Source organism: Cibotium barometz, chromosome 30 (genome assembly GCF_041138505.1).
Source record: "Cibotium barometz isolate CiBa-2024 chromosome 30, ASM4113850v1, whole genome shotgun sequence".
Lineage (NCBI taxonomy): Eukaryota > Viridiplantae > Streptophyta > Polypodiopsida > Cyatheales > Cibotiaceae > Cibotium > Cibotium barometz.
In genome coordinates this window covers 17,373,130-17,517,308 of record NC_141075.1, presented here as the reverse complement: position 1 = coordinate 17,517,308, position 144,179 = coordinate 17,373,130, and the positions used below count along the sequence as shown (strand labels likewise).

The window sequence follows — 144,179 nt, the reverse complement described above, 5'->3', positions numbered from 1 at the left end:
TATTGCCACCCTTTGAGTATGTTAAGGAAAATGAGAAAGTTGTGGAGGGCTTAAAAAAACATGTCAATTGGTGGAAAGAGCACTTGCAAGAGAAAGGAGACCAAAGTGATTATGCTAAGTGGATCAATCTAGTCCTTGCCTATTAGAAGAATCTTATGCTAAACATGCAAACCCCTAGTGCAAGGAAAGACATTGGATTTCATGACTTTTGGCCAAGGAGTGTATGCGAAAAAGCTGAGCCTCTTAACCTTCAAGTGGAGGATAATGTAGATGAAGGGTTTGATGTAAATGAGGACCATTATTGTGGTCCAATGCGCAACAGACCTACTGAAGAGTTCAACCCGACTCTTGATGTGTCTAAAGGAGATTTTGTGCTTGTACAACCTTGTGATGCAAATTACTCAATATGGTTGGGAGTGACAATAAGAGATGTTGATCAAAACAACAACTCGATAAACTACCTACAAGTTCAGATACAATACTGGGCACCAATTTCAAAGAAGAATACAAGTGATGTGGAGGTTTATAAGGATTGCTGGAACAAGTATTGGAGAGAGAACAGAAATGATCCTCAGCGTTGGGAAGACACTAGCTACATCATTTGGGCATGAAAGCCCTTCCAGAGAAAATCAAGATTCCAAAGGCTGTAATACTCAAGGCCAAACAGAATCAACTGAATCACATGGCAGTGTAGTTGAGCAAGAATGATTTGTTAGCACATGGGCAACTAGCTTCATAATCTTTTAGCAATGTTGTATGAAGCTACCAAACTCATAGTTCAATCATTATTCAGATTGTAAGGCTTTCTTAAGCTTTTAGATTTATGGTTCAGCTATTGTTCAAGAATTTTGATTCAATACAAATGGTGATCTTTTTAATTCTATCACCTAGTCTTTCTTATAACTTAAAGTTACATTGAATATCTTTTCTTTGTTAAAGTTTCTGTGTTTGATGGTCAACTGGAGGCTATGTGATATAAACAAACTTAATTCTTGGTGTGCATGTGTGTGTGTGTGCAGGCAAATTTACATCCCACTAATATCATATATACTTGTTACAAATATACAATAGTACATAAATCATATCGCATTATTCAAATGCTTGTTGAGAACATCCAATAATAAATCTTGCATATCGCACAATAAACATTATATTGGATCTAACAAAGAATTGTCCCAAAATTGTACATATTTCTCAAAACTCCTAAATTTGAGTTATATTGCGAGAGAGAGAGAGCGCGCGCGCTCTGCATTGCTAGCTAAGAGTGCGCAAGAGGGAGAGCACGATAGAGAGATGCGGGAGTCTACTGTGAGGGAGAGTCTACAGAGCGATCGTTGGCGCAGTTGCCTCGTCACACGATTAGGTGGGTCGCATTAAAGAATTGTGTTGGGTAGCGGCATCGAAGAAAACACCCGACTCAAAACCGCTAGTTTTGCCCACGTCAAAAAACGAGCTAAGAAGCTTGTGATCTATCCCAAGCCGTGTGTGTGTTGAGCAGGGCTTGATGTCATTTTGGGAGCATTCTCTCACTTGCAGATTGCCACTAGAGGTAAGAGCTGCACTGCTACTTTAATGCCGATGTATTTGCAGGAAAGACATGCTTGGCCTCTGTTTATCCCTGGTTAAACTGCAGTCTGTGGAGTAAAGGCCATGTTCTTTGTTTGCGCCCCGCCTGTGTGTGTGTTGTGTGCGTGTGCGCTGCAAGCTTGCTTTTTCAATCATTTTGCTGAGTTTAGTCCTCGATAACTCACAAATGAAGATCTTTTGGGTTTATCTGGTCTTTTTTTTTCTAGCCGGCGCGTCGGAAGATCAAGATCAAGAGCATCGAGAACGCTACCACGCGGCAGGTGATCTTCTCAAAGCGTCGAGGGGGACTGTTGAAGAAGCCACACGATCTCCTCATTCGGTTTGACGTCAAGGTCACTTTATCATCTTTTCCGGCAAAGGAAAGCTCTTCGAGTTTCTAAGTCCCAGGTCAGTACACACAAAGCTATGGCCTCCTTTCTGCGATTGCTCTAACCAACTGACCTAAAAATTTGGGCGCTCACTTCGCTGTCATCATCTTCTCCGTCGAAGGATTGCAAGTCCCAGTTCAGTACACACAAATCTATGGCCTCCTTTCTGCGATTGCTCTAACCAACTGACCTAAAAATGTGGGCGCTCACTTTTTGTGTACCTCAAAACGGCTCATAGCCTTTCTTATGCGTGGCAAGGTTTACCAATATTAAAAATAGTCATGCATGTGAGTTTACTCTAGCTTAAAAGAATCTGTCACCAAACCTATTATTCCTTTTGAGTTTACTCCTAAACGGTTTTGAATGTAGTCTCTACTAGACTCGTAAAGACCATTGGCAAACAATCTTCCTTGATGCATGATGAAATGCCATGGTCTGTAAGAGGCTCTGGTAGTGAATATATATGGAGCTCATTATTATAAGGAGAGGGGGAGTTTGTGGGACTGGCTCTCTGGCCTTAACATATAGGGACCTTGCATCTTGATGGGGGATTTCAACATGGTAGAAAAGCACTCTGATAGAAGTTGAGGGAGTACTATATTAATGGGTCATGAAAAAAAGAAGTGGGAAGAGCTTAGGGGCAAGATGGGACTTGTTGATGGGAGGAGCATAGGAGATTGGGGAATGGACCCTAGACATACTTACTTCAGTTTACAATACTTTGGCTCCTCCTCCAGATTAGACAGGGTCTACTTGAGTCACCAAGCCGCCTGTGTCCCTCACTCCTTAAAGCTGGGAATTGATAACTCATCTTCCCTCTTAGATCACATGCCCTTGAAATGGGAATGGCATGTGAAAGATTGGGAGGAGGAAGTTGAGACAGTTCCCCACTAGGAAGTTGAGGATAAATAACTCCCTTCTCAAAGATGAGCTAGCAAATTGAGAAGGAGAGGGAATATTGAAGGGGCTTGGAGGGCCTTTGATAATGAGATGCAAGGTGTTATTAAAAGGGTGGGGAAGTTGAGAGCTCATGAGAGAAGTCAGAGGAGGAAGAGCTAGAGTGAATAGCTAGAGGTATTACAAAAAAAAAAAACAGTTGGGGAAGCTTACTAAGGAAGAGATTAGTCTTTATAATACTAAATGCCAATTATGTCTTAAAGAGGAAGATGACATACTTGTAAACTTTAGCTTTGGGGATTTTAGGAGGAGAACATTTACTTCTGGTGGAAAGAAGCGTGATAGATACTTATTTAAGTTCACTGAGGATAAAGGAAGCAGGGAATTGGCAGGGCTTATCAGAGATGAAAATGGGAAGGAGTGGGTGAGATTGAACAGGTGGTTAGGAAATGGGTAGATTATTTGGGATCCACTTAAGCTTGAAAGAGGATAGGTCCACAAGAAGGTTTGTTGAGTAAATAACCTGTTAAACTTGGTTAAGAAAAGATTAGACACCGAATTTTTGATACAACTGAGACTCATCTTCCCACATAGGGTCTTTTGTTCACAAGTCCCTCCACTGAATTAGATGTTCCTAATGACTCTATTTCTGAGAGTCCTTTCTCTAGAGCTAAGAATTCTAACTAGTTAAATTTTCAATTAAGTGCTTTGGGATGGCACAACATTTTGCTTAATATTAGCCTGCTTGGTATCTTTACTCCTTCAGCCTTATTCCTTTGACAAGCTAAGGAAGGTAGTATCGTTATAGCTTAAGGGGGCATGAATTACAACCAAAGTATAGATCTTAGAGTTTCCTTGAAGTGTAATCTATTGATTTCCCTTTTTGTGAGAGGACTCCATTGATAGCTGATCCACTAACGTCAATGACTACTACAAAATTTGTATCAAAATTAGTAGTTGACGGATGGGTGCAAGTTAGAGCCACCTTGATTTTGTTGAAGCTTTGTTGATACTCCTTAGTCCAAACTCCCTTTGTATTCTTTTTAAGTAGCTTGGTTAAAGGCGTGGCTATCCTTTGACAATCCTAAATAAGGATATGATACCCCCATGTGATATTGAGAAATCCTCAAATTTCCTTGATGTTAGAGGGTTAAGGTCATTTCACTATATCTTGTACCTTTGCTAGGTCTAATGAGATTCTATCTTTGGAGACAATGAATCCTAGATATTCAATTTTGTCTATAATGAAGGTACATTTAATCCTTTTTTGTACTCCCTTAGGATTTCTAAAACTTCTCTAACTTGGGCTTCATGCTTTTTCTAATCCTTAGAGTAGATAAGAATATCATCAGAGAACATCAAGGCATGATTGTCTAGTTTCTTCCTGAATATACCTTGTATGATCCCTACTTGCCCTGTAGCTCCGCTTCCACGAAGACAGCTCCTCAATCGGAGATGTGTAGCTCCCAGTGCTATTGAGGGGGTGTTGTACCTAAACCAAGAAGGGGAGAGAGATGATGGTGCTCTTACCCATGTAGTACCACTTCCTTCCTTCCTTGTACTTGCCTCTTGCTTGCCTCCTTATCTCTCACACGAACCAAGGCTTTGATACCATAAAGAGAATGTGGGGGAGAGGGAGAGCTTCAAACCCTAGCAAGCAAACACACACACACAAGAGAGAGATGAATAGCTGAATTTTCTTCTATCTTCTTCTTCTCTACTCAACCAACCTAACATAAAGATAAGAGTACACACTATATGGGTTAGTACTCAACTACTACAACATACAAGGGTCGGTCCATAATGTGAACCTGACTAAATGAGCTGGCGCTATAACTATGCCAGTCTCTAGTAATCCAAAATGGCTGTCACACAGCCTGTCATCCCACTGGCCGCACATCACCCATAATCTCACCAACCATGCCAGTGGTTTAGATGCGGAAGCTATCACACACCTAGGCAGGTCATCAATGTCCGTCGTCGCAGCACTAGTTGAGCTCGATATCTCAACAACCTCCACCCCAAAGGGGACCCCAAGTGCCTAATAATTTGGCCTCTCTCGACTACCTCACAGCCCCATCTTTCCATATCAAAATCATTATCTTCAGTTAGACTAATTAATCTTTATTTCATAATATTACATTTGGAGCTTGAGGCATCAAGAAATTCTTAGACTATGTACAAAGCCTATCTCACATTGTCATTATCTGCTCTTAAGAATAGCTGCAACGAATCATCAACAAAACATTGAATTATTAATTGCTCCCCACTTTTCAACTTCAATCCAATAATCCTCCCTCTTTCCCTGGCTTTTTCAAGGACCACAATAAGAGGATGTGAAGCAATTGCAAAGAGAAAGGGGGCAAGAGGGCATCCTTGTCTTACCGACCTTCTGATTTCAAAACCCCCTACTAACCTGCCATTCAACAAAAGGCTGGAAAAACCTCCAAAAGAAGGGTATAGATTCAAGAAGCCATTCTGAAACCGAACCGCGATTTTTCCATAACCCTTGTCACGGGTGGTTGCAAGATGAGGGTACTCACTTTCGTTCACTCTCTCTAAAATTGGGACATCCATGCATCTCGGGCGGAGTACCTCGATCGTGATAGTGCCGCGAATTAATAGACGACACGTGCCTCCCGAGCCTAAATCGACATATCTCGATCGAGATGCCAACTAATGCCACGCTAGTAGGTCCGGGTTTCCAGGCGTCATCCATGTCACCAATACATGTCACCGCCACCACATTATCTCGATCGAGATATCTATGCCACTCGGATCCACATCAGGGCCACGCTGTATCCCCCTAGGCATATTTGACTAGCACATCTCCATCGTCCACGTATCTCGAACAAGAAATTAACATCAAATCGCGACCATTCATTGTTCGAGATAATGGGATACAATCTCCACCGTCCCCATATCTCGATCGAGATACTGAGATCAAATCTCAACCGTCCAAATATCTCGATCAAGATACAGAGATACAATCTGCACCATCCAAATATCTCGATCGAGATAAGTAGATGCAATATTCACCGTCCAATTATCTCGATCGAGATACGTAAACGCAATCTATACCGTCCATTCACGTACGTTGGAAGATGCGATCTCGGTCGTTTAAATATCTCGATCGAGGTATATAATGAATCTTGACCGTCGACATACCTTGTCGTGGTAATGACTTTAAATCGTGGCCGTCCATGTACCTCGAACGAGATAGTAATATCAAATCTCAGCCGTCGATCCTTCCCCAACCCTAAAATTAAGTGTGTATCTTGGCCGTATGTTGCACTAACCCTAATATCCAGAGCGTTAATCTTGCAAACCCTAAATTGCATGATGTTACTGAACCTCGATCGAGGTTATAAAATTGGAAAACTTTTTTTTTTGCCTCATTGTCACAAGTCGTTTTCACTCTCCTTGCTCTCTTGATTTGGATTAGCATTAGTGAGCCCATTAGCATTGTTTTATAGCTTCATTAGTGCTACTTAGCACTAAGCATTAGACCCTTCACATTGGACCTTTGTGTTTGGCTTAGGTTTTAGCATGGAGTCACACGAGGAGGGCCACGAGGAGGGCCGCTCATCTATTGCGGACCTCATCGCGGAGATAGACCGGGCTATCCGTAGGAGTGCTAGAGACACACCGTCTACATTACATATCGTGGCAGACTTGGAGGCGATGCTTGCGTCCCTTCGTAGCCTTCACGATATTGTTTATGTAGATGAGTGGATAGCCCACCATCGCACTGCTCCTGTGTCACATGGCCTGACATATCATCAGGTCTGTGATCTTGCTCCTATTAGGGATGGAGCCTACCTAGATCTTTTCCTCGATAGTCGTGGGATGAGGCCTGGGGCGGGCAAGCCCCTTGCTATTTCGCAGTGTTCGCATCCTCGTATGGCGGCACATATCTATAGTCGATATGTTGTCGCATATGGGAGAATGCCGAACAACCGCCAGATTCCCATATACTTCGCAAAGCAGTTATATGCGGAGTTTGTCTTAAGGGAGGAGGTGGATTACACCAGCCATCGTCCGAGTGGTGGTGCTGGCCGAGGCCATCTCCAGGACCAGGGTAGGCGGCCTCCACCAGCCCTTCGTGTAGCGCCTACCACAGATCCTTCATTTGTGCCATTGTCGACAATAGAGGCTCTTGGCACCCAGGTCGGCATTGATGTACGGAGTACCACGGAGAGCATCCAGCACGTGGTGCGCCTGTTCTCACGATCTATACCGACGACAGATGTGGAGATATTTACATATATATTACGTCTTAAGTTTTTTTGGTCATTTATCTACATGTTTATATATACTTTTCTATATTTTTACATGAGCAGCATGGTTGATTGTGTCACGTAGGTTCCCACACCTACCACTGAGAGACTCACTCAGGAGTTGGTAGAGGCGAGAGCGGAGATTGACCGCCTCAGAGCTGCATTACAGATGGCAGAGGCAGCTACTGCAGAGGCACAGCATCTGAGAGAGTCCGACATCCAGCAGGTAGGTTTCTCTTGCACGTAAAAGAGTTATAATTAAGGTCCTAAGTTATAAATTTTTTTAAGTAATACCTAATGAGAGACTAATCAATTATTTTAATGCTTTACTTTTTTGCGTAGGCTCGGACCGAGGTAGAGAGCTCTAGAGCTGAGGCACAGCATCATCAGATTATGGAGCAGATTGCCCAGCATAGGGCAGAGTAGTTGATGCTGCATGTTCGAGAGTTTCGTAGATCCTCGGACGTGACAGTGCCTTACCTACCTTATCCACGGCCTGTCATCACAGAGGTTTTTCGACAATCTCTCCCACAGGATGTACCACCCTTTCTACGTGATGCGTGCTGCGCTTTATGTATCGAGGACATTGATAGTACAGGTGGATATGCCCTGGGATGTGGACATATTTTTCACTTGTCTTGCATCACCCAGGAGCTAGTCCGGTTCTCAGCATGCCCCTCCTGCCGTGCACGCATCGACCTAGCGACGTACAGGGTTTTGGGCATCGATGATCTTCACCCAGGCCTCGTTCGAGTAGATGCCAGGACTGGCAGGCCTATTGATTTTACATCAGCTATTGACTTGGGACTCGACGCCTTCGACGATAGAGCCCAGGAGCCTGAGGTGCCTCCTGAGATAGAGTGGAGCTCACATGAGTTTGATGCTTACCAGAGAGTCCTACATGAGAGCCAGATCACAGCATATAAGCGCGTGGGTGGTGCTGGCCCTAGTGGCACCTCGGGTGATGGTGCTAGCAGCAATGCTGCTTCTCATGAGCAGCGTGTCCTTACAGCAGAGGAGCTTACACGAGCAGAGTGGCAGACACGTACCATTGCAGATTATAGATTTTGGGTTTACAGACAGAGGCGTCTTGCATTAGCACGATGTAGAGAGAGAGAGAGAGCCATAGCAGCTTTTGGGACTCGTGAGCTCCCGAGTACACCGGCACCAGCTCACGATCCTGCCTTTGAGGCAGACCTCCCCGCAGACATTCGACGACCCCCGCAGCCGGCACAGCCTCCTCGACGTGCACAGCAGCCTCGACGCGTACGTTGACCGGCAGTTAGAGATGACGATTTTGATTGGGTTGCCGTTTATAGTGACTAAACTCAGACTAGCTGGGTTAGCTCACTTACATTGTACTTAGAATTTTGAGCAGTGACTAACCTCAGACTAGCTGGGGTAGCTCATTTTCATTCTGATGTACTTATTTGATATTTATATCATTATGAGTTTTTTCATTATTGAGTATCATTACATTTTAGTTGATGTTCTTGATTTTATTATATTTTTTAACACTTTGGCTATCATATTGTTGTTGAAAATCTCCATGCCATCGTACCCAAACATGCTCTGATGGGGACCAAACTTTGCAAGCATGGGGGGGGCACCCACCCCCACATGCTTGCAAAGTTTAGTCACAATCAGAGCATGTTTGGATTGGTAATTAGCGCCCAGTGCGGGTTTTTGAAGTCTCTTGGTGCTTAAGAGGCCATGGAAAATCCGGGCCTTCCCCATACCATCGTACCCAAACATGCTCCGATGGGGACCAAACTTTGCAAGCATGTGGGGGTGGGTCCCCCCCACATGCTTGCAAAGTTTGGTCACAATCAGAGCATGTTTGGATTTGGTAATTAGCGTCCAATGCGGGTTTTTGAAGTCTCTTGGTGCTTAAGAGGCCATGGAAAATCCGGGCCTTCCCCATACCATCGTACCCAAACATGCTCCGATAGGGACCAAACTTTGCAAGAATGGGGGGGTGGGTCCCCCCCACATGCTTGCAAAGTTTGGTCACAATCAGAGCATGTTTGGATTGGTAATTAGCGCCCAGTCCGGATTTTTCAAGTCTCTTGGTGCTTAAGAGGCCATGGAAAATCCGGGCCTTCCCCATACCATCGTACCCAAACATGCTCCGATAGGGACCAAACTTTGCAAGCATGGGGGGGTGGGTCCCCCCCACATGCTTGCAAAGTTTGGTCACAATCAGAGCATGTTTGGATTGGTAATTAGCGTCCAATGCGGGTTTTTGAAGTCTCTTGGTGCTTAAGAGGCCATGGAAAATCCGGGCCTTCCCCATACCATCGTACCCAAACATGCTCCGATAGGGACCAAACTTTGCAAGAATGGGGGGGTGGGTCCCCCCCACATGCTTGCAAAGTTTGGTCACAATCAGAGCATGTTTGGATTGGTAATTAGTGCCTAGCCCAGTGCGGGTTTTTCAAGTCTCTTGGTGCTTAAGAGGCCATGGAAAATCCGGGCCTTCCCCACACCATCGTACCCAAACATGCTCCGATGGGGACCAAACTTTGCAAGCATGTGGGGGTGGGTCTCCCCCACATGCTTGCAAAGTTTGGTCACAATCAGAGCATGTTTGGATTGGTAATTAGCGTCCAATGCGGGTTTTTGAAGTCTCTTGGTGCTTAAGAGGCCATGGAAAATCCGGGCCTTCCCCATACCATCGTACCCAAACATGCTCCGATAGGGACCAAACTTTGCAAGAATGGGGGGGTGGGTCCCCCCCACATGCTTGCAAAGTTTGGTCACAATCAGAGCATGTTTGGATTGGTAATTAGTGCCTAGCCCAGTGCGGGTTTTTCAAGTCTCTTGGTGCTTAAGAGGCCATGGAAAATCCGGGCTTCCCCATACCAACGTACCCAAGCATGCTCCGATGGGGACCAAACTTTGCAAGCATGTGGGCGTGGGTCCCCCCCACATGCTTACAAAGTTTGGTCACAATCAAAGCATGTTTGGATTGGTAATTAGCGCCAAGTACGGGTTTTTCAAGTCTCTTGGTGCTTAAGAGGCCATGGAAAATCCGGGCCTTCTCCATACCATCGTACCCAAACATGCTCCGATGGGGACCAAACTTTGCAAGCAGGGGGGGTGGGTCCCCCCCACATGCTTGCAGAGTTTGGTCACAATCAGAGCATGTTTGGATTGGTAATTAGCGCCCAGTGCGGGTTTTTGAAGTCTCTTGGTGCTTAAGAGGCCATGGAAAATCCGGGCCTTCCCCATACCATCGTACCCAAACATGCTCCGATGGGGACCAAACTTTGCAAGCATGTGGGGGTGGTTCCCCCCCACATGCTTGCAAACTTTGGTCACAATCAGAGCATGTTTGGATTGGTAATTAGCGCCCAGTCCGGATTTTTCAAGTCTCTTGGTGCTTTAGAGGCCATGGAAAATCCGGGCCTTCCTCATACCATCGTACCCAAACATGCTCCGATGGGGACCAAACTTTGCAAGCATGTGGGGGTGGGTCCCCCCCACATGCTTGCAAAGTTTGGTCACAATCAGAGCATGTTTTGATTTGTAATTAGCACCCAGTGCGGGTTTTTCAAGTCTCTTGGTGCTTAAGAGGCCATGAAAAATCCGGGCCTTCCCCATACCATCGTACCCAAACATGCTCCGATGGGGACCAAACTTTGCCAGCATGTGGGGGTGGGTTCCCCCCACATGCTTGCAAAGTTTGGTCACAATCAGAGCATGTTTGGATTGGTAATTAGCGCCCAGTCCAGATTTTTAAAGTCTCTTGGTGCTTAAGAGGCCATGGAAAATCCGGGCCTTCCCTATACCATCGTACCCAAACATGCTCCGATGGGGACCAAACTTTGCAAGCATGTGGGGGTGGGTCCCCCCCACATGCTTGCAAAGTTTGGTCACAATCAGAGCATGTTTGGATTGGTAATTAGCGCCCAGTGCAGGTTTTTCAAGTCTCTTGGTGCTTAAGAGGCCATGGAAAATCCGGGCCTTCTCCATACCATCGTACCCAAACATGCTCCGATGGGGACCAAACTTTGCAAGCATGTGGGGGTGGGTCCCCCCCACATGCTTGCAAAGTTTGGTCACAATCAGAGCATGTTTGGATTGGTAATTAGCGCCCAGTGCAGGTTTTTGAAGTCTCTTGGTGCTTCAGAGGCCATGGAAAATCCGGACCTTCCCCATACCATCGTACCCAAACATGCTCCGATGGGGACCAAACTTTGCAAGCATGTGGGGGTGGGTCCCCCCCACATGCTTGCAAAGTTTGGTCACAATCAGAGCATGTTTGGATTGGTAATTAGCGCCCAGTCCGGATTTTTCAAGTCTCTTGGTGCTTAAGAGGCCATGGAAAATCCGGGCCTTCCCCATACCATCGTACCCAAACATGCTCCGATGGGGACCAAACTTTGCAAGCATGTGGGGGTGGGTCCCTCCCACATGCTTGCAAAGTTTGGTCACAATCAGAGCATGTTTGGATTGGTAATTAGTGCCCAGTCCGGATTTTTGAAGTCTCTTGGTGCTTAAGAGGCCATGGAAAATCCGGGCCTTCTCCATACCATCGTACACAAACATGCTCCGATGGGGACCAAACTTTGCAAGCATGTGGGGGTGGGTCCTCCCCACATGCTTGCAAAGTTTGGTCACAACAATCAGAGCATGTTTGGATTGGTAATTAGCGCCCAGTGCGGGTTTTTGAAGTCTCTTGGTGCTTAAGAGGCCATGGAAAATCCGGGCCTTGCCCATACCATCGTACCCAAACATGCTCCGATGGGGACCAAACTTTGCAAGCATGTGGGGGTGGTCCCCCCCACATGCTTGCAAAGTTTGGTCACAATCAGAGCATGTTTGGATTGGTAATTAGCGCCCAGTCTAGATTTTTGAAGTCTCTTGGTGCTTAAGAGGCCATGGAAAATCCGGGCCTTCTCCATACCATCGTACCCAAACATGCTCCGATGGGGACCAAACTTTGCAAGCATGTGGGGGTGGGTCCCCCCCACATGCTTGCAAAGTTTGGTCACAATCAGAGCATGTTTGGATTGGTAATTAGCGCCCAGTGCGGGTTTTTGAAGTCTCTTGGTGCTTAAGAGGCCATGGAAAATCCGGGCCTTCCCCATACCATCGTACCCAAACATGCTCCGATGGGGACCAAACTTTGCAAGCATGTGGGGATGGGTCCCCCCCACATGCTTGCAAAGTTTGGTCACAATCAGAGCATGTTTGGATTGGTAATTAGCGCCCAGTCCGGATTTTTGAAGTCTCTTGGTGCTTAAGAGGCCATGGAAAATCCGGGCCTTCTCCATACCATCGTACCCAAACATGCTCCGATGGGGACCAAACTTTGCAAGCATGTGGGGGTGGGTCCCTCCCACATGCTTGGAAAGTTTGGTCACAATCAGAGCATGTTTGGATTGGTAATTAGCGCCCAGTGCGGGTTTTTGAAGTCTCTTGGTGCTTAAGAGGCCATGGAAAATCCGGGCCTTCCCCATACCATCGTACCCAAACATGCTCTGATGGGGACCAAACTTTGCAAGCATGTGGGGGTGGGTCCCCCCCACATGCTTGCAAAGTTTGGTCACAATCGGAGCATGTTTGGGTACGATGGTATGGGGAAGGCCCGGATTTTCCATGGCCTCTTAAGCACCAAGAGACTTCAAAAACCCGCACTGGGCGCTAATTACCAATCCAAACATGCTCTGATTGTGATCAAACTTTGCAAGCATGTGGAGGGAACCCACCCCCACATGCTTGCAAAGTTTGGTCCCTATCGGAGCATGTTTGGGTACGATGGCATGGAGATTTTCAACAACAATATGATAGCCAAAGTGTTAAAAAATATAATAAAATCAAGAACATCAACTAAAATGTAATGATCCTCAATAATGAGAAAACTCATAATGATATAAACATCAAATAAGTACATCAGAATGAAAATGAGCTACCCCAGCTAGTCTGAGGTTAGTCACTGCCCAAAAATCTAAGTACAATGTAAGTGAGCTAACCCAGCTAGTCTGAGTTTAGTCACTATCAAGATAGAGATCTAGTCAGCAGCACCCTCTCTAGCTCTCAACTGCTCTAGAATGCTCTCATGGTCATCCACTCGAAGCCGAAAACGAGGGTGAGAACTGTGTTTTCGGCTCTGTACTCGAACAAGAGTGAGCCTGGTAGCAACCACTAGATGAGAGAACTGAAATGCCTCTAACTCCCACTTCCACTGCTGGAACTCAAGACTCCCCCGATGAAGTTGAATCTGCTGGTAGAACCGGCCTGCCACAATCATGCTATGGGCGTCATAAGAAAACCCATGATCATCCACTGTATCCTGGTCAAGCATGCACTTTGGCCTAGTGCAACTCATCAGATAGTAGTCTACTCCCTCGCTATTTCCCTCACTGGCAATAACAGCAAATACATCACCCTCCTGTAGCAAATCTGTCAGGTCATCATAACTGACCATGAACGCAGGACCTGTGTGCTCATCAGACACTACTGGATGTGAAGGATGCTCGGGGGAGAGGAATGTTTGTATCCATGCATCTGCCCATCCTCTCGAGGCACAATGTGACCAATCGCTATCCATACATGCTCCATAGAAGCATGCAAACCGTCATGTGTAAATCGTGGGGGCCGCCATGCACGTGCTCCTGATGGAATGTAAGCCCAAGGTGCCAGGTACTGTGTCACAATCATGGGAGGCTCTACGGTCAATCATGCCACCATCCACATGCCAAAAAAATCTCCTGACAATCCGAGCATCACGTTTGGGGTACGATGATGCTGCACTCCCACACAAATGTTGGGAGCACCACTCGACTACGTGGCCCACATCTCTGAACCGCTGAGCATCCTGTCCGCAGCTGATGATGCCTCAAGGCACGTTTCACACACGCGCCTGCACCATCATGCTCTCCCTTCCCGTGTCCAGTCTCAAAGAATGACCAAATCACTGGGATACTAGACTGCACATGCCACCTATAAATCCATAAAAGATAGTCTTAGTTATTGTTTTCTTTAAGATGTTCTAGTGAATTTAGTTTAATTGTAAATGTAAGAAAGCCATAAGTACTACCTGTAGAGCCAATAGAATTGATGTGATGACTTGAACTGTGCGCCACAACCATCCGACCAAACCCATCGCTGGACATGTCTGATCCCACAATCTCCTAGAAAATCGTCATGGAGACGAAAACAGTGTTGCACAAAATGTGCATCATGTGAACGATCATCACTGATATAGAAATGATACTCTCGAATAATGACACGGGTCTCGGGGGTACTCGCTATCCCATCTACATGAGCCTCTGCATGTCGATAGCTAATGTGGACCATAATAGCAACCTGGTGAGGTAAGCAATACATACGTTTAGGACACAAAAAATCAAATAAGTAATGTAGCTCAAACATAAGACAAATATTACAAAATATAACCATTACCTGCTCTGAGAAGCAATACTCAGATTGTATCTCCTGAAAAGGTGTGAAAGTGTAGTTCTCTGCAAAATCAATCACAGAGACGATCACACCAATAGGAAACTCTGCTAGGCATGCTCGGAACTGACGATCCTGCCACTTGGCACAATGACTGTGCCGTGTGTAGGGGTAGATCTGCTCCCTAAATGTGGCTGTGAAGTGACAACGTGGTGTATGTTTGTCCACGAGCTGCAACTTCCTGGACTGTCCACCACTCTGGAGCTGGTGTGTCACATACTCATAACGTTGCCATGCCACTATCTCTTGGTCACTTGCATCAAGATCTACCATCTGTAGATGTGCAAGTGAACCACATGATGTGCAATTGCTCTCCACACAAGGCATCCTATGGAACTGGGCATCCTCCGTGCGTGCACACAAAAGAGAGTGGATGAAATCACATGGACTACGAGGCAACTCTCTATGCCCACTAAGAGAACGGAACACATCATAAAAAAGTTTGAACTCAACAATGGTAGCGACAACAACATGTGTCACGCTGACGTGAGTACCTCACAAACCAAGGCTTACACCCCTCAAATGACCTTTGCCCAATTTTAAGCTCTGGATACGAAGCCACAAACTGAGAATACAACTCAGTTTGGGTCATTTCAAGAAAGCAAGCACCGTGCTCAATGAACACTCCTCTTGTCACTCTCTTACGCAAAGCTTTCTTGAAAACTGGCGATGCACGACAATTCTCCTCCCAAAAACTTTCTATCAAGGTTCTAGTGGTTTCATCTAGTAGGCGATCATGCCTAGCTACACGACCACTACTCGCCCACATAGCACCAACCTCATTGGCATCTAAACTTTGTCGCCTAATAGACCCAACTCTAAGTGCGTGTGGTGCTATGGAAAGGATGCGAGATGTGGCACTAACCTTACCCTTCATTTGGGAGCTACTTATGGCTGCCACAATAGCCCGTCGAGCAGCCAAAGCGTCCGCAGAGTTCCTCTTCTTGTTAACTATATAGGAATGACGAACACTTTGTAGCACCGCCATGCCAGCTCTCCTCTCTCTTCGACCTCCAATGTCGGAAAGCGCCCTGCAGTTGGCCATGTTGGGCAGATCAATCAAAGCATCAAGCACACATGCCTGTGATGAAGGCGTGAGGTCTTTGAAATAGGAATGGAAGATTGCATGGGCACGACGATGTGCCCCTGACTTTGATAGTTCTTTTCTATCCACACGAAGGGCGCCCAAAGGAGGGGGGTGGGTTCTTGTAGAAGAGAGGACTCAAGAAGGGCGGGTTCATGTGGATTATCTAAACTAAGGGGTAGTGGAGGGGAAGAGGGCGTAGGGAGAGGAAGTGGAAGAGGAGGAGCAAGGCTTGGATCATCGCCAACGGAAGGTGTTGCTCGTTGACGTGCTCTCCACTCTCTCTTTCTCTCACGAGCTACCCTTCTCCTCTCCTCCTCTTGAACTTGGTGGATGGGGGGGAGTCTAGTCCTATCACGTTTCCGACTCCTACGACTTTGAGAACCCATTCTCAAGGAAGCTAAGAGAGAAAATATTATAAAGGCTCAATGATGGGATAGTACTAGAGATAAGTGTGGGATAGTACTAGAGATGTGTGATTATATAGGAAAAATAGGTTATCCACTTCAAATCTCATTGGATTTCCTATCTAAGATTGATTGGATAACTAAGATAAACATAAAGATAATTAAAGATAAACTATTATCCACTTAAAAATTAATATTATTTATAATATTTATTAACAAGTCTAAATATTTATCATTACTAGATATATAAATATATCTTTAAAGATATCTTTTATTTTATAATTATATAACTGCTTTTTTTAAATAAAGTATTTTTTTTAAAATTTTATTCAAAGGTTTATTCTACATAAAAAAATTTTCAAGAAATATTAAATTAATTTTTTTTTAAAATTAATAATATGATCTTTAATAATATTTTTATTGATCTAATCCCAAAATATAATCCTTTAAAATTAGTGATTTTAAATTCTTTTATTTAATAAGTTATATATATTTTATTATTTAAATTTCTATATTCTATTTCTCTAAATTACTAAATTAACTTTTCCAAAAATATGTTTTTGAAAAAAGAGGGGAGGTGGGAAGGAGATGCCACGTGTCACAAGCGTGTGACACGTGGCATTCTCTTGACATGTGGCACTATTATAGTTGATGTGGCAATTCCATGATGTGGCATGCCATGTCACCATGTGCGAGGTGGCATGCAAAGGTGGCAAGATGATGTGGCATTAATGATGACTAGGATGATGAGGTGGGGAGTCAACTAGGTTGACCATGTTGACATGGAGGGTGGAGGTGGCAAGCTGAGGTAGCAAGCTGCTTATGTGGATCCTCTCGATGCTCATGTGGACATAAAGTGGCATGCATATATAAGATTTGTGCCTACCCAAGTCTCACACATGGAATGAAACCTAAGCTGTGAAGTTTACCAAGCCTAGATTTCCAAACCTAACTAGGATTGGTTTTAGACTTGAAAAGGGGAGAGTGGACACAATATGGGAATTTTCACTTGGGAGGATTGAAAATGGACCTTCCCATACTCAATTCAAGCCAAATGTTTTTTAATAAATTCATGGCAACAAGAGTATTGATCCCTTGAGTTTTTAGATTGAAAGATTCAATATTTAATTTTCTAGAATTAAATTACTATTGATTTAATGGGCCTCTAACAGTCATAATAAATTTTCCAAAGTAAATCTACAAAAATCCAACCGTTAGATTTGTAATTTTACCTTATACCCACATTATACTAATCTTTCCCAATCTAATCATCACTAGATCCATACAATTTGAGCATTTTAAATGGTAGATGTGGTGGGAAGATAAAATAGTATGTTTTTTAACAATTCTAATACCTTTTAAATAATATAGAAAATCGTAGAACACATCAAAAATTACTTGATAAATCAAGTTAAGCTCTATGTTATTTGTATTTGTGATATGCAAAGTGGGAACATCATATGAGTAATAATGTAAAAGTTATAGGCAATTTACTCACATTCACTGTACCTGTCTAAACCTAGGACAGGGCCTGTATACAAACTTGGTTCCCAAAGAAAAGGAGATTTGTAATTATTGGATATTCGATCAGATTATAGTTTTAGGTGCCCAACTTTGCATATGATGTTTCGTTAGAAGACCTTGAAGTGAAACTCCTTGGCTAACTATGAGAGATTGGCTATTCTTCTTGAAAAAATGCCTGTTTTCCAGCTAAAGCCAAGGGCGCCCACTACATGAAACTAGATAACCTCATCTTGCAACCACCCTCACAAAGGACCAGTGTATCCCATCATAAGCCTTTTCCAGTTCCACCAACTGAAGTATGATGCATTTTTTATTTGTTCTTTTGGCTACATCCCTACCAAAATATTGTCACAAATAGAGCTTCCCTTTATGAATCCATATTGTTTCCTAGAAACCACTTCCTGAAGAACACGAGAAATCCTTAAGGAAATAACTTTGAAAAGGATCTTGTATAGAACAGTTAGCAGGGTGATAGGTCTCCAATGGTTGAACTTAGTACATGAAGCTTGCTTAGGAATGAGTTTCACCACTTCCCTCCATCCTTGAGATCCCTATCCAAGACCCCAGGGCTACTAAAGGCTTCTTTGCAAATTTTCCAAACTATTTCTTTAAGAGAGGGCTACAAGGAAATAAAAAATTCCACTGAGAGACCATCCCAACCTGGAGATTTTTTTCCAGTAGGTCGGCCAAGTGTGGGTTTACCAGTTTGGTATGCTTTGCCACATTTTCCCACAAAGTGCCTTCACCTCCCATTGGTAGTTTCTCTTCTAAGTCTGGCATTGGGGCTCGAAGAGGATATGGCACATATGGTTGCTGCCACCATGACCATGTGGTAGAGTAGGCTTCTGGCAAGATTCTCCGTGTTAGCTGAAAGGGTGTAATGTGCATCAGCACCTTGAACATCAATTTGGACTAGTGCATTGCCATTGTAATGAGGAGACAACAAGGAAATGTTATACGTCAGACTTCATATTGGTGCTAAACATTGCTAATCTTCTCAAAAGTAAAAATTAACAAATCTAAAAATTGTGTAAAAATTAATTTAAAAAATGATTAACACTAATTATGATCAAGAAAATGATTAACACTAATTTAAAAAATGATTAACACTAATTATGATCAAGAAAATGCATTTTGAAATTTGAGTTCACAATAATCCAAAAATGATTAATCTCCTAATCAAAGCATCAAGATCTAAGCCAAGAGCTCTGATACCAATGAAAGAAAGTAACATCTAGATTAGTGTTATATTAGTCTAATTAGCTGGATTAAGAAAAGCATGAGAGATTAACACTAAGAACAATGAAAAGTAAAGGGTAATGATAGTCCAAGATATCAAAAGATTCAAAAGGTTTATCAAGGTATAATAGTCCTAGAGCACATGCCTTTTATCGTCCCAAGCCCATGTGCCCTAATCCCACATGTAAATGACCTTAAGCCCATGTGCCTAGGCCCATCCCATGTGCATGTGTATCCGAAAAATACTTTGTTACAATCATCATACAACCTAGAGAGACCTACTAAGAAGGCAAATCAACATCTCCAAGGTGGTTCCATTCCTCTTGGGGACACCTCATTCTAAGGGTGTGTTTGCATGTAGGTGCGCTCATAGGATGCCAGCCGCACACCTTAGGCCATTTCAATCATCTTAGCACTTTCTTCCACCTTCCTCTTTGGTGATCGTGTGGCTACTGCACTATGCAATGCTTGCCCTCCAAGATGCACTCTAGTTTAGGGATGATGGTTGCCATCGACATCAAAGATTGTGACTCAATTTATGATGCCCAGCTCTACCACAGTTGTGCAAAGTGTTCACTCCAAGCAACTAACTTGTGGGGTTTGTCCCATGGCTTGTCCAATACTTGTACAATGTGGCCAATATTTGGAAGGGTGGTACCCCCCCTTGTGGTACTCCTGTGTGGTGGGGTGTGTGTGTGTGTGTGTGTTGAATAGTATGGTGTGTATGTGTAGCCGAGTGAAATTCTTGTGTGCAACTAGGAATGGATTAAGTCCTCATGAAAAAAAAACAATGATAGATTAGCACTAAGAAAACATAAATTTATAGTGGTTGTGCATAAAACCTTTGCAAAAACAACCTAAAAATTATGCTCACACAACCACCAAGATCTTCATGCACAAAAGCAAGGATTAAAATTAGCAGTGAATAGTTAATCTAAGTTGCAAACAAAGGTTTTATTTTTGTAATGCCGGACTAGGTACTAACTTTAGATCTTCATGCAAAGAAGCAAGGATTTAAAATAGTAGTGGGGATAGTTAACCAAAGGTTTTGTTTTTTTAATTGGGAGAGTGGGTACTCACACATGCCACAAGGATCCACAAGGAGATTTTGTTCATTCTCTATAGAGGAAATTGCTAAGTAACTAGGAAAGTTTACCATATTTCTTAGTTTTACATGAAAGTATATTCTCATCTTTATCTAGGAAATTGCATTCCCTATATACCCTACATAGAGCTATCTAGGAAATGTTTCTTTTAACATGGAGAATTGGATGGATTTTCCATTTTTTAAATAGGAAATTAGGTCTTTATGTAGTAATCAACATGACATTGTATCCTTTGGGTAGTAAAATCTTTACTTTGTAAAAAATGAGCTTAGGCCATTGTAGAATAAAAAAATCAAGATTTACTATTTTTGATATAGGAATAACATCAATATATAGTAAATAATGAAGACAATGTTGAAGTCGATATAGAAAAATGTTTTACAATTTATATTTCATGAAACTACACTTGCTATAGACAAATGTCGTTCAACATATGCTTTTCATCTAGGTAAAGGTTTCTTCTTTAACATCTTGCTATCACAATAGTCTTTGATGGTTTATAATCTATTGGGCCCAAATCTCTATTGTTTTTCTTTAAAAATCTGTTCTTATGATTCATTGGGATCCCTTGTTTGATGTAGATGAAGGCTTGGTGCATGCTTTCCCAATATGGATGGAATTCGTGAATAGTTCTCTATGGCTTTGCCCTTTCTTACTAATCAAGCTAAGGCTTTGGTTCCCTCCATGTTTATTCCTTCCAATCCTTCCTCCTTAGTCATAGATTCCAATTTATTTTGTGTAGCTTGGGTAATATTGTACAAATTCCAACAAATTTGAAATTTTAATCTAAGGAACATTGGGGATCAAGCTCAAGCTTGAAACGTTTGCTAATGCTTGTTTCATTGTGGGGAATTCGGTCATTATTTCAAGACTATCTAGTATCTAGTTTGCAAAGAGGACAATAAGAATTATAAAGAAAACAAGGAAAGTGGTTGGGACCCTAACTTGGTACCAAGGAACCTAAGGGGCAAGAGAAGGGAAATGAGTTGGGTGAAATGGTGGCTGGGGAAAACTCTAAAAGGGGAAAGAAAAAGAGGATCCTACTCCTAAATAGATTGATAGAAGAGTTCTTCACCATGGTCAAGGCTAAAGATAAGGGTGTTAATGGTAGTAACACTTACAATGACACTAAAGATCTTGTGAATCCCTTCTGCGAGTAATTGGTAAAAGATTCATCCAGCTATGCCAAGGCTAAAGACAAGGCAAGTAATGGTAGTAAAACTTCAGGTAGTAAAGAGCCTATTATTGATTTAAAAAGCAAGGAGCTCAATAGCAAGAAATTCCATGGGGTGGAGGGTGGAGGGTGCTTGGCACAAGGTTTTAAATAAGAGCTCTAATAAGATGGGCCCTTTTTCAAAGTACCTTGGCTAATCCCCCTCCCACTCAAAATATATATGGAATCCCAAGTAGCTTGAATGATAACCCTTCTTGAATGTAACAAAGCAATGCTAATCCTAAGGTGACTCATATGAGTCCAATTAATATTGGAAACAACTCTCAAATGAAAGATAAGATCGTGATGTTGCAAGACTCTTAATATGGAACGAGGGGTCCGAAACTGATTTCTCAATGATCATGGAATGTGAAAGGATAAATGATAAGGAAAAGGACCTCCTTTGGAAAATAGAAAATGAGGAGAATCTTGAACAAAGGTTGTTTGGTAATAAATAGAAGAGGAAGGTTTTATTTAAAGGGTCAACCGTGTTATGTCAAGGTCAACATGGATATAGCACGAAATTATGATATTTGGTAAAAAAGAGAAGAGGAAGGTTTTATTTAAAGGGTTGAGTGTGTTATTTCAAGGTCAACATGGATATAGCATGAAGTTATGACTTTAGTTCATAAGGGTCTTAAACCAAGAGTAATTGTTGTAACCACCCCTTAGGAAGACTTCTGTGTAATTGAAAAGATCAAATGTATGATGAACCTTGTTAGCTTGTGAATGTTTATGGGGCTCCAATAGTTGAAGGAAGAGGAGAGCACTAGGGTCTTGGATTAGGGACTCAGGTAATTAGAAGTGTGAGCATTCGGATCTTGGATTAGGGACTCAGGTAATTAGAAGTGTGAGCATTCGGATCTTGGATTAGGGAATCAAAAGTCTTAGGGTCTTTAATAGTGACTTTAACATGGTGGAAAGAGAAAATGATAGAATGGGCTCCAATAACATTTGCATGGGATTTGAAAAGAGGTTATGGAATGACCTCTTTTTAGTTGATAGTTGGGGATTGGGGGAGTGGGCCTCCTCTGTTCTCCATAGTTATTTTTATCTTTGAATATGTTGCCATCTCTTCTAAAGTTTGTATGGTGTACCTAAGATAGTCTCACTTTGACTATCGTTGGAAATTTTGATGGTTGAGGGTTTTTGGAGGGATGGATAATTGTTACATAACTAACAATTTATAAAAAATTCTTAGAATATGTATTTGATAAAAATTTGATCAATCAATACATATGCACACATTTGTAATCTATCGATGGACATGTTGATTTTGAGCTATACATTTTGATTGTGATATACAGTGTCCTCCCATGGGCTAAAACCTTGTGATTAGAATAAGGATGTGAGCTTACCATTTTTTTGGAAGCATTTGTCCAAACCAGATTGATAAGTATGGGTACCATTTATGAATCTCTTTACAAACACCATACCTACACATACATAGCGAAACATAGGATTAGACACCTCTTCCTTCAGCTTCTCTAAACCTACAAACACCTCTTCCTTCACCTTCTGTAAACCTACAAACACCTAGAGGTTCCCCGCCATTATGAAAGCTTTGCAACTTTGGTGGAAGCACTAGTTAATGGTCTCAAATCCAAAATGTCCAAAATATTTCATCTGAATGTTCTTTTGATTACTCCATTAATTAAGCATTTAGGCAGGTAGGATGAAAATTGCGATCAGCAAAACAACTTGTTTAAAAATTTTGAGATGAGAATTTTAAAGTCATTATATTTCTTATGTTTTTGAAAGAAGGTTAGATACAAATGGCAAGCCCCACCCACCATCCCACGACTACTTCTTTCCCCCTCCTTTGCATTTGGTTTTTCTCATTTGTGTTGTGAAATCATGCTTGCCAATAAAGAGGATTTTCGTTAAATCTTGGGGTGCCTGTACACGTGGCACCCCACTTCCAACCGGTAGCCCATTGAACACAATGTTTAAACATAGTGTTCAAACAAAAGTTTAATTCTTGTGCACATACCCAAGTTTTGAACCCATGACCCCTCCTTTGGAAGGTGAGTGTGCTAACCATCTCGTCAAGTGACACATGTTTGAGCAAATTGTGCAAACAGTAATGTTTAAACACATGTTTATTTAAAAAAGGGCCACATCACCGACGCAACCGGTGCGACTAGTGACGTGTCGATCGAATGGGGTGCCACATTTGCAGGGCACCCCAATATGTAATGAGAGCCAATAAAGAGGAGCTACCCTTGCTATACACAACACAGATAGAAGCACTTCATTGCCTTCTTCACACTTTTGCACAACCAGCCCTCTAGAGATACTACAAAACACTATGGCTCTCTCACGTAGCTAAGAGAGGTGCACAAAGCCTCCTCACACACAACCACAATTCTATTGTCTACTTCTCATAGAAGTATATTTCGACAAAAATGTTACGTTGGCTATACGTTACTATTGTGTTATTGTTTGCTTTGTGCACCACTTAAACATCCCCGCGATGCTAGACTCATCCCCTCGTAAGGCCTTAATCACTTTGCTTTTAGCTACTATAACTATCTTGATCATATCTGGTGTTTGCCTTAGCTCGCTTTATAGTCTAGCTAGATACGTATATATCTCTACATGTGTACGTTGGAGCTACCCAACCCGACCCACCAATCCCCAACATAGCCACAAACCATAAAGCTCCTTGCATCCTAGTGTTATGTACCTACTAGCACAAACCGTTGGGATTAGGGACCAAGCCAGCAGGGTTAGGGGAGCTCTTGGATTAGGAAAAGTAGTTGGATTTAGTGTTGAGATATCGAGCTCATCTAGTGAGGCAGTGGACAACACTGATGACCCGCCTGGGGGATAGGCCCCACTTACACCACTGGCATGGTTGGTGAGATCATGGGTGATATGCGGCCAGTGGGATGACAGGCGGTGTGATAGCCATTCTAGAGATTGGCATAGTTATAGCGCCAGTCCATTTAGTTAGGTTCACACTATAGAGAACCCTAGTATGTATTTGGTTGAGTACCCTTTCATAGTGTGTGTACTCTTATCTTTGTATATGGTGTGTACTCTTATCTTTGTATATGGTGTGTTGAGTGTTGAGTGAAGAAGAAGAAGATTTTCAGCCTCTCACCTTAGGTGTTCTCTTTTAGAGTTTTGTGAGTGTGTGTGTGCTTGCAAAAGCTCAAGCTCTCTTCTCCCCTGCATCTTTTCATGGTATTAGAGCCTATTCATGCTAAGGGCTAAGCTGTAAGCAAGAGAAGCACAGGAAGTGGTACGAGGGCAAGAGCTTCATCTACTCTTCCCTATTTGTGTTGGTGACTACACCCTTGTCGGGAGCTCTACGGGAGGCACCGGCAAACAATCTCTGATTGAGGAGCTTTCTTCGCGGAGTAAAGCTATAGGGCAACTATATTGTTCTATTGTCCTCTTGGATAGTATATTCCGGATCAAAAATGCGTTTCGGGCGTGTTAGGACCTCCATTTTTTAGAAAGCAGGCAGTTTCGAGCACTGCGGGGGGGTAAGTCATCGATTCTCTACAGAACTCTGTTTTAAGAACTGCAGGAAGACAGATTGGTTGTGCAGACATTGTGTGTGCTGCAAGGAGGTCAACAGTTGCCATTGGGTGTATGTATGCACATTGAGGTCACTGGTTGTGACATTTGAGTGTAGTATAGTACCGCTACAGAAAATATAGCAGTTTGTGCAGCAGGACAAACTAGAGTGCGGTTTCTGGTAAATTTGTGTGTCTGGCAAGATGTCAAATGATGGCATAAACTAGATTTTTGCTGAGAAGCTTGATAAAAACAACTTCCATGCTTAGAGGTTCAGGTTGACAAATTTCCTGATGGAAAAGGGTTACTGGGACTACGTAGAAGGTGAGCATGAAGAGGCACTAGAGATACCGGAGATCAATCCGACTGCTGCAGATGTAAAAGAGTTTAAGGATTGGAACCAAGGAGCCAGAAAAGTTATGTATTGGCTCTCTATCAGTATACAGGACACCATGATTGGGCACATACAAGATGCCAAGACCCCCAAGGAGGCGTGGGACACCTTGGTAAAACTCTATGAAACGAATACCAAGGCACGAAAGATACAGTTGAAGAATGAACTTTATACTGTGGAGAAAAAGAGTATGTCTGTGAATGACTATGCATTGAAGATCAAGGGTATTGTGGAATCCCTTGCATCTATTGGTGTTTCAGTAGATGATGATGATAAGGTGGAAGTCTGTCTACGTGGTCTTGGGCACAATACAAGGCGTTCAAGACGTCTATTCAGACTCGGAAAAACATTCCCAATTTCACAGATTTGGTATCTATGTTGATTATAGAAGAGAAGAGCTTGGGTGAAGACCAAAAGTCTTCACAAAACAAAAACAGCTCAGAGCAACAGGCCTTCTACACAAGTTCAGGAAGAGAACGAGGTAGAGGAGGCCGTGGACACGGTAAAGGAGGTGGCCAAACAGGTAATCAGAATTATGGCCAACAGCAACAACAACAACAGTCCCAGAATTCACAAACAACACAACACGCAGGTGGAAGAGGCCAATTCAGAGGTAGGGGGAGTCAAAGAGGTCATGGAAATTGGCAAAGGTAGTATAATGATACACATGGATGCTTTTATTATGGTAAGCCTGGACATGTGTAGGCAAATTGTTATAAGAAGTAGGCTGACATGCAAACTGGGAAATTGCAGCAAAACAACTATGCATCCTCGAGCAGAAACAATGAGGATAATGAAAGGTTGTTTGTTATGCAGCATGTCGTTAATGCCATGTGTGAAAATGTTGAAGCCATAAAGATGATGTATGGTACGTTGATTCAGGTGCTTCGAACCACATGACAAGTCATGGAGAGTGGTTCAAGGAGATGAAAAACCTTGAAAGACCAGGTTTTGTGAAAATAGGAGATGACACTGCTCATCCAATTGCCCATGTTGGAGATGTGCCATTGTCTATGCAGGATGGCAAAGTGAAGTACCTTGCAGATGTACTTCATGTTTCGAACATAACAAAGAATCTGGTTTCAGTTGGCCAGATGATTGAGTAGGGTTTGTAGGTTCGGTTTAACCGTGATGGTTGTTATGTTGAAGACTTTAAAGACAAGTGCAGGTTGGTTGCAAAAGGCAACAGAGTGGGCAGAATGTTTACATTGAATGTAAACATGCCTGAAGTGAGTGCTACGATGTTTGCAAATGGTTCAGGAATTGTTGCAGACACAAACATTTGGCATAAAAGAATTGGACATGTGAATGTGCAGAGAATGAAGTCTATGTAGACTAAAGGAATTGTGACAGGGCTGCCAAAGTTTAAAGTTGAAGGTATGCAAAAAATATGTGAAGCATGCCAATTTGGAAAGCAAACAAAGCATGTATTTCCACGTAACAGAAATGTGAGCTAGATGTTGTGTATTCAGATATATGGGGTCCTACGAAGACCATGTCTATGGGAGGCTACAGGTACTATGTGACATTTATTGATGACCACACAAGGAAAGTGTGGGTATACTTCATGAAGGAGAAGGGTGAGGTGTTCACTCATTTTCATAATTTCAGAGTTATGGTTGAAAAGCAAACAGGAAAATATGTAAAAAAGTGCCTAAGGTGAGATGGAGGAGGAGAGTACTTCTCCAATGACTTCTCTAAATTTTTGAAAAAGAATGGTATTCAGAGACAGTTTACATGCAGATACACTCTGCAACAAAATGGAGTTGCTCAGCAAAAAATAGGCACATTAATTGTTGAGATTGCGCAAGCATTGATGGAAGAGAAGAATATGCCGCATAGCTATTGGGCTGAGGCTGTTTCTACAGCAGTTTACATCAACAGAACTCCAACTGCAACCATACATGATGTAACTCTAGAGGAGAGGTTTACTGGCAGAAAACCTGATTTGTCTCATCTGAAAGTCTTTGGATGCATTGCATATGTGCATGTGCCAGATGAGCTGAGAACTAAGCTAGATCCAAAAGCTCAAAAATGTGTGTTTATTAGGTATTCCCTTGAGCAAAAGGGATACAGGTGTTATAACCCTGCTACACGCGAGTTGAGGGTAAGCAGGGATGTTGTTTTTTATGAGATGAGCAGCTAGTATGCTACTGAAAAAGAATCTGTTTTGGGGCTGATGTGAGTGGAATGGTTGCACAGAATGCAAGTCAACAATCACAGTCTTTGAGTGGACCAGGAGAGTCCTCATCTAATGGTTCAGCTGATAGACCATGGAGTGGTAGGTGCTACATCATAATACCAGTCCTGCAAATGTGATTAGTACATCACATAAAGGCAAAGAAAAAGTGGTTGAGCCCCTTAGTATGCCTGACATTTCTGCAGGGCATTCTCATGTTGATGGAGAGTCTAGTGGCTCAGAGATGAGCTTAATGAGGAGCTTGGGATACCAGCGATGAGAACACTTGGTGTCAAGAAGGCTATGGAAGCCATGAATGCAAAGCTACGAAGATCTGGGAGAGTGAAGAATCCTGTGCAGAGGTTTACCTATGATGGTTATGTGGCACATCACTATGCATACATGGCAAAAGTTGTACAGGTTGTAGAGCCCACATGCATTGATGAGGCTGTTGGAAATGTGTGTTGGGAGAAAGCTATGGATGAGGAGATGGATGCACTATATGAAAATGAGACTTTGGATTTAGTGCAATTGCCTCAACGTAAGAAAGCCATTGGATGCAAGTGGGTGTACAAAGTAAAACATAACAATGATGGAAGCATAAGCAGGTACAAGGCTAGATTGGTAGGAAAGGATATGTGCAGACATATGGCATTGATTATGAGGAAACTTTTAGCCTAGTTGCCAAGATGGCAACAATGAGAGTTGTGATAGCAGTGGCTGCGTCAAATCAATGGTCTTTATATCAGATGGATGTAAAGAATGCATTCTTGCATGGGGATTTGCAAGAAGAGGTGTATATGTTGTAACCACCTAGTTATGAGGATGTGAGTCACCCCGAGCATGTTTGCAGGTTGAAGAAAGCCTTATATGGCTTAAAACAAGCACCAAGAGCATGGTCTGACAAGATTTTTGAATATCTTGTCACTATTGGCTTTCATGTAGCCAATGCAGATTTCTCGCTGTATGTGATACACAGTGATAGAGGGGTTGTGCTTGTTGTCATCTATGTAGATGACCTGATCATTACGGGGGACCATGATGTAGAGATCTTTGGTGTAAAGATCTTGCTTAGACAGAAGTTTGAGATGAAGGATCTGGGGGAGCTCAGATATTTCTTGGGCATTGAGGTGATTAGGTCACCACATGGTATTGGATTACTGCAGAGATAGTATGGCTTGGACATGTTGTCCAAGTATGGTATGATAGGCTATAAGCCTATCTCAGTGCCATTGGATCAGAATGGCAAGTTGAGTGTAGATTCAGGAGAGATTTTGGAGGATCCTACTATGTATAGGCGCATAGTAGGAAGCTTGATCTACATGACGATCACTAGGCTAGATTTGAGCTATGCTGTTGGGTTGGTGAGTCAGTTTATGCAGGTTCCTCGGAAACCGCATTGAGATGCATACTGAGGTATGTGAGGTCTACTTTGCATTGTAGACTATTTTATGACACTGGGACAGAGATATGTGTACACAGATGCTGATTGGGCTGGAAGTATCTCAGATAGAAGATGTACTAGTGGCTTCATGTTTTCTTTGGGGAGTGCTGCTATGACTTGGAGCAGCAAGAAGCAGCCTACGGTTGCTCTATCCAGTACCAAAGGCCGAGTACAGAGGTGCTGCTATGGTAGCATGTGAGGTAGCTTGGTTGAGAAATCTACTTGTAGATTTTGGTCTATTAGTGTGGTGGATAGACAAGTTGTCATTTTCTGTGACAACATTAGCAGTATACAGTTGGCCAGGAACCCAGTTTTTAATGCTCGCACAAAGCATATAGAAGTCCACTACCATTTTGTCAGAGAGAAGGTCTTGGCATGACCTTGTTTATGTCAGCACACAGGATCAGGTAGCTGACATCTTCACCAAAGCATTGGGTACAAAGAAGCTCTGTAGATTCAGAGCTTCGCTTGGTGTACATGAGATGGAGTTGAGCTCGAGAGGGAGTGTTGAGATATCGAGCTCATCTAGTGAGGCGGTGGACACTAATGACCCGCCTGGGGGATAGGCCCCACACTTACACCACTGGCATGGTTGGTGAGATCATGGGTGATATGCGGCCAGTGGGATGACAGGCTGTGTGACAGCCATTCTAGAGATTGGCATAGCTATAGCACTAGCTCATTTAGTTGGGTTCACACTATAGAGAACCCTAGTATGTATTTGGTTGAGTACCCTTTCATAGTGTGTGTACTCTTATCTTTGTATATGGTGTGTTGAGTGTTGAGTGAAGAAGAAGAAGATTTTCAGCCTCTCACCTTGTGTGTTCTCTTTTAGGGTTTTGTGAGTGTGTGTGTGCTTGCAAGAGCTCAAGCTCTCTTCTCCCCTGCATCTTTTCATTTAGGTGGTTAGGGTTCATATTTAATGAATTCAAGGTCTTTGGTTATTTATGTGTGGATTGTGATTTATAACAATAATAAGCACTATATAAGTGAGTCTTGGGTTATTATTGATTCATTGTGGTCTGGACCTAGACCAAGAGGCTTACTCCTACCATGGATGTGGTAGATCATGGGCACTCTTGTTGAGGGTTTCTTAGGATTGTAGTGGTATGGGATGCTAGGGCTGATTGGCTTGCCCTGTGAGAGTGGAAACTTAGGCCCTGGCTCTGAGGAGATTCTTAATGGAATCTATGGTTGTGGGTGATGAGCTTGCCTACACCCTTGTATGTTGTTTTTACTAACCTTGTTTGGCATGTGAATTAGGGTTGACTCCTTGAGAGATCTTACAATTGTTATTAAAGTATACCTAATCGCAGAGGCAGGAAAAAGCAAGGTGTGGATGTCATGTATGTTTTTTTAAACTTTCCCAATCTAGGTATCTTTGTTATGTGAGGAGTTACTTCATGGAATATATATTCACACATTTACCATTATTTATGTGTGATGTATCCATATTCTGTTCAATGATATATACACAAAATTTTCTCAAATTTATAGAAAAATCACATCACACTTCACAGAAGAAGAGATTTTCAATAAACCATAATCGTTTATATTTTCTAAGTCTAACAATCCAAAAATCACATATTAATTGCCAGTACAAATACTCAAAATCAGAGAGAGAATCACCAACAAAATGATCTAGCCAATCTAGGGCTTTTCTCCAACGCTCGTCCACCCAACCACCACGCTGGATGTCACGCGGCTATCTTAGGTATGCCTCTTCTGAATCTCATCCTCTCTAGGTTCTACCACATGGCTCTCGGAGGGCATAAATCTCGTTCCTTTTTTATGTTCCTTGTCCAAGGACAGCCGGCCTGAATCTCAAAATATATGTATATATATATATTTCTTTCTCTCTCCTACATAGAAATCACGTCAAGGCTCTAGAAGAATAACAAAAAAACCCCCATGAGAATTAGTAGATTATCATGCACGAAAATGATAAAGATAGAAGTCTTTTCTAAAAACATGATCTTTAATCAAAATAGAGATGATACATTTTTTTTTCTTTTTCTAAAAACACCGAAAAGTGGTGTCGGATTCGTTTCACGAATATCGGCCAAACCGTGTGGAATCTCCAAATGGTCCCAACATGGACTTGGTTCCTCTTGTGATGATCTAACTTTCTTTAATACTTCTCTCTGATAAATAAAATTATCTACCCCCTCATGCAAACCCATTACTTAAAATTAAGGGTTAATTTGGTGTTCGTGCCCTGTTTCGGGCGCCTGTAGGGCGACTATATTTACTATGTAAATCCCATATAAGTTTCCCTTAGTCTAAACTACTCACTACTATGACCCTCTTATAAATTATCTAACATGGTTACATATAGAATAGAAATCACTAACAAATGACAACACAAAACAGGCATAAAAAGCCCCAAAATTGACCAAAAATTGACATCTCTAAAATTACTCAATTTGTGACAAAAATTAATCTTTTGTGTCCTCCAAGTATTTCCCACATTGAATGTAGATGCTAAAAATCACCAAGTCAAATGGACCCAAGAAATACGTACACATGAGTATGTTACATTATGAATTGGAGTTAATTCATGGAATACATATTTCCATGCTTCCATTTTTTACAATTGGAAATTTACCTTTGCTTTAGCTTCTTTTACCTCTTTGTCCACTAGCTCTTCAGCACTTTCAATTGTTGCAATCACTATTTTCTTTGATACCACTATTACGAGAGCTTGACATGAACCCAATGATAAGATTACAACAATATTAAATACCAAGAATATATAGAATAATTAATTGCTTAAGACACAATATTAGGTCCAATTTTCCCCCACATAAGAGTGAGCCCACGCTTCCTCTTGATGTACTTAATTATATTTCTAGAGATAACTTTTGGGGCTCAAAATAGTGTCCTTTTACAAATATATTGACTTCTTCAAGAATAGCTTGCTTCATAAATAACTTTTTTTACTAAGCATGCAAGATAATCTACTTCATAAATAGATGTAAAACTAAAACTATATAAAAGTGTACATATCAAATATACACAAGGGAGCTTTCACATGTACCAAATAATATATACATCATTAATAAATATGGATAGAACCCAAAATGAATTAATGACGCTTTCCACAAAATCAAATAATATTTTTTGACACTTAAAATTAATCATCTCAAAATATTCTTGACCACCACCAACTCACGCCTCCATTATCCAATCCAATGATGTGCACTTATATCAACTATACCAATTAATTAATTAATTAACTGATTAAAAATATAAACAAACTAATAAATAAATAAATGATTAAAAATATAAAAACCATACCAAACTCATAACATTAAGACGATGCAGTCAATACTTCCTCGCATATACAAATTCATCTGCTTATGCATAAAGTAAGCTACGATAGCCCAGATTTAGAAAGGCATCCCAATCTAAAACCATAAGGGGAATTCATATAAATAAAAAATATGAAAATATATATTTCATAAATTGAATCCAACTCAGAAATATTGATAAACATGGGAATATATATTCTATGAATTAACTACTCATAACATATTATTTATAGAAGGTTGACATGAACCCAATGAATTGATTGCAACAATATTAAATAGAATAATTTTTTCTCAAGACACAAGATTAGGTCCAATTTGTCTGCACATAAGAGTGAGCCGACACTTCCTCTTAATCTACTTTAATATATTTCTTGAAATAACTTTAGGGACACCCAAATAGTGTTCTTTACAAATATGTCAACTTCTTCAAGAACAGCTCTCATATAAAATAGTTTACTTCACAAATAGCTTTATTGAGCATGTAAGCTAATCTACTTTAAAAATAGAAGTGAACCTAGAACCATATAAAATAGCTTACTTCACAAATATGTCGACTTCTTCAAGAACAGCTTTCATATAAAATAGCTTACTTCACAAATAGCTTGCTTTATTGAGCATGTAAGCTAATCTACTTTAAAAATAGAAGTGAACCTAGAACCATATACACATGTACATATCAAATATGCACAAGGTATCTTTCACATGTCCCAAATAATATATACATCGGTAATAAATATGAATGGCATCCAAAATGAATTAATGGCGATCGTAGGTAAAAAATCAAATAATATTGGTCGATACTCAAAATCCATCATCTTGAAATATTAATGACTACTATCACCAGCTTGCCTTTATTATCCAATCCAAAGATATGCACTATGAGATGATCCCGAATCTAGCCATATCTTAATCATATAACTTAATCTAAGAAAATATTAAACTCACTTAATCGTGTTATTTCTACATAGCAATACACTCAAATCAACCTTCTCAAATAGCAAACATGCATGCATTCCATATCCAAGATTCTTATCACATAAGCAAAGAATCATGTAATCTCAAACAAACATTCACATGATATAAATCTCTATTAGTTACAACATAGCATCTCAATCAATCATAATGTATGTGTCTATCTCAAGATTCTATCATCATCACCATGCTCCAACCTCCACATTGGACATCGCGGCTATCCCGGGTATGCCTCTTTCTGAATCTCATCCTCTCTGGGTTCTACCACATGGCTCCCAGAGGGCATAAATCACATTCTCTGTCTGGCATTCCCTGTCTAAGGATAGCTGGCTTGAATCTCAAAATATCATGTCGAGTCTCATCATCATACACATGCATATGAATCATTCATACACATGCATATCAATCATTCATTTCAAAACAAAGCAATCACAAGCCATGCTTATCATCTTAGCCTGATCTCTAGTCCACAATCTTTCAAGATAAGCATATTCAAATCAATCAAAATCAACCTCAAGTATAGAAGCAAGCTTTTAATTCAAACAGTCCTTAACTTCTCTTAGTCTTTTAATTATCACGTTTTAACCTAGAGTAAGATTATCTCTAGTTTCTATATCTAAGTCATAACTATGGTTATGTATTAGTCCATCCGGTCTATATGGACAAGGTAGCCAATCTTGATAACAATTTCTAAGGCAAAGCCTAACAACTGGTCTCTTTGGGAGAGTAATATCTTTCAATTTATAGAATTAGAGAAAAGTTAAAACTACAAAGTTTTAGGACTTCTGATGCTCTATAATGCATGTCTCAGTGATGGTTAAAAATGAGTTCTAAGGTCTCTTTGAGAGCATTCAAAACGGTCAAAGTTGTTTTTTCAACATAAAACTTTCAAAACAGCCAAGTGCCCCACTTTGCACTTGAATAACTCAAAAACGAAAGGGATTTGACTTTTTAGCATCTCATACACTCTTGTAGAGTTTTCTGTTGTCTAAAACTTTTGTCTATATGTTAAAATCTGATTCTAAACACATGAAAAGATAAATTCTTTGCAAAAAATAGTCCTTAATGAAGGTTATACCTAAAATCTAGTCACAAACTAGTTAAATATTCTATCTTCTAACTCTTTAAGTCCAAAAGTGTTTATTCTATGAGTTGGACTAAGGCAATCAATAATAGCTCTTGGCAGGAACCCCCCCCTCTTCTTTTCTCGTGATGTTTCCCCATCATTGACATGGTTAAGCATGCCATACATTGACTCAGATTCTCCTATATATACGCTTATCAATTTATTTATTTAATCTCAAAAGAATTTAAAGCAAAATAATAGAAAGAATGTTTGTGTACTTCTGTGATATATTTGTTGATGTCTTGATTGATTTTAGGAATCCATATCTACTCTCCAAAAGTTATGGAAGAGATGTTTGTAGATTTGGCAAGCCTCTCAGATCTGTTGTCAGGGGCTGCAACCTGCCAACACGTATAACTTTGCACACAGTTATCAGAAACTAATCATGTGGATACTTAAAATTACCAGAACGTGTGCCGTCTACAACTTTGCATAGACGGAATCGCCAAAATCAGCTGTATGTGAAAGTCGACTCCAAAAATAGGTCATTTCTTACTTTTTAATCAAATTTCGATTTTCATGTCCATATACACGCTTAAAGGCTTCCTTTGAGCATACTAACTAATTGAAAACTCAATCTTGAATTTCAATTAATTTAACACTTAGAATTATTGCCTGCTCTGAAAAACGACTAAAAACCTACTGGAATTCATTACTAAAATTTGTAACATCCAAAACTTAGGATTATCTTTAATTATAACTTGGTTAATCTCGGAGGTATGTTATATTCTCTCCCCGTTAATAAATCGTCGTTCTCGACGATAAAAACGTCATCCTCAATCATTAGCCCTTGAGAAATAGTTTTTTGTTACTCAACTATTATACTTGATATAGTACTTGAGAAGTCATATGCTTTTGACTTTCAAGAAAACTACAAATATCCATGTCTTCGTCTTGAGATTTCTTCAAGTAGCCTTGGAAAAAACGACTTGATGACATGCTTGTCTAAGATCTTAACTTGATATAATAAGCTCTTAACTTGATTCTTCATTTCTTACCTATCTCTTGGATGAAATCAACATACTTGGTAATCATTGTATCTATTAGAATCTCAATACTATAGCATTCTTTTCTCTCAGTATTGTGCTTTCTTCCATTCATATCTCCGATAGATCTTATCTTGGATAAACGATTTTATATGTTAAGCTAGTCATGTATACACTAGAGTTTAGTAGGTCTCCTAAACTCGTCTTAATTTCATAAAATTTAACTCCAAATAAGAAACTAGATAGATCTTGAGGCATTACACAAGGTATCTTGATCTTGTAAATAAGTCACTATCCATGTCATAAACAAGCCTTCTTGGAATTACAACTTAATAAACAATAATAAATGTGATGAAAAATATTATCGTCGTATTGTCTTAAACTTCAAGGTAATCAATCAATTTACAAACTCTTATTTTCACGTTCCTTGCAGCTTTAGACTTAGTCAAATTTCTTCCTCAAGAGCGTGATCCTTTATTCTTTCTATTGATTACAACCTCCACAATAGATATAGATTTTTCAACCTACACTTATTAACTTCACAATGATAACTTACTATTTAATAAGCAAATAGTATACTATATGAAATACTTTTCTTGCTCCACCTACAAAGTAGACATCATTCTAAATTAACATCACATCTTTAACCTTGTAAAAGTAATAATCTTTACTATCATCTCCAATCATACAAACCCGCTTCTTATGACACAATATCTTGGCCTTTTTAGGCACTAACCATCTATCTCTAATATGGCATCATATCTTCCCAAAGCCAACACATGGAAAATCAGCTTTTGACTTGAGGTCACCTATGAACGAAAAGCATATTCTTGGCATACTCATTATATGTCTATTGCTTTCTTGAAGCAAGCTCTACCATAAGATTCTTTTGGTAAATTTTAGTTATTCCTAACTTTTTTACCATGTGGGAAGATTAAAAACTATAAGTGCTTCCCGAGTTAATCAACACTTGAAATACATTATTTGTATTCTTGATAGGAATTTTAATAATTGAAGCTTGGTTTTTGGTCTTACCTGCATGAACAAGAGCATTGACATGTACATATTCTTTAATCTTCTCAAAACCACAATTTGCAGCAACTTTTCCTCTTTCTCCATGAGCATTGTCATTACTTGAAAATTCACATACAGTCTCTTGCGTACTCTACCTTGCTTTCCGATTTCTCGTATTAATTCCTCACGCACCTCACGCACCTCACGTGATATTGGCTTGTTTCTGCACTCAAAAGTTTTATGAACCTTTTGTAGATAACGGAAACATAGGCCTTCATGCCACACCTTTTCTATCATCTCTGGGAACAAATATGTGACCCATCTGCATTCTCTTATCTTGCATAAAATTTTCCTTCTTATCATAAAATAGATTTGTGAGACATCTTGTGACCATACACCAAAATTGCAAAAGCTTTTTCAAAGAAAATAAAACATCTAGCTGTATCACAGGAAAAAAATAATATCAGTCACCCAAGACCTACAACATCTGCGACCAATTAAGTGCGGACTGCCCAATTTATGCTCTGATACCAACTGTGACGGTCCCAAATCTAGCCATATCTTAATCATATAACTTAATCTAAGAAAATATTGAACTCACTTAATCGTGTTATTTCTACATATAGCAATACAATCAAATCAACCTTCTCAAATAGCAAACAAGCATGCATGCCATATCCAAGATTCTTATCACATAAGCAAAGAATCATGTAATCTCAAACAAACATTCACATGATATAAATCTCTATTAGTTACTGCATACCATCTCAATCAATCACAATGTATGTGTCTATCTTAAGATTCTATCATCATCACCATGCTCGACAACATGGTTAGTCATAATGACCAAAATCTAGCCAATCTAGGGCTTTCTCCAATGCTCGTGCACCCAACCTCCACACTAGACAACGCGCGGCTATCCCAAGTATGCCTCTTTCTGAATCTTGTCCTCTCTGGGTTCTACCACATGGCTCCCAGAGGGCATAAATCATGTTCTCTGTCTAAGGACGGTCGGCCTGATTCTCAAAATATCATGTCGAGTCTCATCATCATACACATGCATATCAATCATTCATTTCAAAACAAAGCAAGCATTAGTCATGCTTATCATCTTACCCTCATCTCTAGTCCACAATCTTTCAAGACAAGCATATTCAAATAAATCAAAATCAACCTCAAGTATAGAAACAAGTTTTTAATTCAAACAGTCCTTAACTTCTCTTAGTCTTTTAATTATCACGTTTTAACCTAGAGTAAGATTGCTATATATAGAAGTCATAACTATGCTTACGTATTAGTCCATCCGGTCTATATGGACAAGGTAGCCAATATTGATAGCAATTTCTAAGGCAAAGCCTAACAACTGGTCTCTTTGGGAGAGTAATATCTTTCAATCTATTTAGAATTAGAGAAAAGTCAAAACTACAAAGTTTTAGGACTTCTAAGGCTCTATAAAGCATGTCTTAGTGATGGTTCTCTAAAAATGAGTTCTAAGGTCTCTTTGAGAGCATTCAAAACGGTCAAAGTTGTGTTTTCAGCATAAAACAATCAAAACAGCCAAGTGCCCCACTTTTTGCACTTGAATAATAAAAAATGAAAGGGATTTGACTTTCTAGCGTCTCATATACTCTTGTAGAGTTTTCTTTCATCTAAAACTTTTATCTTTATGTTAAAATTTGATTCTAAACACATGGAAAGATAAATGCTTTTACAAAACAGTCCCTAATGAAGGTTATACCTAAAATCTAGTCACAAACTAGTCAAATATTTTATCTTCTAATTCTTTAACTCCAAAAGTATTTATTCTATGAGTCGCACTAAGACAATAAACAATAGATCTTGGAAGGAAACCCCCCCTCTCCTTTTCTACAACTTGTATATCAGAAACTAGTCATGTGGATACTTAAATTTATCTGAACGTCTGTGGTCTACAACTTATCGCCGCTGCTGGTGGGCGGAATCACCAAAATCAGCTATAGGTGAAAGTCGACTCCAAAAATAGGTCACGTTTTAATTTTCAATCAAATTTTGATTTGCATGTCCATATACACACTTAAAGGCTTCCTTTGAGCATACTAACTAATTGAAAACTCAATCTTGAATTTTCACTTAATTTTAACGCTTAGAATTGTTGCTTGCTCTGAAAAACTGCTAAAAGTTACATGCACTTACATCAACTATTAATAAATCAATGATTAAAAATATAAACAACCATATCAAACTCATAACATCAAGACGATGTAACCAATACTCACATGCATATGTAGATTCACTCGTGTACATGTAAAGTAAGCTACAATTACTAAAATTTAGAAAAGCATCCCAATCTAAACCCTGTTTAGGAGAATTCATAAAAATTAAAAATGTGAGAATATATATTCCATGAATTAACTCCAACTCATAGATATTGTGGTAAACATGAGAATATATATTCCATGATTTAACTCCTTATAGCATGCCCCAAGTGTGACAAGCAACTATGCTCAGTTCAGAAAATCATAAATAGTCATCATGGGCTAGTATAAACATACGATGCAATCAAGGATGGATAGGTTACAAGGGCATGATCAAGTAGCCATTGAGAATCCTCGATAGGATATCTTTTATACTTGACTAAATATATATGGTAATAAATATTACCTTTTCTTGTTGTTGTCTAAATTAGTAACAAAAAGGGTTAACAATACCAAAATATTAAAGTATTATAAAGTAGTTTGATGCTAGAGTGATATGTGAATAGAAAGTTGGAACAAAAAGTTATTATCTCCAAATAGTGGTTGATGTGCTACAAAACGAATAGATGATTCTATAATCCTCGAAAGACATGTGTATGCATCGTGACAAATATCCTTTCAGGGGTAAGTGGGATTGAAGAAAATATAAGTGAGAAAGAAAGTGTTCATGGCATATGGTGGTGTTGTGCTCGATTTTGTATCCGTAAACGATTCCATATTGCTTCATGAGTACTTGACAAAATTGAATATTAGGAGAAAATATGTGAACGATGCCAATGGGAATCATGATAAAACGTGCTTCATGATCGTTCATCCAAATCTTTGACCATTCATCTCCGGGTTTGTTAGCGAGGATGTGCAATAATTCCTTGAGTAAGTGTGTGTTGCATGCAGATATATAAGCGAGTCACAGACATTATGCCATGAATCGTAGAAGTTTAGATCGTTGTTGTGGATTGTGAGAAGATGGAAGAGTCATTGCGATGGGTACTAAATATTCCAACAAAAGAAGGTGGCAAATATATTAGTCTTAAAAATAATAATAATTAATGTTACCTTGATTTAAACAAGCACACATAAGTGATCAAAAAAGTGGCCAATTTGTTGCAAAAGCTCTGATAATTTTAAAAAATTTATTTGATGTTTTTATAATTTCTCTATGAATTTTTTAAAACTTTTGCACTGAAAGGAAATTGAAGAAATTTTAGAATTTTTTAGTATAAGGCTTAAAACCTTTTAAAGGTTTGAAAGCTTATAGAATATTAAGCTTGATCACTTTGATAGGCTTGTAGTAATAAATCTTATGAACTTTAATAATTAAAACCGTAGAACTTATAAAGAATGGGACATTATAAATCTTCTAAAGCATTTTGTTTAAGCTTAGCAAGGCTTTTGAGAGAAGCATGATGGCGGTGGCGGCCAGTGCAATCCACAAAAAGAGAGAAAGAAGGCGACAGGGATGATGACACCAGTGTGAAGGGAGAGAAGAAAGAAGAAATAGCTCGTGACTGGCAAAACATGAAAAGAGAGAGAGAGAGAGAGAGAGAGAGAGAGAATGAATGAGAAAATAAAAAAAAGCAAAAACACGCAGAGAAGAAAGTGCATATTTGTTTTTGTGAAAATAATTGTGGAAAATAGAGGCCTCCTACGCCATTGAATTTCCAAAAATATGAAACTTGAAGCTTCTACAAATCTAAGAATAGAATAAACAATTGCTTAAGACACAAGATTGGGTCCAATTTTCCCTCACACAAGAGTGAGCCCATGCTTCCTCTTAGTGTACTTAAATAATTTCTTGAGATAATTTATAGGACTTAAAATAGAGTCCTTTTAAACATATGTCCACTTCTTCAAGAATAGCTTGCTTAAGCATATAAGCTTATCTACTTCAAAAATAGATGTGATATAAAAGTTTACATATCAAATATGCACAAAGGATCTTTCACATGTCCCAAATAATATATACATCGTCAATAAATATGCCCAATATGAATTAATGGTGCTTGTAACAACAAAATGAAATAATATTTGTCGACACTCAAAATTGATCATCTCAAAGTATATCTATCTTCATGTAGAGTGCATCACCATTGAAACATGGGCTATAGTAGAGCTTACACACTGATGTTAGCTTACAGCAGTCGGCGGTCATGTGAACATTTATGAGTAGAATGCACTAGTATGTCAGACTATATGTCTATGCAGTGTTGGAATGTGTGTAAAAAGAGTCAAAAGTGCATAGGGTTGGTTGTATGTATGTTATGCATGCTAGTAGTATGTTCGAATGATAGTCAGCATAGCATGCCAATAGTAGCTTTAGTTATGTACATAAAAGATAGCAACATGTATGTAAAGGTTGAATAGGTGGCACGACAGATGTGTGTGTAGGCTATACAAGCCTAAAAAGCCATATAAGTGCCGCCACACATGGCCTTGGGCTGAGGAGCAACAGGCAAGAAGAGAGAAAGATGGCATCATACATGTGATTGATGGTACAAAAATGCAGAGATGCAAAACAAAATTAAAGCATGACCTGAATCTATCTCGAGGAGGGGAGGGGGTGGGGTGCTATGGATAAGGCATCTTAAGCGGAGGTAAGTAGCTATTAGGAGACATGTGCTATATTTGACTCTTAAGTTATATTCCTAATGCCTATATAAGTGACTTTATGAGCCACTTTGAGAGAGAATTCCTAAAACCTAGACTCGAGGCCTTGAGACTATCTTGTGCTTACATATAATGGGTGTGTTTTGGTGGTATGGGATGCCAATACTTTGCACGTGGAGTCATGACTCGATGCTACTATACCCCAATGCTCGGGGGAGAGCCTGAATAGCTCTATGGTTGAGCGGTGATCTAGAATGCCAGTCTCTCTATGTTCCATGTTTATGCTTTATTGATACATAGGGGTTTGATGGTTGGAGGACTTTACATTTCGATCAGAGCAATACCTGCATGGTTAAGCTTGGAGCAAGATGGGGCAAGGAGAGGAGAAAATCCATTGCTTGTGGGCTTTTCTTGTCTTTCAAGGTTTAGTGGTATCAGATGCTTATGCAAAGGATGGGGCAAAGGTAGATGACAGTTGGAGAATGGGGTAGTTAGATATATTTGGAGACTAGTTTTGTGGAAACAATTTTTCGAAAACCATACATCAATGAAAGCAGAAGCTTTATTTGTGTTTTACATGCACGTGCATATTGAAGACACCCATGTAGGCCTCTACTTATATGTGTACTTGCAAGATTTCCCTTGACTTGTTGGTTGGGCAAGTTTATGAGAGTGTTGATGATTTAATATTGCTCATGAAATGTTGGTTGTTGTCCATGTTCAAGGCTAAGAAATTGCATGCTCATATATGTGCATAGAGTTTGAGGCCTTAATGAACTTAATCATTTTGCACCTACTTTTCCATGGGCATGGCTAGAAGGATTTTTCTCTCAAGGTAAGAAATGATGTGAAGTAGGAGAAGGGAATCCTCAAGGTTATTTAGGTTAATATGGCCAACAATGGAAAATCTTAACGTATGGAGGAGAGAGAGAAGGGTTGCAGGTCAAGGAATTATTTTTGCAATGCATCCTAGTAGTATAGATGGTCGACTTCATCACTTGGACTATAAACCTCTGCTAGTTTCCTTTCATCCTTAGACTTTCTCGAGTGAGAAGGAGTGCATGGAGCCTTACTTAGAATGTTGGCTTGGGAAGGGAGGGCCTTTTTTGATCTCTATAGATACACTGATGCTCAACACATCAGTCATATCTAGATCATGCTTCAAGAAAAGGCATTTGCTTAGTGGAAGGACCTCTATAAAGCCTACATCATGGGCTGATTTTCAATAGGTGTTAAAGGCTACTTTGTCTCCATAAACAAGATTGATAATTTTCGAGGGTTTTTCAAGTTGGAGAAGGCAAAGAAGAGTCTTGGCAACTACTCCAAGGATTTCAAAGACCAAGTGCATTATTGTAAGGTTCTTGAGGAACCACATGTGTTCGTTTACATGCTATACTTATTTGGCCTTCCACCGGATTATCAGAATGAGGTCCTTCAGAACCATATTCATTCTCATCCCACCAATACGGTGGTCGGTGGTTGGCTAAACCATGTAGGCTGGATCGGAGGATTCCTGAGAAAAAACTAGATACGATTAGTTACGTTAATTAGTTTAAATCCTGAGAGGACCTTGTTGTGTGGAGGGGATCAGTGGCTGTGCCTCGTAAATGAGGAAAAAAGCGGTGATTCCATGGACCAAGTGCAAGTCCTCTTCTTGATCTGACTATGTGACTTCAGGTTCAGTCAGATCAGTTTAACTACTTAAGACTTTGACTCGTTAGAGTAGTTCCCTGCTAGAAGATATTTTCCATGGCAGAATCACCCGTGCCTTCCGGGCAAGGGGAGTCTTTCGGGTCGGTCGTGGAGGGACCGCCTGGGCTAGGCTCTCGTCCTCCCGAACATCTGTGGGTGAGGCCCCGAATGTGGATCCCCGTCCCGCGCGGGAGGCTGACGCCACTTTTGTCGTCGTTGGCGACAGCAGGGACCTCACAGCTGGTATCAGAGCTTTGTCGAAATCTAATAATAAGGATAAACGAATTCTTATCAGAAATTGATAATTAAAAAAACTCAAAAAAAGCATTTTTCATAATGTATTTTCATTCCGCAAGTCTCATTAATAAAGAATTTTTAATCAAAGAAATTATTTTTTAGATGGAAGTTCCATACTTATCTGGTGTCCCGCCCGACCTCACTCAGTCACAAGACATGACTGCGTTCGCCTTCGAGCATCTCATCTCTTCCATTGCAACTCGAACAAGCCGAGTCAGAATCGCATGCCATTTCAAGGATTTATATTTTCCTGACCCAGTGGAGAGACAACAGCATAAGTGGTTTGCAGGAGGGCAGTATATCCACGCCTCTGGTGACCAAGGTGCAATGCTGAGATGGAACCTCTCATTGGCCATGATTCTGATGAAGCTAAAAGTGGTACATGGTGTCATTCTATATCATTCAATGCCTCGGAATTTCAGACTTTCATGCCATATCTACAGACTCCTTAGTCGCTTTATTCCTAAGGAGAAGATAATAGCTCCCTTGGCAATAAGAGAACGTTTGTATTAGGACATGGCTATGGCCCAGTACCACCGTCTTATGCATCTCCCGAGGAGACCAGTACCGCCGTCTTATGCGTCTCCCGAGGAGATCTCGATTTCTAGAGCCGAGCTGCTCTATGTGCATATCGCAACTTTTATATAAATAAAGAAATGTTTTCTGGAGAAAAATTCCCTGTTGTTTAAGTGATTGTTTATGGACAAACTGATAAAGAAAAATCTATTACCGGACATATGTCATAGATCTCCAATAAGATCATTTATCTTTTTTAAAGTTGTTTTTCGAATCCCTTAAGTCTTAGGATCTCGTGGATGATATCAAAATAAAAATTTAATAATATATCATTTTTTGCAGAATCATGAGACGAGAAAACCATGGCTGTCAGCCAGGCCCTCTTTGAAGATGATGAGCTTGACCCCGACATTCGCAAGTCTCTTCATCGAACTCAAAGGAGAAGGGGAGAACCTGGGCGAGGCTGTGGAGAAATGGGTGAAAGCCATGGAAGAATATTTTGACCCCACAGGCTACAATGAGCGAAGCAAAATGGCTCTTGCCAAGCTAAAAATAGTGGAAATAGCCAAGGTAGCATGGAGGAACCATTGTGACACCAACCGTCTGGATAACCGTATGGATAGAAATACTCAGTCCTAGAATGACCTTTGAGGAAGAGATTTTGTCCCCCTGGGTTTTTGGAAACCAAAATGAACGAATTCTTAGAGCTAAAGCAGGGGAGCAAAACCATCAAGGAATATCACCAGGCCTTTGCTCTTCTACTCAAATATTCACCACCTCTAGATAAAGAGCAACTCATGGCCAGGTTCATTTGGGGAATGAACAAACCCTTTGACACACTGGTCAAGAATGCCAAGCCAGTGTCCATGGTAGAATCTGTCAGAATGGCGAAGGACTTTGCCAAAGCCAGCTCCCTCATCCTTTAAAAGATTTCAGACACCGGGAAGTTCTTCCAACTTTCTACCTCCAAAGAGACACCAAGGTCCTAACCAGAATGTGGAGATGGGAAGCTTCAAAAATGAAGGAAGACCTTTCCCCCAAAGTACATTCTCAGGAACTCCGTCTCTCTCCAGAATGCAAAGGGAAGAGCTTTGAAGCAAGAACAAATGCTTCGGATGTCAGGGATTTGGGCACCAGCTCAAGGATTGCCCATCTTCTTCGATGGGCCAAGGAAGCTACGATCCCAAAGTTCAGAGACTGACTCCTTCATATCAGTCCCAATCAGGGTCCCCCACGCCAGAATCAGGGATAACCTAAGAAAAGTGCCAGCTCAGCCTATAGCCTCCATGCAAACCAGTCTTCGAACTCCCTCCCAGAATTGGAATAACCAAAGAGAGAGAGTTCCACCTCAGACTGCACCAGCCAGAGCAGTCACCATAGCTGAGGAAGTAGAGGAAGAGAAAGGACAAATCTATGCAGCAATAGAGCATCAGGGCAATAACCATCAATTCTCAGTCCTCCAGACTCCAGCAGAGTACCAAGGTAAGCAATTCAAGCTTTTGATTAATTCAGGTAGTACTCATTCTTTTATTATCCCAGGATGTCTACATAAATTAGTCCTAAATAAAAAATCAGGGAAACCTATGCAAGTTGAATTAGCCAATGGGATGATTCTTTTCACTCACCTTGAGACTGACCTTATTCAGATTAGCCTAGATGGGAACGTAACAGAGTGTTAGTTTAGAGTCCTACCCCTGGGAATATATGATGGAATCCTTGGAGTGGATTCGCTCCAAAAGAATCAGGCTGACATTTATTGTCACAAAGGAACCATCTCTTTCCTTGACCTTCTCACAGAAATAAAGTTCAAGGAATTGGAATTTCTGGATCCCCAGTGCTACAATTAGTCAAGGCTTCCAAATTATTAAAGGGGCTCAAAAAGAAGCAAGCTGTGTATGTCATTAAAATGAATCTAGTAGACATAAAATGCAAGGCTAAAGAACCAGAGTGGTTAAGTGAGTATGTAGATGTGTTTCCTGAAGAGCTGACTGGGTTTATAAAAACCTATATGTTTGTGAAGAAAAGCTTCTTCTAGCCAAGACTCAAAAAGGATGTACTTGATCATGTGCGAAAATTCTTGATGTGCGAAAGAGTCAAGGCAAAGAGAGTCAAGATGCCAGGAAAACTGCAGTCTCTAGACATTCCACAGACGATGTGAAAATGTATCAGTATGGACTTTGTCACTGGATTACCTTCAGTGCAATCAGGTTACAACACCATTTTATTGGTAGTTGACAAGCTAACCAAAGTTGCCCATCTGATTCCAGTGAAAGAAACATACTTTGCAAAGGATGTTGCCAGAGTTTTCCTTAAGGAGATCTTTAGATTGCATGGTTTACCCAGGAGGATAGTAAGTGATAGAGATCCCAAATTCACATCGAAATTCTGGACTGCGTTCTTTGAAGCAGTAGGAACTTTCTTGGATCTCAGCACAGCCTATCACCCCGAAACAGATGGCCAGACGGAAAGGGTGAATCAGGTAATAGAAGATTTCCTTCGGTCATGCTGCAGTAGGGAACCCAAGAAGTGGTTAAGTCATCTACATCTGGTCGAATTTGCTTACAATGCTTCTTATCATCGGAGCATTGGGATGAGTCCTTTCAAAGCTTTGTATGGACATGATTGCCTTACACCATTGACTTGGTCTGACCCATTGATTAGAGTCGAAATGTCCAAACAAATGCTTGATGACATGGACCAGCAGATGCAATCAATCTGTAAAGATATAAAGGCAGTCCAACACAGACAAAAGCATTATGCAGGTAAAAAGAGGTCAGAGAGAGAGTTTGAAGAGTCAGATATGGTCTTCATTCGAGTACGACCAAAAAGAAGTTCCTTATCCTTAGGGAAGTACAAGAAGCTCTCTCCCAGATATTGTGGGCTGTATGCTGTCATAAAGAAAGTCCATGTCAGTTTACTAAAGAAGTATGTACCTAGCCCGAGTCACATGCTTGATGATGAATAATTAATCTCTCTGACTTAAGGCCAGATGGTACTCCAACCTGAGGAAATCCTTGACGTTCGGGAGAAGATTCTCAGGAGCAGAGTTCTCAGAGAATTCTTAGTAAAGTGGAAGTTCTTCCCTCTAGAAGACACCACCTGGGAGAAAGAAGAAGAGTTGGCGAAGGATTATCCTCAGTTTGCGAGATAAAAACATCTCGCGTTTTTCAAGTGGGAGAGGATGTAAGATTCCTCCTTAGTCTGAATAACAAATAAGCCTCTACTTCAATCCCTTGTAATCATTCTATGTTTCTGAATACAAGAAAATATTATTTTTCCTTGTTTGGCCTAGTGAGATAAAAATTTCTAGAGAGTGGTAAATCAATATTGGGATATTTTTGGATAAATAAATTCTACAAATATCAAAAAAATGTTTCCCTGAAACAGAAAATCAATATAGATTTTTTGAGGTGCAATTGGAATTAATTAAAAATGATTTAGAAGACAGCCTAAGGGTTAAGATTTTTATTAAGATTCCTATGGACCAATAAGATTAATCCAAGTGTTGGGATAAGATAAATCCAAAGAATAAAAGAAAATACCCAAAAATGAGTAAATGCCTACATAAGATGAAGAGTTGACTAAGTACTAGATTTATTAGTTAAAAATTATGAAGTATTATTTATAAAAATGAGATATTTTAGAGTAATCATTCATTTTTGACACATTGGTAAGGAGAAGGGGACCCTTCAAGGAGGCACCTATTTCACATGTGTGGATGAGCATTAAAATAAAAAATACACTAGTGACGCAGGGCATTCAAGTTCTTTCTCCTCGTCACACCAAAACAAGAGTAGGATTTGGTGGAATTGTTTGTGTAGAAACTATAGGACTTGAAATGAGACCCGAACTCATGGTCTTGTTTAAAAAATTCTATTCACAAATCAAAATAAATTAACATCTATATGAACAAAGAGATAAAAAAGTCCTCGATAAAAGATTTTATTTTGTTAAAAGAAAAATAATTGCATACACGATATTAAAATTTAAGGCCTAGGTTGATGACTTTATCAACCCGTTATTAACCAACACTCTTTTTTTTTTGTGAGCCCACATATTGAACATCATTTTTATATTTTTCACCTATTTTGTAAAGACACATACGTTAGTGCATGATGAGGTCAATTTTTTTCCCCAACTCCTTAACATTATCCAAATTGTCAAACTATTTTTTTCCCTATGGCTATAGTAAATGTGGGAAAGGTCATTGATTTTGGTTTCCGAATCGCAAAGAATATGGTTTGCCAAATGGCACATTCTACTACCATATTCCTTCTTCATTCATAAAACATTTAAGTTTCCCCTCATCATCTTTTGTATGTGTGTGTGCGGGGAGGGGGGTCAGTCGGTGTGTGTGTGTGTGTGTGTATGTGTAAACATGCATCTTCTATATGTGTGTGCGGGGAGGGGGGTCAGTCTTGATGTGTGGGTGTGTGTGTGTTTGAGAATGTGTAAACGTGTATGTGCACACGTGTGTGTGCGCGCAAATGCACACATGCATCAATGTATGAAATCATTACATTGCATCTTATTTATTTTCTTCACTTTGTTATGCACGTCACTTGAATGCATCCTTTTCATAAAGCTTTCTTATCAATGTATAAAATGATTACATTGCATCTTATTTATTTTCTTCACCTAGTTATGCACGTCACTTGAATGCATCCTTTTCATAAAGCTTTCTTATCAATGTACTACTTAAAGCCTCATTGATAAGGTTTCTTTTCTCATCTCACAAACATTTCTTATTTCTCATCATTAATTTTAATCACCTTGATCCTTGAAAAAAATAAATCCTTGATAAAAATAATTTTGTTAGTGAGTGGTGAGGTTCTAGAGCTGTGTTATTACAAATATCATCTATAATCATGTAATTTTATAGTTAATTTCATAAGGATTATTAAAAGCGCTCCAATGCAATGCTGATAACATTGCATATAGCAATGTATTTAACGACGAGTGATGAGATTATATAGGTGTAGTTACTATAAAAATATGCTCTAAAATCATGTAATTTGGTAGCTATTTTCACAAGGATTATTAAAAGCACTCGAATGCAATGTCGATAACATTGCATATAGCAATGTCTTTAGTGAATTTCATATCATAATATCTAAAGTAATTCTTATATCAATGTGCCACATAGTAATTGTGGTTACATCACTTGCATGCAACCTATGATCTTGCATGCCACATAGTAATTGTGGTTACATCACTTGCATGGAACCTATGATCCTGCATGCCACATAGCAATTATAGTTGTATTGCCTACATATGAAACCTATATCTAACATGGAGAGCCATATCTCTCTAAATCTTTGATCATATATTTTCTAAATAGGGGACATTTGTTCTCCTCTTAAAAATGTGGAATAGTAAGGTATATGGACATATTGTTATAAATTTAATTTAATATAATTAAATTACAAATTCTAATCACATAATATGCAAAAATAATCTCGATTCAAATATCATGTAATAGGAGGAAAGAATCTTGATTAGAATGCAATTCAAAATTATGGTCACCTAATATGCAAAAAGAATCTCGATTAGAATATCATGTATGTAAAAATCATGCATACATTATGTGGCCACTTAAATAGCACTGAGGTAAAACCTTAATTAATTAATATTCCCACATAATAAAATTGTTACAATGATATTAAAACTTATGGTCATCTAATAGGCAAAAATAATCTTAATTAGAATATCATGTTATAGGCATAAAGAATCCCAATTAGAATGTCATGTAAAAGGGCAAAAGAATCTCGATTAGAATAAAATTAAAAAATTATGGTAGCCTAATAGGCAAAAATAATCTTCATTAAAACTATACCTCTTGTATAGTTTTGACCATATATGCATAATGATGGGTTGTATACCCATCATATATCAACATCTCCACTAGATATCTAACTCTAGTAGACATGCATATAGTTGTATAGTTTTGACTATATATGCATAATGATGGGTTGTATGCCCATCATATCTCAACATGTCCACTAGATATCTAACTCTAGTACACATGCATATACCTAGATCAATGCCACATGTCCTCAACACTGCTTTGGCTCTTTATGCACACCTGGTGTAACAATAGTCAAGATCCCAAATTCCTCATCAAGGCTTTGTTATGAGCCACTATCTCCATCAATAAAGGAGTGACTTGCTAAAATATTAAACATTATAAAAGGCTATTTTGATATAGTCTACAATTATGAAGAAGCAAGTGTTGGTGGGTGTCCCAAGACTCAACCCAACCATTCATTAGCATCCAATTTGGTCTTTCTTGTATTCAAGGTAGGGGATCTATTAAAGAAATTATGTTAGATGGTTTCATTAATTCAATAAGCTCTTCCTCCTCGTCACTAAAGTTAGTAGAGTTAATGAGAGGACCCGATACCAAGATCGAAAGTTGATAATGGGGTGTAATCGGTAAATGTACATGGAGTGACCCTCATTGTTGAGTTTGAGGGTCGTAAACACCTCCCATGATAATGGTTGGATCTACATAAACGAGTAGTATTTTGTTGTATAAGCACTAGATCTCCTTGGATTAGCTCATCACTTATGTTACTATTATATTGGCACAAAGAAAGGGTTAGTGAAGCAAAAAAGAGGGAAAAGGTTTCATGAGGAACCCAAGAAACCACTAGAAGGGAGTGCCCTATCCACTAGCTTGTTGTATGTGTCATCCTCTTTGATCATGGCAGGCTCCCTTTGTGGATGCATTTGTTTGGAGGGCTGTAATCTGTTCTTCATGAGTTGCCAAACTCCAGGCTACATCTAATTCTATGTGCTAGTGGTGAGCATCCTAGAGCTGGATATTCTATAGGATGAGGTCATCCTTATCTTTTTTAATTATTTTGATGTAGTTCCATTTCTACTTGTAAGCTCGCTATCACATTAAGTGGGAGGCGTCAAGGATTTGCTCATTTAGGTGAGAGATAACTTGTTGGTGGCTAGTCAACATCGTCGCACCCATTCTGTTTGTAGAGTTTGCAATGTTTCCTTGATATCTTTAACTTGTCTCTCAGCCTTGTAATTCTTACAGGTGATCTCATAGATGTCCTTTGTTTGTGCTAGCTACCCTTCCAATGTTTCCATTTGTGCTTTCACCCGAGATTCAATAGCCTTGAGTCTCTGTCTTTCTATTCTAGCGGTGGGTTCTCCAAGGCCTTGTGATCATTTGCAACATTGGATAGCTTTGTTTAGAGGTCTAGCAAACTAGGTTTGTGAGTTAGACTAGAGCTCTGCCACCTCAGCTCTGTGCTTCCCCGCAAGTCTATCCACTCTTGGATTTGCAATTTTATGTGGCAAGTCCTTTCTTCTATTACCACTTGCCTTTTGGAGTCTAGTTGTTGGAGAAGTTCATGAACTTGTTGAGTGAGAGCATTGTTTGCTTCTATGATCCACGTTTTCCTTTGCTCCACCTCCTTAGTGAGTTGATCTGATTCTACCATTATTTGTGCATTAAGGCTTGTTGTGACACTTACATGTCATTTCAATAGTCGGTATGTAGAAGCTTGCAAATGAAAATTGTGCTCCATCATTTGGGTAGAAAGAATGTTGAGGTCTAAGATGTAAGCTTTAATCCTCCCACTCTCCTTGCTTGAGGTACTCTTCCACTTGGGTGTACAACTCTACGCAATGAAGAAGGCCCTTTTCTAACTCATGGACTATCACATGCCTGGCTAATGAATCCATGTCTTGCAACTGTAATCAGCGGGGCTTGTAGGGTTCTTCTTTGCTTTATAATGCTTCCCACTTTTGGTGCTTTCCAATAGTATCTATCTCTTCCCTAGAGATGACGAGAATGCTCTCCTGTGCATACTTCTAGGAAGATGAGGGCTTGAGAGAGGGATGGGTCACTAGACTCCGACAATCAAATCTTTCGATTCAAATGGGTTTGTTGAATCATGAGGAGCAAAGGGGATTCGCTCGTGTGGGAAAGACCTGCTGGGTTTTTGGCTCTAGGCTCCACTCACATAATAGCAGGCTCCTATAGTGGCATGCTTGGCCCAATGGCTACTTCTAGAATAACAGGTTCTTGTTGGATTAGAGAAGATGGTGGTGGGGAGCGTGGGGCTTCTTCCATAGTGCTCTCATGGCCTTCAACATGAGAAAAAGTGATAGGGGAAAGTAGAAGGGGTGTGTTGGTGTAACATTTATAGTTTGTCTATGGAACACAACAACTCTTGCTCCATCCACTGAATCAGCTAGTCCATAGAATCTATAATGTTGTTAGCCCACATTATTATTGTTAGCTTAAACATGTGGTCTTGTGGGTCTACACGACGATAGCTATTCCCTTGAGGTAGGGAATTGGATAATTCACTTGTTTTTCCCTAGTTTGCTTGGAATCCTTTGTGACATTGAGTTGGGAAGGTTCTTATGGTTTTTTCTTAGGTTCTTGCCTCTTCCCATTCACATTGTCTGTGTGGGCATTGACTTCCATTGCCATTCCCACCTAGTCTTGACCTTGTGGTCTCACTTAGTGAGATCAAGCCTTTGTCTGGGTTTTCTTGCATGCATACTTGCTTTGTTGATCGACTTGGGAGGGTGGTATGCTTGGTCGACACCCATTCTTGCTTCTCATTCCTTTTCCAACGTTTTCTAGATAGTTTGGTGGTTTGGGTGATGACGAGGTTTTTGCACAAATGGCTTGGTCTTAGGATTTCATAGCTTCAAGCTTGGATAGCCACACCTTTTCATTTCCTTCATAGTATCCTTGTGCTTTTAATAGTCCTTTGTAAACCCAATTGTGATGAACATGGATACCCACACCTTTCTATTCCTTTCATATTATCTTTGTGCTTTTTACAGTCCTTTGGGAACTCAATAGTGATAAACATGAGACTACTCATTCTTATAGTTTCACTATGGGGGGTGGGGATTTTGGCCTCTGCCTAGCCTCTAGCACAATGCCTTCTTTGATCTTAGGTCCTTATGGCACTTTGAGTGTAGGGAGACATAGTAACATCTTGGGTGGCTGCACGACTGCTCAAATTTAAGATTATTACTGGGGTCTATGAAGGTCCATAGCAACAATGTATATTTGCAATCCCGGATGAAAAGTGGAAAATCCTTTGCTCCTCCCAAGCTTCATAACTCATAGTAAAGATCTACCTTTATCCCAACAACATTTCCTCTCCTAAGTCGCATGCAAGCATGATTAAAACCTTACATGGCCAAGGGTTATTTCTAGTGGAAACATTAACTTTCAAACTTTCAAAATCTCATATGGTTCCTACGCGTGCACACTTTTAACTTTGGTTGATGCTGGCTCTAGCTCTAGTTTCTTTAGTTTTAAATCTAGTATATCAGCATAGAACACAATAAACCTCTAATAATAGCTTACATGTCCCATAAACCATTGTACTCCTTTGTAATTGGCAGGTGGTGACAACTCAGATGAATTTTACGTTACTATCATCCATGAAAACCCCATTTTTGGACACTATATACCCTAATATCACATGCTTCACTCAAAATTGGTATTTCAAAGGGTTTGAAGATATACAATACAATCAACATTGTTATTCAGACCATTGTGAATGTACACGAAGATCATCAAATAAACAACTCTAACCATTTTTGTAGTTAATCCTTGAATGTTGTGCTAATTAATCTTTGGAAGGTTGCAGAAGCAATGGGTGATCCAAATGGCATGCCCTTATATGCAAAGGTTCTCCATGTGGTGGTGAAAGTAATTTTATGTTGGTCCTCCTATACCTTGGGAATCTATCCCAAATGTTGTAGGCTTTCCTTTGCCACGCTTTCCAAAATGTGCGTCAACCCCAAAGCTTAAGAAAGAATGGAGAGTAATGGGTTACACATCGACTCATGTGCCAAGCAACAAGTTGGAGTCCATAGCACCAAGCAACAAGTGACAGTACCTTGGCCATGTTGTGTAGTGGCCTTACCCATCCCTATTCCCATCAAAGAAGAGCCACCCATGTTGCTAAATCCCAAAGAGAGTGGTGCACTCAGTTTTGTGGCATCATTGATGAGAGCAAGCCCAAGATTCAAAAATATCACCGCAATTTCACAACACCCATATGCACCATGTCGCAACACTTTATCTATTCAACTGAAACTAGAAAGGCAAATCTCAATCAAGCACACCTCCAAAGCTAGCGACAATGACGTCAAGGCTTTCATCCTGGATGGACTACAAACTCCCCGCCTCATTGAGTAAGGCCACAAAGTAAGCCAAAACATTAAAACCTCATTGTACATATGTAGCATAACACTTTCTTTTAATTGTACATAGACATATACCTAAAAATGATTAAAAACTTGAAACCCAAAACAAAACTAAAGCAAGAGAAAAAAATCAAAAACATTCACATGAACCTTCGTGCACACCACACACCCACGTCTGTAGTGCACACTCTCTACATGTGGTAACACACACACACTCACCCCCAAAAAAATAAGGTTATGTGTGATATGTGGCCCTGCAAGCTTATAGTGTCACGTGGCATCAAGTGTCTTGTCACCCAATTTTTTTTAAAAAAGGGTTATCTGTGTGCCATGTGGTAACACATTCCTCAATGCGACCTGGCACTAAATACCACATCACCAAAAATAATCTTGAAAAAAAGAAGGTTGGTTGTGTCACATCCATGGTGCCACCTAGCACCTAGCGCCACATCACCCAACAAAATAAAAAATAAATAAAAATGCAAAACTTGGGAAAAAAGTCTATTACTTTATTTGTGAAGCGAGAAAGGGAGAAAGAGAGAGAAGAGGAAGAGAAAGAGAGAGAAGAGAGGAGAGAGATATAAGGGAGGAGAGAGAGAGAGAGAGAGAGAGAGAGAGAGAGAGAGCATGAAGACCTACCTGAAAAGATAATCAAGAAGGGAACCTAACTAGAGATAAGAGTGGGTAACGCATTTGAAGATGACAAAAGCTCGAGAATCAACCGAGATCCACATCTCCCTCCAAGCTGCAAAACAGTCCTACAACCATTCCTACAATCAAGTGAGGTAAAGATGCCCTAGAGGTTAATGCAATGGTCGACATTGTCTAACAATATGAAATTTCACCTTGAAGATACAAAAGCTCTGTAATGCTTCACTTCTTTCCACCACATGGCCATGCTTCAAGAAAGCGGGCCAAGTTGCCACCAGCTTTGCAAAGACCTTTTCAAAAAGAGACTCAAGAAGCGCTCAGATTCATTCGGCCATGTCTGGCAAGCCACCCATAGCCCACGATTTATCAACATACATGCTATAGTCAATGTGCTAAATTCTTCCGTTCTCATGGACAACCCTACCTCATTCATACTTGCCTCATCAAAACTATCCTTGTGCACATTAACACTCAATTCCTTATCTCAAACCAAGCAAATAAAAAAGTGTCAAAGAAAGCACAAGTGTTGCAGTTTTCACCCATCACCTAGACCTTTCTCAAATTAGTAGGAACCTTCTGTCTGTGCTGAAGGTATAATATCATGTTATGCTAAGAACATCCAGACTACTATCTACCCATGCACAACATTGCATTATTGTTCAAGTGTTCATTCCACAAATAATAAGGGGTGTGGACCACTTCTACCAGCTACCTAATTTTGAAGGGTCCAAGACACTTCCACAACCAAAAGAGGCCTCGCATATGAAGGACTTCTAAATCACCTATACTTTTCATGCCACCTTGACACAAGCTACCTACCACCATGATGACTGATATACCCCACATTTGATTTCTAGAGATTGGTCACAAACCATACCATTGAACCTTTCATACCAACTTCATGGTGTATCCTAGGCCATCCACATACTTTCACCCTAATAGTAACTTCGGCGCCAATTTTCATGACGCAAGGATAGGATCACACCATTATGAAAGAGGATACCATTTTGTAGGTTAACATGGTTTCACCTGCTCCACCAGATGCTTATCTTTTGAAAAAGAACACTGGAACATATAAAGTGTTCTTACCTTGAGCTTCATGCTAAATAAAGAAGGTTTGTCTGTGTATATACTTAATTAAGAATAGTAATAGTGGCTGAAGCATTTTAAAGTTGGGTTAGCCTAGTGTGAAAACTAGGCATTTGTGTATGTCAATTTTGACACTAAGCAATACAAAAGCATTTCCTTGCAATAGAACACTTGTGAGATCTTGTCTTCCCTACTCTTGCTTTCTTTTATGCTATTGGATTCATTCATGATGCTTGTGAGCTCTTCTCTTCCCTACTCTAGGTTTCTTGTATGTTATTGGATTCGTATCATAATGATGCTTGCTTGAATAGGTTTTCTTGTAGGTTTCCCTCTTGAATTAGCTTCTTCTTATTCCTTTTACTTCTTTCACCACCTTTGTGAGAGAACGACCATGAAGGAAAATCACTATTTTCCTCCATTTAGGCAAAGAGAGCCCTCTTGTCAATTGACCCATTTGCAAGCAACATTTTGGTGTGAAAATGAAGTGAAGATGCAATGGATAAGCCAATCTTTGACCCTCCATAGCTATCGATTGTGACCCTGTGCAGCACTTATATTTCCTAGAGCCTTTGGAAATTTCAAAAGGCCCATTAGATATAATGGCATGTATTTCAGCTTTTCAGAATGGATCCAAGTACTCCCTGCATGCTCACGTGGGGAGTGATTGCATGGACAATTATTCATGTTGCATTCTGGTCTTATAGATGTCCTCATACTAGCTCTTCTACTAGTTGTACTCCTTTTAGGCTGGTTTATGGTGTTAAGAATGCTTTCTGTTCAGTATGATATTGCTATTGTCTAACCTCAACCACGTAGCATTTAGGAGAGAACTAATCTCTTAAACATCATGTTACATCGAAGGTAGGTGCACAATAGTGCTCGTGCATCCAAGGATATCAAATATCAACTTGCAGATGGGTTTCCAACTGATTTGCCTAAAGGTTTCTGATGGTTTACCTCCTTAAAGGAGCACAAATCATGCTATCAAGTTATTGCTTGGTACTCTGCCTTATGTGAAACAACCTTAACGATTTAGTCAAACCGCAGAAGAATGAGATTCAAAGGCAACTATAGGATTATTTTGAGCCAAGGTTTGTGCAGCCAAGTAAGTCTCCATAGGAGGCAGCGATGCTTTTGTCCAAGAGAACGGACGACACTATTAGGAGTTTTCTAGTGAATTTTTTTAATGTCAAAATAAGTAGTGGTGTAGGTGTTTGCTAGTTTGCCATAGAAGGTGTGCTCAGGGTTTTGAGTTTTGCTAAACTTGTTAAGCGAGAGGTGTCTATACATATTACATCTTGTATAAAATCTATAGCATATAGTTTGTTAGCCTACACAATGTTACTTGAGATGTGATGATAATGGGAGTATGTATAGTGTGCATCCTTTAGATATTGGTACAGTTGAAGCTACTAGCAATCAAGCATAGGGGGGACCTTTGTATAAGGTGGGAACAGAGCCTAAGGCCATTTAAATGTAATATGATCTTGATAAGGTTTAAGACTTAACCAAAGCCTATCTAAGAAGGTGGTGGCCGCCAGAATCGTATAGGAGCTTCTACCATGTAGAAGCTGAATATAGAAACTACATGGTAAGCACTTAATCATGAGGGAAGGATTGACAAGTGGCATGCTTCTGACTGAAGCTGGGAATAGAAACTGCATGAAGAGAGTGGAAGCGGAGGAGTCACCTGCAACAACTAGAGGAGGTATGGGGTATAAAAAAATGGCAAAAAAACTAGAGAGATTCTACATAAATCTTGCTGGATTGATCAGAGAATGGAGAAGCTTTGAGGAGTTAAACCTATCAAGGAAGAGCTTAATCATGGAGAAGAGAAATGAGAAGATATGTTTTGGGCAAGGTTTTGTGGAGAAGATGGACTTTCCTTGTTTTCTTGCAGATAAGTAGGAACCAATAATGGTGTTGAGGATCTTATAGTATTGTTTGAAGAGAGATGCAAGGAACTGGTTGAGGGAGTATGAAGCCCAATTGCAGGTTGCTCAACCTCCTCAAGTTGTTACATATGATGGAGCAAAGCAAGCATTCTTGGAGAGATTTAGGAAGGTGGAGGATGGAGACATTATGGCATGCAATACAGGGTCTTGTGTAGAGTGAAGACCAAAGTGTAGATGCATTCATTCGTGAAGCAGTTCAATGAGTCATGGGAGAAGTGGTGTGTGGCCCTAGGAGCTGAAAATCCCCCTTCCATGTTGAAGAAAGACAAGTTTCTTGGTAGTTTGAAAAGAAGCTTGCGTTGGAAGGTGGAGTTGAAGAAACCAAGAAGCTTTGAAGAGGTAGTTGAGGTGGCAAAAAACAAGGATGGAAGATGCAGAGCAGTTGAATCAGTTTGGGATAGCTACGGAACCCAAGGTTGAGGTGAAGCTAATGGAAAAACCAAGATTTCTTACCAGGGCATGGTGAACAGGCTTCTCAAGGAATAGGTAATGCAGCTTGAGGAGGAGATGAGATGATCTTCGTAAAGAGATGCATGAGATGATTGGCTTAATGAAAAATCTTAGTATAAATATGATGGGTGGTGGAAGAGGCCAAGGTTATGGCTATGGTCATGGTCATTGCAATTCTAGAATAGCATTAGGTGGTAGAGGCAGGGGCATGAATGGAAGAGGGGAGATGTTTTAGTGCTACAATTTTGGGGAATGGGGTCACAAAAGCCCTCAATGTGATAAACCAAGGAGAATGGGTGATATGTTTCCTTTGCCTTCACGTTTACCAAATTGAGCTCAAGATTATGCAATTGAGATCAAGGGAGATCCAGGATTTGGTTGCCTCACTACTGAGGAGAAAGGGAAGACCAAGGTTGTGAGTGTGATTCATTTGGAGGAAGTCGGGGAGGATGCCTTGATGATGCCTATGGGTAAGAGGACTATGAGAGTACATGGAAGTAATGGTGCAAGTCCTAGAAAAAAGAAAGGGAAGCTGGATGAAGGGGATGGTGCTAAAGAGAAGAAGAAGAGGAGACCTAGGTGACATTACAATGTAATAGATCTTCCATTGGGAGAGGGACGACAAAATTACAGTTTAAGGACTGATCTAATGAGTAGAAATCCTGACATAACCTTTGATCAACTCATGGAAATATGCCCCAATCTTAAGAGACAATGAAAGAGTGTAGTGAATCCAATAAAAAGAGATTCTGTGTGAGTTTTAGCACTGAATGAGCTGCCTGGCATATGCCCTACAATTGATACCTAGCATAAGAGAGGATGCATTGGTGCACAGGTGTGTGTTATCACTCAAGATTGTGCACTCACCAATTGATGCATTGGTGCACAGGTGTGTGTTATCACTCAAGATTGTGCACTGACCAATTTGGGGCTAGATGTCACAAAGCACTCATCAAGTTTCAGGATTAGATTGGCCAATCAATCTAGAATAGAGTGTTTGGGGGTTATAAATATCTTTGAAGTGGAAGTATTTAGAGTTAAAACGCTGGTTAATTGTCATGTTATGCCCGCAAGTATTGGTGCTTTCCCTCTTATACTTGGAAGACTATGGCTACAAGAAACCAAGGCAATTCAAAATTGGGGATGTGGTACTATTACTCTTTATAACCGAAAGGGAGATAAGAAAAATTTTGACATGGTAAGAAGACAACCTTTGTATGCTGAGGATGATGAAGAAGTGGATTCTGAACAAGATTCCAAAGAAGAAGAAGAAACACAAGGTGAGGAGTATGAGTCAAACTCTAGCAGCGCTAGTGATGGTGAGGTATCTTCCTTGTTCTTTGAAGAGGTTAAAGATGAGAGGGAGAAGAGAGTTCAAGCTTTTGAAGCAGAGGACGTGTCACGCCTGTATGAACAAATTGAGGAGTTGATGCAGTCCAAGGTAGAGGCAAATCTAAAGAAGGAGCTGATTCAAAGTATGCTGGGTATAGAATGGACTAGCGCTGAAAGAAGTGAGTATCTACAAATGCTTGAGTAATTTCTTGATTTGTTTATTACTTCTTATCAGGAAATTAGGGGGTTTAAAGAAAGGTGATGAAATACACATTGATCTCAAGGAAGGATCTCAACTCATAGGTCAAAGGTTAAGGAGAATGAGCCAAGTACAGCTGGATGCATTCAGGGAGGAGGTAGATAAGCTACTCAAAGCTTATTTTATTCATCCAGTTGATACAGCTAAATGGGTAAGTCCAGTGGTTGTTACACCTAAAAGGGATGGAAAATGAAGAGCTTTCATGGACATTAAGCCATTAAATTGTAGCTATGAAAAGGAATCATTATCCCTTACCTTTGTTGGATGATATTTTGGATTCTATTGCAGGATATGAGAGGTATAGCATTTGTGATGGCTTTTCAGGTTACTTTCAACTTTCCATAGCTCCTGAAGCTCATAGAAAGACCACTTTTGTCACACCACATTGAGTTGCTTTTGTTATTGTTGTGTCCTTCCTTTTGGGCTCTCTAATGGTTGTGCTTGGTATCAAAGGCAGGCTAATTGGGTACTTTATCCCTTCCTTGGGAAGTTTGCTAAAGATTTTATTGATTACTTTTGCCTTTATAGCTCCAAGTTTGAGCATTGTTCGAAATTGGAGATGGCTTTTTTTCAGGTACGATGACTGTGGAGGTCAATTCAACCCCAAGAAGTGTCATCTTGCTCAACCTAGAGTGAAGATTTTGGGGCATATGCTCTTTGAGAACACGATTGTAGCCGATCCATATAAAGTGAAGGCTTTGATACTTCTACCATCACATAAGGATACAAAACAGTTGGCTACTTTTACCCAAAAGGTGAAGTATATGTCAAGGTTTATCTCTTTATCCTCTCAGCTTCTTTATCCTTTATAGCAGGAAGCTAAATATGACCCCTTCGAGTGGACTCTTAAGTGTGAAGAAGTATTCCAAATGGTGAAAGAGGTTATTGGTGCACTACCCTCTATGCAAGTTCCTAATTGGAATAAGAAATTTTATGTAAATCCTTTTGTGGGTGAAGGTGCTATAGGTGCCATGCTTTTACAAAAAATCAAAGGTTCTCACTACATGAGGACTATTTATTATGCCAATAGGGTGAAAACAGAGGCAAAGAGGAGTTATACAGAGGTGGAATTGGTTATGGTGAGTGTGTTGTATGCATGATGACGATTTAGGCATTATCTTTTTCCTAAACCTTTCACTTTTCTCACCAGCTATTATCTTTTTCCTAAACCTTTCACTTTTCTCACCAACTATTATCTTTTGCCACAATTGATCAATAGTTCAAGCTTGTCAAAGAGGTGGATGATATGGATTGCGAAACTACAAGAATTTCAATGTTCTTTTCTTGTTGAGGAGAGCACACGGGCTACATTAGTTTATTTACTTACCTATAAGGGGAGTCCTCTTCTAATCAAAGACAATATGGTGAAAAAGCAACATGTAGAAGCACCTAATATAGATAATGCTTTCTTAATGTTCTTTGATGGTTCTTACAGGAAAAGTGGCGAGTCTTCTGGAGGCATTGTTATTTATGATCGACAAGGTACTTTAGTAAAAGCAAAAAAGGTGTGAAGCTAATAGCCCAAAGCAACAATGAAGCTGAATATGTTGCTCTTGAAGAGGGGTTACATACTTGTCTACAACTTGGAATTCGGAAAGTAAGAAGGTGATGCTCTTTTGGTGGTAAAACAAGTACTTGGGGTGGTGTGGCAAAGTAAAAATCTTAAGTTGAAAAATATGTGCTTTCAAGTTATGAAGTTGTTGTTGAAAGAACTTGAAACTTGGAGTTTTAGGCATATTGATAGAAGTGAAAATGAAGAAGCACATGCTGCTGCTTAAGCTTTGATTGGACAATTATATGTTGAGCGTTGATTCACCTTTGTATTCTGCAAGGGAGACTCAGATCAAAGAGATTTATTTTTTACAAATGGACATGATACCTACAAATTTGGAACCTTTAAAGAAGTATGCTTTCATGCAGTGAGCTGGTAAGTGTATTCTTCATGGTAATGTTTTGTTGATGAAAGGGGCTGATTTGGTGTTGATAAGAATCTCGGGAGGGTCACTATATGTAGAATACCCCTATCGCGTGCGTTCAAGGTCTATATTTTAAATCCCTTATCTGAGATTTTTTTTAATCCATATAATATCCCCTTTTCTTTATGAATCTGTAAATTTTTTTTAAAATTTTTTAAATAATAACCTTATGTAAATATATTTCCGTAAGTTTCATGAATTAAAAATATGCTTCTATTGAACGCACGTGATATTCACATTTTTCTGTGAGTGACCCCCCTGAGATAAGAATTATACCTTGAAAGAGGATATTTACAAGATATTAGAGGAAAATCATGAAGGCTCATGTGGTGGACAGTTTGCTACAAAAATTACTTTACATAAAATCTTGCAGGAAGGATATGTATGGCTAAGCATCCAGAGAGATGTGCATCATTGGTGTAAATCATGCCTACAATGTCAAAGAATGGCTAATAGGCTGCTGAAATCAAAGCTTCGCAACACTATTTTAGCTTATGATGTGTTTGAAAAATGGGCTATTGATGCAGTGGGTCTATTACCTATGACAGGAAGAGGTGAATGTTACATTCTTACTGCAGTTAACTACCTATCTAGGTGGGTAGAGGCAAAGGTTGTGAAACAGATTGCAAGTAAGGATGTTAGTAAAATTGTTTATGAGGAAATATGTTGTAATTTTGGCACACCATTGGATTTTCTTTCTGATAAGGGTCCAGCTTTCAGAGGAGAAATAGTTGCCTATCTATGCAAGAAGTTCAGAATATGTCACAGAATATGTCACAAGTACACTACTCCTTTTTATCCTTAATGTAATGGAATGAATGAGAGGTTTAATGGTGAATTAATCAAGATCCTTACAAAGATGTGTCAAATTCATGTGAAGACTTGGTATTTGGAGCTACCTTGTGCTTTATGGGCATATATGACAGCAGTGAAATCAGGTACTAGATTCTCCCCCTTCCATTTGGTTTTTGGCAAAGAGGATTTATTTCCTATTGAAGTGGAAATTCCAACCTTAAAGTTTGTGTATAAGATTAGTGAAGAGCCAATTTATAGCTTCCAAGAAAGGCTTTTGTATTTGTAGCAATTGAAATTGGATAAGTCACTACCTTCGGAGCACTATGAGCAAGTATTGCAAGTTAATCAAGAGAAAACAAATGCCAAAGTTAAAGACAAGGGAATCAAAGAGGGTGATATGGTTCTAAGGTATCATAGTAAACTTGATCATACCTTCTAGAAAACATTTCGAGTCAAGTGGGAAGGCCCCTTCTTGGTGATGCTCAAAGTTCCTAATGGCACATATCAACTAGTAGATCTTGATGGTGCTCCACATCAATCTCGTGTGAATGGGTATAGGCTGAAAAAGTATTTTGCTAGATTGATGACAATAGTAAAAGATGAGATGATTATAAATGATAGTGCTGATGTGGTGACTTCAATTGAAGAAGTTGAAGACTCAACAATGGATCTACTAGTTTTGTTTACTTCGAGACTGCTGATCATGAATGATCTATTAGGCTTGAGGGGGGCAAACTATGTTGGGAGTTTTCTAGTAATTTTTTTCTATGTCAAAAGAAGTAGTGGTGTATGTTTTTGTTGGTTTGCCATAGAAGGTGTGCTCATGGTTTTGATTTTTGCTAAGCTTGTGAAATGAGAGGTGTCTATACATATTGCATCTTGTATAAAGTCTATAGCATATAGTTTGTTAGCCTGCATAATACTGCTTGAGATGTGATGATAATGGGAGTATGTATAGTTTGCATCCTTTTGATATTGGTACAGCTAAAGCTACTAGCAATAAACCTTAGGGGGGACCTTTGTATAAGGTGGGAACGGAGCCTAAGGCCATTTAAATGTAATATGATCGCCTTAACCAAATCCTATCTAAGAAGGTGGCAGCCGCCAGAATCATACAAGAGCTTCTACCATGTAGAAGCTGAATATAGAAACTGCATGGTAAGCACTTAATCATGAGGGAAGGACTGACAAGTGGGGCATGCTTCTAACTAAAGCTGGGAATAGAAACTACATGAAGGGGTTGGAAGCGGAGGAGTCGCCTGCAACAACTTGAGGAGGTATGCGATATCAAAAAAAAGAAATCTGGCAAAAAAAAAACTAGAGAGATGCTGCAAAAGTCTCACCGGATTGATCAGAGAATGGAGAAGCTTTGAGTTGAACCTATCAAGGAAGCACTTAATCATGGGGAAGAGAAATGAGAAGATGTGTTTCGGGCAAGGTTTGTTCGTGGTTAAGTTTCATGCTGCACTTTCAAGTTGGTGTGGTATTCTAGGTCTTCCTAACACTCTCCTTCATTTCCATTGTGTGTTGACAAAGAATCTATGATGCATTATTTCCATTGAGTTTGACAATAAGGCGGGTATTCTTCTCAATTTCAACAATCCTAAGCTTATCAAGATGGCCCTTAGAGATTGATGATGATGAGAGATATGGACTTTAGGAAGGAGAGAGAGAGAGAGAGAGAGAGAGAGAGAGAACATCTTCTGCTTGGTTTGTCCCTCCCATGCTTCCGCTCTACAATAGAGGTAGAAGGTAAGTATATACCCAATGGTAATTTGTGTAAGTACCTTGATGGTTGGTGTAAATCCCTAAGGTAGTAGATGATTCCATTTAACTGCACTATCCTTCCAAACCATTATCATGATTATACATGGAAGCATACATGTGTTTCATTGCAAGTATACATGGAGTCATATTGGATCCGTCTGAATGGTTATTAGCTCTTACAAAATGAGATAGACATTTGCTGAGAACATAAGTATGTATCAAGCTCATAGTTTTTGAAACTTTCACATTCAATTGAATACAAAAAAGGATTATCTAAAGGAAATAATATTGTCTAATCAGGAAGGGTTGCAAGAAGGATGCATGCTACGTTTGTGGAAATTCCATTCAAGCTCGAACTACTATTGTGAAGCTTCAAAGCTGAGATGGTGTAAGGTGTCCAAGTGGAGGAAGAACGCAAGATGCAAGAATGGAATGATCCAATGGCTTCACAAGAACTAGTTCTAATGTATTGCTCCACTGGAACTAGTTCTAATGTATCGGAGATATAACTTTTTAACCCATTTTAATTGTTGATGTAAGGTCTATATTTGAAATGTTTTTTGACTTCACAGTCCAAAAATAAGATAAGTATTCACAACATTTTAATTGAATCACCTATATATGGTGTTGAATCACGTACCTATGGTCTCTTTCCATATAAATATTGCACATTGCACGGATCAGCTAAATAGAGGCTAGTATACCTAGCTCAAAATCTTTCTCAAGCTCACTATATGAATTATATTATTTTGGTGTGCAAAAAATAGAGGAGAGAATAATTTAATCGCCCACCATTTTCCTCACTTGAGCCAAACGGTGTGTGATCTCCCCATTGGTCATGAAGTGTAGCCTTAAGACTTGGAATCTCAAGCTCGTTATAGTTAATTTTGAAGGGAAGAAACCAGTCGCAGCTACGTTATAGGTGGTGTGGCATGCTCACAAAGTTGATATGTCAAACCATTCTCCAGTGATCTATTACCATCTTGTTGGCTATGATCTGGCATAAGATAAGTCTTCTCTGCCATACCATTGCACCGAGGATAGTAAAGAGAATGAATGTGGATGCTCTAGCTTCAATAAAAGGATCTTTGATGAAGTCTCTTTAGAGGCCTTGGCCTTCATCAGAAACAGTCTGCACAAGAGCTCCAAACCTATAACTAGTGCCTTCGCTCACTTTTCTCGTATAGTCATGTGTTTGTAGCCTCCACCGACAAAGTCCAAACCTCATTTCTAAAACAGACACGTGCATGCACTAGATGCAATTGACCATCCATCTATTCTTTTACCCCACAACATTCGGTATAATGGCAAGTTTTTATCATTGTTCATTTTTATGCAAAGTGGATCGATATCCCATGCAACAAAAATTTTGGATGTGGCCTCATGCAAACTACGGAAGCCCCTCACGGCATGCAAGTATTACCTCTTTGAACCAAGTACCCCTGAATAAATCGAATCCTTTCCAATGTGATGAAGATTATTATTAAACAATTCATACTCCTTTGCCTTTTAAATCAATCTATGTTTACCTTGTTTATTAAGCTTAGCAGGAAAGAACACCACACAAAATACATCAACCAGGGATTCTAATCGTTTATCAAGAGTCAAGGAACACACATTCCCATTTAAGGCTTCCTTGGCAAGAAAATCTACTCAATAGATGCAGTATTTGAGTCTTATCGAGATCTTTAAACTCTTGCTTTACACCACCATCCAGAAGAATATGCAATTTTTAACTCGTAAACAATATCATCATTTAATGATGATTTTGTAGATGCGCCCTAAATCCTTACCACTTTTAAAGCCACATAGTCATAATACTTTGCCTCATTTCTAAAACAGCCACATCCAATGCACAATTCTACTGACTCAACTAGCATCTCCTGCATCTTATCATTATATATTACAATACCACTACTAATTATTATTCTAAATGCATCATCAAAATGAAGAGTGAATACATTAGGTAATGAAATAATCTCTAGGTTAAGAGCATTCTCTAACTTCTTCACATTGTTTACCTCCTCTTGATATTCCTTTTAGGCCAAGAAATCTGCTAAGGTAGCTAGATCACAATCAAAATAGTGAACTCATACTTTGCAATTCTTTGAAACCTCGTGCATCCTTTTGCACAAGCACTCCTTAACCAAGTGAGGAATTAAGGATGAATTTTAATAAATTGAGACGTTAAAAACCTCGTGGATCCTCTTGTATAAGCATTCCTCACAAAGCATCCTCACTCAAACTAGGATTGGCAAGGATTTCTCTACCTCATTCTTTATGCATAAGTAAAAGATCTTTGCTAATTGCATGCTTGACAGTTTCGCATGCATTGCACATAGCTAGCATCACCAAAGGCCAATTTGATGAACTCCACAAGAAAGAATCTTTGCCGCCACACTGACATCTATATGGATGATCATTATTACGAGAAGAGATTTATCATGGGAAGGGCCCTATCAAGTACATGAATGCTTTTGAAATAGTTCTTAACATCTTAAAGACTTCAATGGAGAACTACATAAACATAGAGTGAGTGGCCTTTAACTAAACCCTGCCCCAACATTTTTACCCATCTCTAACCCTATCATCTTTCAACCTTTCTAAAACCTACCACTTTTCTATATTAGAAACATTGTATGACAAGTGTAGTTTATTTTGTGGGATTGTTCAAATATATGCACGTAGAAGCAATTGTGAGGTAATGTTTGGTGAATCCAACCCACCTTGAAGCTCATCATCAAGTGCAACTTGGGTTGGAATTCATAATTTGAGAGCTTGGGTAGCTAGAGGTTCCTAGGAGTTTACGGATGGAAGTTAGCTTGAAGAGTTAAATATATATGGATATAGATGTGGTTTGCCAAAAAACTCCATGGAAGTTAGCTTGCAGAGTTAAATATAAATGGATATAGATGTGGTTTGCCAAATCCTTTATTGAAAGGTATTGAGAAATATGTGTTGGAGGTATATGTGTGGTTTGCTAGATGCTTAATTCAAAGATATTACTACTAGGTTGTTGGAGTTCCCTTATCCCTTGGACTCCAAGTGGATAAAGATAAGCAAGGTGTTCTTGCCATCCACAAAATGCGAAGTCATGATGATGGAGGAACTCACCAAAAGCATGAAGACCACATGCAACAGCACAGGTCCAAGGTTTTTTTGACATCACACAGAGGAATGTGACAGGAGGGTGGGTGGGCCTCAGGACTATCTACAACGGGATATTAATAAGGGGGGAGAACAAGGATCAATGGCTGAGAAGATGCATGATGGGCAGGCGCGTTCTCAACCGTCAATTACGGTCAGGCGCGCCGGTGGACGGTCAGGTGCCGGGTTTTTTTTCTAGGTGGGGGGGCAAAGACTAGCTTAAGAACCCTTGGCCACAAGGGGGCTCACACCATGCTCGCATAGGTGTGTTGGATAGCTCACCTACCTGTCCAGCGGGCCCAAGTTCAAATCCTACTGGGGGCCTCGCCATGTTTCAAGGGCCCTTCCATGTTTAATTTTTGGTTGCCCATGTTTACTCCCAACCGGGCCCTTATTGGCGGCGGTCTGCCACCCAACGGCCCAGATTCAACGTGCATTTGTGGCCCTTGATCCCTTCTCTCACATCTCATGGCACTTAGTGTCATGGGTGGGGGAGGACTGATTTGAGAGTGCCAAAGAGAGGACTACTGAAATTATTGAATGTGTATTACAAACGTGTGTTTTTAGGATGCATGGTTTTAGAAGTGTGTTGGAAATTTCCAAGAAGTTGCGGTTCAATTATTGATATGTTTCCACTGTTTTGAGTGTACATGAAGTTCCCACCTATATCTACTTCTGTATTGAATATGCCTGCATAGATAGTATCCTTCTTGTCATTGTTTGCTAGAGTCAGTGACTCTAGTTGAGTGCACAACTCTATCCCCTACTCCATTTAATGTGCACCACAACATAACACTTTCTACTAGTTTACCTTCCCTACAGTGTAGCAAGTGGTAGGCTGTCTAATGAATCCCATACTCTTTACATGAATGTAGTCTTGAGAAGCATGCCAATAAGACCATGTAACGTCTTCAGTGACAGCTTGCGGTCAATAACTGCCAGGTTCTCGGGTTGTCTACGCTCTATAGGCAGGACGGCCTTTAGAACAAGAGGGTTGAAAAGAAATGCTTAAACACTCACCACGCTTGCTATATAAGTGCAGCTAAACCAAGATGTTTGATCTTGTGAACCAACACTAGAGCGACGATCTCTGGTTAGGAAATTTTTAGAAGATCAGGTCTTGGTTTACGGATCTTCGACACATTTAATAACTTTCATATAGAGGGCTTAGAGTAGATGAGTTGCTGCACTTTTCCAATCTGTGCGTAAGCAACAAAATCACGATGAATTATAAACAAGGTAACTAGGAACACCCATATGCAAAAATGTATTCTTTCCCATATATATAAAAAGCTTTTTCTCAAAGCACACGGGTAACCTTTAAATAATTTAAATTAGTTTTTCGTTGTTAACACTACACACACACGGATTGGAAGTTCATGCTCTCTAAAACTCGATGAGACTATCTACAAAAATTAGTAGACAAATTTTCATAAATAAACCATCTCATGCTTCTCGAGGGGTGAAGTGCAGACTCAGCCATGAACAAGGTTATCATTATAGAGAACACACGTTGGGCAAATTGCACTGAATTATGTAAATTCACACCATTACTATATGTTGTCATATCTTCTTCTGTATGGGGTTTGGTTGCTATAACGGTACGGAATTACAAACGAAAGGGTAACGGGTTTCGCCAAAATTACATATATCTCTTGAGGTCAGAGTTTTCTCATAATCATCAGTTACTCCATGCATTCTGGTGGTCGATTCAGGTCTTCGCTTATTTTTGACCGCTTGGCTACAGGAAGGCTTGCAGGATTGCTCTTGTCACTTGAGTCAACCCTGCACAATGGTTCAAATACGATGCAGTACTATTAAGTCTTACTCAAGATCATGCATTTGTTACCTGATGGGCAGTCATTTAACCTAATAAGTAATTAACGATACTGTTGTAGCTGTACTGTTAAGTCTAATTACTCGAGATGAGGCACCGTAAGTAATTAACGACTTTGTTGTAAACTGAGGTCAAGCATTAATCAATAGGGTTGACCCAATGCAGCATTTTCATATATTAACCTTTCAAAACTCAAGATCATGCATAACTCACCAGAGTTGGAGTGATGCATCAGGCGGAGGAGTCTCCTGAACGTTCCGCACTGTGCAATCACCATTACCATACGAATTTCGGGAGCCGGTTACTTCTGAGGGACAAGAGTCCACTAAATGGGCCAGAGAGTTCGAGTTTGCATTGTTTGTTTTCCTAGCATCCTTGACCTACATAGCAAAGAAAGGAGACATATTATCTTCACTGCATACTCGGTGCCCATAGCAAAGAAAGGGAACATATTATCTTCATTGCAACCATCCCCTTAACGGAAACGCATCTCTTCCAGTCTCTACCTTAGTGGTATCTAAATTCTAGACCACTCAGTACCAATAAGGTACCCCTCCAGGATTGTGTGCAAGTCCAGGATTGTGTGCAAGGGAGGGAGGTTACACATAAATAACAAAATAAAAATTAGGACTTTTCAAACCTATCAACATGCGGGAAGTATCAGTGCCCCCCCCCCCCCCCCCCCCCCCCCCCCCCCCCCCCCCACACACACACAAAAAGAAAATAAAAGGAGAGCTTGAATGATGATACACCACATTGGGACACCTTCTGTGGCCCATGCTGCATCAGAAGCTATTCACAATATGGTCATCATCTTTACATACAGTTCACAACCACATATAAACCTTTCTCTCACCCCCCCCCCTCTCTCTCTCTCTCTCTCTCTCTCTCCTATCCATTGGAATTGACAACCCTTGGAGGCTCCAGGCCAGACATGTATTGTCCACTCGCAGACGTGGTGTCATCAGAGAGAGCACAACTCCTGAGATCTCCGCGAGCTCCAGAACAGACTCTCTCCATGACAGAGAGCGACACCACCCTGGCGGGTGGACCTTGTCTCCATGTATACTGCAGTAAACATCTGATGTGTACCGTAACCCGTTGGTCCTACTGAGATCACTATTCATTGTACGTGAAAGGCCCCTGTAATATTCGGATGTAGGGGCTGATTCGTTTAAACCTGGAATTATTGTAACACCTCAAGATTTGGAGCGTTAACACTACAGATTTTAAGTACCTTTTCTTTAATGTCCTCGAGATGCTCCAGCAGCAGCTCGTCCTACAAAATGGAAAAACATACGAACTTCTCAATCAAGAAATCAGACAGAAATAGGAAACAACGCTTGGTCAAGGGCATAGCACGATGCACCTGCCTTCTTTGCACGAACACGTCCCAGATTCTCATGGATTTGCTGCTCCAAGTGGATGAGATCCTTCAAGGACAGCCGCTCTAGATCATCACCAATGAGATTTCTGCACGGGGTAAGGTCCATTTTAAGGTTAATCAAGGCCAGTAATTATTCTTCCTATGGCTATTTTCATCCTTTTCTAGATCCACTTTCAAGAAAAAATAGCATACGCTAACACATACCTTTGCAAGGTCCTCAATTTCTCAGTGTATTCAGTCAACCTATCAGTGCCGGTATTCTGCAGCAGGACAATATCAGATGTGGCTTCTTTCCCGTGGATTCCGACAGTATCAATTTATTCTTATACTAAAGATTCAGAAAACTTAATTAAAGTCTGCATGATTATGAGTAAGATTATTGTAGAAGCCTCATTTTGAACTAACAAATAATCTCAGTTTAAGTCTACATGAAGATGCTCTGCAAGCCCACTCTTTCATCAGGCATATCTCTACTTTTTTTAGAATTGTAAATTTCTTACTTCATAAAACAGACTCACTTGTGAGGAATTATTATCGTCGGCGGCCTCCGAATCTGCGCGACACTTCACGTACCGCTCCAGTATGCCTTGCATGCTGAAATCGGAAAAATAGCTTTGCACAACAAAATTCATTAAGAAAACAATGGCTTTTGGTAAACAAACTTTGTTAATACTAATTTTAAACATTGACACTCATAGGAGTGCTGGCATTGCGGTTTACGCATTGGGCTCTCAATTGTCATATGGAATCAACCAAATTGGCTATAACATTCAAAAGACAGCGAGGAGGAGAACTCCACCCTGCCTCCTACTCAACCCACTCAACAATAGTAGAGGTACCACTACCCAAGCCACTACTGCAAGGGGAGAACTCGAGAGCTTTGATGTGACAAACAAAAGTACATAAGCGAAGATGAATAATGAATTAGGATATCCGATAGAACTTCGATGTGTGCTAGGCGCGAGTACAAAAAAGTGAGTACAAAAAGAGGACAAGGTCCAAGGAGAGACTATACAAAGGGGCATCACGATCAGAGCTCTCGCTGAAATCATCCTCAAGAAAAGAGGACACAATGGTAGCCTCACTGAACCCTCATCATCGAACTCGGGCTCTCTAAGCTAATGTGAGAAGCCAAAGGGAGCATCTTCATCTGTAAGAGCGGGTGACGAGCTACCCAAACCACGCCGCACATAGGTGTGCACTGTGTCGCAAAGCACGACGAATCGTACATCCACGATGAGTGCGAGGAAGTCGTCGATCAAATGACTCGAGCTCTCGATAGATCTATACATAGATCCTCTCCTCCTCCTCATCTTGCTCTTTGTTGACACTCTCAAGAGTGTCCCTTGTGAGCATGAATACACCCACATTCACCTACATTGTACAATGATCAAGCGACAAGCCATGAGCATAAAATTTGAATGATTCAATGTATTCGAAACTAGTGTCAATAAACATTTAAGTTTGAACAATGAAAACTTTAGTCTTTAAAGTTTAAATTAAATGCTTATAACTTGTAAGTTATACCAATCTTGCCGATTTCATCTTTTGCATCGTGCAAGTTAGCACGGCCATACACTAGTCTCTCTAACTGTTGCGTGCTCAAGTGATTTTGTAACCTCATGTGTCCAAGTGAGTAGGAACTCCAGTTCCTCTCACATGCACCCAGAGAGCAATCCTGAGCTAGGATTCTCAAAGCCACCTTTTGGAGGCTTGAGAGCACATACCCAAATGTCTCCCACCAGAAGAGAGAATTCACAAGGGATTCCCTCTTCTAGCAGGTAGTAGATACAAACGTGGCTCCCCTCCTTTGGTCATTGTAGTTAATGGGATCCTTAAGGAACTTCCCATTGTAATCCCTCGGCAATGCTTTAGGCAAGAAAAAATCTCGATCTTCCATGTTGGTAAAGAGTGCAGGCGATTTGTCAGCCGGATGCAATAATGCGGGCAAGAGCTTGGATAGGTCTTTGTATCAACTTCCATCTCTTCTCCACAATGGCCAACATACCATCACGCTTCTCCTCGTCAATGGAAGGAGAAGCACGCAACTCCACTATATCCTCTCTCACGAAGTGAAAAAGAATGCCCATGAAGGCCCTATCCATGTCAATCATCCGCAATAACCTGTAGAAGGGCCTGACGGCAATGACAGTAGTGCGGACTGACTGTCAAACTCCTCCTTTACACAAAGTCGTTGCATGGCTTTGGCCTCTACTGATTCTTGCTTATCCCACTCATTCTACATTGTTGAGACCACTATTTGGTGAAGGGGGGATTTCACATCGTAGAGGTGCCACATGTAGGCGAAGCGTGAGGATGAAGGTTTCTTTAGCTCTAGCTTGCTACGTCCATGCAACATGGCAAGCACCTTCACCTTTGTTGTGAAGAAGGTGACAATCGATGTAGCTTCAGCCATTACTTCCTTCATCCACTAACTTACCCATATCCTCCATGAGAAAGTCAATGCAATGGGAGGCACAAAGCATCCACACTATGGAGGGATAATCCTCCTTGAGCAATTTCGCCATCTGACGGCAATTTGAAGCATTCTCGGTAATGACTTACAGCACGTTCTCCGAACCGCCGACCTACATGTCACATGAATGGATGTGATGACCGTATCACATAGCCACATATAACATATGGTAAACTTTAAACTTTAAAGACTTGAGCACAATTTGAAACTTACCTCCATGATGGCTTGCTTAATATGGCAATATATGAATGTGCCTGAGGTTTTCCTCTTCGCCTTTCGAGAATCCACACCCTGCACAAAGTATGTGCAAAGAGGCCAAGAGACAAGTATGTTGATGATGCCTCTCTTCTTCTAGTGACTCCATCCATCGGAGAGGATGCTACACCCATACTTGTACCATGCTGCTTGCACATGCTGCTTGCACTGGATTGAGAGATCTATCGATTCTCTCCTTCTCATCAACAAGTCTCTGTGTGTGAATGTCATGGTAAGAGATACCGGTGTATTCTTCACATGGGCCCACATTCGCAATGGCTTTACCCATTGTCTTCCATTGATCTACCTTGAGCACATGGAATGAGAGACTGCACTCAATAATGGTGCGTGCAATCTCTATATTTGCTAGCCGTTGTTCTCAGAGATGTGATAGAGACGAAGAGACACCCCCAATGGCTTGGGCAAGAGTGTCTTGCCTCAGCAAACACTCAAACCTTTGCCTTGTTGAGAAGGCGGAGGTGGGACCAACATAGGTAGCGTCTATGAAGGCGGTGGGGGAGGATGAATCACAAGGCAGGGAGATGACCTTATCATCCATTGAGATTTTACCACTATTACGGGGAACGCCCAATCATCCCCTAATAATGTTGAAGACCTCATCGGATATAGCTAGGGGGACTTCCTTGCATGGCGCAACATGCCCTCTCACCCCCCACCCGCCCCCCCCCATCTTTTCGAGATGTTGGAGAAGCATAGTTTGTTGGGGTAAAGGCATAATGCCCACCCTTATAGTGTGTACAAGCCCATAAGTTATAGTACATAGTACACTTAGTACTTTTAATGTACTAAGTGCACTATGTGTACTAGTGCAATATACATGTGTGATAGGGGAGTCACACACTCATCACTTGATGAGTTGACTTATCCCCACAACTCTCTCTCTCTCTCTCCCTTGCTTCTCTGTGTATGTCTCCCACACATGAATTAACCTAACCCTAATTCTTCTCTCTCCCATTCAACTGGTATCAGAGCTTGTAGTACTTCCATAGCTGGGTGCTGATTGGGTACTGCCATAGGTTGGTACCGTGCCGGTTGTAGCCAGGGGCAGCAGCAGCTGTGCCATAGATTTTGACGCCAACTGCAAGGGACCTCCACAAGCGTGGCTCTCTCTCTCTGCAACTTACGCAGGCTGCAGCTGAAGACAGTCGACTAAGTGTTGACGTGGCAGAGCTACGCGTAGTCGCAGCAGCTAGGCGGAGGTGGCGAAGGCAGCAGCCGTTGATCGTTATTCACAAGGCGACGTCAACAAGCAACACGTGTAGCGAGCCACTGAAGTGAGCGAAGAAGAAGCGTTGGGCGGACAGGCTGGCGGGCGGACCTCATCGCGTGTGGGTTTCGCTCCTCGTCACCTTCTCCTAAGCGTAACAACTCCTACGTGTTCCCAGATATTCGCGAGGCTGTATCCTCACGGCGCCCAACTCCTTGTGTCTGGTCCTTCGCCTGCCCAAACAGAGCCACGTCTGTGACCAGCCCAAGCCCCACTACAGAATCAGCATCAACATCAGCAAGTTTCGCCCCCCCCCCCCACCTGCACAGAACAGAAGCAGCATCATCACCCCCTTTTCCTGCAACAATAAAATTCAGCCTGCAAATTGAAGAAAAATTAGAAATTACAAGGTATTTTCCTCAATTTTTTTTGGGGGATTTGCAATTGAGCAAGTACAATCAACAATTGAGCAGGTACAGGTGTCGAATTGCTCAATTTTTGAGCAAAATTGGCAAAATTGGGTGACATTGGTCACAATCAGGATCAATTTGCAGGAAATTGGTCACAATCAGGATCAATTTGCAGGAAATTGGATGTCAAAATTTGGGGCTTTTGATGTAATTGTGCAATTAAGCACTCATACATGCTGTATGATGTGAAAAATCGCACATTTGGGCAAAATTGCAGCAAATTGCAGTGCAAATCAAGGGGCTTTTGTGCCGATTGGATTGATTTGCATCAGGCAATCGCATTTGATGCTGTGGATAATGTGTTGATGCCTTACAAGCACTCAATGTGCCTGTAAATCAAGGGGCTTTTATGTACTGGATGTATATGTGGCCAGGGGGAAGCATCACGAACACTCTGGATGCCTTCATGTGCGTCAATGTACCATGTATGATCAAAAATTGATCTTAAATCAAGGGGCTTTTCAAGTTCGTATGCTTGTTGAGCTTGGCAAAGCAGTAGGCAAGACATTTATGCCTTGAGTCCTTAAAATCAGCTTGCAGTCAAGGGGCTTTTGCCCAATTTCTGTTCGGAACTGTTGTATGCAGTGTTCGGGACTGTAAAAGTCTGATTTTCACTCATTTGGACAGCCAGGATAGCATTTATTGCTACTGTATCTGCTGGTACAGATTTGGTACAGTTTTGTACAAGTTTTGGCATGGCTGTACACTGATTTGAGTGAGGAAAAGGTTCAATTTCAACTGCTGTACTTGCCGGTACAGGTTTGGTACATCATTGGTGAGCACTTGGTACTGCTGTACAGTACTTTGGAAGGGGAACAGAGCACATTTAAGGTGCTGTCCTAAATCTGCAGCAACCAGATTTTGGTGATTTCATCACATAAAGTGGGAGAAAAGTTGCATTTGTGCTTCCGCAGTGGGAGATAAAGCTTGGGAGAAAAAAAACTGTGAGCACTTTGTGTGCTTTTGGTGCAGTGTTTGCACATTTTGCAGGGAGTCAGGCATTGACAGGTTGCATATTGCTATGGCAACCACAGGTGAGAGCTCTTCATTGCTTCACATCAAGAAGCTTGAAGGCTCGCATAATTATGATATTTGGCAAACCCAGTGCTACAATGTGTTGCTCCAGAAAAAGCAGCACAAGCCTATCAAAGAAAGCGGTGTAATGCCCGCTTCTGTTACTGCTGAAGAGTGGGAAGATATGGATGAGCTGGCAAGATCTACTATCATGTTGTCTGTGTCAGACTCATTACTTTTCAGCATTCGTGAAGAGAAGACAGCTTGGGGAATGTGGCAGAGATTGCAGGACTTGTATGCCCAACAAAGTGCCTCAAGCAAAGTGTATTGGTTGAAGAAACTCATAGGTCTTCAGATGAAGGAAGGGGCGTCTATGACAGCCCATCTAAATGAGTTTAATGGTATTGTCAACCAGGTCATTAATCAAAAGTTGGCAATGGACGATGAGTTCAAAGCCACTTTTCTGTTATGCACTTTGCCAGAGAGTTGGGACACATTCAGGACAGCCACTAGCAATTCGCATGCTATGCTGTCATATGCAGATGTTGAGGGTGCTCTTCTTCAAGAAGAGATGAACAGGAAAAACAACTCTGTTGGAAAGTCCAATGCAATGAATGCACGTGGGAGATCCCAACAAAGGGGAAAAAGCCAAGAACGGGGAAGGAGCAAGTCTCGCTCCAAAAAGGATTTGGAATGCCATTATTGTGGCAAGAAGGGACACATCAAAAAGCAATGCTACAAATGGAAAAATGATCAAAAGGAAAATGGAAAAGGCAAAGACAAAGAGAAAGATGAAGCCAAAGATGTAAAGCCAAAGGGCAAAAGTGGAGTCAAGATTGAAGAAATCAATGTGTCACATGCAGGTGGCAGTGAGGATGAGGTCCTATTTACGTCTTCACTTGATGCCCATTCACTTCTTACAGGTGGTCATGGTATGCACTCATGGATCATTGATTCAGGTGCCTCCTTTCATGTCACAGGTTGCAGAGACTTGTTTGTCAGGTATACTGCTGGCAATGAAGGAGTGGTTTATTTGGGTGATAACCATGCATGCAAAATTCTTGGCAGAGGTGATGTGAGGCTTGTGTTTTCAGATGGCTCACAGCTTATGCTCCATGATGTCAGGCATGTGCCTGAGATCAAGAAGAACCTACTGGACAGCTTGATGATGCTGATTATGTTACCACATTTGGTCGTGGAAAGTGGAAGATTAGTAAGGGCTCACTGGTTGTTGCCAGAGGCTCTAAGGTGGACACTCTTTACTTTATGCATGCAGGTGTTTGTCACCATGCTAATGTAAATGCAACCGAGCTGCCGGAAATTTCTATGTGGCATAGCCGGTTGGGACACATGAGTGTCAAGGGAATGGAGCAATTGTCTCGTTTGGGTTACTTGCCTTCTCTAAAGTTTTCAAGTTTTCAGTTTTGTGAGCATTGTATATATGGTAGGCAACTACAGTGCCCCCACAAGAAAGCTCTTGGACAGAAAGATGCTCAGTTAGAGCTTGTGCATACAGATGTATGTGAGATGCCTCAGCTTTCTTTGGGAGGGGCAAAATATTTTGTGTCTTTTATTGATGATGCCACACGCAAGGTGTGGGTTTATCCTCTTCGTTTGAAGAGTGATACATTCTCAGTGGTTGAGAAGTTTGTTGCTCTTGTTGAGAATCAAACTGGCAAAACACTGAAGGCTTTGCGTTTCGACAATGGTGGAGAGTATATGTCCAAACAGTTTCAGGACTTTTGTGATGCTAAAGGCATCAAGAGGGAGCTCTCTACTCCTTATGATCCTCCACAAAACGGGACAGCAGAGAGGATGAACAGGACCATTCAGGAGAAGGTCCGTTCTATGTTGTCACATGCTGCGTTACCTCATGGTTTTTGGGCTGAAGCTGTTATGACAGCCGTTCACCTTATTAACAGGTCACCTAACACGAGGCTTGGTGGGAAAGTGCCAGAAGAAGTATGGACAGGGAAGCCTCCGTCATACAAGCACTTGAGAGTGTTTGGTTGCGTTGTGTACGTGCACATACGCAGGGAAATGCGCACCAAACTTGATCCTAAGTCTCACAAATGCATATTCCTAGGATATGGTGACAGAGGTGAAATGGGGTATAGACTTTGGGATCCCGTGAATAGAAAGATTATACGCAGCAATGATGTCATTTTTGATGAAACATGCATGTATAAGGAGCCTGCAAGGCAACAGGAGCCTGGCAGAGTCATCTTTGATGATGATGGACATCATGGACAACAACAAAGGGCTGTAAATCAGCCATTACAGCAGGAAAACCAGCCCTTAAATGGTGCTGAAAATGGTCCAAATGGACAGCCAGAGATGGCAGAAGATATCCCTATGGATATACCACAGTTAGAGGAGATACCGGGCATGATTTTTCAGCCTTATGGCATGGAACAGGAGCCACCAATGGGTGATATGCAGGCTAGACAGCAACCTGCAAATGATGGTCATTGGGTACGGAGGTCCACAAGACCCTCCAGAGCCCCTGACAGGTTTGTTCCAGGGGTTGACTACTTGATGCTTACTGACTGTGGGGAGCCCTCATGTTACAAGGAGGCTTTACAGAGGGCAGACAAGGCTCTTTGGAAGCGTGCCATGAAGTCAGAGATGGATTCTCTGCACAAAAATGGAACATGGAAGTTGGTGCATTTGCCTACAGGCAAGAAGGTTTTGCCATGCAAATGGGTTTACAGGCTCAAAGTTGCACCAGATGCAAAGCCAAGATACAAAGCCAGGTTAGTGGCTAAGGGCTTCAAGCAGGAATATGGTGTGGACTTTGATGAGATCTTCTCTCCAGTGGTCAAAATGACCACACTTAGAGCTGTGTTAGCTTTGGTTGCACATGATGATCTGGACTTGATTCAGATGGATGTGAAGACTGCTTTTCTTCACGGTGATCTCCATGAGGAGATATATATGCAACAGCCAGAGGGTTATGCAGTAAGTGGAAAGGAGAAACTTGTATGCAAGCTGAAAAAGAGTCTTTATGGGCTCAAACAGGCACCAAGGGAATGGTATCACAAATTTGATACATTCATGAAATCCCAGAATTTCAGGAGAAGTGACATAGATCACTGTTTATACACCAAGAAAGCTTTGGATGGCAATCTATTGATCCTCATCTTGTATGTTGATGATATGTTGATTGCCGGGAAATCTCGTAAAGAGATGGATGCCTTGAAGAAGAGGCTGCATGAAACCTTTGATATGAAGGATTTGGGTGATGCAAATCACATTTTGGGTATGCGGATACTTCGGGACAGAAATCAGCATGTGTTGTATTTGTCTCAGAAGGAATACATTGGCAAAGTTTTGCAGAGATTCAATATGGACGGGGGGAAGAAGACTAGTACTCCTTTGCCTCCATATGTGAAACTCAGTGCTATGGACAGCCCACAGTCAGATAGTGGCAGGGCTGATATGGCCAAGATTCCGTCTGCTTCAGCTTGTGGCAGTCTCATGTATGCCATGGTTGCTACTAGGCCGGACATTGCATTTGCAGTGGGAGTGGTTTCTAGATACATGGCCAACCCTGGCAAGAAGCATTGGGAAGCAGTGAAAGGTGTCATGAGATACCTGAAGGGCACACAGGATATGTGCATTTGCTTTGGCAAACAGGATGCATTAGTGCATGGTTACACGGATTCGGATTATGCCGGTCATCCAGATAACCGGAAGTCTACTACCGGTTATGTGTTTACATTCACAGGAGGTGCTGTGTCATGGATATCCAGGATGCAGAAGTGCACTGCCTTATCTACTACAGAGGCCGAGTATATTGCAGCCACAGAGGCTTGCAAGGAGGTATTATGGCTATCTCGGTTAGTGGTTGATTTGGGTTATACAGGGGATATTCCATTGTTGCATTGTGACAGTCAGAGTGCCATCCAGTTGGCAAAGAACCCTGTCTTTCATGCAAAGACGAAGCATGTGGATGTGAAGTATCACTTCATTAGAGAGGTGATAGAGAACAAGCAAATTCAGCTTGTTAAGATTCATACGGATGACAACCCGGCTGATCTGTTGACAAAGAGTTTGCCTCCGGAGCGGTTTGCTCATTGCAGACACTTGATGGGCATTGGATGAGGCCAGTTTCAGCCTTGATATGGCCTTGTATATTATCATGTACATGCTGATTTTTTCTTTTCCTTCATTTAAGGGCACTTTGCCTTTAAGTGGGAGGTTGTTGGGGTAAAGGCATAATGCCCACCCTTATAGTGTGTACAAGCCCATAAGTTATAGTACATAGTACACTTAGTACTTTTAATGTACTAAGTGCACTATGTGTACTAGTGCAATATACATGTGTGATAGGGGAGTCACACACTCATCACTTGATGAGTTGACTTATCCCCACAACTCTCTCTCTCTCTCTCTCCCTTGCTTCTCTGTGCATGTCTCCCACACATGAATTAACCTAACCCTAATTCTTCTCTCTCCCATTCATAGTTACGCCTCTTGTGTATTGTTTTCCCAATAGTTACAAATCCATCTATATGACTTGGACTTTCCTTCGGCTTCCTCGATATGGATAGCAAGCACATTGAAAGGGAGATGAGAGACACAAAGAGAGAGAGGCTTGATAGTTGAGATGAGAGAGAGAGAGAGAGAGAGAGAGAGAGAGAGAGAGAGGCTAGAGGCTAAAGCTTCAAAGTTCAAGCTTGAATGAATGTGAGGGAAGGTTTGGGGGGGGGGGAGAGAGAGAGAGAGAGAGGGCACTTTAAAGGATTTTCTCAAGAGCTAAAGCCTCTAATCAAGACAAGATAAAAAAACGGCTGAAAAACAATTTTAAAAAACGGGCACAAAATGGGTAGAAATGACACTTTTGTAAACTGTCAACTACACCAACGGTCATCTCGTAACATACAATATTGTACGGTATCATACCCTACGAATCATACAGTACGAACAAGTTCGTACCAGTATGAGACACAACCATACTATCTACACTGACTCTCAAAGTGCTTGGTAGTGGGGGCGAGGAATTGAATGTTTCATGCTCACACGACAGAGAGGCTCTAGGTAGGAGAGATCAACTTGGTTTACATCTCTACACATCATAATGCTCTTCCTTGTGAAAAGCTTGAAGCTTTCTACAAAGCTCTAAGCTTATTGCCTATTGGGGATTGATCTTCAAGATTCTTGTGCATGTTCACAACTATCACTCTAGGGGGATTTGTAGACATCTATGTCATGGGAAGTGGTGTGAACACTTTAGGACTAACCGGGAAACTTTTCCCTCTTAAAGAGGTTTTTTCCCCTGTGCATGTGAGCACCCTCTACCACTTATCATTTGAAGTGTTTTTATTCTTTATACCTTGTAGCACTCACTCTAATTTGGTAATCATCATCGAGTTGTGTGCCTCTCACTCTCTCACTTTGTTTGAGCTCTATTGTGAGTGTCTTCTTGCTACTAACCCTAACCTATAAGTTCTAAGAGAGAACTTGGTTGATCTATATCTTTCTCTTCAAGGGCTTTTCCAAGATGATCACTTGTTTGGAAATATTTGACAACTAGTTCAGGACAAGTGTTAGCTCACAAGATATGGGAAGCCTGGAATCCTAGATAAGTCATGCCAAATAGGGGGGGCTCTCAAGGACCACATGGCAGTGCTTCCCACACTAGATCACCCCATCCTGTCATCACTTCATATTCTATCCCTCTCTCTAGGAAAAAGAAAAAATGTGTATTTCTCTTTTTCTTGGCTAAGAAAAATGATTTTGAGAGTTTTTGTTCATATATTATAAAGGAAAAACCTGTTTAAAATGCTAAGCTATAGCTTGCTCTCCTCTACACACTACTGCCATCAGTTACCTTCATCCTACTCTTGATGGGGAGAAATTTTTATATCTCCATAGCAACTTGAGAGTTGTTTTACAGCCCATTCCTAGCTGTTTCTAGCTGTTGTTTGATATCTTTATCATTGTGTGTGTTGCCGACATAGAGAGAAACACTATCAGGTGCTGCTATGTGTGTGAGAGTTGTAAGAGTTCTCCAATGTGTGTAGATATGCCCAAGTGCAAGAGGCCATTGACAAGAACGTTAAATGTGTGAAGGTTCACTTGAGCCTTTGCTAGGGATAAGGTGGTGAATGAATTTAAAATTGGTCGAGAATCTCAGTTTAACGATTCACACGTGATAACATGGAGATGGGATCCTATGGTGCTCTCACGGCGTGATGAAGGGCTACGGAGTGCCAGTCATTTAGAAGATATTGTTTGCTACTATCTTCACTTACATTGTGTGGCAGTTTGACAAGGCTAGGCCTTGGGCTTCCCAACTGATGATACTTGATGTCTTTTCACTCCTTAATGGTCATGAAAATGCCAATTTAAGAGGGGGGAGACCAGCCCTTCTTCTGGTCCCTAATGTTGTGTAAATGTGTCATTATGGAAAGAACCAAATCTTTTGATGTGTATCTGAGAAATGATGTTTCGATGCTTATGTTGAATTCAATGGATTAGAATGTTTTAAGTGCAAATACTCTTGGTTTACGCTTTCAGTTTGCTACACAAGTCATAGGCGATGGAGAAGCATCAACGGCAAAGTTAGAGTTGAGGTACACCCCCATATCAGGCGTTAACTCCTTGTATTGCACATGGGCTAAATAAATTTTTGAAAGGGGGAGAGATTGTCAATTTTATCACTCATCACCATTGTATTCTCTCAAAGTTTAGAGAGAGGTCTTCCCAAAAGGATATCTTAAAAAAATATGAAACCCACTTTGCCTACAATTTTATATACTAGAGAGGCTTCAAAAGGTGAAAAATGTTTTGAAACAGCTTGTGGTGAGTGATCAATGGATTATTTGGCTCACCTCTCGGTACAACTTCCATAATGGATTTTGGGCTAGTGTGGTCTATCTTAATGTTGTCATGAAGCCCATCATTCACATGTTAAGGATTGTAGAGAACAAGCAACATTGCATTGGCAAAAAAAAAAAGAGAAAAAGATCCTTCTATTAGTTTGATTCTCACCGATTTCCCTCTCAGCGGAATGGCAAGACAGCAGTCTGTGGTGACAGACCAATCAGGCAATGCCATGGGAGACGTACAATCACCCACTAGAGTTTTCGAGTATGAACACCAACTCTCATATGGTCATAGGGACACACAGAACACCACTCTATTGAGCTGACCTTCACTCTCACTCTCTCAGTTCTCACTCTGCATCTATCCACTAACTATCTCACTTACTCTCTCATACATAGGCAATATATTCAGTAGAACAAAGATACTGCAGACTCAATCCACACAACGTAGAGAACAACTCAAAACAACAATGATGTAATATGCGGAAGCTTCGGAGAAGGATCGGTACTTCAAAACTCAGAAATCAGCACTCTTTTCGCGACGGAATTAACGCACAAACTGAAAGGAGGTGTGCAGAAAATAGAGAGAGAAGGGGGAGATGGAGAGGACACAGTATTGGGTTCCAAGTACCCTCTCTAGGGCCCCCACCACGGATGGTGTATTTGCTTTATTAGAATGATGTAAATCTGAAAACAAATATAGAAAACTTGACCTTTTCTTGGCTGGAAAATCCTGCCCTTGACCTTCAGAAGTCCACCCCTTTGCTTGGCAATCTCCTTGGCTTGACTGGCCCTTGATTGGCTTGAGCACTTGGTGAAAACTGAGATGAATGATGGGATTATGGCCTCCACTATTTATACTCCTCCTCAGGAGCAGTCGGCCAATTGAAAAACAGGCTGTTGTCCCACGATTGGTGAAATTCAGCAATAAATGCTGAATTAAATCCCAAAAAATACTGCCTTTTTTTCCCTAACAGGCTGAAAGTGATGCGCCTGCTTCTGATTGATTGGACACAACTTTTGTCCACAATCCCAAAGCTGGGCAGCCTATATGGGCTGCCCCATACCTGCCCTACAGCCATTTAAAGGCTGTATGCTCCTGAAAATAGCCTTATCTTTGCCCAAGGGCTGTCCCACAGCCCTTCCATGGCTGGTGGGTCCAGCCTGGGCATTCTTGGCCCACATGGGGATGGTTTCACACCATTCCCACGCCCATACTAACCTCCGGGGTAGCCCTATGGGCTGTCCCCTTGTCCTAAACATAATCTACTTAGTGATCTGGCATCCGGTACCATACCAGATACACAGAACCACTGACATCATTCTAGAGGGAGACTCACAGCGCGGACTGGCACTATTGCATGTGTAGGACAGTGCACAGCTGACCTTAGACTCCTGTTCAGGACAATGCACACCTGACCTCAGACATTTGAGATGGATCCCTTGCTGACTCATCCCAGACTAGGATCACATGGGACCAGTTCACCATCCCAGGTCCTGCACCTTCTGTACAGAAATGTCTACGTGGCATCCAAGTGCGGGATGCACGTGACATCCCCTTCTGCTTAACTTGACGGAAGCTACATAGCCTCCAAATAATCCGTCAATAATGCCGGATAGTCTTCGAAAAACTCTTTGTTGAGCCATACCGCTTCATGAGTTCCTCGGTCTTGAAACTTCGTGAGGAATTGTCGTAGTCTTCGGCCTGAGCCATGCTTGAAACAGTGCAGAAGGATCTGTTCTGGAACCGTTACTTCTGCTTCATCAACAATGTCTGGTTCCGCTTCGTCTTTGACTGAAGGGGGTGGACCTGCATATGGCTTTAACCAACTGACATGAAATACATCGTGCATAGTCCAACTCGGAGGTAGCTTTAACTGCATAGACACCTCATTAATCTTTTTCCGGATGGGAAATGGTCTGAAGCTCCTGAAAGACAACTTTGGGCATCGCTTGCCCACCTGCTTCAATCTTTGCTTCATAATCTGAAGATACACCCAATCCCCTTCCGAAAACTTCATGTCCCTTCGGTCTTTATTGGCCTGTCGAGTGTAGGCCTCTTGCGCTTTAGCCAATCTGTCTTTAACGGACTCTAGGATCTCCTGGTAAGACTCCGTCACTCTGTTCGCCTCTGGTACTGAAGACGAAGTCCTGGTTAACAACGACTGGAAAGGCCTTCCAAACGCTGCCTCATATGGAGTCCTACCAATAGCTGAAGAAAAAGAGTCATTCAAAACAGCTTGAACTAAAGGCAAAAACGATTCCCACTTACCTTGCTGATCGTGGACATAACACTTCAGCACATCAAAGGCCAACTGGTTGTATATCTCTGTCTGGCCATCTGTCTGTGGGTGGAATGCACTGGAAAAATTCAGCTTAGTACCAAAATTATCAAACAATCTAAAAATGATTGGTAAACTTGGCATCTCGGTCTGACACTATGGTTCTAGGAATCCCGCCAATCGGGTACCAATGCTGAATGAATAGCTGAGCAACATCCTCCGCGGTCACATTGGCCCTGCAAGGAATAAGCATGACAAATTTGCTAAACCTATCAACAATAGTTAAGCACTGCGTATTACGCTTACTCGAGCTAGGAGGCAGATTTGTGACAAAGTCCATCGAAATGTCTTGGAAAGGACCCTCAGGAATTGGCAAAGGCTGTAACAACCCTATATTCTTTCCACGAGGAGCTTTCACCCTTTGACAAATGTCACAGCGTTGTACATATGTAAACACATCACGCCTCATCTTTGACCAATAGTATTGCCGTTCTAATTTCTCCAGAGTCGAATTCATGCCCCTATGACCACCTGTAATGGCGTCATGGGCATCATGGAGAAGAGCTGCCCGGAATGATTTCATGACACATAGTTGGCCTTTGTAGAAAAGCCAACCATCGCGTATCAGAAAATGGCATGGTCCAATGGCATCCAATGCCTGTTCCCACTGAGTACCGAATTCCTCGGAATCCGCGTACGTGTGCTTCATGTCTTCTAGTCCTCTACCAACAAGGTCAAGTCTAGTGGTCTGAATCGCAGATACTTGTCCCTTCCGGCTCAAAGCATTGGCCACTGGATTGGCCTTTCCTGGAAGGTACTCAATCATACCACCGAACTGCTGGAATATCTGACTCCAGCGGTGTTGTCGATCACTCCACTGCGCACTTGGCATCGTCTGAATCCATCGCAATGCTTGATGGTCAGTGCAAACCTCGAAGTCACGGCCATACAGGAAATGTTTCCAATGTTTCAAGGCCTGTATAACTGCTAGGAGTTCACGATCATAGACTGAGTAGTTCTTCTCGGGCAGTAACTTACGAGACATGTAAGCTACTGGATGACCATTCTATTGCAATACACCTCTAATTGCGATGTTACTCGCATCGGTGATCACTTAAAATGGTTCGTCCCACGAGGCAAGGGCTAAACAAGGCGCTTCTGACAAAGCCACCTTGAGGTTCTGGAATGCCTCCAACGCTCGTGGAGTCATTCGAATCTTTTGCCTTCTTGTTTTCACTCCCTTTAGCAGATCGGTGAGGTCTGCCGAGAGGTCGGAAAACTTGTCAATGTGGGTGGAATATGCCTGGCATATACCCACAAATGATCTAATGTCATAAGCTGTCTGTGGTACTTCCCAGTTAACAATCTCGGCCACTTTAGCCGGATCCAGTCGAATGCCTTCAGCACTAATTATATATCCCAAGTAATGTACCTGGAACAGATAAAATTCTGACTTCTTTTCATTGACGTAGAGCTCGTTGCTTTCCAGCAACTTAAGGACTTTCTCCACATCAATGTCATGCTGCTCAACTGTAGCTGAAAATATGAGTATGTCGTCCAAAAATATGAAAACACACTCTCCAATCAACTCCCGAAAAACACGCATCATCATGCGGTTAAATGTAGCTGGGGCGTTCGTCAAACCAAATGGCATGACCACAAATTCATAGTGGGCCCGTTCTGTACGGAAGGCTGTTTTGGGGATGTCCCCCTCTACAATCCGACGATCCGTACCTGGTGGTACCCACTCTTTAAATCCAATTTAGAGAACACCTTAGCTCCATTCAGCCTCTCGAGAATATAGTCAATTCGAGGCATCGGGAATCTGCTCTTGATAGTCAACTTGTTGAGTGCATGATAATCGACACACAACCGAGAAGACCCATCTTTCTTCTTTGACAAACAAGATCGGTGCTGCAAATGGCAACACACTGGGACGGATGAAGCCAGCTTGCAACAATTCTTGGAGTTGGCGGTCCAACTCCGATTCCATTGCCTTGGAAAGGCGATACGGAAACTTGCTCGGGGGTTCCGAGCCTGGGAGGAGGTCAATCTTGTGATCCTCCGGTCTGGACGAGGGGAGCTGGGGAGGGAGACTGTCCCGAAGAAAAATCTTTTGGAACTTTTCATGGAGAACTGAGTACTTCTCGGAAGCACTGGCCACTGTCTGGGCTGTCTGGATGTAAATCATCGCACACTGTGCGCCTTTCCCCTGACTGCTCGCTTAGCCTGCAAGTGGCTTATGAGTGGAAAGTTTGGAATACCTGGCTCACACTTAATGGTCACCGGGGTGTTTGACACATTCCGATCGATCTGGAACGTGTGCTTGTCCCACTTGACATCAGGAACAAACTTGTGAAACCACTAGATACCCAGAATTATGTCTGCTCCTACAAGAGGGGCAACCATAAAGTCACGCACAAACTCTATGCCCTGAATCACTAGCTTAGCACCTAGAGCTTCATACTTGATGCTCGTTGTCATACCTGTGCTAAAACCCTCAACCTATTTGTCCACCAGGGTCAGCTCGAAATGGGCATGCCTAGCGACCTGTTCAATGACCACATCCTCCGTGCTGCCGCTGTCAAACAAGACAACGACTCTCTGGCCACCTATGTAGCCAAAGGACTTGAGCAATTCGTTGCGCTCATACTCCTGGTCATGGGCGCCCTTCTGCTTATCTTCGAGCTCCCGGCTAATAATTGCTCCAACTGAAGCACCGGGGGTTGAAGAACTAAGGGTAGTCGTGAAGACTTAATAGGGTTAGGGTTAGGGTTTACAGAAAGAAAACAAGCGTGGAAACCAAGCAGGGAGTGAACACGACTGCTGTAGATTTCTCAATAATAGAAAAATGTGAAGTACAAGCCACATGATAGTGACCCCTAAAGGATAAGTGTTCACATGACCGGCCATAAATGTGCCGGGTGGACCAAAACACTTATAAACTGCATATAAGTGAAAATGAACTAAACTGGGGGGAAAAAACCTCCACTAACTGAAGTAAAAAGTGCCCTAGTAACCTACTGATGATCACTAGCACTCCTCTGGGTGCATACACAGCATAAAACCCAACAAACCCCCCTGGAGTGATATGTGATCACTGTACATCATCCACCAAAAGGAAACAAATTCAAAGCATTGCGGAATGCTTCAAATTTCGGACGTGGTAATGCCTTGGTGAAGATGTCTGCCACATTCTGATCTGTAGGACAGTAGATCAGACTGATATCTCCTGCCTGGAGTCTCTCCCGAACAAAATGATAGTGAATCTCAATGTGTTTCGTGCGAGCATGAAACACAGGATTCCTGGCCACAGCAATGGCACTCTGACTATCAGTATAGATAGGTGTAGGCTCCTCCACTGAAATATCCATATCAGTCATAAGACGACGCAGCCAAACACACTCAACAGTAGTAGTGTAGGCTGCTCTGTACTCTGCCTCACAAGATGAAGTGGCCACCGTGGTCTGTTTCTTGCTTAGCCAAGAAATGCATGAAGCGCCAAGGAAGAAACAATTCCCACTAGTGGAATGTCTGGTATCAAAATCACCAGCCCAATCTGAATCACTGTAAGCATGTAACTGCATATCACCCCCCTCAGGATAAAGCAACCCAAGAGACAAGGTACCCTGCAAATAACGGAATACACGCTTCACAGCTTGCCAATGTGACAACCGTGGGCTGTGCATGAATCTGCTCAACTGAGAGACTGCATACTGAATATCTGGCCTTGTATTACACAAGTATATGAGGCACCCAACAGCCTGAGCATATGTAGTGGCATCAAAGGAAACACTGTCATCTTGTAGTGACAGTTTCATCCCAGGCTCCATAGGAGTACTAATAGGCTTGCAATCCTGAAATTTAAACTTCTCCAGAAGTTTAGCAACATAACGTGATTGCAACAACCCAATGCCTCTGTTATCCTGCACAAACTGTATGCCCAAATAGTAATGTACAAGGCCCAAGTCAGACATGTCAAATGTCTGTTGCAGTATCTCTTTAAATGCTGCAATTTTGTCATCATTTGATCCCATGAGCAAGAGATCATCCACATAAAGACTGATGACCAGCAGATCTGTCTCTTCTTTCTTCACATACAAAGTGGTCTCTGATGGACTGTTCACAAATCCCTGAGTGAGTAGAAAAGCATCTATTTTTGCATACCAAGCTCGTGGAGCTTGTTTCAAACCATACAAGGCCTTTTTCAGCCTGCATACTTTCCCCTCATGACCATGTTCTGCAAATCCCATGGGCTGAAATACATAAACTTCCTCCTCGAGGTCCCCATGTAGGAATGCAGTCTTTATGTCCAACTGGTGAACAACCCAACCACGATGTGCAGCCAATGCAATGACACACCTAAGTGTCGACATACGGGATGTAGGAGCAAATGTCTCCTCATAATCAATGCCCTTCTTCTGTGCATAGCCCTTTGCAACTAGACGGGCTTTGTACCTGTCAATGGATCCATCTGCATGTCTTTTCAACTTGTAGACCCATTTAGTACCAATGGCTTTCTTGCCTTTGGGCAGATCAACCAAATCCCATGTTTGATTCTTTTTAATAGAATCAATCTCATCCTGCATGGCTTTGTTCCAATGCACATTATCTCGTGCATCCACAAATGAATCAGGTTCATCATCATCCTGTAAACTGGCTGCCATAACCAGATTCAAATCCATGATGTGTGCATGCTCATTGGTCCTTGTCTCCCTACGAGTACGACCAGCAAGAGGACCCTCTAAATGGCTGTCCTGTAGTGTCCTCAAATACCATCTAGGTATATGTCTGACCTGTGGTGCCTGCTGTCCCATATTTGGTTCAGCTTCTGGCTCATTTGGCTGCTGAATTTCTGCACCACCTACATCATTTGCTGGCTGTCCATTACCCTCATGAGTTGGATCACCAACTGTGGAATGAAACTCCATGGGTAGAAGACCTTCAAATACATCATTTTCAGCCTGATTTGCCTCATAACCAGCCATGGATAATTCTGATTTTTCATCAAAAATCACATCCCGGCTGATAAATATCTTCCTGGATAGTGGGTCATATAACCTGTAGCCCTTGCTCTCACGGCTATACCCAACAAAAATGCATTTTGTGGCTTTATCATCAAGCTTCCTCCTCAACTCTTTGGGTATGTGTGCATATGCAAGGCACCCAAAGATACGAAAATGCGATACAGAAGGCTTGCGGCCATGCCAAGCCTCAAAAGGAGTAATAGAAACCAATGCCTTTGTGGGACATCGATTCAAAATATGACAAGCACACATTACTGCTTCCACCCAAAAGATATGTGGTAGTCTTTTTGCCTTTAGCATACATCTGGCCATCTCCATGAGTGACCGATTTTTCCTTTCTGCAACCCCATTCTGCTGTGGAGTGTAAGGAGTAGTATACTGATGTTTTATACCTCTACTCCCAAGAAAAGAATTCAACACATGTGACATATATTCCCCCCCTCGGTCAGAACGGAGAGTCTTCACCTTGCATCCAGACTCTGTCTCAGCAAGTGCTACAAAGGCCAAAAATGCATCATATACCTGTGATTTCTGTGTCAAAGGATAGACCCAGCATATACGAGAGAAGTCATCAATAAATGTTGCAAAATAAAAGCAACCACCTAATGACTTCGTCTGCATGGGACCACAAAGATCACTGTGTATAAGTTGCAACTTTGCAGTTGCTCTTAGAGCCTGATCACGTGGGAAGGAAAACCTGTGCATTTTTCCCAAAATACATCCTTCACAAATGTGATCTGGAGGCTTCTCCATGAGAGGTAGATCTGTAAACATATTATGTCGCTGCATAAGCATAAGACTACCAAAATTTACATGCCCCATGCGAGCATGCCATAACTCCGCATCAACCATAGCTGGAGTAAGAGTGAATGCATGATAAGCAAACTGATCCACTGGCTGAAATGCATCCAACTCATAAAGTCCATGACATAATGTACCAGTAAGCATCAAGGTCAAGGCATTTGCTTTGTCTCTGACCATGCATTTATCATCATCAAAGTGGACTTGCATTCCACAATGTGCTAAAGAAGAAATGGACAACAAATTCTTCTTTATCCCTGGTACATATAAGGCATCTGTAAGGCGGAGAATGGAGCCATCAATGGCTGTAAGCTGAATCTCCCCAATGCCACACACTGGATATGAAGCATTGTTGGCACACTGAACAGTTTTGCCAACAGGGGCAGGGCCAACATGACTAAACAAATCCCTGCGAGATGTGATATGCTTTGAGGCACCACTATCAAAATACCAAGTACATGCATGCTCTGTCATACTGAGTGCCTGTGAAGACCAAGAGGCATCATAGCTGCATGTATAGAAACAGTAATCCCTGTCCTCAACAAAAGAAGCAGTCTCTGGAGGAGCTTTAGGAGCATCATTTACAGACATCCCAGCTTCCTTTGCCTTCTCTTTGGCAATCCTCTTCCTACATTCCGTGATGTAGTGACCTGGCTTCTTACAGTAATGACATTTGCCCTTCTTCTTGGGCTGTCCATCACTTTTCTTGGTATCCTGTGAAGAACCACCATCACCTGAATTTTGATTTGCACTCTTTGGCTGAGATTTCCCTTTCCCCTTTTGACCTGTAGTAAATGCTTGTTCAGCATTTGTGTTCATATTCATATTCTTCCTCATTTGCTCCTCTTGTAGTAAGAGAGCAACAAGTTCCTGATACTTGAGGGGTTCAACAGCATTCCTCATGCTGAGGTTCAAAGAGGTATGGAAAGCCAAGTAAGATCTTGGCAAAGAGTGCAAGATGGTGGACACAAGCTGTGCCTCAGGAATAATCTCATCCACATTGATGAGTTGCTCTCTCAAATCCTGCAGCTTGTTTAAGTGGCTAGACATATCATCTCCTTCATTCATTTTCTGATTTTCCAGCTCTCTTTTCAAAAATGAGATCCTAGCCTCATTACGAGCAGCATACATCTGCTCCAAAGTCACCCATGCATTCTGTGAAGTGCCAGCTGAATGAATATGAGGTATAATGGACCTCTGAACTGACAATGCAATGAGTGACAAAGCTTGTGCATCCCTGGCATCCCATGTCTTTTGAGCATTTGTTCTCTGAACAGGCAATGGCTGTCCTGGAGCCTGTACCTGTTGTCCTCGTCCACGAGCACCCCCTTGGGGAGGGGTCTCTGGAGCCAATGGACCTGGACGTGGTTCATCACCACTAACAAAATCCCAAAGACCTTTTGCCACAAGCACATTTTTCAGCATAAAACTCCACAAGGAGTAGTTCGTGCCATCCAATTTGTCTTCCTTAGACAAATATGTGAATACATCACTTTGTTGTTGATTTGCCATTATGCTTTACGCACAATGTTGTACCTGTTTACCAAAAAACCCAATAGCAAAAACCCTGATAACAACTGTACTCCACTGAATACAGTTTACCCAAATCTGCCTGCACTCTCAATCCTTAGAATGTGCAGCTTAATGCACCAATGACTGAGTAGAGCAGCAAATGGCGTACACAATGCCAAAATGCCCCAAAAATGCCCAAATTGGCTGCACCCAAACTATGCTAAAAACCTGTATATTTTCTTGCTAGAAAAACTGCCTGTTGTGCCTGTATATTTTTCTTGCTAGAAAAACTGCCTGTTGTGCCTGTATATTTTTCACAGAGAAAAATAAGAATGCCCAAAACTCAAAACCTGTGATGCTTACCAGCTGAGATATGAGTTGATTGTTGTACTCGTAGACTGTTGTACTGTGCAGGTACTTTACGAAACCAGTCCTCTGTAAGCAAGCAGGTACAGTACGGATACTGAGGCGACCACAGTACTGTGCAGGTACAGTCTGCGCTGAAGGCTTATTGCTGCGCAGGTGACAGTCGGCGCTGTCTGGGGCTGCAGGCGACGCTTGCAGGTGGCGCACAGGTCGGGCTGAAGGCGACGTGAAGGTTACTTGTAGTAACTGTAGGCGACGTGTTACAGGTGGCGCATAGGTACACGGTCTGAAGGCGGCGCACTGTACACGACTGAAAAGGAAATGAATAGTACTTGTAGGCGGCGTACTATAGTACCCGACTGAAGGCGACTGATTACGGGCAGCAGGCGTAGAGATTAACTGACGGCGCACAGGTGAAGGTGACTTCGATTGACTGTACGGGCTGGTACAGCTGTACGGGCTGCAGCAACACAGAGCTTCAATGCTCTGCTGAAGGCGGCGCAAGATGTGTACGGGCAGGTAGTGTAGAGCTTCAATGCTCTGATACCAATTGAAGACTTAATAGGGTTAGGGTTAGGGTTTACAGAAAGAAAACAAGCGTGGAAACCAAGCAGGGAGTGAACACGACTGCTGTAGATTTCTCAATAATAGAAAAATGTGAAGTACAAGCCACATGATAGTGACCCCTAAAGGATAAGTGTTCACATGACCGGCCATAAATGTGCCGGGTGGACCAAAACACTTATAAACTGCATATAAGTGAAAATGAACTAAACTGGGGGAAAAAACCTCCACTAACTGAAGTAAAAAGTGCCCCAGTAACCTACTGATGATCACTAGCACTCCTCTGGGTGCATACACAGCATAAAACCCAACAAGTCGCTGGGGTCTGTGTGGGAGCTGTGCTCACCACGGAAGCTGTGGAGGCGGCGGCGGCCTTTGGAGGCTTCTTCGGACAATCCCGAGAAGTATGTCCTTTTGTGTGACAAAAGAAACATCTACCCTCCTTCTTGTACCTCCTTCTTATACTGAGAAAGCTCCTCAGCACTCAACTTGCCACCTGTCTTGCCTGCCTCCGCTTTCTGGTCTGGAGTATTTTTATACGCATTGTTCGAGTTCTTGGAGCCAGAGGCTCCCGGGCTCTATCCTGGGGAAGACCCCGTCTGGTTCTGGCTTTTGCCCCCTGAGGCGTTAGCCTTGGGAGAAGCCGGCTGGGAAGTCTTGGGCTTGCCACCATTGTGTTTCATTTCTGCACTCTGCGCAAGCGAGAGTGCGACCTCAAAGGTGGCTGGCCTAAACATACCCACCTCCCATTGGATTTGCGTGTCCAGGCCATACAAAAACTGCCCTTTCTTGTCCGAATCAGATAAGCCTAATTGTAGACACAAGGTCGAAATTTTATTGGCAAACTGAAGGACTGGTTACGCATTTTGACGCGCTCCCCTGAACTCGTCTTCGAGTCGCTCAAGGTAGTGGGGCGGTAGAAACCGCTGCTTAAGGTCACAGACGAACTCGTCCCACACATAAGCTGCCATACCTGCTCTAGTGTGGGCATGAGCTCATTGAGTCCACCAAGGAATGGCCTCACCTTCCAAGTACCAACTAGCTAAGATCACTTTGTCAGTATCTGTTTTCCTAACTGCGGCAAAGTAAGCTTCAAATTGATGTAACCATGAATAAAGAGTTGTGGGATCGAGTTTACCATTATACTTACTGAAATTCATTTTCTCGAGAAAATGATTCGAGGGCGCCGCCGGTGTCAATCTGGCGTCCAAAGCTCTGAGGTAACGCTCGTGTTCCACGCGTCGCATGGCGTCGTCTTCTCGTTGTCGGATCTCCAATGCACGCATCTGCATCTCAAGCAAAGAGCTTGGCTGCGGCTGTGACCCAGCAAGAGGGTCCTTGTGACGAGGATCTGGTATCTGGGATACGGAAGGAGAGGGAGGAGGAGCTGGAAAACGCGACGCTGAAGAGCGAGAACGCTCCTCCAGAGCCAAGATCCGCGCCTTCTGCTCATCCAACTTGCCTGTCTGGTCTGCGATTGCTCGCATCATCTACTGGAACATGTATGTGACACTCAAGCCGGGTGCCCTAGCTGGGCTGCCTGGTGCACTCTGGTCCCATGGTTCTAGCTCTCTCTCGTCGCCGAAACTCGCCATAGCGGGAAAATGCAATTCCTTCCGGAACGCAATCTGACCATCCACTATCTGTGTGGGAGACTTCCGGAGGCTTCCGGAGGCTAAAAACCAACCGTCCTTCGAGGGACAGGAGTCACTCTGAAAGAGATAGTCCACCAGTGTCTAAAAACCAACCACACGAGCGAAAAAAAATTCTGGTTTTCTTTGCTGAATCTTTGTCCTTGAAGTAGGCTCTGATACCACTGTAATATGCGGAAGCTTCGGAGAAGGATCCGTACTTCAAAACTCAGAAATCAGCACTCTTTTCGCAAGGACGGAATTAACGCACAAACTGAAAGGAGATGTGCAGAAAATATAGAGAGAAGGGGGAGATGGAGAGGACACAGTATTGGGTCCCAATTACCCTCTGTAGGGCCCCCACCACGGATGGTGTATTTGCTTTATTAGAATGATGTAAATCTGAAAACATTGGTGAAAACTGAGATGAATGATGGGATTATGGCCTCCACTATTTATACTCCTCCTCAGGAGCAGTCGGCCAGCTGAAAAACAGGCTATTGTCCCACGACTGGTGAAATTCAGCAATAAATGCTGAATTAAATCCCAAAAAATACTGCCTTTTTTTCCCTAACAGGCTGAAAGTGATGCGCCTGCTTCTGATTGACTGGACACAACTTTTGTCCACAATCACAAAGCTGGGCAGCCTGTATGGGCTGCCCCATACCTGCCCTACAGCCATTTAAAGGCTGTATGCTCCTGAAAATAGCCTTATCCTTTGCCCAAGGGCTGTCCCACAGCCCTTCCATGGCTGGTGGGTCCAGCCTGGGCCTTCCTGGCCCTCATGGGGATGGTTTCACACCATTCCCATGCCCATACTAATCTCCGGGGTAGCCCTATGGGCTGGCTCCTTGTCCTAAACATAATCTACTCAGTGATCTGGCATCCGGTACCATACCAGATACACAGAACCACTGACATCATTCTAGAGGGAGACTCACAGCGCGGACTGGCACTGTTTCATGTGCAGGACAGTGCACACCTGACCTTAGACTCCTGTGCAGGACAATGCACACCTGACCTCGGACATCTGAGATGGATCCCTGGCTGACTCGTCCCGGACTGGGCTCACATGGAACCAGTTCACCATCCCAGGTCCTGCACCTTCTGTACAGAAATGTCTACGTGGCATCCAAGTGCGAGATGCACGTGACAAATGATATGGCAAGCTTGCTCTTAGTTATATTCCGAAAGCATTTTAGACTAATACAGAGCAATTGCCCATTACATGCTAACATTTCCTGAGTATTACCGTAATTACAAGCTTTATGACACAACTGTCAACTATCTGTTGAGAGTAAACAACTACTACATCCTTCATACATTCCTTCTATCTAAGCATTCATCTCTACTCTTGCCTAACATAGCATTAATCCTCGTCACTATCTGTAGAGACCAGTTGTCCTTTTATGCTGAGCCTTCTTGTTCTTGACAACGGTTCTTTGGTGGTTATAGTTTGCCACCTCCACACGTGTGATACTAAGATGGTGCTCACAACATGGAGAGCGAAGAATTTGGTGGCGGATACGTTGTCACGTAGGCCACAAGTGCATGCCGTAACTACCGCCTACCACCAGGACTTATCAAGGATGCCAGATATGTATGTATGCTTTGGACACAGATTTTCAGCTTATTTGGGGTGATTTTAATCATGGTAACTGTTGTCCCATCTTATTCGATTAGAGATTGATTTTTGATGATGCAGAATCGTATTTGTATAGTGCGTGAATTATGCCAAAAGGTTATGTAAGAGTGTCATGCTCCGCCATATGCTGTTCATCGTGGTATTTTGGCTACTACACAGGCTTTGGAAAGATATTTCTTTTGGCCAGCTCTACACAGGGATATCGAAGCTTATGTGCGAGAGTGCATAGTGTGTCATAAAGTCAAGTTTAACAGACACAAGACACTTGGTTTGCTTCAGCCCTTACCTATTCCACACGAACCATGGGAAAGCATTAGTATGGATTCCATTATGGATCTTCCGAAATCGGCACCTGGAAATGATGCTATATGGACTATTATAGATCGTTTTAGCAAACACGCACACTTTATTCCTGTGTCAGGAAAAAAATCAAGCCAAAGCACATGGCAAAGTTGTTCTTAGCTCACATTTTCAAACATCATGGCATGCCCAAGTCTATTGTGGGGGATAGAGATCCTCGGACTACCAGTTTATTTTGGCGGGCATTGTTTAATAATATGGGCACAAAGTTGAGTTTTTCATTAGCCTATCATCCTCCTCACGACGCGGATGGTCAGAGTGAAATAGCAAATTCAGCTGTGCTTGATTTGCTCAAATGTTATGTATCTGAGCAGAAGTGAGATTGGGAAAAGTATTTGCCATTGATTGAATTTGCATACAATAACACAGTACATTCTTCAACTAATAAGGCTCCATTTGAGATAGTCTATGGCAAGGTGGTGCTTCCACCTATCTTACGAACAAAAGATGAAATCTTTGTAGCAGATGAGTATGTCCGTGATTTGGATACCGTGTTTGCACAGGTTTGGACAGCCATAGAAAGATCTCAAGCTAAGCAGAAAAAGGTAGATGACAAACCCAGGTGAGTGGTGGTTTTCAAGGAAGGTGATTGGGTAGTACTAAAGTTTGAGAAAGCATGTCTTCAGAAGCGGCCAGGTAAGGAAGGCCGGTTTCCTAAGCTTTCAAACCGGTATTACAGGCCATTCCAAATTTTATAGAATTAAATGAAGTGGCATATAGAATGGTATTGCCCGATCACTGGAAAATCCACAATGCCTTTCATGTCAGTTTGTTAAGGCCTTATGTGGGACCACCTCCTATGGAACCAGTTTTGGAAGGTGAATGAACTTGAGGAGGTATTGCAACCTGAGCAGGTAGTTTTTCATAAAGAGCGCAAGCATGTAGGTAGCAAGCTAGTGCGCAGGTATCTTGTGAAGTTTAAAAACTATTTGGCTATGGATGCAAAATGGATGGACGAGAATTATTTTGCGGATTATCCGGAACTTCTGAAGGCCTACTTGGCTTTTTTGTTGCGGTCAACTGCTTAGAAGTCGAGGGAATGTCACAAAATTCCTTACAGCTTCTATTTTTCTATTGTTCATGTGTGGCATGTGGAGCCTGACATGACATACATGTATGGCTGGTGTAGCCTGACATGGTGTGTCTCTATGGCATATGGAGCCTGACATGACAGTACATGTATGGCTGGTGTAGCCTGACATGGTGTGTCTCTGTGGCATATGGAGCTTGACATGACAGTACATGTATGGCTGGTGTAGCCTGACATGATAGTACATGTGTGGCTTGTGGGACGTAACATGGTGTACATGTATGGCCATGAAGCCTAACATGATGAAAGTCTTTGGGACTAGCTATCTTGGAGATCTTATGTATTTATGTTATGGGAAGGTTCCAGAAGGATCATGAGCCTTGGAAATTTTATCGGATACAACTGAGCAGATGGGTGTTTCTTCCAATATAATTGCACTCATGTGTGTGCATGACTTTGATTTTATCTTTGGATGACTTGTCTTGTTTGCCTGGACAATGCCTGAGATTTCTGCCTGTGTTGTCCATGGTGTCGGGGACGCCTGGGCAACCTGTGGACGTGTATGTGCACACTTGTTTGGGACTGATAGGTGGTCTACATGTGTTCTGCAGGTGGTAAGTATTTGTTAGAAGTCATCTCCTGTCTAGATTTATACACCAGGGCCTTTGTTGTGGGTGTGCCCGCCCTTATGAGGTGTTTTATCATTTTTCCTCACTCCCCGTATTTTTCCCCCATTTTTTCCATTTTTTCTGAGGCTTGGGAGGGCTGCCAAAGGGTGCCAAGAGCAGTACAGTGCTGGCCGACTGGGTGTTTATCAGTCGTGGGCACTCTTGCTGCTGGCCCCCGACTGTTTTTCATCAGTCGTGGGCACCAGTTTGCTGGCCGACTGCATTTATGCAGTCGTGGGACCTCTTTCTTCAGTCGTGGGCACTTTAGTGCTAGCCGACTGCCCTCCCAGGGAGGTATATATAGGTCCTCAGCCCCCATACCTCATTTGTATCATTCCTCGGGATCTTCTTGTGTATAAAAAGCAGAGTTACACGCCTACTTCTGTCTCTCTTGTGCTGTTTTTTTGCCTGCGTTTTTGCTCTTGTGTTCCCAGATTTGGTCATCATCTCCGCTGCATATTCTGACATGGTATCAAAGCCTAGGCTCTAGATAGGTCTTGGGATTTGTGTGAGCAAGAGGGGGACTGTTTTGTGGCTGATTGGTGGACTGTTTTGGGCTGATCGAGAAGAGGAGAAGCAAGAGGAAGGCGGGCTGATTTGCTGGACAGCCACTTGCACGTTTTTAGTTCTTCTTTGTTCCCACCCACCCAGCCTTTTCAGAGTACATCCCCGCTATGGCAGATCTGCTAGAGATGGCCGAGAGACATGTGAAGATCCCGACACTCCCCACGTTCCCGGTGGACCGTCTCAGTTGGACGGGAGCAACTACGGCATATGGAAGGTTATGATGGAATCTGTTTTGGAGTCTTATGACCTCGCAGAGTTCGTCGTTGTTGGGATTCCATGGCCGGAAGTTGAGGAAGGGGAGTCACCATCAACACGAAAGGACCGGAAGGCCCAGACGCAGATGTGGGATCGCGTGAACGCCAGGGTCTGTTCGTTTATTTTCCTCAACTGCACACCACAGGTAATTAATCATGTAAAGCATATGACGCTGGCCAGAGGTATATGGCAGCATTTGGCCTCACTTTACAACAGGGTATCACCCATGAAGAGGATTTCCTTGGAAGTACAGATGCGGGTTATGAGCCCTGCAAAGTCGTCGACGATGCGGGAGCATATTAACAAGCTGCAGGCTCTTCAGCAGGAAGTTCTTCAGGCTAGGAAGGAGATATCGTCAGAGGACATGGCCATCACGTTGCTGTCACACTTGCCGAACGATTCACGAACCCTCCTCAGGGTGGAGGTTCGGAGGCCTTTACTGGCCAACGGTCGAAAGGCTGTAACTCGGGCAAAGGGAAGGCTTCATCGGAGAAGTCTTCTGAGAAAAAGTCCGACGCTGACCGCGAGAAACTGAAGGAAGAGAGGACCTGTAATGATTGTGGTGAGAAAGGCCACTACTCGAGGCAGTGTCCCAAGCGGAAGACCGAGAAGGGTGAAGACTCCTCAGCAGCAATCATGAAGACTCCGGCTTTTATGCACCTGGAGGAGATGGACACCGATGCTTCATTTTCTTCAGGCAGGGAGGAGATTGGAGGACTCTCCGCAACGGATACTCGGGAGTGGATTCTCAATAGTGGTGCTTCCAGGCACATGACTCCTTCCCGTTCCGGTTTACAGGATCTCTGCAGACTTTCTGGTCATATTCTTACTGGGGATACGTCCACTATCCCAGTTCACAGTGAGGGCAGGATGGAGATAGTTCCCGATGGCAGAGGGGGGAAGCATTCCTCCCAGGTGTTGTATGTTCCGGCACTTGGTTTTCATCTGTTGTCAGTGCATCAGGTTTGCAAGACTGGCGTACGGGTGGAGTTTCATGAGCATTTTGTTGCTCTCCGGGACAAAGCAACAGGCCAAGTGGTTTGGGAAGGTGGAGTGGAGAATGGAGTTTACAGGCTTTCAGCACTCTCTCTCCCAGGTCCTCAGGATTGTGATGAGTGGCAGTCTGGTAATGGCTACTCAAGTGTGGATACGCTGCAGGTACAGGCTTTTTGGGACCAGATGGTGGATAGCGTACCAGTAGATGGCAGCAGTTGGCAGGAACTTTCCAGTACTGATGTTGGTAGTTCTTGTGTTCGTGAGTCAGAGGAAGCTGAACAGGTCACTTATGCTCTGATGTCTCGTAGTGTTCAGGACATAGAACCTCCAGTAGATGAGGATGTTCTTTCCACGGGGACCTTTCGGAAAGCCAGGCAGGTGACAGGTGGTTACTTGCAGAAGGAGGTGGTTTCTCCAGGCTTTGTGGTTCCGGATTCAGAGGGGGTGGTTGACAGGTTTCATCAGGTTTCCAGGACTTGCTTGTGCACCGTAACAGGTGTTGATCCTTGTGAGTAGTGTGATGTCTCTTTGACTCAGAAGCTGTATGGTTCATTGATCTGGTTGATGGACACGAGATTGGACGGGAGCTTCCTGATGAGGCGGCTGAGCTCATGGTTGCAGATGTCTCTTTGGGAGGCAGGATTGCATTTCCTGTGGTTTCTGCGGCATGCGAAGGATCATGGACTCTTGTACACAGGAGGGGGATTGTTGGATGGAGTCCGACTCCACGGTTGGAGTGACTCGGTTTGGGGAGGAGATCCAGACACGAGGAGATCTACTTATGGCCCAGGAGCAATTTTACGGAGTAGGAGGAGGTTACATTGCAGGTTTGGGCTTCCACTGGAGGAACCCATGGTCATCCAGAGGCACTTTGTTCGTGAACAGATCGTTGCTGATGACATCTTGCTGGAGTTCTGTTCGACGGAGGACAGTACGGTGGACCTCTTCTTAAAGTCGCTCTCTCAGGATTTGCTCAGGTGGCACCCCAGCTCCCAGTGGTTGGTTACACAGCCAGGAGCTGAGAGGGGGTGTTAGAAGTCATCTCCTGTCTAGATTTATACAACAGGGCCTTTGTTGTGGGTGTGCCCGCCCTTATGAGGTGTTTTATCATTTTTCCTCACTCCCCGTATTTTTCTCCTATTTTTTCCATTTTTTCTGAGGCTTGGGAGGGCTGCCAGAGGGTGCCAAGAGCAGTACAGTGCTGGCCGACTGGGTGTTTATCAGTCGTGGGCACTCTTGCTGCTGGCCGACTGTTTTTCATCAGTCGTGGGCACCAGTTTGCTGGCCGACTGCATTTATGCAGTCGTGGGACCTCTTTCTTCAGTCGTGGGCACTTTAGTGTTGGCCGACTGCCCTCCCAGGGAGGTATATATAGGTCCTCAGCCCCCATACCTCATTTGTATCATTCCTCGGGATCTTCTTGTGTATATAGAGCAGAGTTACACGCCTACTTCTGTCTCTCTCTTGTGCTTTTTTTCTGCCTGCGTTTTTGCTCTTGTGTTCCCAGATTTGGTCATCATCTCCGCTGCATATTCTGACAGTATTCCCAAAAACTCAATTTACAGCTTTCTGAGTTCACATGTTAATAATTATGGATGCAGGTTCACACTCACTTATAAGTGACCGGACAACTTATAAGTGAGTACACATTGAGCAGGACTTATTTAATACATGTGGCGGCCAAAGACCGGACATTGGACATTATTTGGACTCCCTTCATGTAGGCGCCCCTTTCTGGACTAGAAAAGCACATGTGTGGGCTATTTTCAGCAGGGAAGCCTCTATTATTGACAAAAACTCCAGAATGAGGGGGCGCATGCTTTTCAAGAGTGCATGAGGGCTGGTCAGCTGGTTTTTAGCCTGTTGGCAAGTTTCTACAACCATCCATCGTGACTGAAGTTCACCGGATGCATGGGAGAAGTTGGCCAACTCCTTCTGCATGTTCTCCACTGATGGCCGGTGGATTTACAGCTTGAATGGAGGCTAGACAGAGGTTAAAAACAGGGAGGAAGAGCTGATCGTGGGCTTCTAGATAGTTTTCCTTCCGACCGGAGGATTGCAGGCTTGTGCACAACTGCAGGACGCTTTCTTCTATGGCTACTAAGGGGGCTGGTCAACTGTTGAAAATAGCCTTTGAGGGCTGCTCGACTTACTTTATGAGCCAGATAGGAGGGAGATTATGATGTTGAGTTGTCCTGGGCCTGATGTGGGAGTGCTATGGGCTGTCCATAGTTGTCCTGCATGTGCTTGATGTCGGGAATGCTCACTTGTGCTGAAATTGTCAGCAAATTCAGATATTGTGATGTTTTTTCTTATTTTCATATGGTATTGGAAGAAATAGGTGCAGCCAGTGGTGAACCCTGGGCACCCGCAAAGTTGTATTGGAAGCAGACTCCTTTTTGGTAATCTAACCATAAGAGGGGGGGGGGTGTCAGCCCATCTTCTGGCCCCTAGTGTGGTGTATTGTGCAGCTTTGTCATCTTGTTTTATCTAGTATGCATATGTGTATTTTCATATTTCATGATTGATTAGATTTTCTGTGTTCAGTTGCCCCTTCCGTTTACACCCAAGGTAGAAATTAGGCCATTCATCTCATAATTCACATAGGGCAGGTGTGTTCCAAGGGCCATGACAACCAAGGGGAGTGCTCCAACCGAGTTAAAGAGTGCACGTCAAGAACCAATCTTTATTTAGAGATTTACATCATTCTAACGAAACAAATACACAATTCATGGGTGGGGGCCCTACAGAGGGTATTCGAGACCCAATACTATATGTCCTCTCTCTCTCTCTCTCTCTCTCTCTCTCTCTCTATCTATCTATCTATCTAGGAGTGCTCCAACCCAGGTAAAGAGTGCACGTCAAGAACCAATCTTTATTTAGAGATTTACATCATTCTAACAAAGCAAATACGCAATTCATGGGTGGGGGCCCTACAGAGGGTATTCGAGACCCAATACTATGTCCCTCCTCTCTCTCTCTCTCTCTCTCTCTCTCTCTCTCTCTCTCTCTCTCTCTCTCTCTCTCTCTCTGTGTTGTGCGTTATCTTCATCGTGAATGGTTGTTGAATTTTTTAGAATTAAAGTTATCGATTCTATCCATAGAGCTTCTGTATGTTACTTTGGTATCAGAGCCTTCCTCAAGTGTGATGATTCATGCAAAAAACCAAAAAAAAAAGATTTTTTTTTCTCGCTTATGTGGTTGGTTTCTAGACTCCAGCTGACCACCCCTTTCGGTGTGACTCTTGTTCCTAGAAGAACATTTGGTTCTCAGCCTTTGGAAAGTCTCTCACATATATAGTGGATGGTCAAATTGCATTCCGAAAAGGAACTACATTTTCCCTCTATGGCAAGCTTTGAGACGAAGAGAGAGAACGACAAACTTCAAAACAAAGAGCGTCGGGCAATCCTTCGAGGGCGGCAGACATGAGTGTGCAAGACATGTTCCAAACGATGATGCGAGTACTCGCAGACCAAAGCACCAAATTAGAAGAGCAGTAAGTGCAGATCTTGGCCCTAGCAAAAAGAACCTCATGTCCATCTCCCTTTTCTCTGTCTCCTCCTTCCTCTTCTTTTGTTTCCTAGATCCCAATAGCAGATCCTCTACCGGATAACTCTTTTCAAGAGTTATAACCACATTCAAGTTCGACCCTTGAGTCGATGCATGAAGCACGATAAGATTTCTTGCGGCCTTAGATGCAAGAGCAACACCAGTGGCTTCCTCGGGTCATCCTCTCGAGAGGATGAACTTCAATAAGTATATAATCATAAACTCGACTCCACAACGATTTATTCTTGGTTGTATAAATTTGAAGCTTATTTTGCTGCAATTAGAAAAAATGACACTGACTAAGTGATCTTGGCTAGTTGGTATTTGGAAGGTGAGGCCATTCCTTGGTGGACTCACTGGACCCACACCAGATTAAGTATGGCAGCTTATGTCTCGAACGAGTTTGTCCTCGATCTTAAGTGACGATTTCTACTGCCCCATTACCTTAAGTGACTCAAAGACGAGTTCAGGGAGGCATGTCAAAACATGCAACCAATCCCATAGTTTGCCACAATAAGATTTTGAACTTATGTTTGCAATTGGGTATATGTGACATGTGAGGTCTTCGACCGTAGTAAACACAACCTTAGTCTAAGTAAACTGCACTTAATGATGCTTAAGAAAGACAGATAGTGTCAATGCAATGCAATGCAGCTATATTAGATGATGAATGCGGTTACAATGAGATCCAAATGGATCTATGCTGTCCTAGATCATGTCTACCCCTGGAAGAGAGGGAAACATGCTGAAGGATGATGAAGGATCGCTGTCCTGACTCCAATGCTGAGTTCCACCACTTGTATGCTGGTATCCCTCTATGTAGGAGTTGGGAAGATGGCTGAATATGCTGATTACTGATGTAGATGCTGAACTGAATGCAATGCTGGATTGAATGTGATGATGGGCTGAAACGCTGATGTCAGATGCCCCTTGATGGACTAAAACGCTGATGTGTCTCTATTTATATGGGGGATTGGTGTTGGTCGGCCAGCTTTGCTGCAGTCCGCCAGCACTATATGCTCACGACTGCCATAAAATACTATATGTTATAAAACGTCAATCGGCTGGTTTATACATGCTGTCGGCTGCTGCTGTCCAAACTCTGTCGGCTGCCTCCACAAGCCCCAAATGCTTTGGTCTAGATGGCTAATGTGATGCTACAATGCTGAATCCAACCCATACCATGTGGTACATGCCGAAAACATTCATTTAAATGCCCATAAAATGCCTGATAAATCTTGATGATGTTTACGATTCTAAAATGATACCATGTCACTGTACACCTGAATGGTGTGCACATGATAGTATATCTAACAAAGGACAAGAAAGGACAGTTCCTTTATGGCCTTAATACACAAGTCCAGTGGGAAGTGCGTATATTTTGGCTAGCCACCTTCGACATTTGCGCAGTGTTGAAATGAAGTACAATGGCGGAAAGCCCAAGACTTCCCAGCCTTCCACTCCCAAGGCACCCGCCTCAAGGGAAAAAGGCCAAAACTAGACGGGGTCTTTCCTAGGATAGAGCACAAGAGCCTTGGCTCCAAGAACTTAACCAACGCATCCAAGCTTACTCTAGACCAGAAAGCTCAAACAAGAAAGACTAGTGGGAAACTGAGTGCTGAGGACAACTCTGTATAAGGAGGAGGGTAGGTGTTTCTTTTGTTACACAAAAGAACACACTTCTAAGGATTGTCTAAGGAATACCACCACTCAACAGACAACCACCCCAACCTCCAAGGCTTCTGTGTGGTGAGCCCAGTTCCCACACAAACCCCAGCGGCCGTCCCTAGTTCTTTGGATCCCAGTTCTTTGGTTGGTGTAATCGTTAGCCGAGAGCTCGAAGATAAGCAGTATGAGTGCAACGAATTGCTCAAGGCCTTCGACTACAAAGGTGGCCAAAGAGTCGTCGTCTTGTTCAATAGTGTCAACATGGAGGATGTGGTCATGGAACAGGCTGCTCGACGAGCCCGTTTTGTCTTGACTTCAGTAGACAAGAAGGTTGAGGGATTCAGCATAGGAATGACGATAAGCACCAAGTTTGAAGCTCAAGGTGCTAAATTGTTGATTCAGGGCATTGAGTTTGTGGGAGATTTTATGGTTGCCCCTCTTGTAGGACCAAACATAATTATGAGAATTCAATGGTTTCACAAGTTCCAAGCAAATATTGAATGGGACAGGCACACTTTTCGGATTACCTGAAATGTGTCCAAAGCCCTAGTGACCATTAAGTGTGAGCCAAGAATCCCGAACTTTCCTCCCATAAGCCACTTGCAAGCTAAAAGAGAAATAAAGAAAGACACAAAATGTGCGATGATTTATATCCACATTGCCCGGACGGTGGCCAATGCTTCCGAGAAGTACCAGGCTCTCCATGAAAAGTTCTAGTCTTCACACCCTTTAGTAGATCTTTGAGACCCGTCGAGAGGTTAGAGAATCTGCCTATGTGGGTGGAGTATGCCTAGCATATTCCCACAAAGGATCGGATGTCGTATGTGGTCTGTGGTATCTCCCAATTGACAATCTCGGCTGGCCAAATCAAGTCGGATGCTCTTAGCATTGATTACGTATCCAAGGTAGAGAACCTCATGCAAATAAAATTCCAACTTCTTCTCATTGACGTAGAGCTCGTTGCTTTCTAGAAACTTCAAAACTTTCTCCACATCAATGTCGTGCTGCCCAACTGAAAATACCAGTATATCATTCAAAAATATGAACACACACTTTCCTATTAAGTCCCTGAAGATTCGCATCATCTCATGGGTTGAATGTGGCTAGGGCTTTCGTCAAACCAAAAGGCATGACCACAAATTCATTGTGAGCCCGTTCCATATGAAAGGCCGTCTTGGGAATGTCCCCCTCAACAATTCTAACTTGGTGGTACCCACTCTTCAAATTGAGTTTCGAGAACACCTTCGCCCCATTCAGCTTCTCGAGAATGTAATCTATTCGAGACATCGAAAACTTACCCCTGATAGTTAGCTTATCGAGTGCGCGATAGTCGAGACACAATCGGGAAGACCCATCTTTCTTCTTGACGAAAAAGGATCGGGGTTGTAAATGGTGACACACTCTGGTATATGAAGCTAGATTGCAATAGTTCTTGAAGTTGGTGGTTCCATTGCCTTCGACAGGCGGTATGGAAACTTGCTCGGGGGATTCAAGTCTCCTCTCGGAGGAGGTCTATCTTGTGGTCCTCCAATCTAGATGGGGAGAGATGGGAGGGGATTGTCTCAAATGACTCCCCAAGCGCAGGAGGCATTAAAAAAACGTCAAGGTGGCTTTGTCAAAAGCACCTTGTCTAGAGCTTGCCTCGTGGGATGAGTCGTTCTTTCGAAGTAATCACTAAAATAGTTGTCAAATACGAAGGTACGAAACAAGACGAAGGTATGACAAAATGGTACCGATACAGGACTTTTTATTTCGAAAAAAATAAGTTCGATAGAGATACGTTTGACTTTAAAAAACACTTGAAAAATAGATATTTATACACATTTAGAGATGCACAGTCGAGAGGAGGTGGCAAGGTGGAAAGCCCCTATTTCCCAAACGGCCATAAAAAACAATAGAACAAAACATGAAGAAAAAAACGAACATAAAAAGTCACACAAAAAAAAACCATTAAAAAAACAGTTTCGCTTGCATAGTTTGTAACCAACAATTCTTTCTCATAAACCTGCAGAGAGAGACTTGAAGTTTGTAACCTACAACTCTCATATTGATTCACTGTAAAATCTTAAAGAGAGGCCTGAAGTCTGTAACCTACAACTCTCACAAGCAACAACATGCCCTTCGTGATTCAAAAGTGTCTCTATCATAGTCACAAGGGACGGGGGACGGGGATGGGTACGGCCATAAGTAGGAAACGGGGACAGGGGAGGGAACGGCACTCAAAAAATGCTTTTTTTTTAAGTTTTTCTACTCCACTTATTCTACTTTGGAAGTACATCAAAATGAGGCTTGAGGGAGAGAGACTAGAGAGAGTAGATACACTCATAGAGTGTAGCTTGAGGCTTGAGGCTTGAGGCTTGAAAGTTGAGAGAGAGAGTTGCTTGAACTTTGAAGTTTGAAGTTTGAAGCCTTGAAGCCTTGAAAGTTGAAAACTTGAAGGGGTGTGTGTGTGCTTGTAGCCTTGTAGCCTTGTTCTTATATAGATATTAGATAGGCAAGAGTCAAGCCTCAAGGCCCAAGGCCCCAAGCCTAAAGGCCAAGGCAAGAGAGAGACAAGGGCCGGGCCAAGCCTCAAGGCCCAAGCCTCAAAGGCCAAGCCTCAAGGCTCAAGGAATCCCCAAACGGCCAAGCCAAACAGCCATAAATGGCTAGAAACGGCCAAGGCAAATGGCTAGAAATGGGGAAAAAAAAACAGTCAAACTGCGCGCAACGGCTCCCTGTCGTCCCCCCACAGTGCCATCCCCCACAGCCATCCCCGTTCCTGCCGCCACCGTCCCCTTCCTCGTCCCTTGTGAGGGACGCCTCTAGGGAGACGTCTGACCGTCCCTTGCCATCCCCGTTGCTGATCTATCCCGACTCGGCGTCCCTCCGTTCCAACCGTCCGTCCCTTCCGTCCCCTGTGACTATGGTCTCTATGCAATTGCCACATGCATCGGCCTCAACAAACACCTCCTCCTAGCCCAGCTCATATGATTTTCAAAAACCTATCACCGCTTCATAATTCTATTATATCATATCAGAATGCATCAGCAAAAATTGGTGTAGATAAAGCTCCTAAGAGAGATATACTACAAGCAGATATAAGCCACAAGAATGAAGAGGCAACCTCTACACGTCCGGAGGCCTCAGATGAAAGCCAAGAAACGGAAAAGAGAAAGAGAGACAAAGAAGCAATAAGCAACAACAGCTAGATGATGAAGACCAAATCTCAAAGAATTCCTTCTTGCATAATCTGAATGGTGACTAAACTATGGAGGGCCTAGACAGCTTGATAAAATTGCCACTACGTGGATTAGAAGGCCAAGTTCCACAAGTGCTTCCATCTGGGAATAGGAGTAATGGCTTATGAAAATATGGAATTACAAGCCCGTATGCCTCTGACCATAGCATCCGTAAGCTTTTGGAAGACACTCCGCTCCATGGTTGGATGTCCACTTGAGGATGGCTTTCTTCATTGTAAGATCATGTAGTGGTGAAGCCAAATATGCAAAGTACAATATGAATCGTTTGTATTACGAACATAGGCAAAGAAAACTTATGGCTTCAAGCATTGATTTCACCTCATTCGTCCCGAGGCTTGTCCACTGCCTTAAATGTGGCCAATATTTGGAAGAGTGATACTCAAATGTGTGTACTTAGTACTAGAGCGAGGGTATTACACGAGATATTACACTAGGGAGGTTGTGTAGCCGGGTGAAATCATCGTGTGTAACTAGGTAAGCGAGTGGGGAAAGGACCCACTCATCTAAATGAGAAATAAATAAATCAATATGGATGAAAAATGAAGAGCCAAAAGACTTATCAAGAAGCACGTTAATTATTGGAATTGAAAACCAATGCTTGATGGTAATCTTCTTTATAGCATGATAGTCTACACACATCTTGTAAGTGCTATCCTTCTTTTGTACTAAGAGTATCGACTAGTACTAGAGCAAAGAGCTCGGACGAATCATCCCTTTTTTATAAGTTTAACTTGCATCATGATATCTATCCTTACTTACTCCATGTATTTGGCCATTATCATGCTCATCATTCTCACGTGCAAAAACCAAGTACAAAACAAGCCAACTTTTTCATTACTTTATACAAAAGAGTTGTACCACACCTACAATACGGATCTCCATGACATGTTCATATGGCCTCTATGCATTAAGGTGATTTTAATCCTTAGTATTAAGGCATAACTGCCAAGGCATTCCTAACAATTCGTCAAGTACCTACAACAAGGAGCAATTAATAAACTCTCATGATCCAAATATCCCTTTATATGTATACGCAACTTTTCATCTCACAGGAGTTACATTTGCATCTTTGCCCTCAAATGAAAAGGATGCTTCCATGGGAATTCCATACTAAGGCACACCTAGGCCTTTTTGGATATAAAGTTATTCATGGAGCAATCATCAAACATAGAGAGGGCTAGTTAGTCTTCTAACCACACCCCAAGTCATACATACTTTGCGTGCTTCCGTTGTAGATCTGGTACTACCATCACACTAGTCCTTTTCTCCTATGTCTTTTGTACATGTGGGTATTTGGCAAACATATACTTCTTGCTTCCAAATTTAAAGCATCTACTATATTTTTTTCTTTGTTGTGGAGACATCTCATAAGAAAAATATTCAAGTCAGGGCTTCTTTTTGGAAGCATTTTGATCATTTTTAGCATCATGTGCATATCTTTAAAGCGGTTGTATAATTAGCCTCCACTTGCAGGAATACATGCATGAATTGCTTTACAACCATTTGATATGGAAGTTTTGCACAGTTATTGCAAAAATGGTAGATTGTTGTGAGCACTTTCATTGGGATAGATTTTCAAGTCAAATTGAATGACGGACTATGCCACATCAAACTTTCTCTTTTGCTCCTCATTTATTATGTGTTGGTGGGATCACCTTGAGATCTACTTTCCAAAACTTTTTTAGACAGTGGATAACAGATTCTCCCTCCTTTTAGGACATCCTATCCCACTCTTTGCACATGTTCTTATCAACGTTTGGAGCCAAGAATTATGCATGAAATGCATCCTTGAATCCATCTAATTCAACCATCTTTCCTAAAAGCTTATGGGAAAGCCACCAATTAACTTGCAATCCCTTTTATATATGCATGCCAACATGACAGCGTGAATTTCTACGAGAAGTCCTCATTAGCAAAGGTGAAATAAAATTACCATTTTATTTACATTAATCTTACCACGGTAATGTTCAAACTTGATGTCTTTCTTACCAAATTCAAACTCCTTTTGAAGCTTTTCTAGTGAGATTAACCATGGTCTTCCATTTGATGCTTCTCTTTATCTATATCAAGACCAGAGGATTATTGGTATTGCTTTGCATGATCCTAGCTTTCCTACAAGGAAATGTTATTATTGGTATTGCTTTGCATGATCCTAGCTTTCCTACAAGGAAATGTTTCCAAGTTTGCTTCCCTATAGGAAACGTGTTTCCTAACTACTATGTATGTTAATAGAACACACTTAAGCATGAAAGGTTAAACCACACAATCACAAGACCATAAACACTACACTAGACATCATAGATTGAAACACCCCAAGTTGAGTTCGAACTTTGCACATGACTGACAACTCACATTTCATAGATCCGAAGCACATCCATAGCACTACAACACTCCAAATGAACCATGTAACCACACGAACAAAATGAATAGGTGTTCAGCTAGCAATCACCACCTGACCATAGGGTCCAACCCATCAAAGACAATGATAAAGTTCACTGAGCCAAACATTGGCACAACACTAGGAAGCTCATGTCCACAAGGCATGCACGTCCCATACCATGTGTCCCCAACCCTCATGGCAATCACAAACACAGCTAACCAATGGGCTAATCACTAGAGAGTTCCCACATTAAAACTCACTACCACTTGAAAATTGAGCTTTATCACTTCACAAACCAAAAAGCCTAATGAAAACGAATAGTGGATAGGTGGCAAACTATCTTTTCAGCTTTGCTTGTATGCTATCATCATGCCAACCATGAACTCCTAGTTGCAATTTCGAGAGAAAAATATTAAGAGAGGAAGCATGACTATGAAACTCCATCCCTTATTGTCATGTTACATTGGCTACAAGACACGCCATACACCTCTGCAACATGGGTTTGGAAGCACACCACATATGAGCCATGGACTTCCGAGTTCCAAAGGAAGATGCAAAAAAGAAGTAAATATCATGCATTAATGGTGAAAGACTACTAAAGTTGTTTGCTAATGCAATATTGAGTTGTTTGCTAATGCAATATTGACTTCTAACTACCCTTGTAGATCAACTTGGAGTTCATGCAAAATGTGGCGTTTGAGAATTACTTTTGGGTTTTATACATGATGAGGATGTGATGTTATGAAAAATGCAAGATTGTGAATAACGTGTTACGTATTAAACCCATGTTATGGAGAAATCCATGATGTGAATCCCATGTTGAAAATAAAACAGGAGTTACGAAAGATGTGGATCGGACCGTGATGCTCCTAACTCTAGCTCTGGATTATTTAGTTTTACCCATGTCTCATACAAGAGTGATGCTTCCCAAGGCCTTTATTGTTCCTGCATCCACACCCTCAACTTTGGATACCGTCGACTGTAGCTCTCGTTTATTTAGTTTTACCCATGTCTCATACGAGAGTGATGCTCCCAAGTTAATCATAGCAAGAAGATTAAATGTTGTTATTTTCTCAATAGAGAGTCAATCATAGCAAGAAGATTTGTGGTTGTTCCCTCAATCATGTATTTCAGCTTGCACTTTTCTAGCTATTGCCTCCATCTGAGCACCCTTCTCATCTTCTTTTTTGTGAATGCCAGTCGAGGCGAGCCTTGAAAGCATTAAAAGGATTGGTGAGGCTGCAGAAGGCAGGCAGCAATGACTCTCCGTTGTATGCAAGCTCTAGTAAGAGTTCAAGCTCATGTTCGAGCTCGCCGTGTCCGAATGTCAGAAGAAGGCCTTGCTGTGCAGCATAAAGTCAACCAGCGACGACTCTTTGAAGCTGAACTTCGAGCCTCCGAGGTCTGGCATTCTTCTCTACATCCATTCTCTTATGAACTGCATGTCCAATTGATATATTGGCATGCGCATGCTTTTAGCATGATGTTATTGAGCTACGATGCATTGATATATACTGTCTTTGAGCAGAAAGCATGGTGTCTTTGATATGGCATGTACATGGATTTAGCATGATGTTATCAAGCTATGATGCATTGATATATATTGTCTTTTAGCAGAAGGGATGGTGTGACACTCATGGTACAGTTGAGGAGATTCAGGCAAAGCTACAGCAGAAGCAAGAGGGTGCAATCAAGAGAGATAGGGCAATGGCTTATGCTTTTTCTCATCAAGTAAGTGGATTGCCTTCTTGTTGATGAGGCTTGTAAGTTGTGGCATGGTGTGTACGCTTGTGAGCATAAGCTCGAGTACTCCCTTAACCTCGTGAAGCGCGCTAATATGATGGCCCTGAGCTAAAGCTGCAACCGTCTGATATCTGGGGGGAGGAAGCTTCAACCATAGGAGAATTCTCAGCTAGAAGATGGACCCTTTCGCATAGCTTCAGGTACGAGAAAAATAATGATTGTGAACGGTAATTATTTTTCCATAATCTAGGGTAGTCCCCTGCTCACAGATGTTCTTAGTCATCGTAGAAGATGAGCGGACATGGTGATCTTGAAAGTTAAGTAAGCGATATCGAGAGAATAGCAAATGGAAGGAAAAATGAGCATCAGCCTAATGATTGGAGAAAGGGGCGATCTGAGGGCCTTTGTGGAAGATGAGCTTGGGGTCGACCTTGTCGCCTCTTTGGTATAGTATGGAGTTTGGGCCTTAATTAGGCCATTGAGATAATCTAAGGCTGTGTTTACCTGCAGATGAATGGCTGAGTTGGGCCAAAAAAGGCTTGCTCCACAACGATGATGTTCTTGAAGAAGCTCAGTTATCTGGAAGCCATGACAGTCAAAAAGCAAGCATCTCCGAAAGGCCTTTCTTCAAGGAGCTCGGTGCTCAGGAGAGGCGTTGCATTATATATATATATATATAATGTGTTTATATAGCCTGCAAGTGATGCGTTGCAGGACAAGAAAAATTGTTGGGCTGAATCAAGATTCTGAAGGAGGTGGGTAAGAATTTCGCAGGTAAAGAATCATGCCGTTTCAGCGTAGAAGATGGCCGTTAATGTGAATATATATTGGCCCGAGATAGAAAGCCCAAATTGGTAGGCAGGCAAACAAGGGCAAGGGCAGTAGGTAATTAGAGCAGTCGCAAAAATGAAGGCCAGAGACAGCTTATGTGTACCGACCTGGGGCTTGCAAACTGGAAGAGCTTTCCTTTGCTGGAGAAGATGATGACGGCGACCTCGGCATCACACAGAACGGAGAGATCGTGGGCCTTCTTCAACAATCCCCCGCGGCGCTTCGAGAAGGTCACCTGCCGCGTAGTGGCGTTCTCGATCCTCTTGATCTTGATCTTCCGACGCACCATCCTTGCCCGCTGGAATACACAAAAAAGATAAAGAAGAGGCAGAGCGAGCCAGAGGGAACAACAAGGAAAAGCGTCGGCAAGCACTAACTTTCCTAAAACATCCAATCGATGCAACGAAGCTCTTGCCTCTTCTAGCAATCTGCAAGTCAAAGACCGCTGCGCTTCACCCACAGCTGCGGCGCCGAACACGACAGCAGGCTCTCACAACCCACAGCAACCTACCAAGTAACGCAACCGTGTCCAGAAGCCTTATCCACTTGTACTGAGAGAGATTCAATTAGGGCACGAGACCGTAATAATGGACTTTAATCCTTTCTGATCGTGTGAAGAAACTTAAACACTGTAGAAACTTGAAGTGACCGCACATCTTTTCACTCTCTCTCTACTTGTCCTATCCCCTCTCTCTCTATACTTGTCCTATCTTTCTCTCTCTCCTTGTCCTATCTTAGATTCGCCACTATCGCCCACGACAGGAAATAAAACCTTACAAAATGGTAGCTAGATTGTAGAGACCATTTCCCTTGTTGGGTAAAATCATAATGTTCCAAGTTCAAATATATATTTATTACTATCACACAACGTTCATGTGTAGTACAATGTGTGGTACATAGAAATGAAAGCCTCCACAGTGTAACCCTATTTTTAAAATTCAAAATCTTAGCATTTTTTTTTCACTACTACGCATCCAGTGTGCCAAAAAAAAAAAATAGAGCAGTAGAGCCTACATCCCTTTTGCTTATGTCCTCGACCTAGACCACAGGCTTGCGTTGCTTGGTTGGCTTCCAAGACTTAAAGTTGGCACAGCTGTGACTGGGCGTCCGCTGTGGTATAGAGCAAAGACTGGGCCAGGATTGGTGTGAAGACGAGGACCGGATATCTTGAAACCTTATGTGAAAGCTCTTAATTAATTAATTAGTATTGAGAATTAATAAAAAGGTGACAAAATGAAAGAGGGTTGAGTGATAAGCGCGTAGGTCTTTGATACGGCGAAGGGATTGAGTTGAGGAGAGAAAAGAGGACGTAACTAGCGTCCGATCACCATGCTCATCACCACCGCGTATCTTGGGCGTTACGAGAGAGAGAGAGAAATAAATGATTCGTAGTGTGTAAGCCATCCTCGGAGGGTTTTGTGAATGGCAATCGCTTGTTGTTCGTGCTTAATCTAAGGAGTATAGGAGCACTGAGGAGGATTGCGCTTTGATTCTATGCATGAGGCTGCATTAATGGCTTCCGTTTCCTAAACTGCTCAGAGACGCGCGATGGTCCATCTTGCCCATGGCATCGAATCCGACAGCTGGGGCGATAGAGACCCCCCATTCTCAGCGGAATCAAAGCCATCCAACAGGGCCAAAATATCGGCTCCGCAAGGGCACCAGGACTCGAACCAAGCCCTAACCAACGAGAATCGAAAGGAAGGGCAGCATCAAACCTAAGCCATCGCCCCGAACGCCGAGCCAGCTTAAGCCTCGAGCCCTAGCCTGCGCGACGAGGTTCTGCACCATGCCAAAAATCTCCTCTCCTCTGACATGCAGCGTGCCTGGCACGTGGCGTAGGCACCCATATAACAATGGGAGAATGGGAGATGACCTCGAACACGTGGCGAAGCTGACCTATGGGAGCCCGTCCCTTCATGCGAACCACAGGATAAACTTCCTCTCCAACTCTCAGCTCCTGTCTGCATAGCGGTGCAGCCCAATCATCTCCCGCTTCTGCTCCTCTGTTCCTAGGGTCTCTCAGCCCTCTTTCTCAATTGAGAGGTTCTCCCCAATCTTTCTATCTAGAGGAGGAAGAGCTGAAGATGGTGAAAGAAGCCCTGTGGCGTGATCCGACTGTACAAAGAGGAGTTTGGCTAACCAGTGATGCAAGTTCAGATCGTGGAGGACAAGCTGGACACCACGGATTTCGTAAGCATCTTGATGCCTTTCTTCTTTTTGCTCTTATAAAAAAATGGCAAAACGCTTACCAAAGTCGAAACGGTGCCCGCTCTCATCGGCAGAGGTTCTTAGGGCTTGGATCGAGGGTTCCTAGGGGCATAGAAGTAGTGCAAACACAATATATACTAGTATGTGACCCGCGCGTTGCTGCGACAAAAAGTTTTTGCCTCGTTCTGCACTCCCGCCCGGTCACTTTTGTTTGCAGGTGGTTTCTTTTGGCCTTCGCCCCTTTTTTGGAGGACACCATATGGCCGTCCCCGTCCGAGGCTGCCATCACCCGTCAGTTTTTCGATGCTGCGGACCTCCAACTTCTAGCTACCTCGTTCTTGGGTCAGTTTCTCAAGTCTACCCCTACCACAATAGTAGTTGCGAGGGCGGCAAGACTCCGCTCCCTAGAGAAACTTCCTCGCCGGGTGGCCAAGTGGCGATTCCTTGTCTGGATCTCTCTACCTTCTTGCAGCGGCAAGGTAGTGTTTTTCGGTCTACTCGAACAGTATTTCGTATGCCCCACCTTACACAGGCATGCCTGTAGAGCTTGGGCCAAGCACCAAGAGTTTTGGCGAGGCCCGCCATCCTCGCCCCCCTCCCCCCCCAAGCCTACTAACACGTAGGAGTGGAGGACCCTCCGCTGCCAAGGGTTGCGCGACCACTGACGTGCTAAGGCAAGGTGGGGCTAGCTCTCCCATGGACATGACCCTCGATGTAACTAATAGTCATAAGCATTAAGAACCACCCTTAATGGACCCCACGGAGCCGTGTTTGTTCCCCCAGCTTCTTCTTGTGCAAGCGTCCCTTCTCTCTCTACAACAAACGTGTTCCATTCGACTAAGCATGCTTCAATCTCTCAAATCAACGACACGTGTGCTTCACTCTCTCTCTTCCACAAAACGTCCCTTCGACCCGTGACCATCCTCAATCAGGGGCCCAATGGAGCATGTGGCCATATGGTGTCCTCCATCAGGGGCTCCGCTCCATCGAGTTGTCCCACACTAACCTCATCAGCACTTGCTTACACCTCCCCTTGTTGGCCTCCTTGCCATCGTTGATAGCCACTCCGAGGGCTACTTCACCTCGCCATCCCACTCAGCAACATGGCTTTTTCCGTCTCTTCATCATCGGCTTCTCTTGGTAGCCTATCCTCCCCTACCTCCCTGGGTGCTACCAACAGCACGACCACACCGCCTTTGGTGGCCACACGTAGAACAACTCCCTTGGTCACCCTTGCTTCATCTGGGTCTATGTCCTCCACTTCTGCCTCTGACTCCGGCTTTGCTGAAGACGATCCGCGATGATCCGCCATATGCCCCGGTCCCCACCTCTTGGACCACCAGCCGTTCAGCATCTTCCTCTCAGTTGCCCACCCCTACTCACTCCAAACCTCTCACATTCATCACCTTTATGCTCTCTTCCATTAGTACTTCCTCTTCCGTGATGAGCGGCCTCACCTTCTCCACGACACCGTCCACACGCCTAACATTCAAATGGCTTACCTCTTAAACAAAAAAAGGCTTATTTACTTGTATGGGATTTTGAGCAAAAATCCCCTATTTTCACACGGCAGTAGGGGGATTTTTTCCTCTTATTTTTTAGAAATCTAGGATTTCTCTTTTCTCTCCTCTCCTTATCCCAAAGTTTTCCATGGATAATATGTAATGGATTTACTTAATAAATATTTATACTTCCTGTTTAGATACTCCTATTGAGGGAGGAAAGTATGGCCCTTAATGCTTTAGGTGCAGGGCAATAGATGCTTAGAAATGCTCCTCTATCTCGACACCCGATTTTTCCCCATGGTTCCAAAGCCAACTCTTTCATGCCTTGTCTACTCCCTAATCTCCCCCTACATCTTTACCCATTGCTCAAAATGATCATTGAAGTGGTAAGAAGATTATTGGGTAGCAAGTGTGGCACCCTCAAGTCCTAGTGGAGATAAGCCATCCTCTTCGAAAACCTCCCTAGTACCTACTTCCGTTGTGGAGTAAAGATGATTCATAAGAAAATATCCCATTAAGTTTCCCAATAAACTCTCTTCAAAAGAGACCCATACAACCCCAAAAAATCCTAACATGGATAGTCAAGGCTTTCAGCAAGTACAAAAAAAGAAGAAGAAGCAAGTCACATGTTAGACCCAACTCGCCGATATGCCACATCAAACCAAAGAACTCAAACAGGTTCACCCCCCTTTTATGGTAGATTGAATAGACCAAACACAACTAGAAACCCATAACCAACAAGACAATAATGAGTTTAATGAAGATTTTGAGTTTATGCAAAGTACACCCATATAAGACACTTCTTTGATCTAGAAAAAGTGGTCGAAGAAATGGATTTCCAAGAGGGGAACCAAGTTAACCTCATGCTGTCTCCAGCTCAAGCTGAGGAGGAATCCTAGGTTATTAAAAGAAATTGCCTTCATTCAAGCATGTGCTTAGGCAAATGAATGCAGGGAAGGCAGCCCTGCCTCCCGCCCCCTCCCCCAAAAAAAACAGTGTCTTTTATATCATTCAACACCAAAGGTCTAACTCATGAGTCTAGACCTAAAATCATTAAGGATTAGTTCTGACATTCTGGCCTCGATCTAAAATTTATTTGCTTACAATAAGTTAAAAGCCTCAAGTGATACTCCTAGAAAGAATTTAGGAAACCTATCCAAAAAGCACAAATGGGTTTAGCACCTTCCATAAGCAAGGAAGTGGAGTCGCATCCATAGGAGGTCTACACAAGTGGGCTTCCATGATTAGGAAAATCAAGATAGAGAACAATAATATGTGGGATGTTGTATATCTAGATACTATTAGTGAGAGAATGGAGTCTCCTCCAATGAATTCAATGATTTTCTAGAGAGAGCATGGGATAAAGATAAAGAGGCACATCCATAGGGGTCTGCACAAAGTGGGTTTCCATGATTAGGAAAATCTAGATAGAGAACAATAATAGGTGGGATGTTGTATCCTCCATAATGAATTCAGTGATTTTCTAGAGAAAGCATGGGATAAAGATAAAGAAGCAGGCATAAAGAGGCAATTAACATGTAGAGAGAAAAATAGGGTTACAAAAAGGAAGAACATACATATTGTAGAAGTTTCCCATGCATTGATAAATGAGAAAGAAATAGCTCACTATTTTTGGGCTAAAGCAGTAGCAACCACAATTTATATTATGAATAGAATGCCCACTCTAGCAGTTCATGGCATAATGCTTAAACATCGATTTGCTAGCAGAAAACTAGATTTGGCACACTTGAAAGTGTTTAGGTGCATTGCATATGTATGTGTACAAGATGAGGTAAGAAGAAAATTAGATCCCAAGGTAGAAAAATATATATTGGATTCCCTTTGAGTAAAAAGATTATAGATACTATACCCCACTACATGGAGATGTGATACTCCACTACTGGAGATGCGAGTGAGTAGGGATGTTGTGTTTAATGAGTTAACTAGATGGTATAGACCAATTAAGGATTCCATAAAGACTAATGTAATCTATAAAAATAGAGAGCAGTAATCACATGTGCTTAGTGGACCAGGAGAGTCCTCTAGCACTAGATCTATTGTGTTAGATCTTGATCAGGAAGGTCGAGGCAGAATATTAGGAATGGTCTTTACATGAAATAGATATAAAGAATACACATTTACATGGTGATATATAAGAGAATGCTTACATGGTGTGCAACCAGCAGGATATAAGGACCATGTACATGTAGATTTTGTTTATAGGTTATGTAAAACCTTGTATATGGCTGAAAGCAAGCACCTAGAGCATGGTCAGACAAGATAGGAGAGTATCTTGTCACTATTGGATTTTAGAACAAATTTTTCACTTTATGAGATTGAGAGGACATTCTGTTATTATTCATCTATATTGATGACTTGATCGTTATTAAGAGGATAGTGATGTTGACATTCATGAGGTGAAGATGCTCTCTCTCTCTCTCTTTCATACATCTCCTTCTCTCCCTCTTTCGCACATACATTCTCTCCTCTCTCTCCCTATCTTTCTCACACTGCTCTCTCATCAGCGATTATTATCCTAGTACTCAGCTCTCATTATGGATGATAGGGACAGATGTCTGGCACTCAATCCTCATCAATGATTCCTCTCCATAGAGGTTAGCTTATCTTTCTTAATAATACTATCTTAAATTTACTTGGTATAAAATCAATATTCACATGTGAACTTGTTCCTTCGTTAAGAGTTTGTTTATATAAATGATAGAATATATAGGTTTAATAAAAGAATTAATATAAAGATATAAACCCAAGATCACACTGACTGTGTGTATATAAAAATGATGATAAAGTATTCAATATCGATATCCATCAATGGTTGAGTGACGAAAACAAAAATTGTATATTCAAGTCTGGTAACTACATGGTTTATGTATAAAAGATATGATGGATACATCATCATAAGAAAGTATCTGACTATATATAAAACTCTCCGGATGGAGGAAGAGTACAAAAAATAAGCTAGCAATAAAACATCTACTGGTCCTCCTCGACAGAGCTATACCGACGCATGCGATCCTCCCTATCATCATCACCTTATCCGTCGTATTGTCCACGCCACTCATGGGGTCCAATCTTGTGTGATAAATCATGTACACATCGAACACTTGTTACTGTTTAATTAAATATCACATTACTATGATCAAAGAATATAAATAATTTTGTGCTATTTGAGCACGTAGCTCTGGTATTGGCACCTCTCCATGCTATGCGAACTCTCCGCGTAACCACTTGTATCCATGCTGAGTCACATCTCGAATCTAATCATGGGAGTCGGAGGGCATGCATAATCTTTAGTCTATACTTTTTCAAACAACACTTGTTAATTTTATAAATATGACTTTATTTTAGTTCTAAGTGTATATATATATATATATATAGGACTATCATTGTACTTATAAAGCGAACGATAAAGCCATGTTTTCCTTTCCGAGGCATGTGACAACTCTTCTCCTCATTCTCTCATCCGCTTGCCACCATGATGTTGCTTATGCATCCATGTCTTCTTACTCGACCTCATCTCATCTCTCACATGTGTCCATGTATCACCACTCAAGTCAAGACGATGTGTGCTCTTCTTTCAAGCCTCCCTCCTACATTTTTTAACAATGATAAGTTTAAGCTATGAGACTTAAACAAACTTTAAATCAAAACAAGTAATGCAATTCAATAAACAGTTCAAATAATGTAACTAAAAAAATACACTCAAGATTAAGAAAAATTAATGAAAAACTTTGTACTTCAATTCAAAGCCTCTAGACTTTGTATTTTGTGTTTGTGTGTGAGAGAGATGTATATAAATAAATTGTAATGAGTGTGCTTCTCTTTGAATATGCAAGCTAATAGTGACTCTAATGCGTTTGTGCACACTCCCATTCAATCCAACATTACAGGGGTCTTATTCTGCACATGGGCTATGTTTGTACTAAGCACGAGTTTGAGAGAGGCTTATGTGAAGATGCTCCAACACACCTTTGACCTTGACGAGATGACTTTGTATACTTACGTACTCTTCATCTCATGTTGATAAAACTATTAAGATTTTATTTACTCATCATAGTTTAATATATATGTAGGTTGCATGACAAGTCGAGCACCTATGGACCCTAGTCACGATAGCTCTCAGACTCCTCTCATGATGTCCTATATAAGGCGTGATGCCGCTTGATTACTATCACGTCATTTTCTCTAGGCTTCTTATGACCATCTTTCGTTAGATTGGGAGGAGTTCAGTCATTTGGGATATCACTTTATTATAGCGCCGTCCATGATTCAGGCTGGTCATGGTCTATACATTGCTCAGGACTTGCATGTACCCACAACAAGTGTACTTACACTAATGAGCTTTTGTGGTCCTTCATATTCTTGGGGAGTATGGTAGCAACTTACTCATTATGTGATTAGCATGGGCACGTAGGGGATGTGCTCTAATGTAACATGGGCACGTAGGGGATGTGCTCTAATGTAACATCCATTACTAAGAGAGAGAAGAGAGCTGGTACTAGGGTTTCACGTGGAGATCACACTTACATAAACGGTCACCCTTATACACATGGGAACATAGCAGGATTGAAGTAGAGCAATTATAGGCCTCAATTTATTGTCACATGCACCGCTATACTAGGCTACCACGTGGACATGCTTCTACATGTAGGATAGACAAATCACCTTTGTGATGGATCTTGAGCATGTTTGAGTCGAGTCCGAGACAAGTCACAAGGTGCCATCTAGGTCTATGATCTATGTAACCCTATTTACAAGTTGTATTTTGTTGTACGGGTCATCTGGAAACTTTAATATTAGACTATTTAGTCGAGTGTCTGCAGAAGCCCAATTTTGAGTAAGGTCCTTGCCCAAGTCATTAGGTAAAATGTGTCAGGTTGCAAGTTGTATTTTGTTGTATGGGTCATCCGGACACTTATTAGACTATTTAGTTGGGTATCTTGAGAAGCCCAATTTTGAGTAAGGTTCTTGCCTAAGTCCTGGGGGAAAATGTGTCGAGTGTGTCAGGGCTGGTATAGCCAATATGTTAACCATTGTACTTCAATTTACATCTTGCAATAAATAAGAAAATACACTGAAAACAGTGGGTGCCCTTCAAAGGGTTAACACCCAATTTGGTGTTGTGATTGTCTCTCCCTCTACCCCCAAGCTCTATAACTCTCTCTCGATTGAATTTAATATTTTCGAGGTTTATTTAATGCTGAAGTATGTTTTCTCGTGCTGACATTAGATAGATGCAGATTATTCGCATATTATTAATACGATTATATCTCGTATTAATGGATATTTATGTTTGGATTAATTCTAAATGATGTATTCATGATTTTTTACCATTGTTTAGCCATTCTTTTTAGACATGTTTCTTAATTTCTTTTGATGGCTATAATTTACGTTCAAAGTGTGTTTCACCTCTTTGACATTTTTTCATGATAATTTATTTTGTACTAATTTAAGTGTGGATTGTGCTTAATTTCTTAAGCCTAAGATAAATTCTATCATGGATTAGTTGATCGGTTTGTTTTGGTGGATTTTTATTGGATGTTTTTCAAGTTTTATATGGACTCATCAGGTTCTGCCTAGATCACTTGTGTCTAGGGGTTTTTTATTGAGTGCTACACACACAGGTGTTTCACTTGCTTACTTTGGAGTTTTGCTTGAACAACACAATGTTCATATACTCTGGATTGATGAGTTGGCCACCAATTTTAATGCTTCTTTTGGCATGATTAATGTCCATTAGATGGTATGCATTGATTTTTATGATCAACTATGGTCTTTATGGATTCGAGGAGCTTCTATGCTTTTATCCATGGTTTTATAAGGATCTTTTGATCTTTTGAATAATTACATGTGCTTTGAAGGTAGCATTTGTCTTCGTTTTTTGTACGTAATTTTGGAGTATATTTTTTGTACTAGTTACTTATATATCTAGGTGAGTTATTTTTCTACCCTAACTTTATTGTGTTTTGGGTAGTTATCATTAGAAAGGCATCGATAATTCAATTTCTTTTCTAATGATGTACTCAGAAGGAGTTATTCCTTGATGTAGTCTCAAGTATATAGAGACAGGTTTAGTATGTGAAAGTCTGGATAAGGCCATCTTATTCCTTTTATATAGGATTTTATTCATATTTCCTAGACGGCATACTAGGGAGTTTCAAATTGTTAAGGTATGTATGGGTGGTATCATGGTGGCATGGGATGCTAGTGATCCCTCACATATATTATCTTATGGGATAATTTGGGCTCAAGATTAATGCTTTGCTTACATCACTTAGCATGTTATCCTCAACATTCAAAGACAATCTCATTTTCTAAATTCACTAGAAGTTATAGTGTGGGCATTCTCTAGAAAAACTTCTTTTATATATAGCCTGTATGTTGTGATGAGAGTAATCTCATCGACATTTTCACTTGTTGAAATCTCTTTCTTTAGAGTTCAAACAAGTTTATCTTGTTGTGTTCGGATAAGGAAATTTGGATTCTTCCTTTGTTGGCATTTCTTTCTCTAGTTCCGTACTTGAGGTGATTTATATAGTCAACCTGATTGTTTACGGATAGACATATGTGACTCATCGAGACACTGATGACTCTCTATGTTGATATGGGTAACTTGGGATGTCGATTATTCCATATGCAGATTTGGGTATGTCGGGACGCCGATGAATCCCTGGTTTCTACTGTTATAATACCATGTTTTCCTAGTTTATTCCAAATGGTTTACAACGAGGAAGTTACTTTGAATGTGAATTGCTCTGATCATCCGTAGTCTGATAGTAGGCAAAACAGAGCGTATGAATCAAATTGTAGAGTATATGCTTCGTGCATATGTCTCTAGAAAATCATCATATTGGGAAAATATTTTCCAATGATGGAATTTGCCTATAACACTTTTAAATATACGGCTATTGGTTTTAGTCTGTGCATACTTATGTATGGGTATCAACCCAGGGCACCTATTGATGTCGGTCTTAAGGACATCGAGCTTGATGCATCGAGGGACTTCTTGTGTGATATGTAGGAAATGCTGACCGAAGCTCGGGATTCTATCAGGAGGAGTGCTCAAGATAGGGTATGATTTTATGCTGATAGGGGATGCTTATCTGGGTCTTTTGAACTAGGAGCGTTGGTTTATTTTAATGTTCCTAAAGATTCTCAGACTTTGTTTGCGTTTGAACTTAAAACTACCTCCACAGTTCATCCAGTCTTTCATATCAATAGATTGAAAGGAAAACTGGGAAGTGAGGATAACACACTTACTCCTCAAGAACTCATTGAAGTCGAAGGTACTTGAATTTAGGGAAAGAAAACTTTGCAGTTGACTAATCCTTGATGTTAAAATTAGGTGGAAAGATAGGGAAATAGAGGATTCGACTTGAGAGTCGGTTGAGATTGTTCAGCGCAGTTCTCCTTCTTTTCATTGGCAAGAGTGCAATGTTTTGAGAGAGGGAAAGTATGTTATATGTACATTATGTGTGCTATGTTATATGCACATTATGTGTGCATATACTAGGAGGCTAACCCACATTAGGCTTGTGAGCATGAGAGCATGGGAACAAGCTCTAGTGGAGCATGGGTTAAGACTAACCTTAAAGGGTTAAGGTTAGGGTCATGCATCCAAGGGTCACACATGGGAAATGGAAAGTCAAGAGTCACTTGAGGGCCCTCCTATATAATAGGGGCATGGGGCTCACTCAAGAGAGGCTTGGGGGCTTGGAGACTTATGCTATGGTCTCTTGTGTAGAGGTCCATATCTACTCATCTACCATTTCATACTATAGCTACATGCTATTGGATTGGAGTTATACCTCTGGATGGTATGGGACATCAAGGTAGAGGTATGATGTATGTATTTCATTTATAATTCATGTGTGCATCCCTTGGGCTCGGGGGTGGTTGGGTGGTTGAGTTTATGCCTGATTTATGCATGTTTATGCATAACAATTATCTAGAGAGATCTTAGGGTTTTAACAAAGGATAAAAAAGACCTTCTGTGCGACATAAATTGATAGCAAGAATAAGATTGGGAAATACCTGCCATCAGATATACAAATGATATTCTCCTTAAGGAAAGATTGTTGTTTTGCTGCTATTACACAAATGACTGAAGATGAGGAGGATTGGGTGGATTATAAGACCTCTTATTTCGACACAAATGCATAAAATTATGTCAGTATATCTAAGGCCCTCGGTGTCTTATTGAAGGTTCAAGCATCAAATTGTGCTTAGAATGGATTACCAATAGAAGACAAACTTCTTGCTATTCAAGAGAGACTCGATCTACAAATTTTGGAAGATCAACCATACCAGAGTCTATCGAAGAACAATCATCTCAAATATGCAAATAGACGATTGACTTATGGAATGAGTCATCTCTCTTAGTGTGACACAAAGTCCTTGTCATTGATTATGAATGATCGTGGGCATGAAAACTTCACTGATCTTTCTAATTCCTCTCCCCACTGACTTTCTCCTCATTAATTATTGTGCTTGCTTTGAGTTCAGTAATGTCAATTTCTTTACTAAGATCTGCCTTAGCTTCAAGCTCTCTTAGCTTCAAGCTCTAGAGGCTTCTCTATCTCCTTATCTTCTACTGCATCTTTTTTACTGTCACTATTGTCATCTCTATCAACTTTCAAGTATATGTAGCACATTAGTGTCCCATCCTGTAACAATAGAAACTTGCACTTTCTACCTCCATGTGTTGTACATGTTTGTGTGCACTTTACATCTTCTAGCAGGGAAATATATTTTTTTATGAGTCGTGACTTCTCATTGTTGGTAGTTGTCACAAGATCACTAACATGCATATAATCCTTAGACTCAATAATCATTGAATGACCATCTGTAATCCTTTAAAACTCTGAAAAAAGATCATCATAGTAAGTAGAAGTCCGTGTTATTACGTCAACCATATTAATCTTGGGATTGAATATTTCTTTGATAGCTGTAAATTTTTCATCTACACCAACTTTGTAAAGGAAACTGAATAGCTTCTTCTCCCAGGACTCTCTTCTTTAATTAACTCTTCAACATCCTCTAACTACATCGCGTGTGAAACAACAAAGTAAACCTGCATTTAACCATGATTTCTTGGCTCATTTTCTAATATTCATCTCAATTTAAATAGCAACAAAGCTAGAGTTTCTCTTTATTTTTTGAGATAGATTTTCTTTTTTTAAAGAAACAGAGCTCTTGAAAACATGTGGGCTCTTTATCCAAAGTAATTGTGTTTTTCAAAAAGTAAGCATCTTTTTCCAAAGTAATTGTCTTTTCCAAAAAGCGTGAGGGCTCATTTCTTGAGGGCAATCATTCGCATTAAACTTTCCTAATTTTTGATTACAAATGGCTATTTCTTGATTTCTCGAGTCTATTTTTTTGAACATCAAGGCTAATTATCTCTTATCTTTTAGTGTTGAATCATCCAACCTATGTAAACCCCACTAGATTTGGCTTTATGCTTCTTTTTTTCATTCTCTACATTTTTAACAATGTTACGATTAGCAATAGTGGCTCCATAGGCACCAAACACATCATCTCTGGCATCATCGACAATAAACAAATCATCTTTGACATCATCAGTAAAACATCTAAGAGCATTTATCTTCCCTCAAGTAACATTTTCATTTTCTCATGTGTATTACATCGTTAATCTTTTGTTTCTTTGGGTTTTAGAGGTCATGGTACCCCACTGTATGATAGGAGGGGCTACAAGGGCCCCAAGTGTGTCCTCATTACACAGCGGGGTACCCACATTGTAGTTTACTTAAATTTCCACAAACCACTCAAGGTACCCACATTGCAAGTTACTTATATTCTTTGTTTTATTTCTTAGATGGCAAGGATAAAAAAGGCAGATAGAAAAGTTGGGGCAGGAATAGGTCTTGATGCTAAGATAACAACTATAAAAGAAGAACATGTAGCTACAAAGGGGAAATTAATAGGTTTTTTGAAAAAGCGTGGAAGGGCCAGATGGTTTTCACAAAAAGTGTCAGCTCTTAGAGATATCAGAAAAGCACAAAATGCAATTATGAATGTTACCCCCAAGCTTCCTTTTGAGAGATTATGTAGGAGCATATGTGAAAAACAGAAGATCTTACAAAATTTTAGGTGGCAAGGAGAAGCCCTTGATTGTTTACAAGAGACTTCAAAAGATTTTTTGATTGAGTTTCTGTAAGACAATTACATTGGCTACACACGATTACGCTCATGGATAAAGATATGCTCTCTCTAAGGAGAGTGTGCTATAGATTTGATAAATCAATTGAGCTTGGCCCATGGACATATAAAAAAACCTACAAAATACTAAACATCCCTCCAAGCAAGAAACCACATGATGCTGGGATAAAGATTGAAGAAGTAACTCATGATATAAGTATGAGGAAGGTAGCTGATTTTAAGTTTGAAGAGTCTTGGAGAACAGATTGCTCAAGAAACACAGTAGACAGTTATCACATTGGATGCAAACAATGAAAAATTACTCTTAGGCTCCTCTTAGGCATGTCTCAAGGGTTCAATGTTTGAATCTTTTGTGCATGCCTATGGAAAGTGAATTTTGAGTGCCACAGCTCGAGACATTGTGAGGAGAATCCCAAGCCTAATCCAAACACAATGTATAGGGAGATGTAATGTATATACGATGATGTGTGGTGGATCCTAGGTGGAAAAAATGACGTGGCAAACCAAGTGTATATGCGCACGTGCGAAATGAGAAAGGAAAGAGCATGGGTGAATGAAAGAACCTGGCAGCGAAACTTTCTGGAAGAAAAAGAGGCGATGACGGGTTAAAGACGGGGGACGGTTTTTTTTGAAGGGGTGGTTTATTGAGGGTGTGGCTAGAGAGACCACCAAAGAGAAGAAGTGAAGAGAGCGGGGATTGCAATGAAGAGGTGACATGTAGGTCAGCTTTCCTGGTTGAAGGTTGCAAACTGGAGTTCTTGCATATTTTGAAAGTCACAGAGAAGACCAGCTCAATGTGAGAAGGTTTGTTTGAGTTAGAGCAAAGGGTGTTGTGAAGACCAGAGAGTCAGCTAAGATGTGGTTGCCCTAGGATCTTTGAGGAGCATCTGTGTTAGAGATTTGGCTGAGACCAGTTCCTGCTTAATTGCAGCTACTGAGTGTCAGTTTGAATGCTGGTTTGTGTCTGAGAAAGACCTGTTGTTTGTGGTAGTGGTATATATAAGGTTTGAAGTCATGGATGTGAAGATGGTTTAGTGGATAATGGTTATTGAGGTCTTCCTGTGGAGGATCCTAAAGCTTTTTGGTGTTTTCTTCTTGTGTGTTTGAGCCCATGTCTCAGGGCTATTGAGACACTGGTGTGTTTTTGTCTATATGAAGAAGTCATCGAGTTTGGATTGTGCCATTTATGAATGGATGCCAAATTTTTCTGATTTGATGTTTTAGCTGTGGTGTATGTGTTGTTTATTGAGTTTATGGAAATGGAGCACCTGTGTGTGTCAGTCTGTGTTTGGTGAGCCGATGTTAAGTCAGTGCTCACTCAGTCAAAATTAGATGAGAAGGTACAGAGTCAGATAAGCTCAGTTGAGCATCAGATATCATCAGCTGAAGGTGTAGAAGGATGGCTTTGGTTTGTCTAGGTTGGAGGAAAGTGGTTTTGGGTAAGGTCTAATAGTGAGAGGGAAGTTAGCAGTCAGTAGTCAAACATGTTTGTGGGCTGAATGGGGATTCAGAGTCAGTTGTGAGTTAGTGGATTCTTGAGAGTTTTGAGTGTTTTTAGAATCTAGAAGTGTTAGAGAACACAGAGAAGAGGAAGTCTGATCCAACTGAATCAACTAAGTTAGTTTAGTCAGTTTAGTCAGAATAGTTAGATTGGAGTCAACAGCAGTCATCAACAGAGAGTCTTTAGTGTGATATTTATTAAGAGACTAAGGTTATGTAAAAGGGGAAGAGAAGGGTGTGAGTGTGAAGGGACTTAAGGTCCACTAGCTCATCTATTTAAAGGTGGAGCTAGGAGGCATTTTGTATTGAGCAAGGCCTAGTTGTATTCATAAACAACTTAATAAGAAAGATAGTTTTCTTGTATTTTGTGAGTCCCTCTCCTCCACACACTTGATCTAGCATGAGCACCACGTTTTCTCAACATGGTATCTAGAGCTTTGGTTGAGTAGGTCACATTTGTGGTGTAGAATAGGTCAAAATCCTCATCTTCTCTTGTGTGGAGCTCAACCCCTACTGGTGGAGGACCTCTAGCCATTTGTAGAGGCCATATCTTGAGGAGTTTTCAACAAGGGAGTTGTGGAGGACATCCAGGCATCCACGAACGTACCATCAATTCGTGGATCTCTCCCCTCTCCGCCGCGGCATTTTGACTGGTTCAGCCCGGCGCAGTTTCTCTGCAGCGTAGCTGGCCGTACAGCTTTTCGCCGCCTACTACAGGCCACTATAGGCTGCATAGCCTTAGGGCTTTTGAAGCCCAATGAGTCAAGGAGCTACGGCTTAAATTTCACGTCCAATGGCTGCTCCATTCGACTGCTATAACAAAAAAACCAGGCGGCACTCTTAAACTCCACTGAAGCTCTCCATTAAAGCTTCAAATTTATCTTTTTTCTTGCTCTAATCCTTCCCTCTTTGCTCTAATCACCCAAGTGATAGTGTGAGAGCTTGTTGCTGATCCTTCTCTTGATTTTGAAGTGATGGCCAACCATATGAGGCATCATAAGTCTCATTCATCACGTCATTAAGCTTCCTCTTCATCTTCAAGTTCTCAAAGCTTTTCAAAGTGTGCTTGTGAGCACTAATAGTGTTGATTAACACTAATGAAGCTTCTAATCCAACAAAGAGGAGTTACTCCAAAGTGTTTTTAAACACTAAGAGTGTTATTAAACACTAATGGTGAATCTAATCACCAAAATAAGTGTCATTAGATGCTAAAAATATGTTCTTAAGCACTAATTATATTTTTTAAACACTAATGGTGATCTTAATCACCAAACAAAGTGTTCTGTAACATTAATGAAGCTAATTCCCATCAAAATTAGTAATTGGGCACAAACCCTAAGTGCTAAACCATAAAAATTACTATTTTAATCTCCTATTTATGCAACATTCTTGACTTGATTAGGGTTGTTGCACTCTCATAAGCCTTTCTCTTTCTAATTAAGCCTAAATATCATAAATTTCTGGTTTTTTCTTCTTCATAAATCAGCCCATTACTCTGTAATAACCTCCTTCAATACCCAATGTCAAAGGACAACACTCAAATCAAGAAGTTCTCGGGAGAGGGTTTTCACACTCGGCAAGTCCTTGTCAAGTACAAGATGATGTCCAAAGGCTTTTGGCCATTCATCTCCGGCATTAAGGTTATTGATCAAACAAAGGCTGAAGATATTGAAGATGATGAGAAGGCACAAGCCATCATCATGCTTCATCTTGATGAGGCTCTCATTCACCATGTGGACTAACTTCCGACTGCAAAGGAGAAATGGGATGAGCTTGATAAGCTCTATGGAGCTCGTGGTAAGAATTCCAAGATCTCACTTAAAATTGAATTTTTTATCTTGGAACTCAAAGAGGGAGATGGCATTGGAGCCTTCATCTCTCACTTGAAGGGCCTTATGGCTCAACTTGCATCAGTGAATGCGAGAATGGATGAAGATGATGCAGTGGCTATTTTGCTAAAAGCAGTCGAGAAGGTGTACCCCACCTTAGTCACCACCCTGAAGAACATACCTAATCCCACCCTCAAAGGAGTCATTCAATCTTGTCTTGATGAAGAAAAGAGGCCAAAGGGAGGAGCTGAATCTTCAAATGCAACCACTTCATCGACTATCGAATAAGCTTTGTCACATCAAGTGGTCAAAGTAAGATGTGCCTATTGCAAAAAGGTGGGTCACTTGGCAAATAATTGTTGGATCAAATATCCCAACAAAATGAAATGTAACAAGTGTAAACAAATAGGACATATCACTTCTAAATGTCCTAACAAAGAGTCAGAGGTAAACTTTGTATCAGCCTCTAACTCCACTGAGAAATTGTTTTAAATCTCAATGTAATCACACCTATATTCCAAACTTTGTACGCCTAATGTTATAAAGGCATCCTATGTCCAATACCACCTATTTCATTCTTTCATAGTTGGTATTGAGGGGGGGTATTAAGAGACTAAGGTTATGTAAAAGGGGAAGAGAAGGGTGTGAGTGTGAAGGGACTTAAGGTCCGCTAGCTCATCTATTTAAAGGTGGAGCTAGGAGGCATTTTGTATTGAGCAAGGCCTAGTTGTATTCATAAACAACTTAATAAGCAAGATAGTTTTCTTGTATTTTGTGAGTTCCTCTCCTCCACACACTTGATCTAGCATGAGCACCACGTTTTCTCAACAATATTTCTTTAAAATTAGAGTAGCATGAGAGTCAAGGAGAGTGAGAGGACACGTGAAAGAAAGTTTATGATTCAGTTGAATCGGTCGGGTATGTTTTAGTCAGATCGGTTAGACAGGTGTCAGCAGGAGGTTAGCAGAGGTTTAGTCAAGTGTTCAGTTGGGGCCCTGGGGATAGAGATTTAAGGTTAGCTGATGCTAGAGGATTATAGAAGATCTTGGAGGACTCATATCAAACTGTGGTTAGCATCAGCCATCTGTTTCGGTTCACAGTCTCATCAGCTGTGTGTCAGCATGGGGAGGTTTCAAGTCAACTGATTGTTGGAGGAGGTCAGCTGGGCTGTATAGGTGGAAGATCAGAGGTGTTGGAAGTTAGATCTGACCTGGGAGGACAGCTAGAGAAGTTAACTAGGTCAAATTGGGGAATGTTGAGGTGTTTGATTGTGTCAGAGCAGCTGAACGGCTGAGGATAGGTGCCCTTGGAGCTAGGATTCTAGTGTCCCATAATTTTGGTCCCTTTACGTTTTCTTCTTATATGCCTACTGGTGGTGTTATAGAGGCCATCATCTAATAACCTCACAACATGGCAATTCTAAGAGATATAGGAGAAGGGAGATCAATGATGTGATCATTCTTCTCGCTTTAAGGTATACACTAGGCCCTTTATGATAGTCATGAAAAGTATTCAAAATGAATTCTTTATGAAACAAACTTTATTTTTCTTTTAAAGTCCCCTAATGGCAGAGAAGTTGGATGACATCCAAAGATAAGTCTAGATACTGGATTCTATGTTCTGAGCTTACATCATAGATTCAAACACAACAGAAGATGAATTAAGACATTGGTTCAATGGTGTCCCCTTTGATACTATCAAAGTGTTTTTATTTCCTTATCTGAAAGATGTCCCCTCTATCTATTTCTCTATGAGAAAGTATTTATTAAGGAAAATGTCACTTATTCAATATCTTTTTTTTCGAGGAGTCGCTGGAGCTTAAATGCAATCGATATTAAAACGTAAAGCAACAAATTGTTAATCCCATTATTTTGGATTAACAAGCATGCTCCTCCAATTGAGGACATTAATAAGTGTCATGAAATAGCACTATAAAAGTTGTACATTATGAGATATTGGCTACCCAAGGCCTAGTCAAGTAAGTTTTGGGCACCCAAGTGTGAATAAGTGTGAATAATGAAAAGACACAATCCCCTTTTGTGCTATAGAGAGCTCTTCTTTGTGTTTTGAGAGAGAGAGAGAGAGAGAGAGAGCATTCTAGCATTGTATGATTCATGCTTATGTGGGAGAGTGATTGCCTTATGCGACGATGTGAGCGACTCTACGGTGACAGCGTGGAGGTGGAGCTTGGAGGTTTGCTCGAGGTTTGGAGCTTAATAAGTGAGCTTGGAGGCCTCAAGGGACTCAAGCTTGAAGCATTGGTAAGTGCCCTATGACGATTGTGATCTATTGCTTATCCTTTAGGTGAATGCATTGAGTTCCCTCTTGGAGGTGTGGTAGTCCATAACATTTTTGGCGCCGTTGCCGGGGAGACACCTTTGTTTCTTCCTTCCTCTTGGAGTTTTAGCTCCCATTGCATAAGATTCATGATTACCTTTGCATTCTGGTAGTGCATTGTGTAGGAAATGAATGGATAAGAATTGTGTGGAAGTAAAAAATCGTGTGAAATTGGTTGTGTTTGTTGTGTATATGTGTGGTGGAGTGGTCTTAGGATAGAGCTTCACTGTTTTTTCTGGTTAATTTTTATATTTGCATCATTGGAAGCATCAACGTTAATGAGTAGGTTGGTGTTCTATTTTTCTTATTTTATAAAAATCCACAAAGATCTAAAAAATAAGGAGCCATTGACTGTGCCTTGAACTTGTATTCCACTCCTTAGATGTGGCACAATCATTTTGGGAACGGGTGGATAAGTATTTTGCACCCAAAATTATCATAGTTGATGCGGGAAGTTTCCACGTGAAACTGTAAGAAATTATTCACGTCATGAATCATTTTTTGCAACTTCACGTGTGAACTACTCTTGACATCAGTGCCATGAATTAACGCCACAAATCACGAGATTACCTTGCCAAAAATAGGTAACCTTAGCCTGACACCTCTGACACCATGAGGTCTGACAAAATCAAGAATCATGAAGATGCAAAAATTTGTTCACGACGTGAACATTTTCAGAACTCCTCACGGCGTGAACCATTTTTTATTCATGATGTGAACCATTTTAGAAGACTTTCACGGCGTGAAACCATTATTTTTTATGACGTGAACTTTTTCTTTCAAACTCACGGTTTAGTCCAATCCAACGCACGTGTTTGGTATAGTCAGGTTAAGGCTAACGAAGGAGTGACACCTACAACAAGGCGAGAAATTCTAACCCCAAGAGTAACTTTTTTTTTGAACACATGAAAGTGCAGAAAAACGTTCACGACGTGAACTATTTTCTAACACTTCTTCACGCTGTGAACTGTTCTCTGCAATCTCATGGCCTCATAAACAGATCAACATAATATGATCAAAACTAAATTGGGTCATCAAAGTAGCTTATCAAATCATACATACATGCACTTAAGATCTAGAAAGCTCATCGGAGACAATCTTACACCTGCTAACGATAGTGCATCGAATCACCCAGGAGCTTCCTATCAAAAAACTGTGGGTTCAGGTCACTCAGTAAGCACTCACTTGAGTGTCTTAATAAGGAACTTGACCAGCGTTGAAACTAGTAGTGAAGAGTCCATGAGGAAGGGCTAAGATACTTTGGGTTTGGGGAAGAGGAGAAACCACCCTCCCTAACCAGATCTAGTGGTATCATTGATATCGCTCGGGAATTTTTTGGTCTCCAAACCAGTCATGACAAAGAAGCACAATCTGCGGGCATGGGTCCGTCAAACAGTGCTGGACTTGGTCCAAGAAAAGAAGTGCCCATCCAAACGTCAAATTTAAGGCTGTCGAACATTGGCACCCCTCAAATGAGACAAGACATGGAAAGTGTAGCCATGACGGATCAAGTATTCTTCCCCACCTCAAAGAAAGTAGAGTTAGATCTAAGAAGGATCAAGGTGGAACGACAGTTACAAGAGTTGAGCTTAAGTAAACAAGAGCTCGACACTCGAAGAACAAGAGCTGAACTAAAGGAGATGGGAGGTTTAAACTTCCTCCAATCACAGGGTAAGGAGCCAGAATTAGTCATGGAAAGAAGTGAGGGAGAAATTCCAAACTTAGAACCCATAAATAAAGAACCCAGAGTGTTCAGGAAGGGTTTGTAACCCTAGAAGAAGAGGATAATCTAGTAAGAACAACGGGTGAAGTGGAGGACCGTCTGTACACCAAAAAAGATATTGAGCAGATGATCAATCATCCTACATTCCTACAGGACATGGAACTTTTAATTCTGCAAAGGGACATAGAGACAACTAATGATGATGAACCACTCCAAGGTGCAATGGTTGGACCATCCCATGGACTAGAGATACCTAGAAGAGCCAACATAGGAAGAGGATGAGGTCTAGGAAGGGGGGGAGCAATTCCTCAAAGACCAAGGGTGGATCCAACCTTTGACCTTAATGCAGCCACAAGGACGGGTCTATTAAATATGGCTACAAAAATGGGCCGAGGAATGGTCAGGGAACTAGGCACTGTTCTAGAATCTTAACCCTCCCAGATAAAGCCACATATCATTTCCAAACTCATCCGAAAATTCTCAGGGAGATGGAGACCCTATCCAACATGTAGAGATTTTTGAATCCACATGCAAAACCTACGGACCTGTCAGTGATGTGACAATGATTCATGCTTTCTCACTGACCCTGGAAGGGAAAGTGCATCAGTGGTTCCAAACCCTCAAACTCGAGGATAAGGTTTTCACACGACTCAAGAATGTGTTTGTACCCAACTTTGCCAGAAGTGGTGACTGATGGAACCCGATGGCATAGTTGCACAATATCAAACAAAAGAAAATGGAGTCAAAGAGAGACTATGTGTCTCGACTTAAGCACTTAAATTCAAGGTGTAAACTACGGGAGAGGTTAACTGACGATCAGTTATTGCCTTACTTCCAGAGAGGGGTTAGAGACCACAAGATGCATGATTATCTAGTACTAGCCCGACCAACCACTTTAGATGCATGTTGCAAACTGGTAATTAAATATGAAGATAATATACTGGAATTGCCACAGTAGCCAGAAGATGTCAGAATATCATCAGCAACTACGACTTCTCGTGTCTCGAGTCACCAAGAAATTGGAACTTGGAGCAAGTAAGTCAGAAACATGACTAACGCAATACTAGAGAAATTAAATATAAAGGAGGGAAGAAAAACATATGGGCATGGGCATAACCATCTTTACCCCCATAGTAGGGAATTGGTGTGGTGCTCTATGTATAGATTGAATTACACTACGACCAAATGTCCACAATTAAGAACAAGGCCATTCCTCTATTGTGCACACTGTGTAAAATTAGGGAATCATGACACTTCAATGTACAGATATCCAAGATTCCAAAATGTTACACAGCTACCAGCACCTAGAGGTCCATTGGCTTTACCGGTGCCACCTAGACAGATCACTGCTGCTGCAGGACAACCCAACTCTTCCTATTTACCTAGGGGGATAGTCTAGGTACAAGATGCTTCACCTTAACCACCATAACCACCGCATGCTAAAATAAACCAAGTTTTGATTGAAGAGCCATCAAAAGATGTTCATATGGTACGTGAAGTAGAACTTAGTGGAGAGTACTATGAGAAGACTCGGAGGTCACGCTTGAATTCTACGTCCTATACAAAATAACATGCTAGTACCTATGTTTCAAACCATGGTATAGTGGAAGGGTAAGGACATGAACTTGAACATGAGGAGAGGACCGCTACAATGTTTTGGCTGTTGAGGGCCGCATCGAATGGTTGAGTGCCCAAACAAGAATATGGTTCACATGCACCAACCCCAACAAGTGACTGCTATTATGCCCAATGACATGCCAGTACTCACTTGTACAAAATGTGGTATTGATCATTTGATCAAGGATTGTCCATACCGCGTAAGTGGTTTGACTTCCACTGCTAATCAGGCCACCGTCCGAACCATTAGTGTGTAGCCTACAAATATCACACCACTCAATGTCTTGACACGAGCCCAAGCGCAATTAGGAGACAAGGGGAAGACCTGAGTAGATTTGACCATTTCCAAAACTGGCTGCAGGAGAAGAGTGAAAAAAGTGGGTAAGGTTGACACAAGGGTCACAATCCAAGATGGGTACGAAGAAGATACTATTGACACACCGCATCCACCCATTCGAGAGAAGAAGGGGATCAAAGGATCAACCACAAAGAGCCGGACCTAGATGAGCAAAGGGAGAAACCCTCAACTCTGAAAGGAGTCAGTGAGTATCCCAATGCCGATGAGGAGATAAGAAAGCTTAAAGACGCCAAGGCCCTAGTAGAAGAATGTCAACGGCTTCATGAAGCTAAATTACCGGGTCAGGGATATAATGTATCCATGAAACGAGCCAACAAGGGAAAGGGAATTGGACGTACCTACTCCTATTCTAGAAGTAACAGAAGAGGGATCTCAAGCAAACATGATGTCCATAATGTTTGAGAAAAATGCACTGGGTGAGTCCATCCATTCCTTCCCTATGGACAAATACGAGACACACACTTGGGAGGAACCCTCAATGACCAGAGAACCCAGAGATATCGAAAGTCTCATGGCTGTACTGTCCACGCCTGTACAAATTCCATTGGGGCAAATGTTACGTAGTTTACCAACCCTATGGACATACATAAAGGAATGGGTAAAAGGTGGACTAAATCTAGCTGAGACTATAGAGAAGGTTCAACCACCTCTAGCGACAGAAAGAACCTTAAGACACACAACGAAAACCCGAGTCGTCAAGATACCAGTTAATCAATTGGGATGTTATTATGAAAGTGATGACACAAATGCTACAATCTCGATTTATCATCGGCGGATACCAGGAATTGGCTATCTTGGATGGTGGGGCGGGGGTTAGCATCATCTCACAAAGCGTTGTTGGGGGAACTAGGGAAAACCCGACCTAAAAAGGGTAGATCTAATCATTAAAATGGCTAACGGAACATCTTCAAGGCCCATTGGACTTCTGGAGAATGTGAAACTCAAACTCTTTATGTTTCGCTACCATCATACATTTGTGGTAATGGACTTCCTACGCCAACCTGACTCATATCACATAATATCAGGGGGACCATTCATGAGGGAATCCAAAAATTAGTGCATGATTGGGCATTAGATCATGTGTATGTGCGTAGGGATTGGTAAATTTTAAAAATAGATCAGAGAACATGGAAAGCACATCCCATGAAAGGGCAATTGTTTGGTAATGATTCGGTCACAACGGAGCGGACTACATCTGCACAAATATACCAAACCATAGTGGAAAATTCCAAGGAAGAAGAAGAAACGGAAATGTATGCATCACTTCCTCCTCCGGACTTCAGTGAAAATTAGATGCATGTGCTAGCGAGACCATAGATGTGATTCAACCCAGGGGAACCTAGTATGTGGAATCTGGAAATGTCCCTACAACATTTGTCTGTATGGTTAAGTGGCAAACCATTGATGAAGAATCAGAAGAGGAAGCGTCTAGCATAGAAGGGACCATAACACAGGGCTACACCAATGCTCAATGCCTCAGAAGATGGCAAAAACAGAAACAATATATCGCCCGACAAAATTCCCTATTAGGAAGAAAACCCACAGATGTCCAGTGGCTAAGATACCTCAAAGCCACTAAGGTACATGATGAGTTACGATAAGAAAAGAGACATAACATGTGTTAGCCAATCATATGTCAAGAATTCCAAATGGGGAACTAGCAACTCGTGTCGAAGATGATCTCCCTGATGCTTGTTTATTCAAACTGGACATGGTACCCGAATGGAGCAAGGAGATATCTGATTATCTAGCTCATGGTTTTTCGCACCCTTGAACAAAGTTAAAATGCGATGGCTTATCAAGCTTGTTGCACCTTATCAATTGATTACGGGAGAACTATATACTAGGTAAAGATAATGTGCTAAGAAGATGTGTGAGAGAAGATGAGTTTGTCACGATATTGGATGAAGCACATTCAGGGATAGCAAGCAGGCATTTTGCTAGAGAGATCATGGCTCGCAAAAGGTACTTCAAGCAGGATTATGGTGGCCTACATTATTTGGGGATGCCATAGAATTTGTCAAAAGGTGTAAGGAATGTCAGCGTTTTGCTATCCCCCCGACAACAAGGGACAAGATGCCACTCGCCCCTATTATTTGTAAGACAACCCTTCAAAAAATGGGGTGTAGATTTTGTTGGACCTATTAGTCTCACAACACACCCATCACAAGCCCAATATGTGATCATGGCCACGGACTATTTCACCAAATAGGCAAAAGCCAGAGCCTCGAAGCGGGCTAATGCACGAACAACAACAAAATTCTTGTATGAGCAGATTATTTCAAGGTTTGGCTGCCCATTAAAATTAGTTAGTGATCGCAACTCACATTTTATTAATGAGGTGATCGATCATTTACTTGCGGGATTCTTACTGGTCCATCGAAAATCATCACCTTATTATCCACAGGCATTAGTGGTCAAGCAAGTGTAAAAACAAAATTTTGTGTACTATCTTGACAAAAACCTTGGAAGCAAGTCGGACGAACTAGAAACATAAGCTGATAGCAGCCCTATGGGCATATCAAATATCTTATAAGGTAGCGACGGGATACACTCCCTTCCATCTAGCTTATGGTGTTGAGGCAGTAATGCCTATGGAATACCTAGTTCCGAGCCTAAGGATTGCAGTGCAAGAATGTTTGATAGAGAATGCATTAGCTGAAAGGCTAATGGACTTAGAGAAGCTTGATGAGACCAGGCTAATAGCAGGCCTAGGACTCTTCCAGGTGTCTAAGATCACACTTCAGGGTTTGGTTAGAATTGAGACAATTGACAGCATACAGATGGAGGGTTATGGAAATGGAAGAAAACTCAAAAAATATTATGGACCACTCACCCAAGAGATGCTCTTGCGAGAACATCTCTTAAAACAACAAAAACAGCTTGTAAAGGAAAAACTCCAACAAGTCCAAGAAGCGGCTAAGGTAAGGGAGGCCAAAGCTAAATAATTAATCTAGAAGAGAATGTCATACGTCAACATGGCTTCCTTGACTCTCTCGGACGAAGAGGAACTCAACATTGAGCCAGCAGGCACGACTCAGGGTGGAACTCTCTACAGCTAAAGGCCATGCAACAAGCATTGCACTAATAGATATGGGATCAAGTCATAATTTGACTCATATGAGACATGGGAAGCATTAGATAGACCACACCTTGAACCCATTTATGCACAAGTACGTAGTGTACACTTGATAACTACTATGAAAGCTGAGGGGTTTTTAAGTGTTAACATTTCCATCAGAAATAATTCCTCGGGTGGGAAAGTGTTTGTCATGCCTGCAGGTTCCATGGAAGAGGAAATGATTCTAGGACGATCCTGGATCTGCGCCATCAAAAGAAATATCCATTGGGTGAAGAGGACAGCGTTGTTTACTACTCTTTCCTTTGTTATCGGAACTGCTTGTGATGGTGGCCACTAAGTGGGGTTTGGGTACCCATATTACCGTATTACCTTGGTAGTATCCTTGTGCTCATAGTAAGTCTTTTCAAACCCATTACTTACGAAAGCCTTGTAGGCTACTGGTATGCCTGGAGTCCTGCCAATCTGTTTATGTAAGCCAAGTCTCTGACTGTTGACTCCTTTGTGGATTTTTCTTACTGTCCCCGTATTATTCTTCTCCTCCTTCTTGTGGGGTTTTTTTGAGTTGAACCTTGGGCACCCACTTCTGTGTACCCTGCAACTTTGGGTATTGTTTGTGTAGGCTTTGTGGGACTGATGCTTGTTCTGTTTTATGAGTTGATGTTACTATATTCAGTGCCGTTTTTTCGTCTCAATAACACATACACAAGAGCTTATATGTTTAGTCAACCCTAATTGTGAGATCCCGGTCTCCACCGCGCAACGGATTCGGGGTACTAGCAGCGGAAGTAGCACATCATGCGTGGGTAGGGGTCTCACACTCGGGGCCTCGCCCACGGATATCCGGACAAGAGACTAATCCGTCGGTTTGTCCAAAACCGAAACCGAAAAAACTTCCTTTACCCGGAAAGCATGGGCGATTCCACCAGGATAACTCTTTACTCTAACGTAGTCAAGATCATTACGGATCAACTGATCTGACTGCACCTTTAAAAGTACTTGGTCAAATCAAGGAAGAAACTTGCACTTGGATCATTAGGATCAACGCTTTTTTCCCCATCAAGAGGCACAGCCGTTGATTCCTATCCATAGAACAATTTCTATCCGGGATTTACTTCATCTATCGTAATAATAGAAATTAAATCTCGATTTACGGATCCATCAGTCCAGCCTAACCCCATCCAGTCCCATGGGTTAGCCAACCGCCCAACCACTATAGTGATGGGATCCAATTAAGAATTTGGTTAGGTTTTGTCCCGGGTACCAAGGAAAAGAGTTCCAAGGCCCCCTAGCCGGAAGTTCATGCAAACATAAAACTAGTCACACCACTTACACACCCAATATGAAATTGCCTTTTTCTTAGCATCAACTAGCTTTAAAACAATCCTTTAATAAAACCATTATGTCACTGATGACAATCCTCAAAGTCTCTGGTTGAATCCTTATTTCCAGTCATTCATTCATTGGTATACTTATGGCATCATTGGCAACCAGAACGCTCACCACCTGTTCGCTCGGGGGCCTTTTCCATAGTTCCTAGCTCATAGTAACCGGCAATATATTCATATAATAGAATGGAATCTCCGTGGAAGATCAGCTAGGTCAACCCACAGATCCATATAAAAGAGCCATGGACTCATCCGTTGAGAACCAGCAAGGTCAATCAACTAGATCCATGCTGCCCGGTTTCAGAAAACAACTCTTACTCCTTGTTCCAATATCTTCCACGACGCACGTGTGGGTATCTTCGGCGACCCAAAGCCCGAGCACCGTATGGTCAGCACCCTCTCGGATCCTTCGCAGGTGACCTAGCGCTTCACTCATAGGCCGCTTCCTTGGTCCCTCATCCACCGTACCGGAAGCTCACCATTTAAATCGAACCGAGGCTGGTCAAGACCTCGATCGACCTTGCTACGCGAGACGTCCTCCATTGACTCTCCGTCAGCAGTTGCAACTTTATCAGTTCGGTCTTCATGACCTTAATCCTCAAGATGGTCAAAATGCTTCTCCAGCATTCTTGACATAAAACAGTCATTTACAAACAGTCACAAAATACAGTTTCTATAACGAACTCTTGTCTTTCCATATTATCCACTCTCGGACCACATTACTTATTCCACATTCCATTCAATGTGTACTCGTTCTCATCCATTCACTCATATAGACTACACATTATCTCACATACACCTTCATATTCATTATTCTACATACATATCCATGTTCGTACGTCCACATCATACATCCAATTTCACATTCATACATACGCATCTACATGCATACATCCACATCCACATCCACATCCACATTCATACATCCATACCTCCATTTCCACATCCACACATCCACATTCATATTCATACATCCACATTCACATGCATACATCCATTTTCACATCCTCATTCATACATCCACATTCACATACATACATCCACATCCGTATCTACATCCATACATCCACATCCACCTCTTCATTCACATTCACATCCATACATCCACATCTACATACATACATCGACATCTACATACATACATCCATACATCCGCATCTACATACATACATCCATTTTCACATCCTCATTCATACATCCACATTCACATACATACATCCACATCCGTATCTACATCCATACATCCACATCCACCTCTTCATTCACATTCACATCCATACATCCACATCTACATACATACATCCACATCTACATACATACATCCATACATCCGCATCTACATACATACATCCATTTTCACATCCTCATTCATACATACACATCCACATACATACATACACATCCGTATCTACATCCATACATCTACATCCACATCAACATTCACATTCATACATATACATCTACATGTATACATCCACATCACATTCATACAACCATATTACATCCATTCTCGTCCTAACACATCCCATATACATCTTAACACATCCTAACTCATCTTAACACATTCTATCACATCTCATACACATCTTATCACATCGTTTTACATCTCATACACCTCTTATCACATCCTATCACTTTCCATACGCATCTTATCAAATCTTATCACATCTCATACACCTCTTATCACATCTTATCACATTTCATATCTTTTTTTAAGAGAATTCTTATATTTGATATAAGATTTCTCTACACATTTATTTATGCATAAATTCCATTTAAGGAGACTAACGCTTTCGAAATTAAAATCAATCTTTTATGCATCTTCTTATGCATAAATTCAATTTGGTAGGAATTACACTTTTAGAATAAAAGAATTTCTCTTATGCATCTAAGTTATGCATAAAATCCATTTATGAGGAAAATCACACTTTTAGTATAAAAAGAATATCTTTTATGCATACCTCTATGCATGAAATCCAATATGATAAAAATAACACTCTTACAATAAAATAATCAACTTTTATGCATACCTCTATGCATGAAATTCAATTATGATAAAAGTCACACTTTTATAATAAAATAATCAACCTTTATGCATACCTCTATGCATGAAATTCAATATAATAAAAGACACACTTTTATAATAAAATAATCAACTTTTATGCATACCTTTATGCATGAAATTCAAATATGATAAAAGTAACACTTTTGATATAAAAATTTATCCATTATGTATACTTCTATGCATGAAATAAAAATGATAAAAGTAACACTTTTGATATAAAAATTTATCCTTTATGCATACTTCTATGCATGAAAATAAAAATGATAAAAATAACACTTTTGATATAAAAATTTATCCTTTATGCATACTTCTATGCATGAAAATAAAAATTGATAAAAATAACACTTTTGATATAAAAATTTATCCATTATGCATACTTCTATGCATGAAAATAAAAATTGATAAAAATAACACTTTTGATATAAAAATTTATCCATTATGCATACTTCTATGCATGAAAATAAAAATGGTAAAAATAACACTTTTGATATAAAAATTTATCCATTATGCATACTTCTATGCATGAAATAAAAATGATAAAAATAACACTTTTGATATAAAAACTTATCCTTTATGCATGATATTAAAATTCAATTTCTCCATGATTATAATGAAATTCTTTCAATTAATCTAGGATGATAATTC

At 41.5% G+C, this 144,179-nt stretch overlaps 2 protein-coding genes across 4 annotated transcripts; one reads left to right on the top strand and one right to left on the bottom strand.

Annotated features, from left to right (window-relative positions):
- Positions 1-68,621: 68,621 nt before the first annotated feature.
- Positions 68,622-114,296, bottom strand: LOC147621224 (agamous-like MADS-box protein AGL19). 3 transcript variants are annotated; one of them, XM_086823944.1, is made up of 8 exons: positions 114,141-114,296; positions 113,833-114,023; positions 70,851-70,944; positions 70,537-70,592; positions 70,319-70,418; positions 70,183-70,224; positions 69,159-69,325; positions 68,622-68,893 (listed from the first exon to the last, which is right to left on the bottom strand). In XM_086823944.1, exons 2-8 carry the CDS (start codon positions 114,012-114,014, stop codon positions 68,794-68,796), a joined length of 741 nt encoding a protein of 246 aa, XP_086680070.1. In that variant the 5' UTR covers positions 114,015-114,023; positions 114,141-114,296; the 3' UTR covers positions 68,622-68,793. The 3 variants fall into 3 exon arrangements, with proteins under 3 accessions (XP_086680070.1, XP_086680072.1, XP_086680071.1); XM_086823946.1 differs by having other exon boundaries at positions 70,851-70,926; positions 114,141-114,295; XM_086823945.1 differs by having other exon boundaries at positions 114,103-114,255.
- On the top strand, positions 112,400-113,198 carry LOC147621225 (protein IQ-DOMAIN 5-like). Its single transcript, XM_086823947.1, has 2 exons — positions 112,400-112,553; positions 112,769-113,198. The coding sequence occupies exons 1-2, from the start codon at positions 112,410-112,412 to the stop codon at positions 112,904-112,906; spliced, it is 282 nt and encodes a 93-aa protein (XP_086680073.1). The 5' UTR covers positions 112,400-112,409; the 3' UTR covers positions 112,907-113,198.
- Positions 114,297-144,179: the final 29,883 nt, after the last annotated feature.

Excerpts from the sequence above, each read along its gene's own strand:
- LOC147621225 (XM_086823947.1), top strand. The coding sequence starts at position 112,410 with ATGACTCTCCGTTGTATGCAAGCTCTAGTAAGAGTTCAAGCTCATGTT. Across the intron at positions 112,554-112,768 it reads CTGAACTTCGAGCCTCCGAG|AAGGGATGGTGTGACACTCA; the intron begins GTCTGGCATTCT and ends GTCTTTTAGCAG.
- LOC147621224 (XM_086823944.1), bottom strand. The coding sequence starts at position 114,014 with ATGGTGCGTCGGAAGATCAAGATCAAGAGGATCGAGAACGCCACTACG. Across the intron at positions 70,945-113,832 it reads TTCCAGTTTGCAAGCCCCAG|CTATTTTTCCGATTTCAGCA; the intron begins GTCGGTACACAT and ends TGTTGTGCAAAG. Across the intron at positions 70,419-70,536 it reads AAATTGAGGACCTTGCAAAG|AAATCTCATTGGTGATGATC; the intron begins GTATGTGTTAGC and ends TACCCCGTGCAG.